At 43.5% G+C, this 132,823-nt stretch overlaps 5 protein-coding genes across 8 annotated transcripts in view; 3 read left to right on the top strand and 2 right to left on the bottom strand.

Moving 5' to 3' along the window:
- Nucleotides 1-713, bottom strand: part of hal (histidine ammonia-lyase) — a 9,727-nt gene extending 9,014 nt beyond the window's left edge. Inside the window, exon 1 of the mRNA XM_036518357.1 lies at nt 432-713. Coding sequence (XP_036374250.1) covers nt 432-678 — 247 coding nt within the window. The 5' untranslated portion in view covers nt 679-713. The remainder of the gene's footprint in view (nt 1-431) is intronic.
- A 10,706-nt stretch (nt 714-11,419) lies between these two features.
- Nucleotides 11,420-38,900, bottom strand: vezt (vezatin, adherens junctions transmembrane protein). The gene is made up of 12 exons (XM_036518257.1): nt 38,842-38,900; nt 36,160-36,297; nt 28,595-28,684; nt 28,225-28,412; nt 26,712-26,996; nt 24,630-24,767; nt 23,361-23,508; nt 20,482-20,840; nt 19,055-19,248; nt 15,028-15,128; nt 13,820-14,027; nt 11,420-13,431 (listed from the first exon to the last, which is right to left on the bottom strand). Exons 1-12 carry the CDS (start codon nt 38,875-38,877, stop codon nt 12,851-12,853), a joined length of 2,466 nt encoding a protein of 821 aa, XP_036374150.1. The 5' UTR covers nt 38,878-38,900; the 3' UTR covers nt 11,420-12,850.
- Nucleotides 38,901-39,107: 207 nt separating this feature from the next.
- Nucleotides 39,108-80,132, top strand: fgd6 (FYVE, RhoGEF and PH domain containing 6). The gene is made up of 21 exons (XM_036517848.1): nt 39,108-39,384; nt 42,664-45,004; nt 58,065-58,200; nt 64,827-64,894; nt 65,018-65,048; nt 69,205-69,356; nt 69,816-69,972; nt 70,648-70,735; nt 71,531-71,581; nt 71,800-71,858; nt 72,052-72,123; nt 72,536-72,604; nt 73,256-73,339; nt 73,703-73,782; nt 74,990-75,092; nt 75,848-75,994; nt 76,342-76,444; nt 78,040-78,155; nt 78,616-78,744; nt 78,949-79,097; nt 79,598-80,132. Exons 1-21 carry the CDS (start codon nt 39,375-39,377, stop codon nt 79,632-79,634), a joined length of 4,182 nt encoding a protein of 1,393 aa, XP_036373741.1. The 5' UTR covers nt 39,108-39,374; the 3' UTR covers nt 79,635-80,132.
- Nucleotides 80,133-82,951: 2,819 nt separating this feature from the next.
- Nucleotides 82,952-102,137, top strand: nr2c1 (nuclear receptor subfamily 2, group C, member 1). 4 transcript variants are annotated; one of them, XM_036518325.1, is made up of 14 exons: nt 82,952-83,046; nt 85,513-85,640; nt 87,485-87,679; nt 88,078-88,159; nt 88,611-88,790; nt 89,761-89,908; nt 90,458-90,554; nt 92,573-92,757; nt 93,247-93,400; nt 96,327-96,448; nt 97,115-97,254; nt 97,965-98,102; nt 100,812-100,917; nt 101,400-102,137. In XM_036518325.1, the coding sequence occupies exons 2-14, from the start codon at nt 85,569-85,571 to the stop codon at nt 101,572-101,574; spliced, it is 1,794 nt and encodes a 597-aa protein (XP_036374218.1). In that variant the 5' UTR covers nt 82,952-83,046; nt 85,513-85,568; the 3' UTR covers nt 101,575-102,137. The 4 variants fall into 4 exon arrangements, with proteins under 4 accessions (XP_036374218.1, XP_036374221.1, XP_036374219.1 ...); XM_036518326.1 differs by lacking the exon at nt 82,952-83,046 and adding an exon at nt 83,482-83,771; XM_036518327.1 differs by lacking the exon at nt 82,952-83,046 and adding an exon at nt 84,585-84,891.
- A 3,285-nt stretch (nt 102,138-105,422) lies between these two features.
- ndufa12 (NADH:ubiquinone oxidoreductase subunit A12) lies at nt 105,423-108,319 on the top strand. Its single transcript, XM_036518259.1, has 4 exons — nt 105,423-105,549; nt 106,053-106,135; nt 107,232-107,319; nt 108,020-108,319. Exons 1-4 carry the CDS (start codon nt 105,461-105,463, stop codon nt 108,198-108,200), a joined length of 441 nt encoding a protein of 146 aa, XP_036374152.1. The 5' UTR covers nt 105,423-105,460; the 3' UTR covers nt 108,201-108,319.
- Nucleotides 108,320-132,823: the final 24,504 nt, after the last annotated feature.

The raw sequence follows: 132,823 nt of genomic DNA, 5'->3' as shown, positions 1-132,823 counted from the left end.
AGCAAACATACTTAGCTGTATTAATTGCACTGACATTTAACAGTTAATAATTCGTCCCTTTCCATTAGCTTACTGAAGGCAGTTAAAAAAAACAGCAACCAGAGGAGATGCACGTGGGTCTCTTTAAGAATACTTTTTCCACTTGGTCGTGCAATATGTTTCCAGATTATTTATGATCGTAGTAGAAATATAAAAAATATTCTTTCAACATGTGGACTTGTGTTGGAAATAGCCGTAATTGATCTATTTGTTTGCTCATGGTTCCAAAGGGAATTGCTGCTGCATCCCTAAGGTATGCAAGCTTTTTGGACGACTCGCCCACCGCATCGTTTGCTCACGGTTCTAGTCTTGGTTCTAGTCTTAACCTGCCATTAGATCTCTCTTCATCAGCTCAGACTCGTTCTTACACGGGTCGAGGGAAAGTTCATTACCAAGTTCGACAAAATCATTGTCCTCCAGAACATCCTCTATCGTGTCGTCCGCGTCCAGCAGCCCCTGCCCCTGACACCTCCGCGCGACGAAGCGGACCTCCTTGACAGATTTGATCCCCCCATTGTCGGGCTTGTTCTTGGTGTAGCGCTTGAGGGCCTCGAGTCCCAGCCACTGTATGGTGCAGGAAGGATCCCGACAGGGCACCGTCAGCCACTCGTCCCTGACGTGGACAGTAAAACGAGGCATGGTGCGTCCTCACCGTTGACTTCTCCGGACTGCCCCGCTGCAGGACTCTATCCAAGGTTCTAGTTCAGCCAACCTGAGTGAGGATCTCCGGTCAGAGGGGGTAGAACAACCAATCACAGGCCGCTAAACAGCCAACCCCCTTCTTCAGGAATGATCCATATACTAGTAAAATGATGTAAGATATACCTTATATAGAACTGGCAAACCAGTTACGGCGCGGTTGCTCTTATAACTGCAAGCAAACAACGGATTTCAGTTTTACATTTTCGTTTAAAATGAATCTGTGCTTATGACTGACTGACTACTTCAGCCCAATCCCCGTTTTGATGTATGAAGTTAAGACTCGCTTGACTGTCGAGTGTTTGTTGTTAAGAATCATACATTCATGTCACATAACAGTTGTGTAGGAATAATTTGAAACAGAGTACGATCTCAGTAAACCTTCGTTTAACATAGGCGGTGTTTTAAAACTATATTCATGTCAGGATTAAGTCGTGATTCCAGGTGTGTGAGGCCTCGTTCAGAGCATCGCCTTCTTCATTCATGTAGCTTTAGTTCGAACAGGGATTATAGGATACTGAGGCAACTGGATTCTGTCCACCCGGCCCTCATCCTGTAGGAGTAGCAATGGGAATGCTAATGTTGGATCAGTTGTTATGAGCACAACATATCTGTAAAAGAACATCCCTCCGGGATTTAATAGGACTTATCCTACCTCATGAGTGTCAGACACACCCCTCACCTGTACTTGGCAGATATGATCACTCATTAAAATAGGTTTCTTCATGAGAACCACATGTTAGCCTTGCTCTTGGAGTCATCATGGTACTGGCTGGCTCACAGCCAACCAAAACATTATTACAACCCACACTAGCATCTGGAAAGGAAACAGAATGAAAATTCAATAAGCTACTTGGATCTAAACGCAATGTTTTGAACTGCATTGTTGCCGTCGGGCTTTATAGAGATAGCACAGTTCAGCTCTGAATGTGGAGAAGGAATGGACTGCCCTCTAGTGGTGAAAAGGAAAACAGACCATGTTGCAAAAACCTCATTTTTTGTCAGGGACCAGTCATTATTATGGCCAAAAAATGACATAAGCATAAATAAATAAATAAATGCAGAAATAAATGAAAAAAGCTAATTCTGTATTTTTACATTTATTTATTTCTGTATTTCTACATTTATTCATTTATTTATGTATTTCTGTTTTTATTAATTTATTTATTTGTGCATTTCTACATTTATTCATTTCTGTATTTCTGTGTCCGTATGTTAATTGAGTGGGTGGTCCTATACCTCAGTCTAAAGCCGGATTGGTCAGCTGGGCGAACCAGACAGAAGCAAACGATTCCTATCAAATCTACATTTGATACTAACTCCACGTAATGGCTCCTACAAAACTTTCCATCAATAACACAGGGCTACGTTAAAACTAACTGTCGACAACTCAGTTTAGCTAAGCGGCTAGTAGCGAGCGAAAGGCAAACCTCCCATATAGAGGGTATGCACTGACGTCACTTTCCCACCGGAATACGCCCCCTCAGTCGGACTACAACGTGGCTGCCTGTAGTAGGGGAAACTGCGAAGCCGGTAGTAAAACAAACGATTATCTTGCTAAGTTAAAGGCAGTTTGACTCGACAGTGATCCTTACAACTTAGCAAAGAACCAATAGTCCGTGGGCATTGACATGTGGCCAGGAATCTGGGTTTCTTGACATTTATATGTATCTGATTTCGACGCCGGGGAAATAGACAAAGCAAAGCCTGAAGACATACAAAACCCGGAACATTGTAAAACGCTTAACGTGGCTTAATGTTCCAAAACTGCGATCAATGAACACCAAATTTCTCTCGGACATGTCTTGTCAGAAACATTTCCTTATGTCAAAAAAATCAAAACCGAAATCCTATGAGTTTGGCCGTTATCTCACGTTAAGCGTTTCCTCTCAATTGACGCCCATTATAAGGAAAAGGCTTAACGTGGCTTAATGTCTCAAAACAGCGATCAATGATCACCAAATTTGTCTGACATCTCACTTGTCAAAACGCTTAGCCTAATGTAAGATAATGTCCATACTCATAGGATTTCGGTTTTGATTTTTTGACAGGTGGACGTGTTTATGACAAGAGATGTCCGAGAGAAATTTGGTGATCATTGATCGCTGTTTTGGAACATTAAGCCACGTTAAGCCGTTTCACGTTAGCGTTTTAGAATGTCTGCAAAAGCCTTGACGCTTGGTCGTAGGCTAGCCTAGGCCTAATTCAAGTCGGGATTTGTTGGCGAAATTAAAGTGATGAGGATACCAATGGATATTCTGGTTGTATGTGGTTTGTACAAATATTTTTTATTTTATTACAACTTTTATTTGGAAAACTGTGAGCTACACGTTTCGCTGCCTGAATTCCAATTGTTTCTGCGAATTGCAGCGATCCATTTGCTTCTCTTTACTTTAGCTTTCAGCAGTCTGCAAAAAGATATATCTTGTTACATCTATTTGTACAGTCAATCGCACAACAGCTCTTTCCCATTTTAGATGTGTTTTTTTGTGTTTTCGCGGCATTCAAGCTGAACGCTAACGCTGCCACTTAGTGGGTGGAACCCAGTGACTGCGCCTACGGTGACGTCACGCGCATAACCCCAGTCAAGTCAAGGCAGTAGCAGTAGATCTAATCGCACCGCTATAACCAATCCGGCTTTAGACTGAGGTATAGGACCACCCACTCAATTAACATACGGACACAGAAATACAGAAATAAATAAAGGTGGAAATGTAGAAATAAATAAATAAATGTAGAAATGCATAAATAAATAAATGTAAAAATACAGAAATAGCCTTTTTCATGACCAAAATGTATTTATTTTTCATTTATTTATGTATTTATTTATTTCTGCATTTATTTATTTATTTATGCTTATGTCCTACATACATTATTGCCAGACTTCGGAAATAATCCGACTGGGCTTCCCTCCCATAAGAACATAAGAAGATAAGAACATATTATGACGAGAACAGGCCATTCGGCCCAACTAAGCTCGCCATTTCTTAATTAAAGAGTATCCAAAACTGCATCAAGTCTAGACCTTAACACAGCAAGGGTCTCTGCCTCAACTACATGACCTGGTAACCTATTCCATGTATTGATAACTCTTTGTGTAAAATAATATTTCCTTATATCAGTGCAGAACTTACTCTTAACTAGTTTCCATTTATGTCCTCTTGTTTTACAGACTGAACTCACCCTAAAAAATCTATCATAGTTAACCTTATTGATTCCTTTTATAAATGTAAATACCTCAATTAAATCACCCCTAAGCCTCCTCTCGCTTAGTCTAAATAGGTTAAGTAACTTGAGTCTTTCCTCGTAGCTTTTATATTTTATGCCAGGAACTAATTTAGTTGCCCTTCTTTGAACCTTTTCTAGAGCTTCGATATCTTTTTTATAGTGCGGTGCCCAGAACTGCACACAGTATTCCAGGTGCGGTCTGACTAAGCCACTAAGGCATTGTATAATTTCAATATAATCTCTTTAGATTTATACTCAATTTTGGCTATATATCCCAGCATCCTGTTGGCCTTTTTTACTGCTACAGCACACTGCCTAGATCCTGTTAAGCTTGGGTCAACCATTACTCCCAAGTCCTTTTCAAATTGAGCACATTCTAGTTTTTTCCACCCATGAAGTAGTCTTGTCTAAGGTTCTTATTTCCCACATGCAAGACTTTACATTTATTTAAATTGAATGTCATCTGCCAGGTATCTGCCCACTTTTGGATGCTGTTTAGGTCTTCCTGTATTACCTTAGTTGATTCTATACTGTTGGCTAGACCCCCTAGTTTTGTGTCATCTGCAAATTTTACTATTTTACTACTAACCTCTGCATCAAGATCATTTATGTATATAAGAAATAGCAAAGGCCCCAACACCGATCCCTGCGGGACTCCACTTCGTACAGGATCCTGCTCTGATACAATTCCTCCCATAATTACAGTCTGCTTTCTATTAGACAACCAACTTCGAACCCACTCAGTGATAGCTCCTGTAATTCCTGCAGATGTCATTTTCAATATGAGTCTCTTGTGCGGAACCTAAGCTTGGTTTGAGTCCGGACATGCTGTAGCCTCCTCAAAGAAGTCCAGGAGGTTTGTTAAGCACGACCTCCCTCTGCGAAAACCGTGTTGGCTATCATTTAGAACACCATGTTCTACCACACAAATGTTCGGGTATGAAAATATATCTGTGACCTGTTGAGGTCAGAATGCTAAAGGCCTGTCTGAAGGACCAAGGGACTGACTCCTTGGGAAAGTGGCAGGTGTTGGTGGTGGAGGGTATTACCAGAGCAATAGAGCTGGGACAGCTGTGAAAAATGAGAGAAGAAATGAGGTGGATTCTGGAGGGTTGCAGGTGAACCTGCAGGCACACAGTGTCACAGTCATGTGTTCCTCTCATAGCCCACAGGGTGGAACACCCAATTCTCACCATGAAAACATGATAGGACCACCATTACCACAGTAAGGGACTGGTCTCCTGGCCTACATCCCACAGCATGAGGGCCAGGAGCTTGATGAGGCCAATGAGAGACAGTGTTACCTTCAACTCCTTCACCTGGAGGAGGAACCAAGCAATGAGCATCAGACAGGACTTTAACCAGTCAGGACACACAGAGGGTGGCATGCTCTCCACCACCTCCTAAAAAACATGCCAGCACCTTACAACAGGCCAGAAGGAAGTATAAGATATGCACATTGCCTTTTTGTGTTCTGTGCATGAATTTAAAACCAGTTTGACTAAAAATGCCACTAAAGCATGAATGTTACCATTCATTTGGTAAAAATACTGTTGACATCAACATAGAATATTGGTAGACTGATACATTAACATATGACCTAACAGATGCAGCATCACATTCATTACTTTTACTGTCTCAAAATCTTGAGTAAATTTTACTGTAGATTCATCCAGTAATCCAGTGATGACTGCAGTACAGACAGTAGACCAGATATTCAGTAGACACACCATTTTTATTCTAATTCAGAGGACTGAGTGGAAGGTATCCCAGCATCAAATGAAAGTTCTCAACAGGCTTCAGTGTTTGAATTACTTCTGGCTAGCTAGTCAAGGCCGGTCCGCTAACATAATTGCACAATGTGCTAATCAACATTACCATATGATTAATTGTATATCTGGTGTCGGCTTGTTTAGAGACTGTATTAGCGGTACATTTCATGAAAGGCCTGAAGAAGCAGGGCCCTGATTCAAGATTGAGACTTCCAAATTTCTGTGGTGCATCTGAAGTATGAAATGATGGAAGAGAAACGGTAGGATAAATCATCTACCCTAGGAACATCCACTTTTACTGTGTGACCTGACATTGGTGGCCAAACTGTCACATTTACCTCTGTTATTTTGGTGATGCTTCTTGGCAATTTGCTTGGCAATCAAAAGCCGCTGGTATAATGACCCATTCTTATCTATTGGGTCCGGAATTCTGGCCCTTAGTAAAAGGATCAAAGCAGTTTTTCCATTTTCAGTTGATATTTGAATGATATGGTTCAAGATCACTGCCTTCAGTGGTCAGCATAGGGATAAAACTGGAGCCAGATGGGATGCATCAGTACACACTCACACAGTACACTTGTTTCTGAATACAGCACAGATGGTGCTACAGCATCGGGTATTACCAGTTTATATCTTTTTTATATGGCGTGCTGTAGGCTCGTAATGCCACATTTCTGAAGGTCATCTTCTCATGCAGGGCCTTTGTGAGCACAAGCCTTGCAACTTTTCTTGGAATTATGAAAAAAGATCTGGAGATTCACCAGCATTTCTTTTTATCTTACAAAGTGCTCTTTATCTGAGGAGAAACCTGGAACAATAACAGCTGTTCCAGCTCTGCCAGGAGTTAAACAGAAACCCAATGACTCAAAATGGATTGCAACTGAGTTTTAAACTCAATGTTCCTTTGTGTCTTCGGGAGTCTAGGGTTTTGAAGCTGTCACTGGATAAGGAGTACCTTAAGGCATAAGCAACACTGTTGATCGTTGGGACGGTGGTGGTGGGAGGCGTAAATGAATTGGCATAGTTCTGTATAGCATCATCTGATGTCAATTCAGCACAGCAAAGCAGGGGAAACTCCACTCTGGTCAGGGGCTTCTTCCTGGGTTTTATTTAACATTTTGACCAGTGTAGCAGGGAGGCTAGAATAAACTCAATTTACAGGATGCCTGGCTTTCGATCATCAGTAATAAAGCTGTCTGAAGAGCTGGCCAGGGATGAGAGTGAATTCAGAGGGGATGTGCTGTTTGCTGAATGAAGCTACGGCATGTCTGGCTTTACCCAAACAAAAATAATATATTGCAAATACATTTTACAGAATATATATTTTTAGTTTGGTAAATATTGTGGAAATATGTAAATTATTGCCACTTTGGAATTTAGCAATATATTTCTGCTTTGCATTAATATATTTTAAATGTATGCACAGTATATTCTTGGGCTGAACAACATTTTTCTCAGTATACCACAATACATTTCATTTTTGTATGGGTAGAGATGAACTCAAGTCAACATTGCTTTCTGGAGCAGTAATGTTATGAGGTCCACTGGACACCTGTCTCTGTGTCCCTGCTCATAATGATTGTTCAGTTGTAGTTTCAGTGTCCTCTGTTTGTATGTGAAAAACATAAAGGTTAAAATAACACGTAAAAGAAGGTAGATAGATACAAGTGAGGTGCAAATCCCAATCAGCAGTTACGACCACATCAGAGAATTAGAATGGATGAGATATACATATGGGTACACAAAAATAGACTATCCAGATCTTTAGTTTTCTCTCTCCCTTCCTCTCACATACTCAGACTCCACAGAGCTGTGGGTGTGATGCTTTTCCAGGAGGGGGCACTGTCTCCGTACTCTTGAGCAGGGCCCTTAACCCTAAATGCTTCATTAACCATCCAGCTGTTAAACTGGATAATGTGTAAAAATCCAAGCAGTGTAAGTCAACCTGGATAGGATAGACTCAAACAAATGGACCAAAATATAAATCAATGTCCGATTTAGAAACACACAACAGTTTGTTTCAACAGCCTTCCATCAGTGATACCAGTTTCACTAGTGTTCCCTGAGCAGGTGCAGCACAGTTCAGATTAAATTAGAGCCTAGGGCCACAGTGTTTGGTCAGCTTCTCCAAAAACAAAGAAGGCCAAACAGCTATAGTCTAATTGGGATAACCTGGCTCAAACCTGGAAAAACAGAACAGGCTGTATCTTGTTTATGCACCAGACTCACGTCCTTATCCAGCGCTGACAGACTATTCTTTCTGTGAGTACAGATCCACTGACGATTTCCAATTGTAAACTGAGTGCTTATGTCATCCTGTACTTTAAGTTAGCAATGGTGTTGGAAGGGATTTCAGGACAATCTGTCAGGGCTCCGCCCCCTTAAGCCGCGGTGCTTTTGTTTTCCTTGTGTTCCAGCCCCGCCCCGCTCCCTGCCTGGTCTATGCCCACCTGATCTCCTCATTACCTGCACCTGCCTGCCTGCTCACCTGCATCCCATTGCCTTGTCACCCCAGCCCTATATCTTCCCTGCGTGTCTCTGTCTTGTTGCTAGTTCGTTTCAGTGCTTTTTCCTGTCTAGTCCCCGCATTTAGTTCCCGTGATTTGCTTGCTGTTGCCGTTCCTGCCTGATTCCTGACTTTGTTTTCTGCCTGCCGATTCGGATCTATTTGACGCCACTCGCCTGCCTGGTTCCTGACTCTGCCCGCCCCGATTACCGTTTCTGGATCTGCCCCCGGACTGCTTCTCCGTGTTTTCGAACCCTGCCTGTCCCTGTACCACGAACTGCCTACCGATTCCAATTAAACGCTTGGATCCGTATACCCTGTGGTCCGCGTTTGTGTCCCGATCTCCGATCCTGACACAATCAGACAAATGAAATACCAGCAAGAATGGAAAAAGGTCATTTAATTTCATGTTAAATATTAGCTATACACTAGGTTTATCCATAGGTACAAGTCCAGCATGCTTTCTTTAGTTCTCTGTAGGGGTCTGCACTGAAATATATACTACCTTACCAAAAGTCAAGTTGACACCCCATTCAATCGTAGGAAAATGGGTGTGACTACGCTTGGTTTGAAGAAAATAACTTGGGAATATTGCAGTGGCCAGCACAGAGCCCTGTCCTTGACACATTAGAACATCACTGGGATAAACTGGCATGCAGAATTAGGGCAGGATGGACACATTCAGTAGTGAAGCTTAATAATGCTGTGGAGTGGAGCACCGTGCAACCAGCGTTTGATTGGAAATTAGTAGACAGTCTTTGCGTGTTCAGTCTCTGCGTGGAAGCAATCATTAAGACCAAAGCCATGGCAATATTAATTCCTAAGAATATTCTTAACTGCTACTCTATTCTTAACTAATACTTCTTAACTACTACAACATAACTGCTAACAGCTATTAACTACTATTCTTTATTCTTAATTACTGCTGTCCTGTGACTTTTGGTATGCTAAAAATGAGATCAGCACCTTAAAATGTCTGTAACTCAAGTTGTTTTTTTTTTTTTTACTAGCTCTCCAAGCTATTCTTTGTCTGTCTCTCAGCCACCAGACCTTTTGAAGAGATGGCATCTGTGATGCCCCTGAAAGAAACCTCACCTTTTTCTTCCAACACAGGCCCCACCCCTTCCTCTTTCCTTTGTGAGATCCAATCTCCCTCTGCCTGCCAGCCTTTTCAGCTCTCTCTCTCTCAAAATGGGACCCTCTCCAGGAAGGGGGGGGGGGTTGTTGTCAGACAATATTCTTAATTCCGAGCCCTCCCTCAGGGGTACAGCATTCAAACCCCGTCCTGCTGAAGAGATGCTTTAATACCTCCTCTCTTAACTCTCTTCGATATCCAGGTAGGTCACCCTAGTGAACAGGGTTTTGGAGATCCCTTCAAGAGTAAGCTTACCTCTCGGGTGGCTTATTGCCTTAAGGAATGTCTTTCTTGCTCAAGCGCCTGAATTGTCTCAGTGCATTAAATTCCATCAGGACCAATAATAGTTATAACCCAGATAACAGAGAAAAACCATCTAAAGGGACCCTTCTGCATGGATTTGTGTGAGGTTTGGGGCCCTGTTTTTGTCTCTCTGTAGGTCTAGCTTGAGTTACATTGACATTTGGGAGGGGACTCTAAGTTGCATGCAAATGAACCAGCATGGACTCAAGACTCCTTTGTTAGCCTGCATGTGTGTCTCTAGCGCAGTCTGAAAAGTGGCTTGCATTGCATCGCACATGGACCAGAATGGGACACTAGTGAAAATAGAGAACAAAACTACCATTAGAGAAGACACCAGCTAGAGTGGACCAGGGCGAATGCTGCATACACCTCCTATCTGAGGAGACCTCAACCCTGTGACAGACACTCACCTGTCCTGCTCAGGACCTCCTCAACACTAAATGAAACTAAAACTCCAGGGATCCATACTTTAATTTTTCATCTTCTTAAGAGGCAGTATGTGCAGAACATTCCCAAGTCCTTGAAACATCATTAGTAATCTCACTGTGAAAGTGACAGGGCCAGGAGATCTTTCACTGTGTGACTCTGGGTCCATGGTCTATGGTTGCTTGTTCCATTCCGGCTGAAAATAATCTATGGTCCTATATTGTAGTATAGGAATACTCTGTGGTAGCATTCTATACTCTGTGAACACTCTATGGTAGCATTCTGTAGTATGTGAACTCTCTATAGTAGCCTGTTGTAGTCTTTGAACACTGTGGTAGGACTTAGCAGCCTGAGGGCAGAGGGCTTCCTGCTTCACAGCACCATCTGTTAAGGCATCAGCCACATGACCCACTGTGAGCAGGTACTAACTACTGTGTCCTGAGAGGATCTCCCTGGTGCTTATCCCCTCCTTCCCACTGAGAGCAGCCCACAAAGGGCTGGCGCCCAAACTGGCTTCAACATAGGCCCTGTGCATATTAAATACACACAAACAACTACAGGAGTCTCGGCAGCGATGGCCTAATGAAAATTCTTAAAATGTTATTTTATTTCTCAAATAAAATATAGGAACAACAAATGACTGAAGAGGAAAAAAGGTGAGACCAAATGGACAAGGCCAACGGGGTGGTAAGGAAGAGACTATCTATGTCATGTACACTATAGGGGCAGGAGGCCACGGCGCACTGTGATTGGTGCTGCTGTGGTGACGGTCAGTTTTCACAGCCAATCAAAACAGAAACAAGCAGGGCAGTTCCACGCTGGAGGAGGGGTCATGAAATCCATGCCCCTCCTTTTTTGAAGACCCCAATCTGTCCACTTTAAAGTGGAACGCAGTAGCATCGCCAGGACAGGGTGGAGTGGCAGAGAGGTCTGTGAGGTATCATGTCCCTCATCCCAAAAGCAGTACAGCACAAACGCGCACTGCTTGAGTCCGAGGCTTTTGTCTCAGTGATACCAGCACACGAAGGGTGGAACAGTTGAAGCTTCACTGGTGAAATGTCCATCTGTCCTCCTGTCTCTTAGAGACAGCTACACAGTGTTCTCCATCATCCTCACACTGCAAAATCAATGGACCACCAAGAAAATACAATGTTTACACTTAATTTTGAGCCATTGTGACATAGTGTTAAAACAAAAAACTAGCCCAACGAATGTTATTCTGTTCCTTCTGTATGCAGATACAACAGAATTTTTTATAAGACTTTGGTCAAGGAAAAGGAATGAATGTCACAGGACTATGATGTCATCAAGCGCTATGTCAGCGAGGCGTGTGGACAGTTTGAGGTTCAGTCTCCTCAGTACAGCTCCAGTTCGCGAGAGGCCAGGTGTTCCAGCTTCCTCCGAGGTCAGGTTTTCCCTTGAGAGCTGACTAATTCACAGAATGGACTGTGAAATGTGCTGTGTTGCAGGACACTCAGGATAAACTGCACATCCAGTGCAGCATATCTCTGAGTAAATGGATTGACCCACGATAAAATACTGACAGTAAAAACATTGTCTCTCCACCGCCGGACCGTGTCCACCCACACACGCTAACAGCCTGAAAACAGCCTATGAACATAAAATGCGGACATGCTGCCAAAGTAAGAGCTTTGCGTAGTCTGGATCTACCCCTGGATAATGATTTCAGCTTCGCTCCAACGGGGTACCCATGAGGCAGTCCTATGACAATGTTAGAGACATGCTGTCACTAGGCTGGAACATGACCTGTAATCTCGGAATCTTCAGAGAAAAGGAAAAGGTTTTTCTTTTGAAACATTCAGGAGGTTAACTTGTAGTGTAAAACTCCTCCCTGCCCACACACACACACACGTACACACACACAAAACAGTAGTTAAAGCCAGGAGGCTCACTCAAGGCAAGGGGGTGAAGTGAAGGTTGTTTCCTTGGGGCAAAAAAAAACAAGACATACAAACGCATTCACCCGTTTGTTGATGTATAGTCAGTAACTTTACATTCAGTGTAGTGGTTCCAGAGGTGTACCTGAGAATTCTGCACTGCTGGAAAACAGCTCAGCCCTATCTTTCAAACAAACCCAACACTTTGCATTTCATTATATAACAATAATAATCAGAATTATAGAACAGGCAGAATTCATTTCTTGGACGAAAACAAAAAATGGAAAAAATTTGCAAACTGGTTTGAGACCAAATGTAGGCATTGTACCTGATTCCTGAACTCAAGTGGTAAACAAAATGCTGAGAATCAACAATCAAGTGTCTAGACTTTCAGTAAAATACCCATGTGTTTGAATACCAAGCCTCTCTGGACGGTTGAATTTTAACATGTGCTTATGACACCCAAAGACTGTTGACATGTGTAGTTTTGGGTTTGGAATGGGTTCAGTCAAGCTCCATTCTGAAGTGGTGTCCCTTCGGGAGAGGAGAGCCAAGTGGGTCTCTGTGTGATGGCAGCCAAGAGGGATTGTGGGACAGCGGGTAATGACAGAGGCATGGCTCAGGAGGGCCGCAGTGGTTTGGTAGAGCGATGGGCTGCCAAAGAACAGCCTTCTTGTCTCACAAATGAGAGGGAAATAGAAGAAGTGCAGCATGAAAATTGTCTCAAAAACTCAAATGATGTGTCTAAATACACCACAAACAAAACAAAATCAAAAATCTAACCGGGTATTTGTCAGAATCTCAATAAATAACTCAAATAAATATCCTGGCTGTACACTACATGTTAGTCATCCTCCTGACTCCTTCTCCTGGGCTGTGAGGTCTCTTCTTCTTGCTCTACCTCCCCTGGCCCCTCCCCTTCCTCTTCCTCATCTTCGTCCTTGTCTCCAAAGGTCTGCTCCTCCATGTTGGTGAAGGAGTGCGAGCGGGCTGCCACCTGGGCAGCGAGGGCGGAGCTGAAGCTGAGGGCAGCTGAGCCATGCAGTTCTGTCAGCCTGTCCATCACGGAGAGGGCGGGGACTCTGGCCACCAGGGGGCGGTGCTCCATCCCGTCAGTCTGCGCCTCCACCTCCTCCCCTGCCAAGCCGTCGTACTGGTAGTGCACCGTCCCCTCTGCGACATCGGAGGCCGGTGGGTGGGCCCTCTCCTCACCCACCTCTGTCTGCCCACAGCAGAACTCCGTCTCTGTGGTGGCAGGGGCAGGGTTCTCCTTGTCCCTCCCCTCCTCCTCCTCTACCACCTCCCCCTCCTCCTCTTGGTGGTCCTCCACATGGTGGTTCTCCTCATTCTCTGGTGCCAGTATGTCCACTGGGTCAGAGGTTCTGTGAGGTTCTGGGGGCTCGGTAGGCACTGCAGTCAGGGCAGCTGAGACAGACAGAGAGCCTGAGTGTGAGTGCATGAATGTGTGTGTATATGCATATGCATTCATGGATATGTAAAAGTGTGTGTATGTGTGGGTGTGTTTATGTATGTCAATGCCCAATGTCAGTAAGTGTTTACACATATGTGTATGTGTGAGTGTGTATATGTACATTTCTGTTTGTTTGAATCAGTACATGTATCTGTAAGTGTGTCTGTGTATACATGTATATGTATTGGTATGCATGCATGTGTGGATGTGTCTGTATATGTATATGTATGGCATGTGTATGCGCAGGAGTGTGTATATATGTATGTATATGTATCTGTATGCATGTACGTATGTCTGTATGCATGTGTCAGTGTGTACGTGCGTATGTGCGTATCTGCACACCTCGGTCGCTGAAGAGCAGCTGTTTCCACCTCTGCCGCTCGGCCTCAGAGGCGCGCAGCCCCAGCACGGACTTGAGCTCCAGCAGGACGTGGCGAGACTCCTCCCTCTGCCGTCGCTGCCGCTCCCTCTCCTCTGGGGACAGCAGGTCCCGCAGCGAGCCCTGCCACTCCCCGTCTGAGTCCGAGTCCGTCACATACGCCTCCAGCTCCTGGCAAATCAGAGAGCAGAGCTCACATACCCGAAGTGCCTCCTGGACCGAACAAAAATGCCTTCATGCCGAATTCTGCACTCTGTCTCTGCACAATCTGTTTATCAGGTCCTAGCTACTCTCTCTCTCTCTCTGTTAATCCAACTCCTCAGACTCACACATTGAATCTCTGTTTGTCTCTGTTTATCATTGAATTTTGATCATATTTTAAATTCCTTGAGTGGATTCAGAAATCAGACCAATTCTCACCACACAAACCCACTGACACCAAAACAATTCTTCATATCCTAATAGCCACAGCTAACTACAACCTCCCTGTTAGAATGTGCAGTCTACTAATAAATATAATAAATATATTTTGATGTGTATTATCACTTCCCTTTTTTGTGTTGTGTTTCTTGCCCATGCTGTCACTCTGCAGATAGATATCATATCCTATCTTTGCACATCTTCAATTCCGTCAGAAGTCGTACGGTATTGAAAAAATGGCTCCTCTTTTGTGCGCCACAGTGGTGACCCGTTGCATATCGATTTCACACAGAAAATAGGAAACAGGTGCCGCTCTAAGCCAAGATGGCTGCGCAGGAACACAGTGACAGAGAGAACCTCAATTTGGCCTGAGGAGGTATAATTATAGGCCCTGCAGAATCTTTTCAGACAGCTGCCACACACCATTACATCAGACATGAATAATCAATCCCTTACTTTGTTGACCAGTCCAGACATTTATAGCAGACACCGGAACAGCTCAACAGGTCACGCCCTGCCACAGGGCATGTGAATGCAAAACGAATCTGAGCACTTGCATTCTCTGAAGCAGAAATCCAGTTCATGTCCAGTATTTTGTAGCTCTTGAACTATAAAGATCCACTATAACAAATCCATTCAAATTGACCGACTTTGATCATAAGAATGGACAAATGCGAAATACTGAAAAAGTCACCTTTGCCACCAAGTCAAAACCACTTTAAATGATCCAATAACCCCTCCATTTTACTACCTGCTCCTCTGGGACAGGGTCATTGTCCTGGATGAGGGTGACTGGTCGGGGTGGAGGGGGCGGCACTGGGGGAGCCTTCTCATCCTCAGCTCCGGGTGTTCCTGTCAAAGGCATTCAGACCACAGGGAGTGAGTCTGTCTGTGACAGCACTGAACAAAACAGCTACATCAAAAAATCACTGCAGTGCTTTTTGCATGTCAAATAGTTTGGCTTTGGAGGAACATGACGATCACATAATCTGGAAGTGGGGGCAATTTTCAATATTTGGCCATGTTAACACTCAAGGTGTTTGATTTGTCCAGCTCTGAGGACATGTAGTACCACAGTACAGAGAGGGGGGGGGGGGGACAGGGAGAGAGAGACTTTGTTTTTATTTTACGTGCTTTTTAAACAAAGAGCCTGTAAATGGTACTACTTACATATTTACAGATGAGAAAGACCAAAACAAGTTGTAAAAGAGAACACATACCAAAGCCTAATGAAACCCAAAAATAAAACCTTAATAAAACAACCAAAAACAACCCATGAAAAGAAAACCCACAACTACGTACATTTGCATGTTTAGCTTAGGTGACTGTGTCATGTCCAATTCATCAACAGCATTAATCACTTACTTTACACAGTGCAGCATTTAGTGCCCACTGGCTGCGGAAGAGAGGGCTCATTTCATAAAACGCACCCCCTATCATTGAGCATCCCTTTCCTCACAGCAGTGCAGTCATGGGTCACCTGCTGCTCTAACTCTGCCTTTAGAGTCCGCAGAAAAGCCATTTCTGCTGTACCAAAAAGGAAGATCATTGGTGGGTAAGGGAACATGTTTGAGTTTTAGCCCCACTTTATTGGGACATTATGATGTCATATAACCGGAGTATTCATTAACAGACTAAATATAGTTCATTCTGAAAACATTATCACTCCAAAAAAAAAAGAAAACAAAAAAAAGGCCTTCAAAGGAAAATTGGTATACAACAGAGAAAGACAGCTTGCACCTCCTTTTAACTCTTTCACTTGAGACACCACCAATGAGAACACCCTTAACTCATCCCCTGCCCTCATCCTTTTACTCCCAGGTGGCGAAAGCAGCCACTTTGCCCCCTTTCAAACCAGCAAAGCTGTCAGCACTTACACAGCAGGAGCGAGCTGAAAGCAGTCACCTGCCTATATAAGGAGCTGCCACACCAGACCAACCCCCACAACCCCCACCCCTCTAGCAGAGTTTTATTTCCTGACAGTTAAAAAGACCTGGAGAAAACATTCGGAACCACCCAGGAGATGAGCCCGGTGATAACAGAGAGATGAGGGGCACATGATGAGGGGGAGACTACCTCCAGAGCAGGTTCAAACCACGGGTGAGCATTGCTGCACGCCTGAGTTAAGCCCTTAATACAGTGTGGGAAACAGTAAATGGACAGGAAGCAAGATCCTTGTGGATAAGGCTGTCCGCTCGGCACATATGTGATATTATATATATTTTCCCTGTGAAATATCGGGGGTCCGCCCTGAGTGCGCGCGACCTGCGAATGACTGTTACCTTATCCACTGCCCCTTTGATACAGAAAGCCCCCGCAGGCCGCCTTCACTGAAGCACACCAGATGTGCGGTGCGTATCACAGCCTACGCCTCGCCTGTCAGGATAAGTGGAAACATATGCCTGTCCCCTGTGCCCTCTGTGTCTATTCAATAGCAGTACATAGGGCTTTGAGTTATATTGATCACAAATGATTAATGAATTTTAATCTTCAACAAATAAATACAGGAGATTTGATTCTTATTTAGTGAAAATGGTAAGCAGAATGGACAGAAACTCAACTCAGCTCACTGCTGAGTGACAGTAGTTGGGCAGCAGAAATGCCTTCAGGAGTGACAGCCACCCTATACCTCTTACCTACTTCTTAATCACCTCTGAGAAAAGAACTCGGTTGTGTGTGTGTGGGTGGGTGGGTGAGGGCCTGTTACTGTCAGTTACATGCTGCCCATCGGGCTAAGTCTTGTCTGAAATGGGACCCCTCAGCGGTCAGCTCAAATTGCCCCCCAACACCCTGAATGACAGGGAACCCCCGCAGCTCATTCTCTCTGATCTCCACTACACTGAAGCTGGAACTGGAACTGGAACTTGATTTGCAGGGAGCCTGAGGACAATCCCTCGTGTTGGCCATCAGACACGGGGTCGAACGACGAGGGGACGGGACTGAAGGCCTCATCCGTGCAAGTGAAGGCGTCTGGGTGAAGTGATGTGGGCCCACACACATGTGCCTGTGTTCTAAGGAATACCTTGGCCTGAGTGACCTCACAGATCAACCTGCTTAGACGGTGGCAGCTGAGATCCCTCACTGCTGTATCTCTGCTAATGCTGGATTACAGAACCAGCTCTGGTGTTTGTCTCTGTCACTCCCACATCAATATGTCTACTGGAGCTGCCAGTGCTGACATGAAACAAACATTTACCTCACGGCACAACAGAATTTCAATGGCCAAACCCCTGAGCCGTGAGTGCAAGGGATTTTTAATGTGTCATGTAAAAAAGTTGCACATTCAGTAATCTAATCTTCAACAGCATCTAGCTAGTGTGTAGTATGCTCAGCCAGCAGCTAGCTAACAAAGTTACATTTGCCATGAAGTTTTTGTAGTTTCTGAGACTCCTGCAGCCATATTTTAATACGCAGTACCCACGTTGAGAAAGCTCATGTAGATGGAAACATCATGGAGAATGTGTGTGTGCGTGCCTGAGTGTGCATGTGTGTGAAGCTGCATCTCCAATGATAAAAGAGAGCTGAGTGTGATGGTGTTGACGTGCTGCAGTCGTAAGTGAGTAACACAAACACCCCCGCAGGCTCTACACAGAGTGGAGAGTGGGGAGAGTAACAGCACCCGATTTCCCGTATTAACAGTAGGCCACACCCTCTCCCTAACCTCCCTCTTACTCGCTCTTTCTGTTCAGTTCCGTACACTCCTGACCTCTGACTAAAGACCACAGTAATTATCTGATCAAAATATGACCACAGTGAATGGAAATGAATCCTTTTCTGTTCTGAATTGTCCTCATCACTGTGGACAAGGAAGGTGTATAAGCAAAATGCTATATCAATGCAAAACACACAAAATAACAGTATCACCACCATACTGAAACCAAAACACACTGCAACAATACACTGAAATGGCAAACTTCAACGACAAACTGAAACAACCAACTTATACAACATACTAAAATACTCTCACTTCAGTTTGAAATAACAAACCGAAGAAACACATGAAAACCAGACTAGCCCCTCACGGGAGGGTCAGGACTCAGCTGCTCTGTGAAATGGACACACCTCCAGTACAGATGCAAAACGTAATATTATGACAGGGCCAGTATACCACTTCATCTCTGAACGTCACTTGGAGATCATGAGCAGAGAATACCTGGTGTGTCTTGTGAACTGTGAGGAGAGAATTCACACAGAGAAAAGCTGGTTCTCTGTGCCCGCTTGCACAGACATCCCTCACCGACATAGCAGGCCCCTCTCCTACAGAACTGGACGGCTGGCCTCTTGCTTGTGCATTTGACCTATGCTCACTTGATTTGAGTGTTTTAGCTGTGTGTCTGGAGTGTGCATGCCTTCTGATGTTCACACCTCACCTGTGCATGTCTTACCTGTACTCTAATGCCCTGTGTGCATCCCTGTGTACATGTTTTACTTGTACGCATGTTTTTCACCTGTGTGTGTAGCATAGTGGTTAAGGAGCAGGACTTGTAACCAATTCGGTTCCCTGCTGGGGCACTCTGCTGTGCCCTTGGGCAAGGTACTTAACCCACAATAGCCTCAGTAAATATCCAGCTGTATAAATGGATAACATTGTAAAAAACTGTAACTGTAAATGTAAGTCGCTCTAGATAAGAGCATCTGCTAAATGCCAATAACGTAATGTAACGTAATGCATGTCTTATATGTGTTCTATTCCCCTGTGCATGTCTCACCTGTCTGCATGTGTTTCACCTGAGCTCTTCTCCCTTGTGTGTGCCTCACCTGTGCACGGCGTGTCTCACCTGGGCAGTTGGCGGCGCGGTTCAGCATGCGGTCCACCTGCGCCACGGTCTCGTCCCAGCAGGCAGAGCTGGCCTGCATGTGCGGCTGCAGGAGGCGGAGCCTGTCCTGCAGCATCTGGTACCCCGCGCACGTTGTCTCCACCGTCTCCCGGGAGACCATCAGCTTCTCCAGCTCGTCCTCCAGGATGATCATCCTTCATCATTTCAGGGGGAGTGCAGGTGAGGAGGACACCCAGAGAAATAGGAGGGATCAGTAGGATGGGTAAAGAGACACTATACATACTGTACTGCACTTAAGTCTTCAAAAGACAGGTAATTTCAACAGATATCGTCTGTGCACAACCAACATCATAGCATTAAAGGGCAATGATTCACTCTAATGTAAATTCACCAGACTCTCCATATGTTGTGTTATGCACTTAGCCTAGACTCCCAGATGCACATGAAAAAAAGAAATCATCAATCATGACACCCCTCCTCTGGGGAAATAAAAAACAAGATGAGCCCATCCAGTTAGCACTTGTCTATCTGCCGGGTCATGAATCTTGAATCGTTCGCCTTGTGATGACAAAGCGCTCCAGGTGCTGGGAAGAGCAGCACTCAGAGGCCCGTAGCAGAGGAGCGCTGAAGTGCATTTTCTGTTTGCACTTCCCGAGAGGAAAGAAAATAAACAGACCCGCTCCTGCTTGCTCCTGGAGTCTGGCAGCTAACAGCAGGGCCTTACACTCAGATAAGTGGGGGGGGGGGGGGGTTCGCTGAGCTACAGCACAGAGTGGGGGCAGGGGGTCAGAGTTTTAATGCGCCAGAGAGGTAGCAGCTGCCACAATCTGATAACAAAGCCATGGGGCAGAGCATGGCCAAGAGTCAAGATTTTTGGGAAGAGGCATGCTGTGGTCTGTATGCATTTAGCAGGGCCTTTGGGTTACAGAACAGAACAAAACTGGACTGGGAATCGGCGAATGCTGAGGAAGGGAGTGTGTTCACACAAAAATTCAGCTAAGCAAGGTTTGCAATAACAGCTGGGGCAGCTGCAGGTGGGAAATAGAGGCATTAATGTTATGACAAGAAGTTGCAGAAGAGGGCCTTGAGGTGAAGGACAAAACATTATCCTGGTATTGGACCATAGATATTCTATTTATAATTACCAGATAATCAGCCAACTGTGCATCACACTGAAAGTTCTGAATCCTATCTCATCTGCTGGTTTGTTATGAACATTCTTGAGGGAGGTGTGGTCTAAAACAAGACATCCACAGCTAGCACAGCAAAACAGACAGCGTTAGAACCCCCAGGTACCCTCTCAGATGGAGGATGACAGGAGCGCCAGAGCTGAATACCTGGCAATTACATAGAACATCTGTGGCAGGAAGTTGAGGTGAAGCTACGGGACAGGGCAGGGTCGGACATTAAAGGTCAGGGGTACGTACTCGTTGAGCAGGGCCTTGAGGTGGAGCTGCAGGCTGCGCACGGAGGTGTGAAGGGTGTTGAGCTCGCGGCACTTCTGCCGGGCACGGCGGGCGCGGTCAGATGCCTGCGGCTGGTGGTGCATCTCGAAGTAGCGGTGGAAGTCGTAGCTGCGCTGCAGGTCACCCAGGCAGCCCGAGAGGGTGTGCTGGAATGGCCCCGTCACCTCGGCAACGGCCCGGTGTGCAGGTGGGGCGAGCGGCTGCTCCCCCTGCTTGGCTCCGTCACCCCTCCCTCTCTGGTCCTCCCGCCCAGGGGACAGCAGTAGGGCCAGGCGGCGGAAGAACTCAGAGCTCTGCCCCATCCACAGCTGGAAGAGCACCTTCACGGACAACAACATCACAGGGACAATCAGCACAAAGAGGAAAGGGCAAAGTTCGCAAAGTGGCTCTCACAGCGAGCTGGAATTCAGCCCAGACAGCAGTGACTGCCGGCGCACACTCAACTGTGCTCACGGTTAAAGATCTATCCAGGAAGAACTAAAGACTAAAGTATGATAACAGTTCCTGGAAAGTGAGGAAAAGAATGCACAGAGGAAGAATGAATCAATCAGGAGGAATGAATGACTGGATATTTAACAATTCATGCTCATCAGTCCAGGATTTGTGAGAAATCAGATTCACTGTTTTGTAATACACGCTCAGAAATACACAAAGGATTTGTTAATGTTGACCACGCAGCACTGCCTTATGGGTAGCAATCCTGAGCTGTCCTAAGTAGTGAAACCTCTGTGGTTTCATCTCCCATTCTGACAGACCATGCCACTGTGTACCAACTGTCACTACCCTCTGCCCTCTGCAGCCTGTACCCTAAAGGTTCAGTGTATGACTGGCATGGACTGAAATGTTTAATGCAGGGAACAGTCAAACCCCAAAAAAGTCTGACTGAATAATTGTGTTAAAATACCATTCACCCCTCCATCAGAACTCTCCCATGAAGATTTTGCAGCCTGCCACACCACACACCTTTTCAAGGTGACCCCTAATCCAGCTAAAAATGGGTTAAGCACTTTCAGAAAAGCAGACAGTTAACAGAAGGTGTGATTTCCTTTTGTAAATTGTATTAAATATTAAATACATGTATTAAATATTATTAAATATTGTATTTAATTGTATTAAAATTACAGTAAAATATAAGTACCCCATTTAATTCTTGTATTATATTAGCACATCTTGCTCCACATGTTGTTCATCTCAATAAGCACATCTCTGGACTACATGTCATTGGAAGAGAGTGCTGGAGATCCAGTAAAAATGGCCCTAATTGTCTGTGTATCATGCCCTGGTGAAGGTGCTTACTGATCACATGACCCAGGAGCAGATGACATATGACATCACTATGACATCGCTGGAGATGGGATTCTGATTGTATTGATTGACAGACAACTTCTGATCCCTTGTCCCATTCTGTACCGTTGAATGGATACTAGTAGGGACCTTGCTAAGTAGAGGTGGGACCCAATCAGAGAGCCCTGCTGTCATCGTTAACTGTCTGCATAGTTAACCAAGAATCAGTGAATGGGCATGGCTTAAGGAAGCACTTCAAACTGTTGCTGTGTAAACACACCATGGCAATGCCAGGGTACGACTTCACAAGCCAGGGACACTGTGACCTTTTTCATACAAATGTCTGCCATATTGGGAGCTAAATTAGAAACATCAACAGTGATGGCGAACACTGAGGTTTGAACTGGGGCCATGACGCATGAATGTACCATTCCCCCCACGGTGGAATGAACTTGACACTGTGATCAGGACAGCAGAATCACTGGTCATTTTTAACAGACTAAAGACCCACCTCTTCAGATTGCACCCCAGCTCCCCTTCAATCCCCACCCCCCAGAACCTGCTACTCACACTGCTTGTATTACTTGCTGCTTATTTACTGGTATTAATGCCATGAATTATGGATTTTGTGATTTAGTGACATTGTGATATTGGGTAGCATATGTACTTAATGACTTCCCATAGTTTTCTAGGCTGTCTAGTTTCAGATTCATAACTTGTGATGATGCTTGAATGGTGTTGTGCATGTAATTGCTGGTCTGGGAGTGTTAGCCTGGTCTGTCCTTCTCTTAAATTAGATAGATAGTTTTCTGTTCTCTTTATTGGAAGTCACACTGGATAAGTAACTGAGGAACAAAGCGGGCAGGTGGTGAAAATATGAGTGTTACTATGGGGACGGTCTCTATGGGAACAGAGGTCAGCGGCATGATTTACGGGAACTACTGCAGATAGCATCTCCCACAATTCCCTGAAACAGACAGCCGTGCGGCGCCCAATAAGCCTCGCACTCGCAGAGGATTCCTGCAGCCCTACAACAGTACTGACTTTCACACAATCACTCAGTATCATCCAAGTGAAAGCTTGCATTACCGCCCAGAAACATTTTACTGTTCAATAAACTGTGGCAAGCCAACAAAGTTGCTGTGTGAAGCAGATCACAGCAGATCACCACCCAGGGCTTCACAGCAAATACAGCAGAGATACAGACAAAAACACTGTCTATGTGAATAGAGCTCCAGGGACAATGGGAACCAGCCTGAAGGAGAGGAAGACCAATGGGGATCAGACAGAAGAAGGAGGGGACCAATGGGAATCAGACAGAAGGAGGAAGAGGGGATAAAAAGGGAGGGGTGGAATTGGGAAGAAGCGAGGACGCAAGATGGAGTGAGTGGAGACTGGGATTGAGTCAGTGTGTGAAACGTAGGACACGGACAAAGAGAATACTAGCAAGACATCCCAGACATTACAGGCACTGATGACAATAAATGGGGTGTACAGGTACGGATGAGACTGGACACACAGACGCCCACGGGGCGTTGCAGGTGAGGGGCGCTCACCTTGAGTGCAGGGAGGCTGTAGTCATCTGTAAGCTCCTGCACCTGCTCGTCAGTCAGATCCTCCTCCCCCAGGCCCAGGCCTAGCTCCTTCAGGGGGACTGTCGACACGTAATTCGTCACATTGTCAATTTCCGAATCCAAGGGATAGGTGGCGGAGAGGGTTAAGGGAAATGCATTTGACTCTGAAGCCGAGGCTACAAAAATGCAACAGTCAGCGTGTGTAATCAGTGTGCAGTGAGCGTCTTCCCTTGAAACACACTCTACAGAGTGGCTGCGGGTTTACGTCTATGCCACGCTCTGAGAGGTGTCCAAATGTTTCAGAGTAATGAGCTGAGAGAGCTCACAATCCCCATCAGACTACGGCAGCAAAGCTGTGACTGCACTCTCTGGCGAAGCACAGAATCCTTACCAATGCGCTGAGAGAGTTAGCGTGTGAAACAGAGAGACAGAGAGAGAGATAGAGAGAGAAAGATCGAGTTAGTGTGTGAAACAAAGAGAGCAAAGACAGGACAAAGCAACAAAGACAGAACGACAAAGATAGTGAGAAAGACAAAAACAAAATGAGTGAGTGAGTGAGAAAAATAGAGGAGACAGAGAAAAAAGAGAAAGGAACAGAGAAAGAAGAAAAAGAAAGATACAAAGAAGTAAGAGTGAGTGAATAAGGGGAAAAAGGAGGAAAAGGGTGTTTTAGGTTTAGGGTTAGGGTTAGTTACAAGGTTAGGGTAAGGGCTAGGGTTAGGATTAGGGTTAGGTGAGGGAGAATGTGCACAACGTTTCGCCTTGTCTCAGACTTCTTCAGGTGTAATTTGAGTTGACTTTTTGCCTGGTTAATTAGTTCTTGGGTAGGACCTAATTCAGAACCCTGATGGGTGGGTTAGGATTAGGGTTAGGGTTTAGGTTGGGGTTAGTTATAAGGTTAGGGTAAGGGCTACGGTTAGTTACAGGGTTAGGGTTACGGCTAGGGTTATGGTTAGGGTTAGAGTTTTGTTTAGCATAAGGGTAGGGATAAGGGTTAGGACAGACAGATAGTAAGAGAAAGGGGAGAGAAAGAGTCCAAAGAGACAGCATGCCCCTTAAGTGAGGAAGGGGAGAGAGAGCAAAAGAGAAAGAGAGAGAGAGCAGATGAGACAGGCAGTGAGGCAGTGAATTTGGAGGAAAGGGAGGATAGGCGGGCTGAGTGGATCTTTCCGGGCCCTGTGCTCTGGACCACCCTGGGCGGGGTGACCCGGTTTCCTGCAGTGGTTGCCATGCCACCCAGCTGAAGGATATGACTTGAGCATATGGCAGGTGGCCAGGCGGGAGGCCCTGAAGGCGGCGCGGAGCGCCCGGTATGAGGCCTTCCGCAGGCCCAGGAGCTGCTGGCCACGCTGCTGCCCCACTCTGTTGAAAGGACAGGCCGCACTGACCCTGTCGAGCAAACTTGAGAAGTGAAATGTGATACAGACTGTGCAGACGTCCCAGGCCAGCTCTGTCACTACAAGTAACATACTACATGCGACACACAACGCATCATACTACACAGAGCACGCAACACGACATATTACACACAACACACAAGACATCATACTATAAACAACACACTACGCAACATACTAAACTCAACACACACCACAACATACTACACACAGACTGTGCAGACGTCTCAGGCCAGCTCTGTCACTACAAGTAACATACAACACGCGACACACAACGCATCATACTACACAGAGCACGCAACACAACATATTACACACAACACACAAGACAACATACTACACACAACATGTGACACAAAATATGACATGTAACACAACCTAAAACACAACAGACTACACACAACATACAACAAACTACACACAATGCCCAACATATATAACACATAACACAACACACTACAAACAATGTGCAATGCAGCATACAACACACAACAAATTAACCCCAAATGCAGTGCTACATACTGCACAAAACACAAATGATATACAACATGCAAGCACTACACTACACACAACACACAACAGTTATACATTTCATACAAAGCAAGACTCTACACTACACATACAAAGAACATCTGCACCCACATCTGCACCCACACCACACAATGCAAATCTACTCATAACCTGCAAGACAGCACAGCTCTAAAATAAACCCAGCGCTCAAAACAGTACACACTACACAGCAAGCAATGGTCAAAACAGTGCCGTACACAGCCAACATGCAACTTAATGTCACACTACTGTGCAGGCAAAACACATGTCTGCATTACTAACATACAATTCAAGAATTCAACAAAAGCGCATAGCCAAATGCTACAACACCACAGAAATATGACACACCAGCCAGAATTACAACAGGCAGACACAACACAAAATGTTAGACAACGACAAAGTACAATAAAAACATTAAAAAGGTACGACATGCAATTTCTACACTGTATTCACAAAACATAACACGCATAGACAACATGCACGACACCTACTCCCTAAATGGAACACACAACAACAGCACTGTGATGCCGAACACGCAACACACAACAGACAACACACACATACACAGACAACACCTGTCAGGGCACAACACAGGGAACGGTCACTGTCCAGGAGCCGGACAGAACGCAGGATATGATGTCACAGGAGGAAGGAAGAGGATATGATATCAGACAAGGCAGGAACAGAGTGAGTGCTGTGAAAAGCAAGGCTGGAACTAGAGACACAGGACCACTGCCAATGTCTGAAAAGGGAAGCAGGGAGGTGGAGGAGCTCGCGAACTGTGCTTGTAGCCACAAGGTTGTAGGTTTAACACCCGTCCTTCACACTCACAGTCACAGCAGAAAGGTTGTCAGAGGACTCTATGAGGGTTGTGGTCATGGTTTGGTAAGGTGTATGAAGGTCGTGGGGGAGGTGTGTGGTAAGAAGTCAGGTGGAACATGGACAGTTTTAGAATTGAAGGGAGAGTGTGGCACAGAAAGTTTAAGCAGCGATGAGGACTTTGACAGAGGCAGTTTTCTCACTAAGAAGGGGTTTAACAGAGACAGTTTTAACACTGTCCCTCTGACAGGTTTAACACTGAGGAAGGCTTTGATTGAGTCAGTTGTAGTATTGATGGGGGGGTGATAGAGACAGTTTTAACATTGAGGGAGGATTTGATTGAGTCAGTTGCGGTATTGATGGGGTGAGTTGACACAGACAGTTTGAAGATTGAGGGAGGATTTGACAGAGTTGCGGCACTGGGGGTAGGGGGAAGTGTGTAAATGGACAGTTTTAGGATACATATGGGGTGAGACAGAGGCAGCTCCAGCCCTGGGAGAGTGAAAATGGGACCGTTTCAGGACGGGGGGGTGGGGGGGGATGTGTGAGACAGGTGTAGGGCGCTTACAGTGTGAACCCGCGGGAGATGACCTCGGTCTCCTGGACGAGCCGCAGCGACTTGCGCGCCAGGCCAGTGAGCGCCCTGCAGTCGAGTGCCAGCCGCTCCAGCCGAACCCCGCGGGCCCGCATGTCTCTCCGCAGCCGGGCCATCCTCACCAGCCCCGCCCCGCGCAGCGCCACAAATGCCGCCAGCGCCGCCGCCCACGGCACCAGGAGTGTCATGCTCGGCCCACCCTCCGGGCCCTGCAGGGCCGCCAGCACTGCCGCAAACGCGGCCAGCACCGAGAGGTCCCTGTGTATGGAGAGCAAACACACACATGCGGTACCAATGTCTCACTGGCAGAGGGTCTCATGGGTAAGGATGTCCAGTATTAGCGCTGATAATAACACCACTATCCAATCACCATCACACATTACACATTCACTACTATAGCATCTATCCCTAGGCACAACCTCTACGGTACAATGCAGCCTGGCACATCCAAGTTAAAAATATACATATGTGTGAGTGTGTGTGTAAGAAGAGATAATGTATGTGTGTATACATGTGTGTGTGTGTTAATATAATCACACATACATATACACAGTGCCCTCTATATTTATTGATGCTCCTGACTAAATCAGAACAAAAACCATGCTGTGAAAGAAAAATATTTATACTTTAATCTTAATAGCACTGCACAGAGCAAAGTATATATTTGATGCAAATTATATATTTATATGTGCACCCATAAAAGTTGCAGGTGTTGTCAAATGAAGCTCAAAAATCCTCCCACTGAGTGGAATTAATCTGATAGCCTCACAGAGAGCGAGTAAGAGAGAGGGAACGCGATACATGCAGAAAGAGCATAAGAGGATAAGAGAGGGATAGAGTGAGCGAGAGAGGGAGAGCGTAGGAGCAGAGGGGGCACCAAGGCGTGCCTCAGCACCAGTACTGGGTGCTTGCGCTCCAAAAATGGCACATCACCAATTCAGTGCATTCAGGACTGAGTTTATTCTCTGATTGAGAGGGTAAAGATAACAGGGATAATTACTGTCATTGTTATTACTAATTTTACACTTTGGCAATAAGACAGCACATGTATGTTGAATGAATTCAGAGAAAGAGAGAGACAAAGAAAAAGAGGGAGATGACAATTTCACCATTTATTTGTTTAGTTGCAGTTTATAATAATAATAATAATAATAATAATAATAATAATAATTCTGCTTAATTTTTTTCAAGTATTAATTTGAATGCTGCTAATATACCCTGTGTTAATTGCTTTAGCAAAACTGCATGTTGAGCATCCATGCTAACAAAACAATTTAAAATTTGAGATGGTCAAAGAGAAATAGATATTAAGAAGCAAACAGAAATCGATACTTTCCAGAGCAGCAGCACAAAGAGAGTTAAAGAGAGAGTGTAAATGGTAAGGGAGAGAGATAAAGCGAAGGAGAGAGGAAAGGAGAGAGGAGAGAAGACACAGAGGGAGTGAAAGAGAGGGGCTGAGGTGGGTGCTCAATGGTCAGGACAGTACCAGAGGGATGGGCCGGCCCGGGGGTGGGGTGTGGGCGGAGCTGTGGTTGTGAGAGCGTGGTCAGATGAGGTTGACGACCCCATGGAGAGGACGCTGGGGTCCAACAGCTCGATGAGCTCTACATCCTCCTGCAGCAGCACGTCCTGCTCCAGGATGGTACGCAAGGAGTACTGCCGAAACTCTGCGTCCTGAAGAGACAGCCGCACCCATCATTAGACCCCTCCCCACTGATAAACCTGCATATCCTACAGAGAGCATTACAGCACACTCCACCCCACTGCTGAAACTGCACATCTGAGAGACTGAGAAACAGACCTGCCGATACACCCAGCCCTACTACCCCAACCACGTCACCACAGCTCTGCCTTACCAGCTGCTGTTCCAGGCTGGGGGACATGGAGCCCTGGAGGCAGAAGCTCATGCTCCACACAGTGTCAGCCAGCCTCCAGATACGGCCTTCCTGTAAACCACAGAGGAGGGAGGGAGGGAGGGAGAGGGAGTGAGAGAGGGAACGAGAGATGGATGTTATGTTTAGATCTGCTGTCAAAGATCAGAGCAGAGGCTACCACACAGTGATCAATTGCAGATGAGCCTCGAGAGGAAACCAGAGTCTGCACACACATAAAGTCCTAACCCACACACACAACTTTCCCACCCGCTGGTCTGGCTGTCCCCCTCTCACCTTTAAAGCCAAAAGAAGAGGCAAACAAACAAGCCAGAACCAACGTCCTCTCAGTTTGAATCCCACCCAGTCCACTGTGGGAAGTGAAACTGCTTTTTGTTGGTCAGGTTTAAACACAGTCAGATAGAGTGAGAGCATTTCTGACCTATGCATAGGGACTGTGTATGCGTGGCTTTCACAGGCCCCTATAGAACACGCAATTGCACTCCTCTGCATCTCCCCCAGAATCCCGTTCTTAGAAAGCTGCCAGGCGGATTCTTTATAATTCTTTATTCCGGGCTCTGGTACACTGCCACAGGGGAGAAACTCTTTCACAAGCCTACAATGGCATTGTGATCATGTGTTATCCCCTGTTTGCTGCTAACACCCCCCATGCACGTTCCCTATTGGGGGGAAGCCCCAGACTCACAGACACACCCCCCTTTACGCCCCTCCCCTTTCTCTGGTGTGCCAAACTCCCCCAGCTCCCCAAGCAGAAAGCATGCTCCTTCTGTGAAAACAGCTTGACCAATAAACAAACAAAGGTTCCAGTAACCCCTAAGCAGATGGAGCTCTTCACTTGTCCCTGAGTATGTGATATGAGGTGATGTAATGGATTCTTCAGGGGGTAGAAAAAGCAGAATAATGTGTAAGGGTTTGACTGACTCCACCAAGGATCCTCTTTGGCGAACCACACTTTGCCTGTAATGTGTGAAATCCGTGCTGTTTTGATTGGACGGACGCTGACGGTGAACACAGCAGTTGGACAGTAGTTCACACAGGACTGGTGACTGCACTGACGCATCAGCTTCATACAGGGACTCCGACATGAGGACACACAGTTATCGATCAGCGGTCAGGGTATCAGATGACCCCAAGCAACCTTTATTGACCCCGATTCTCAGTTCACATTCATTTGAAATCAAATAGAGGACTGCACTCCATCACCGTAAAGCACCACGAACTGGTGCCCGTACTGTCCACAGACACGCAGACAACCCAGGAATCTGGACATTTGCTATTAGTTTTCATTAGTATTTCATTATTTTTAGCATCTGTTTTTCCCAGTTAGAATTTGTTTTTTTTTCAGTTTTTCACAAATTAGCTCAGACAGGTTTATTTCTTTTTCTGATTCCCTCTAAAAAATGTCCAGCATGAGGCATTGTGTGGCACCCTCTCTGTCTGCACAGCTATTCAAAACTACACCCTGTGCTACAGAAAAAAAACTTTGAATGATTATCAGTATTTATTTCTTTGTTTTGGAGGAGCCCTTATCCGGGCTGATGTTGATGGATTACATCTCATTCATTTAGTCTCCTGGATATTTTACTGAAGTAAAGCAGGCACAGGTACCTTTCTAAAAGGTGGAAGAACAGCGTCCTGTCTGGATCTGAACCTGCAATCCTCCTCGTCACGCCCCCAGCTTCTGAACTGTTGTTTAGTTCCTCCTTCCCTCTTGCTCCATGTCAGTTTTAGTATTCTGACGGAGGCACAGACCCGAGGAACATTCCGGGCGCTTGGGGACGGCCCGCTCGCTTTGTTAAGAGTCCCGCGGAGAAGTGCAGCGCCCCTCATTAGCAAGTGAATGGTGTCTACAGCGGCGCAGGACGAACTCCGTCGGGTGCGGGACTTCACATCTCTCACAGTGAAATGCATTAGTTGAATACTACCTTACTGTGCACGGCCAAAATGCAAACAAGGGTGAGTGAACTAAGGTGGAGGCCGGTTTGGTTTATTATGTGAAGTCTATGTACTATAAAGCAAATTCAAACACCATGGGACGTTCGCTTCTGTACAAACCATAGCAATGCAGCTTTCAAGCATTTCCTCTGAAACACCATGCAAAGCAGCGAGAATACAATGAGAATATGTGGTGCTAGAGGAGATTGTCAGTATATTCCGAGCAATGTTATATTTACATTACAATTAGTAGATGAACTTATCCAATTTACATGGCTCACAGTTTTTACGTTGATGATTTATACAGCTAGATATTTATTGAGGCAATTTGAGTTAAGTAACTTGCCCAAGGGTGCAACAGAAATGCCCCGATGAGGAACTGAACCTTGAGTTAAGAGCCCTTCTCTTTACCACTGCACCATATGCTGTCCATTGTTTAATGTCCTTGACTCAGGACATGGGAAATGCTTAGGGCACAGGGCTCTGAAGTCTGAACCTGGGCCAGGAGGTGTTCAGTAATGGAAAGGGTACTTTTGCCACGTCTAGAGGGCTGCAAGTTCAAGTAATTTTTTGACACTGCTGTTTTTTCATGAGCCATGTTCTTATCCCTTAACAGTCCAAATGAGATATGCTACTGCTACAAGCAGCCAAGGTCTAAAGATGTTATCCACTGGGGTGAAAAGAAGTGCAAATGGTGTTGTGATAAAATTTCAGACACACAATGAAAGCAACCTCTGGGTTATGAGCCCTGCTCCTTATCACTACAACACACACCGCTGTCCATTTCTGGATGAGGTCAATGGTGTCGGTGCAACTGGCTATGTGATGCCCCATGTGAAACACCATATAACAGGTTCAGGATTCAGCCTGCTAAAAGCCCCCATGCCTACCCTGCCCGAACCTTGAGCCACAAGGCCACAAACCGGCACCTCCACAGACCTCGGCTCCTCAAAGGCTGCCCCGCGCAGTGGGCTAACAGCCAAAGGTCCTAAGGAGCATGGGAACCAAGCTCTGGGCTCACATAGGCCACCAGCTGAGGTAAGAGAGGGCAGTAAATTACCTCCCTGACCTCCTGAGCTTAGCACCGAAGGGCCTTCCTCCACTCTGACATGTACATTGAAATAGGAGACACAGTCCCCAGCATGGCATGCACATAGCTCAGTATTATCCATTTTAAACTGGTGGGGTTCTCACCCACAGAAGTTCAGATGAGGTACCACCCCTCCTAGCAGTATTGCTTCATATTAACAATTAATTTCACTCAAAATATTGCTGTTTTAAAATAATGTAATCTAATCCATGTACTCTAATTGGAAAAATGTTTTAGTAACCATGCAACATGCATAGACATGTAAAAAATACAGTAGAAGCATTTAATTTCTATTTCTGACTTTAAACACGTCATTCACAGCATTGCAACTGTGGAGTGCAAATCATAATGAGCTATTGTTGTATTCCCATGGACTGTACTGTATTTTTTGCATTGTTTGTTCTGGATAAGTCATTTTTACACTGTGTTTGCACCTTGTGTCTGTAACTGCACACGTCTTAACCAACTCTGCCTAGTAACCGAACACAATAAGATTATGCTGGTTAAAATAAATTAATTAATTAATGTGGCCTTTGGGACAGACCTCAGGCCTTTTCGGCAGCAGCAGCTGTCAAGTGGAGGAGCTCCAGTGCGACTTGCTACCTGCAGCTCTCCAGCCTTGAATTACTTGCCATTCACCTCTCATGTGACCTCTGACCCCCTCCCACTTCACCCAAAGGGGTTGTGTGACCCTTCTGGACAGTGCAAAAGGGGTGGGATGAACTCTGGTCAAAGCCCCCCCTCATCTCAGCTCTCAGCTCTGGGACAGAGACTCTGAGAAGCACCCTACTCAGTCAGCATGCTCTAACTAGCACAGAAATAATCTGCCAACACACTTCTGACAGTGTCTGTTGAAGCACTCGTTCTGTAGTCAGTAAGGCTCTGACTGGCAGAGACGTAAACTCAGGCAGGCCTACACTGACGCTGCCTCATGATTCCCTTCCATTTGAAGTCACTGTAAACACAGCTGTCTCCCACAGATCAGCTGGCTAGCTTCCTGTGGGAGAACAGCAGGGCTACCGATAACCCTGACAGAACCAACATTTTATCACAGAACCCGCTTTGCCTTTCTGTGGAAACCAATCTGCTGCGTGTTTGACGTGTTTGTTTTCTTTCCTGATCCAGTCTATATATGAGCCCTGTCGATCCCTTTAGAAGCAGCACTGTTTGCATGCAAGCCAGAGACTGTGTGTGACCTCGTCACCCGAGGTGTGAGACCGCATGGTCCGTCAGATCCGGAACTGCCGTGGGGCATAGAGGCAGCATGCCACTAGACTCGGCAGAGATACAAGGGAAAGAAAAATCACAGCTATTCCAATAAAAGGGAACTGCTCCAGCTGCTGGTATGACCAAAAATGCCCCCGCAAAAAGAGAGACTAATCCAAACAGACACATGTGCGCATGCACAAACACACACACACACAAATATACAAAAAAACACAAAAGCATGCATAGTGCGCTTCAGCAGGGTTTCTTATGATCCTCTGTGTATCACGGTACAAGGGTCACCATACAACATGTACCACAGTGTGGTGCATACCACTACCACATAACGATATGCCACTTCCTTGTACAAAAATAAGTTCAGTGACCCATGTGCACAAAGTTTCCACTGTCTACAGGTAAACATTCTGCTGCAGGTGCAGTTTATGACTATGACACACAGCATTAGTTTTGCAGACAAACTGTATTCAGCGCATACAATTATAAATAAGCATGACCCTTAGTGCATGATTTATTAAGATATTGTAGATACCGGGGGCACTAAAACAGTAGCAATAGCTTAAAGGACTAATTGTGATACACAGCAGTACAATAACATGTGATACCATGTACTACAGCAGTAAAGACAGTATACTTCTTCCCTTTTGCTTAACCTTACTGTAAAGATGTCAGCTGCTCCAGAAGGACAAAAATGGAAAAAAATACTCAACCTGGACATGAGCCTATGCAAAATAAGGATGTTCAATTTGGAAAGAGGCAGGTCTTTCGCCATGTGCGAGAAGAGCTCTCTGTAGTCTAGCTCAGTATCACACGCTACATGCGTCACAGGCAAGACAACCAGGGAGGAAATGAGAAGATTCCAGGGCCTTTTCCCCTACGGGTAAAAGAGCATTTATAGTTCTCAGCTGAAAGAGTTAGGACACCCAGAGGTAAAGCCAGGGGGGTAGTGAACATCACAAAGCAGACTGATGACCAGCACCCAACCCCCTCCTCATCCAGTTCCGAAAACCACGGTGAAAAAACATTCTCATTTTTTCCAGCACTCAGGTATATATAGAACTGAATGGAGCACAGAGATTAAAGAGGTAATGCCACGGCAGCGCTCTTGATTAAATCTAATGCCTCATGTGCATCATTGGTAGACAATGAATGACATGTTTGTTACTTCGACTGAGGTCATAATTGCCCTCCTTGTGTAAGTGCAATTTAAAGGAGAAGATCAAAGTGAAATGAGCGAACTGTCAAAGAAACCTTTTCAGTCTCGTCCAAGGGTACCATCGCGTTCCCAATCGGGGCAGAGAGCATGTGCCTCTAACAAACCTATTTCCCTGCTTACTATCTGACAGGCAGGCAAGCAATCGGTAACTGAAATCAACATGGCTCTGGACAGATAAACAACAATACAAGAGCACGCAACACACACACACACACACACACACACACAGATGCACAGCCACACACACATTCATGCACACAAACAAGCAAGCAAACAGACAAACACACACAAACAAACAAACACATGCACTGAAAGGGTGTCCTTAGTCTGGCAGTGCATTGAGCCACCCCAGGCTGTGGAACATCGCGGGAGACCTCACAGCAGGAGGGTCCAGCAGAGAGGCATAGAGGTCAGAGCATAGAGACAGAGCGTAATGTGTCATCAGAGGCAAAACCACGCCCCTCGTGGGGGGAAACATTCCGCACAGTTGAAAAGGAGTAAATGGGAAATTGCGGGACACCGTGTTTTGAAACTGCTTTAACATAAAATGTCAACACCAGACTATTTCAATACCCTTCTGCCCAAAAAATATATATTGAGAAACTAAGTCTGATTGGACTCCCTCAGCGTCTCTTTTCTATCCCAAAATCAGTGTGGAAAAATGACCCCACAGAGTAGCCAGCCATCACTTATTTTGACTTCGAATCACCAGGTAGGCTAAGATAGTCAATACTGTCATCTAGATAGCTCAAGTCTATAGCCTACTATTGAGCCAAGAGATCAGTAGATGACAACCTAAACAATTGCATTATAATCATGAAGTGACATGATTATAATGCCAAAAAGGGTTTGAAATTGTCAGTGGGTAGTATATTTTAGAACTCAGTAGCCAAAGTAGCAGGTTGACAAGATCTGACATTCACTGCCCTTACAATAATCACAAATACACTTAACCAAGAGAGAATAAATTGAATTCAAGAGAGAATAAATTATATGTTACATGCATATGTTAATATGTTGTTTGTTTGTTTTTATGTTGTTAAGTATAAATTGCAGTTACACTTGAGGCATAAAGACTTTGGCTGGTGAAAATGATGGCTGGCGACTAATGTTAACGTTGGATGTCAACTAGCCACAGTGGCTGGTAGCTAAATGTTAATGTCATCATGTTATTCTCCACATGCACTTTCCAGAAGGCTTTATTAAAAGTGACTAATGGGTGAGGATAAGCCATTTAGTCCCTGCAAACATGAAGATCGACCATAGATTGAGTACTTTGGTAGCTAGCTAGCTAGCTAACCTAAAGCAAGCTACCGTAGCTAGATATCTAGCTAACTATCTAAAGTAATGTATCTGGGGAATTGGAATCAATCATATACAAATTTTTGTATATACAGCACCATTCGACCAAAGCACCGAGCCAAAACAACAAGTTCAATGGGTGGGCCAAATCACTACACCTCTTCCCTCTGCTCTACCAAACAGGGGACGATTCACTAAGTATTAATTTCAGACTTCTTGTTGACTTTAAAATTTATGATCACTTTATGTTCAGGGGGATTATTGCTAATCTCCCTCAGCAGCCAAACCCCTGACATCACACTCTCGGGTAAAAATCACCAATGCATGTTTTTTTTTTGCTGGTCTGAGAAATAAATAAAATTTCATCACAGTTACTGATTAATTAGTGATCTTAATGATGGATTCCACACAGCCTCCATTGCAACCATGTACCTTTCTTCTTAGTACATGTTTGCCCAGCCCAGTATGATTTTGGTCACGCTGGCTGCTGACTTCTGTCCAGGCCATTTGTGCCGTTCAACCCACAGACACACCCAAAATCACTTACATGGGACTCTAAGAATTCCAAAAGGATAAAACAGTCTATATTAATTTCTAGAATGAACTGTCACAAGAGGACTTCAGTTTGGGAGTGGTGTGGGGTTCAGTGAGGAAAAGTCATCAAAGGGGAGGTACTGCAGCCAGGCCCAGAGAATGGGAGAGGATGATGGGAAGGAAAGGGGGGGGCCTGACTCACGGGGTGGAGGAGAGGGTGTCACTCACTATGGGCGGAGTGGGCGCATCCTGCAGGGGGGACCCTGCCCCTCCCTGCTTGTACTGCTCCTCCTCCTGTGACACCGTCGCGCATGCCTCGAAGTCCGTGTGTCCGAGATCCTGCAAGTACTGGAACAGTGGAGAATTCTGGAACAACAGGGAGAACGAATGTCTTTTCAGAGTCAGTTTGGCTTATTTCATTAGCGAACACTGTTCACTGTAACTCTGGTGAAGATGCTGATGTTATTCTTGAATTTACTGTCAATGTCATTCTTACTGTTGTATGCTTTGGCACAACAAATGAGGTGTGTTTCTGTTATGTCAATAAAGCTATCTGAATTGAATTGGGGGGGTGGGAGGGAAAGAGAGAGAGAGAGAAACTGAGAGAGAAAGATGGGGTGGGGGGGACGGATGATAGAAAAACGACTTAATACACACTTAATGTTACTCTTTATTTCCACTGGATTCACAGAGATACCTTTATAATGATATGGGATTACAACAAAGCACAGGGACAAAACAACACACTAAGTCAGCTCATGATGCCACCCAGACTGCAAAAGTAACAGAGATTCAGCTCACACTCCCTCATGTCTGTCACACACGCATAAAACAGAGGAAATGGAGGGGCCATCTTTCATGTGGAAGGAAGGACTAACAAAACACAGATATGTCCTACACGTGACGATAACCATCCCCACTGTACTGTTTTTTTTTTTTTTTTTAATCGGCAGTCATTCTGAGATGTTCCCCGCTGAAAAAAAGAACATTCCACATCCGCTACTGGTTTCCAGGAAATTTCAGAATGCTCCCGCAGTAGTGACAGGCAAAATCTAGCTCATCGTTCCCTTCGGACATCAGGAAGAAGCTCAAGTCTTTTGTTTCCACTGCCTGGTCGGGTATGCGTTCACCCATCGGCCCAGCGGTCCCCTCTGAAGGTATAATGATGTGGAATGGCTGATGATGTCATGCTGTACTTCACCGGAAGGCTTTCACAGTCTTATCCCCCACACCTAATCCAACATACTGTGCATCACACTCTGCATAACACCATCACACTTAGTTGACATCACACCTAAATAAAATATCAGTATGAAATATATCAAATATCAGAATCAATATCTAAATGTTTTGCTGACTCTCTGTTGAACTGTATTGCCTGCTGGGAAAACGGGCCTAAAGTGACATCCTCACATGCACCCCCGAGGTGCCTCATCCAAGCCTTCACCACAAGAACCAAGAGTGCAGCTTCCTAAATCTTACTCGTATACTGCCACCTCTTATAGGAGACACGATATTGAGGAAAAACATAACATAGTTTGATCATGCTATCACAGGAATGTCCAACCAGAAACCTGAAACCACGACCACCACATCCACTTCCCTAGCTACAAATAACCAAAATGCATAATACTTCAGAAACATTTCTTTGCTTAATTTGGGAAAACTGAACATGACCGCATACTGTACTTTGATGGTATTTTCCTAGCTATCCTTTAACTGTAAATAGCTTCTTTTGGGATCCATGATTACAGGTCTTCTTTGGATAGTGCTTAGCTTAATGAGTGACAAAACTGTTTTGATAACCCTACACCCAACAAGGTCAGTTTCAAAATAAAGCAAAACAAAAAGACACTCAACTAAACACACCATCCTCACTGGAGGGGTACCCAAATAACTTCCTCCAAAACCATGCTTTTCATGAAACAAGGTGCATGTTACAAACAGAATAATTCATGATAGTGAACTGCCACTGCTCCTGTACAACTGTCAGTGCACATTTGCAGAGAAGGTAACCAACCGTAACTCAGCCTTCAAACCTTCCCCTTTAAACGGTAAACTTCCACAAATGGAATGTAAGACTTTAGCAAAAACAGCCTAAGTGAATGTGGGTGCACCTCCCCGATTGCTTTTGATTTATTTAATCGTAAATGCAGTTCGGTATTTCAGTCATGCAAAAATCAAAATTAGGCACCACAGACACAGGCACACACGTACGGCTGACTACCAGAGTACTGGTACTCGCTCAGATTGTAGGACTGATCTTGCTAGCTAGGAAATTCTTCTGCAGTACCTCAGATTTCATGCTCTATTTTAACAACAACAACAAAATACTGACCCAATTCTATGCCTGATGTCTAAACACTGTTACATGAGCATCTCTGAAGAAACGTTTGCTTGATGTACTCTTAACTAGTTAGCTACATATATCTTCCCCGACAGACTAACAAAGTACTAGTTTCCCATACGATCTATAATCATTAACATACAGTAAGATACGCACAGACAAATTCTAAAGCAGGACACATGACAAGATGTTTGACAAAGGTTCTTCATCAGAACAATAATTTAGCTAACAAGCTAATGGCATACTCCGACTTGACAATTCACTTGGAGAGTATTTGACTTTCAAATTAGCTAGTTTGCTAACATGCAAGGTGGCTAGCCAGTAGCTATCTACTTGGCAAGCTGTCTAATATTCCGTAAACATTTAACAGTTGCTAGCCAGTCAGCTAGCTTCATGGTCTAGCCAGTTTGTTCCACATAGCGTATGGAACAATAGATTGACACTGCCAGCATAGCTAGCTGCTATCAAACACGCATGTTGACTAAAGGCGCACACGTCGACTACAACCGCCGACACACACCGCGTACTCATGAAAGCAAAACACCTGCAAACGTTGCACGAACCTCAAATACCACCTCTTCATCGAACTCCTCAGTCATTGCTCTTCGCCATAGGTGTCTCTTTCCTGAGCATTCTGGGATTGTAGTCCAAAGAAGTCGGGTGCAACTCGAGGTCGCATAGGAGTCGATGTGTTCGGCGCTGGTGATTTCAAAAACTCAAATTCCCTGAATGCACCGCTGCGTAAATCTACCAGGCAGCGGGCGAAGCACCTCTAGTGGAAGTTTTTCGCAGCTTCTTTAGTTTAGCCAAGTTTGGGGCAACTGAACCGTGGAGAGTTGTGATTGAGAAAATGCCGATCCCAGACAGGCGAACTGAGGAAGCTGGATAAGAGGACAGCTTTTATTTTCATCGCTCCCAGTCATACTTGGGGACACAGTCAAATTTACTTGGATTATTTTTTAAAGACTCATCTTGTCTTGTGGACAAAGGAGCTGACAATGCGTCTTGGAAAAGATCAACGAAGTTAGCTAGCTACGTGCTAGTAACCAATCTGACCGCAAATTATTCATGGAGTGAGGAGCAACGTTGGAGAATCATGAGCACAGGTTAGCTAGCGAACACTAGTTTTCTTAACGGACAGTGTATTGATTTGGGTATTTGCATTGCTGATTAAACAGATTTAGCTATACACATCTGCACGTTTAGCTTGTGCTGCCAAGCTTAATATAAACGCGCGTGAACTCATACAAACCTTAATCTATAATTTCTCTTGCAGTTTTCTACAGTAGCTCGCTGTGTTGTTTTTTTTTTTTTTTTATAGAATTGCTTTTGCGAGTTGGTATCTTAAAAGGGTAATAATGTCATCAGAGAATATCAGAACACTGGTGTGGTTAACTTGATGAATTGCATAAAGGATGCGAACAGTTGTTTACTGCCTTAAAAAGCTGCATTGAGTTGTGGAATTCTGAACAAAGGCGAACTTGCATGGGAATCGCTCAAAGGCATTGGATGTCCGACACATGTTCAGACAGATGTAATTGTTTTGCTTTCTTGACGTGATACTACAGTAAGATCGTTATTTTACCGTATACTCTGATTAATGTCAGTGTACTTTATTTGCTAGTACGTTCACCGATTCGTAGTAATTCGCATAATTATTAACCAAGAAGCCAGCAAAACGAAGTGAGAATTTGTGGTGTGTCCCTGACTAATTTAATTAATGAAGATGGTTTGAAATGGGTAGTGAGTTAATTCACATTAATGGTAATTTACATTTTTTCAGGGCATATTTGTTTATGAAGTTATCAAAAACAAAGAAAGCTTTAGTCCGCATTGCTTCGAATGGTAGCTGGTGGCCTCGACTTAATGTGTGGTAAGTCTTAACCGTGACGGCTATGTAACTATTCAAAACTAGTATGAGATAAATGGCTGGCAAAATTTACTTGAACATTCACTCAATGACCACACTCGTGGTGGCCCCGAGGTATGCCAGTGGCGCCGATAGAAATCTAGTAGGGCAGAAAATGTGGCTTCCAGCTATTCCTTTGTGCTTCGATACGGCTAAAATTAAGACACCGGTCACCGCTTGCTTTCTTTTTCGAGTGCAGCGAATGAATTGTTGGCAGGAGACATACGGGGGCGTAAAACTACATGCAGTCCAATTGTCGTCAGGTATAAAGCTGGAGGTACTAAATGACAGGAAGAATGTAATTTTGTCCAGCATTTTATTCCGGAAGAATTTGTCTGTCTGCTTTAAAATGCAGAAACTTTTCCCGGCCTGAATTTGCTTTATTTGATTTGCAAATATTTCAAAGAATGGAAGAGACCGTCTCAGACCACCTTTCAGCACTACTTTTAGACTGCAGTAAAACTGTTTTACGTTGGGTGGAAAAGTAATAACAACCAGGAGAATGTGTCAGAAAACATTGTACTGTCCTTGTGAAGTTTGCCTTCGGTCTTACAGCTTTGCGTTGAATAATCATTTAACTATAATGCAGGAACGTTACACAATGTTCGTCTTAATGCTCCAATACTTGTTGCTTGAGAGTTCATTAGCTCGTTGACAGGACCGCGTGCCTACGTATGCGTACACATACACACATTGTTGCTGCAGAGTCAACGAGACTTTGATGCATCCCATCAACGCATCAATGGGTTTTAGTTGAACACATTTCCGCTGACCAGAACAGCTCTACACGAGCGTAGTGTTATTTTAATTATATTTAGTGTTAACTTGGACCCACTCTTCTTGCAGCATTCACATAGGGAGGGCTCCTCCACTGAGTCTACACAAGTTAGTGTCTGGTCTTTTGTTGCCTGTATAATTAACCCACATCAGGAATGCAATTCAGTTTAACTCCTATTCGGACATCAGTGGTAATGTGATTCACAGTAAAGAATGAGAAATGCCAGCTTTTACAGAATTCTATTTCTCAGCTGTGAAGTAGTGTTTGTATTCTCTGCAATGATGTTACATTATTACATTATTGGCATTTAGCAGACACTCTTATCCAGAACATCTTACATAGGTTACACTTTTTTACAGTGTTATCCATTTGCAGTTGGATAGATGCTGAGGCAATTGTGGGTTAAATACAACAGCAGTGCACCGGTGGGGAATCAATCCAACAACCTTTCGGTCATGAGTCCTGCTCCTTAACCCCTATGCTACTCATGCTGCCCGTGTAGAGTAATGCAGAGTGCTCTGATTCCCTGCTGTGATGTAGAGTGCTCTGATTATATGCAATGAAATGGAATGCTCTGATTTTATGTCTTGTCCATTTCAAAATATGTTTTGAGATAGCTGTCATAATAACATTAAATGCAAGTGCCCTTAAAATCAGTGCAATATCATCTGTTCAATAAGAACTATACGAATCAATTCCTCTGTAAGACACCATGTTCTTTTAATGTTTCTTAGAAAATAAGGGTGAAGCAAATGGGACACAACAGGAATGTCATCCATTTTCAGGATTCATGCAAAGAAAGTGTGCTGTCCCCATAGAGGTGGCTCAAGTGTGTCTGTTCTGTGCCTATGATCTCTTCTTGCCTTTATTCTTTTTTTTATATGTACTTATGTCAACGTGTTCTTGGGAAGGTGTTTTTCCAAACTTGTTTTAAAACTTGCACCATAAAACTCTGGCAGTGTAAGTGTGCATTACATGTCTGCCATTCAAGTACTTTCCAGTTTTGTCAGGCATAGTCTAGACTTCTGATTGTTTACTTTATGTCCATTAGACCTGGCTGCTATTAAACCCTGTGTGTAAACTGAATATAAAAAAGCTAACTGAAAAAACAATGTGTCTGGATTTTCTCAAGGATACAAATCCTTGAGTCCTTGAAAAGGATACAGATCCCTGTTCCTTTGGGTCCTTTTCTATGTCCATTCTTGTGGGTCCTATTGGTGGAGTCTATTATTGAGCCACATCCTCCTCTGTAAGCAATGGCCTCATTATTTAAATCTGGTTGTTGTCTCAGTAACTGTGCAGTAGAGTTTTCCCTGCTCTCTGCCATTGGATTCATTTGCTTGTTTGAACATTGCAGAAGATTCAGTTGCAAGGCACTGGAGAATAATCATGCCATCGCCACGTGATATATCGTGAGAAAGCTCCAAGGTTTTTAGTGAAACTGAGTAACATTGTTCATCAGTGGTCAGTACCATTTATTCATTATGCATTGTTCATAAATTGGTAGACATTGGTAAGTGATGTGGACAGTAAGCTAAAGAAAGCTGTCTAACGGGCACTTGTATGATATGATCTGTGTAAAAATAGAGTATTTTTTTTCTGTATGTCAGTGTGCATGGCTCATGTTGTAGCTGCTTTTTTTATTGAAGCACAGCACACCTGTTCTTTTTTATGACATTTATCTTTCTGTCAATACAGGTGTGAAGAAGCCACCGGTGGCCCCAAAACCAAAGCTTGGTCAGCCTCAGAAGGCATTGCCTCCGCCAGTCGCCCCAAAACCAGACATCATCCTTTCCCACCATTCTCTGACAGCACTGAAAAAGGCCAAACCAGTTGTTGCCCCCAAGCCTTGCCTTCCGAAATCCACCTCTGCTCCTGAATCCACATCTGTCACTCTTAACAGTGCACCCCAAATGTATACACAGGAGAGGAGTAGTAGCTTGGAAAATCTGGGCCTGCTCAACTCTAGAAATGGAATGTGCACAGAGCTCAGCAAATCAGACAGCAATTACATCATATCAACCTGTACCTGCAGCCAGGACAGCTGTCCACAGTGTGAGCACACAAGGAACTGTAAAACGACTGAAATTGTGCTCGAGCCACTGGGGGAATGTCTGGAAACGTGTCAGAACAGCAGGACAGAGGGGTCCAGGTTGCAAATCTCTCCTGTTCCAACAATTCAAACTAAAGCAGGAAGTGACTCTAATGAAATGGGGAGTGAGAAGGGTCAGGTGATCAACTGCAACTTTCTGGAGCAAAAGCTCAAAGATGTTTGGGCCCAGGCCATGTCTACTAATAAGTACCACCTAAATCACAGACCACAAGAGAACCCCTCTTTGCAGAATGGCAAGGCAGAGATGCTGGGTCAGAACTTGAACCCAGTTGGAGATATTGAAAGCTCTGGCAGGAAGCAGTCACTTCCGGAAAGATCACAGAGTGATGAGGCAAATGGTAACATCTCTCTGGCCAGTATCGATCAACCTCTGGACGACCCTGGAGTTACTAGCAGCTGTACCAGCTCCACAGAAAGTAGCAGAGAGTGCAGAAAATCTGGGGGATTAGATTATGAGGGCCAGGTACCTGCTGCTCCCAGGAAGCCCCTCCCAATTCCCACCCCACGGAAGTCTAAGAAAGCAGTTCTTGTGAGGCAGGATGGCGTGGAGGAAGTGACGCGAGAGGAAGCCTCTGAAACAGCTGAGGAAGAGACTGGGAGGTTATCACTTGTGAAGAGCAGTCTGTTTCTCTCTTCCAAAGTGTTTGTCCACACACAGAGTGTCTCATACTCTAGGAACTCTGCGACTGACCAGGAAGTTTTCCCATCCTCCCAGAATCTAGAGGATGCTGAAGATGAGTTAAGACCACCAATGCCTCCTCCACGGCAGACATCTCTAATACCTGACCTTGGCCGGACACCTGTCACAACTACTGACAAGCTTCCACAGGAGGTGAAGAGTGAAGAGATCAGATTTGATATGCGTGCTATTTCTGAAATGGAAAACTCTTTAGTGGAAGAGGAGGATGAGGAGGGAGGCTATGGCAACTTTGCCCGTTACCCTGTCACAAGAAGTCTGCCCAAACGGATCAAGCTCAGCTGCAACCCTCAGCTCACTGTGGCTGCCAAAGCAGCCTCATCAGAGGAGAGGTCACCGAAGGTGGCCCCAAAAAAGCCACAGAGGCACAGCTTGCCAGTTTCAGGGCTCCTGAAGAAGGAGCTTTCTGAGGAGAATAGAGGTTGCAAGAGGGACCTACTGTTGGCTCAGGTGGAGGAATGTCAGCCTGCAGAGGACGATGGCAATACCTTGAATGAGAACAATGAGTCAATGAAGGAGCTCCCAGCAACCCCGGTGGAAAAACCATCATGGAGGTTTCCTCGCGCTATTGTGCCATTCTGTGGAAAGCAAGCATCTAGACATGGCAGTACCGGTGATACCCACAGCAAACCACCTGGGTCGAAGCCAGGAAAGCAGAGGGCTAAATCCCTTTCCACAGTCGACTTGGAGCAGGCGGATGGCCAGAAGAGGAACTCCTTCCGGAAGCTTCTGGAGCTCAAGCTCTCCATGAAAATGCTACCCAGGCTGCTGGCCAAAGGCAGCCAATCTCTGGACTGCACCTCCGTGGAACCAGAACCATATCTAGATGGGCATTGGACCAGAGCGGATCCGAACAGTGCTGCTGTCCAAAACCAACAGGGACCAGTACCCAACAGGCAGAATAAGTTTCCCGTCAGCACCCCACCTGATAAAGGTGTACCATCACCACTGATTGGCTCCGATCAGAGCGCAGATGGGGGGGAGGTCTTTACAGGAGTGGAATCTACTGCAGAATATGAGAATGTTCCACTCTATGAGGAAATACCAGAGTACATGAATCTGCCTTTCCTAAATGCCACAGGGGTGATGCCCCACCATTCAGCCTATCTGGGCTGGCAGAACTCCTCCAGCGTGGAGGACGGGGATGGGGGTGTCTACGAGGAGCAGCAGCCTTATGAGGCTCATGGGAAATACATCCCCTGTGAACAGCAGCGAGGGGTACACAAGAGGTAATGGCCTTTATTATAAATCGTTTTCATTTTCATTAGCCCATTGCATGTGACTAAGTGTCTGTCTGTGGCCATAGCCTATTAACAAGCAACTCTTTCAGCCAATAGTAATGTATGCTTGGTGCACAGGTGTAGGAGCTCATTTTAGATGTATGACAAGGTTTGAAGAGGCGTGTGTATTTGCAGTACACCTCTCAGAGAGGGCACTAATCTGACTGAAACTGGCGCCTGGGGTTTCTCAGCCTGTTGTCATGATGACATTCACACTGCATGTGGGGAGTGCGAAGATGAAGGAATGAATTTCAGTTTCCCAGGGCAGGTGCGGGGGAAGGATGGAGACAGAGAATGAGGGAGGAGAGAGGAGGGAAGTTTGGGAGTGCTTACTGTAAACTAATGAGAGCGTGGGAGGCATTTCTTAGAACAGTACTTAACTCAGTGCATTGTAAGGAGTTAATGGCAGCTGTGGAAATGGAAAGCATGTTACTTAGGGTTTTTTCTTGTTTTCTTTTGAGTGTTTTTTGACCATGTTGTGTTAATTTCTTCACCAGTTCTCTTGAAGTACAAAGAATGTTAGGTTGTGTTGTTGTCTCTGGGTAAAAGAAGATAAAAGCAGATGTCTGGCTGATGTCTGCTCCTGCATCTCCATGGTTTCAGGTTTGTGTAATGAGACAGGGATTTCCAGCTGAAGTTACCACAAGTTCTTACTAAATACAGGTAAATTAATCATACCAAGATCACGATGAAACTGGAGTTAAAAATCCACTTCAGCAAGTCAATGAGCAATTATGCATTAAACCCAGAACTAGTGTCACATAACAGTAGGGCTGCCTCCTAATAGTCGACCAAGAACACGCTTACCAGAACTCCGAAAAATCGCGTGGATACATCATTCTTTCGTGGAGTTATACCCGAGAAGCGGTTTTTGATCAAGGAAAGTAAATTCACTCAAGCGGTATTTTTTTTTTTTTTTTTTTTTTTTTTTTTTGAATGACTATTGTGTCTGTTGTGTCTATTGTTTCATGTGTCATAGTCATAATCGTTTGACAGAATAATTAATACTTTAATACATCCTGAAGTTTGCCATGTCAGAGTTTCTCAGTTTAGAAGCAAGTCAGGTTTAACTGTTAGGAGCCATTGTCGGGACGATTGTAACAGTTGTTTCTTTCGTCCCTCTACAATAACAACTATACTTATTACATTATTATACCAAAGTCATTCCACATTTGTACAACATATCAACTGGTATTGATAGAACACACACGTGAGTTGTTGATCACGACAAAAATTAGTGTCTGTCTGTAACGTTATCTTTTAAAATGACGTTTATCTGAAAAGTGTTATTTTTGTCCCGGCTCTCCCCTAAGTAGCCTAACGTTATTATCCCTTTTCGCGCGCTGCGTTATGGTTTCATTCGTTATTAAGCTTCTCATAGTTTTCAGTTAGCATTTGCTATATTTTTTACGTTAAATCACTGTTTCCTCAAAGCTAAAATTTTTCCAATATAGTGTTCTAATCGCACCGGTTTTAGCATATGTGCTAAACGGCTGATCACACCGGTGTGACTGTACGCGCGAAATGGTTATTCCATTATGCTAAACAATTAATGGCCTAATTAACATTAACGAATTGCAAAGTTAAGGCTATATGCATCTATGCATCTAAATAAATATAGCTATTGTCATATGCGCTATTAGGCTTATCCAAGTGTTCGTGGGGACTGGGGAAGCTAAATTACCTCGCTTACTGCATGTTTAACTTCGTGTTCTGTTTCATGTTTATCTATCATTTGTTTTATAAGTTGTTGTGTTGGTGTTACAAGTTCATAAGTTGTATTATGTTATACTGTGTTGAAATAATTAACAAAATGTTCAGTCTCCTTGCTAGTTGTTCCGACACATTCAGAATCATTACGCTTTTGCCGTTAGCATTGTCATTAACAGGTGGCTGGCTTTGTGCGTGCGCTTGTAAAATTTATATTCTAAAGGCTCATTATTACGGTTTTGTATTTCTCTGTAACGTAGCACAGTGTTAACAATGTTACTTATAACATTCTTCCTCAGCCCTGGAACTCAAACCATTTTCTGATGTCCCAAAAATATACATTTAAATAATTAAATTAAGGTCATAAACGTGCGACTATTAGTCGACTAGGAAAATCTTTGGTCGGGGGCAGCCTTACATAACAGTGTAGTGTAACAGTGTACTGTACACAAGAGATTACACTTAATTCCTGGTACATGCTTAATACCTCCAACCAATGAATGAATGTGGTGTGCAATTTCAGGATTTCACATGTGGTCCCTTTAGCCTTCAAAAACCTGATTATGTATATGTAGCACTCTAGAAAGAATACAGTATTATCTACAGCAAGCGGCTACGAATTTTTACTATTGAGACATGAAGTAATGCTGCATGTGCATAACCCAGGACTAAACTGTAACTGGCACTCTGGAATTGTACAGAATTTGACCATTTATCCAGGAAAGCTCTAGTCCTTTTTTTTAGTGTTTCATATTTGCAACACAGATTTACTAAGCAAAGTTAATGGACAAACTGTGATTGCAGAGGCTCAGGCTGCCTCGGGAATGTTCTCGAATCTTGGGCCGGTCCTGCTGCGTTTGGGCCCAAACCCTGTGCTCGGCTGCAGCGGTGCGATGGTGGTGAGGAATCGGGCTGAGGAGAGTGGGCTGATGAAAGGGCCATTCATTGCACTTTCAGCCGGACCTTTTTCCTGAGGGTTATTTTCAGTGGCCACGGCAGGAAATGTTTCAATAACCCAGAGCTGATGAATTTGAAATGGGAAGAGAAACCCTCCCCTTGTAAACTGCTCAGGGGGTTGACTCTCCCTTTTTGTCTCTCTCTTTCTCTCCCTTTTTCTCACCCTCTCTCTTTTTCTCTCTGTCCCTCTCTCCCTCTCTGGTCCTCCCTGCATGCGAGTGTGCCAAACCACTCTGTCGTGGTTTTAGTGTGAGGGAGGGCACCCCGCTCTCCAGCAGTCTGCCTCTGCTCCACTTCGCCACAGACTCTCAGAACACATGACAGACACCAGCCCTTACATCAACGGCTGAACACTTCATTTCTTTCAGAGTGAGCGGCTCACTGCGCTTTTTTTCTTAGGGGAGCCATGGATATTTCTCTGAGCAGCTTGACCTCACTCACAGTTACCAATGAACACAGATTTCATTCAACAGAACACAGACACACAACATAATGGAATTCGAGCTTTAAATGAATTGAAATGACAAAAAAGCCCTAACCCTAAAAATTAAAGCAACCCTAAAGAGAAAGTAGAATCATAGAGTAAACCATGGATTCCAGAAGCTATCCAGGACCAGCAAATGCGGTCAAAATTCTAACCTGTTCTAAGTAGCAAGTTGAGACTGAAATTCTTGTAAATTCTGTTCACCCTGTACTATATTGAAAACACTACAACAACACATTATTTGATGTTTTACCTTGTAAATTTAATTGTTTTTTAAAAATATACACTCATTTCAAATCTGATGACTGCAAAACGATCCAAAAAAGTTGGGACAGTTGAGTGTTTACCACTGTGTAACATCACCATTTCTTTTAATAACACTTATTACGCGTTTGGGCACTGAACACACCAGCTGGTTAAGTTCAGCAAGCGGGATTTTCCCCCATTATTCCATTATGCAGGTCTTCAGCTGCGCAATTGTACAGGGCCTTCGTTGCTGTATCGGAGACAGGTCATGACTGCAGGCAGGCCAGTCTAGCACCCGCACTCTCTGCTTACGCAGCCATGCACTTGTAATCCAGGCAGAATGTGGTTTGGCGTTGTCCTGCTGGAAAATGCAGGGGCGTCCCTGGAGAAGACGACATCTGGATGGCAGCATATGTTGCTCCAAAATTTGTATATATCTTTTTGCATTAATGGTGCCCTCACAGATGTGCAAGTTACCCATGCCATGGGCACTGACACATCCCCATACCATGACAGATGCTGGCTTTTGGACCTGGAGCTGATAACAGCTTGGATGGTCCTTTTCCTCTTTGGCCTGGAGAACACAACGGCTGTTTTGTTCAAAAACTACCACAAAACATGCTTCCACTGTGCTACTGTCCATCTCAGATGAGACCGAGCCCAGAGAAGTCGGCGGTGCTTCTGAACAGTGTTGATGTATGGCTTCTACTTTGCATAGTAAAGCCTTAACTTGCATCTGTAGATGCAGCGGCAAGTGGTGTTGACTGACAAAGGTTTACCGAAGTATTCGTGAGCCGATGTCATGATATCCATTACAGACACATGACAATTTTTAAGATGGTGATGTATGGGATCACGCGCATTCAGAAGTGGTTTTCAGCCTTGCCCTTTACGCACTTTGACCAGATTTCTTGAATCTTTTAATTGTATTGTGCACTGTAGAGGGTGAAATGCCCAAAATCCTACCAATTTGTCTTTGGAGAACATTGTTCTCAAAGTGCTGGATTATTCGTTGACGCTTCAGTTGGCAAATTGGCAAGCAGCGACCCATCCTTGCTCTTGAAGGACTAGGCCTTTCTTGGAGGCTCCTTATATACTATATCACATGATTGCCTCATCTATTTAAGATCACCTGTTTCACATCACCTTGTTATTTCAACTTGTCACATCTTTATTAGTCCTAAATTGCCCCGTCTCAACTTTTTTGGAACGTGTTGCAGGCATAAATTTCTGAATAAACGTATATCTTCAAAAAACAATGAAGTTGATAAGGTAAAACATGAAATACCTTGTCTTTATACTGTTTTGTTTTGTTCTCAGCTGAGATGGACTGCATAGTGCTGCAACATGTGTCTTTTGGTTTAATTAAAGGCATTAATCTGTTATCCTACAGTATTGTTATTTGTATTGTTATTTGTTAGTGACAAAAAACATTTTCCAAAAGGTTTGGTGTGTTTTATGCATGTTTGTAATCCCCAGGGGTTTGGTTGAACGAGGTCCTATCTATGCAGTTTTTGTTGCATAATAACAGCTTGTGACAATTTTTCTCATCATGGATAAATTATAGATCTTCATAAATGCTCATAATAATCCGAGATCGGCGATCGCAGGCTACTTTCCCATCACTGTGACGTTCACTGCTGTGAGTGAGAGGGATGTCAGGCGCCCAAGATGAGGTGGTATATATTTCCACATTTTAACAGTGCAAATATAAAATATAGAAAATATTATTATTAAATAATAAAGTAAAATTTGCAGTTTGCCTTTATTGATAGCCTACATTTAGCAAAAAAAAAAAGAATATCTGAATACCAAAATTGAAAACCAACCGAACGAACGAATATCTGAATAGTTGAATATTCGGGTCCAGCCATAATATATATATATATATATATATATATATATATATATATATATATGCTACCTGCGTACTACACCCCATTCCAACAAGATTCTTAAAACAGCTGCTACCTGAAATTGGCACTTTGTTATTAAATCTCATCAATGCCTCCCTTACGTTTGGACATGTACCTCAGTCCTTCAAGTTAGCAGTCATCAAGCCTATTTTGAAGAAGCCCACTCTAGACCCGAATGACCTGTTGAACTACAAGACCATCTCAAATCTCCCATTCTTTTCAAAAATCTGAGAAAAAGTTGTAACAAAGCAACTTTGCTCCTTTTTACAGTTCAATAATATTCTGGAAGTCTTTCAGTCTGGGTTTAGACCACATAACAGCACAGAAACCGCTCTCCTAAAAGTAATTAATGACCTACTTCTTTCCTCTGACAATGGCTGTATCTCCCTACTTGTGCTCCTGGACCTAAGGGCAGCCTTCGATACCATCGATCATCTTATTCTATTAGACCGACTTGAGAACCTAATTGGCATAAGTGGAAAGGCTCTTTTCTGGTTCAGGTCTTATCTTTCAGAGCGACATCACTTTGTCTTCATTAAAAATAAGTCTTCCAAACTCTGCAAAGTAAGACATGGAATACCACAAGGATCCGTGCTTGGACCTTTGCTCTTTTCGTTATACATTGTCCCTCTTGGAAATATCATTCGTAAACATGGCATTAATTTCCACTGCTATGCAGATGATACCCAATTATACATATCGGCCAAACCTAATGTCTCCTTGGAAATAACAATCATGGAAGCCTGCCTCAAAGACATAAAGACATGGATGGCCCATAATTTCCTCTTTCTAAATTCGGACAAAACAGAAATATTGGTTATCAGCCCAAAGTCTATCAGGAGCAAACTCACCAATATTAAATTAAATCTTGATGGTGTCTCACTGGCCTCAAGTGCAACCATCAAAAACCTTGGTGTCATGATTGATCCTGAGCTCTCATTTGACACACATATAAAAAACACCTCCAGGACTGCTTTCTTTCCTCTGAGGAAAATTGCCAAAATCAGGAAAATTCTATCAATACACAACACTGAAAAACTAATCCACGCTTTTGTTACATCCAGATTGGACTACTGTAATGCCCTCTTGTCAGGATGTGCATATGCCTCCTTAAAGCCCCTTCAGTTGGTTCAAAATGCAGCTGCTCGTATTCTAACCAGAACAAAGCGCTTTGAGCACATCACCCCAGTATTAACCTCTCTCCATTGGCTACCTATCAAATACCGCATTGATTTCAAAATACTTCTCCTTACATTTAAAGCTTTAAATGGGCTTGCCCCTCCCTACCTTAAAGACCTTCTTCGCCCACATACTCCAAAACGAACTCTATGTTTCCAAAGCGCGGGACTTCTCATTGTTTCAAGAGTGGGTAAGAGTACTATAGGTGGTAGAGCCTTTTCATACCAAGCCCCTCTTTTGTGGAACAGTTAACCCACTGAAGTTTGGGCAGCAGACTCTCTCTCCGCCTTTAAGTCTAGGCTAAAAACTTATCTTTATTTCATATCCTTTAGTTGAGGGACACGGCACGGTACTGACATTGATCGTAGAGTCTCTGGTCTGGTCATTGCTTTCACTAAATCATGGGCTGGGTACTCTGTGTTCAGCTGATCCAGCTGAGCTGGTTTATAATTACTCTGTTGTTAATTACTGCTGTCTATCAAACTCAAATGTCTTAAAGTACATTGTACAACTCCCTAATTCTATCTGCCCACTGTTGGCAAGTAGCAGATGGACTCCCCCTCCGAGCCAGGTTCTGCTCAAGGTTTCTTCCTGTTAATTAGGGAGTTTTTCCTTGCCACTGTTGCCTTAGGCATGCTCTCAGAGGGTCTCAGGCCTGGGAACAATGTAAAGCTGCTTGTGACAACAAGAGACCTCTTCTGCTGCCACAAAAAATGTGTAAACAAACCTATTTGCCAGCTTGTCCTTTCATATGTAGTGTAGTGTTGGTGTTATGGGGTGTGTCAGACCACTTTCACATCAAGTTCATTTGGAAGTGATGAATGGCAGGAACACATGTGTTATGGCAGGAAAAACACATCTCATATATATTTGCCATTCCATGCTGTGTTACTGATAGTCATCCACAGAGTGATCAGAGAGGGTATAGGGATTGCTGGTATCCTTGAGGCCATAATGGACTGCCTGAAGAGTGGTCTCTGTCTGATTGCTCTAATTCACATCCAGGTGTGATTCACAAGCTTCACATACAGCTGTTTATGTGACAACTGCAATTTCCTTCCTTTCCCTTAATTGATGAACCGTGACACGTTTCAAGGCACTGTAACACTTAGTTAATTTCTCTGTATTATTCAAATAGACGTGCAGTTCCATTCGTTAACAGCTGTATATGTTGTTAGTTAGAACGTAAAGTGAAATGTAAGCTTATGGTACATTTTACAGTGTCTACATGTTTTGTAGTGGTACTCTGTAATAATGCACCTTTCATGTGATAGAATTAGAAAAAAGTCACTTAGACATACAGGCTATAATTAAATAATAACAATAATCAAAACTAAAAAAGTGCATTTCCTGAAGAAAATGCTGAGTGTGATTGCGACCCGGCAGCGAAACCGTGCTAACGTATATAAGACGATCGCTAGGATGTTGCTAGGTGGTTGCTAGGGCGTGGTTAGGTGGTTACTAAAAAATGACAAAAACTGGAGAACGAGTGCAGGTATGGCTTAGCTGTATACAAGCACACCGATCGGGGGGTTACAGTTTGTTTGGGGTCGATATCTCGAAAACTGTGGGAGGAGAAGCAGGACAAAATTTGGTGGTGGAAGAAGAAGAAGAAGAAGAAGAAAACAATCAGATAACAATAGTTGCTTCGCATTGCAATCACACTAATTAATTTTGCTGTTTGCACATTAAGTTCTAGAACCATAATGTATGTAGTTGTCATGATGCATACAGTCAGTGCCCTGACTGAAAACTTGAAAGGCCCAACAATGCAGCTTGTGCATTTCAAGTACATTACATAACAATAATAACAGAAAGTATGAATTCTTACCAAATGATCTGCCTGCAGTTATTGTAATACATTGTCTTTTTAGGCTGCTTAAAGGCCAGTGTTTCTCTCCTTTTAAAATAGCCACTATGTGACACATGGCTGATAATATCAGTTAACAACAAAAAGGCTGATTAACTTGAAATTGAACTGTGACATGCCGTGCACAAGATAAAGTATATATCAAGATAATTATCCACAGGAAATGTTGTTTATTTGTGGGTAAGTGTATCATTGGGCACATGGGTGAGGTGTTTAATATGTATGCCCTATCGTCAGAGCCAGTGGGACGGTGACCCCTGAGGTCAGCATACATTATTTATGTATTTATAAAACTCTGTTATTATTTATGTGTTTCTTTTCAGTGGTATTTTTTTTTTCTTCAAAGTAGTATATGTATTCTATTTTGGTGTCCATTTCTTGTTTTTATTCATTGTTCAGCTTTTGCAATGTGTACAGTGCAAGCATATCACGTGGTGTAGACATTCCAGTGGAAAAGTGAGAGGATTCAGACCCCCCCTGAGGAGGCTAAGAGAAAGAATATGCATGAGCTGTCCCTGTTCCTCGAGCTTTTAGCAAGCAGCTTTTGTGGAGGGCTGTGCAGGTCCAAATGGGGACAACAAAAACCTCCTATGTACCCTCATCCTGAACACGTCAGATGAAAGGGCTTCTCTGAATAACTGCAGCTGAAGAGCTGTCTTAAGTGGTTGGTGTGGTTATGTTTAGCGGCCTGCATCTTGTTTGGCTTCAGTCATTTTCTTTCATGGCTGTGGAAGGTGGCAGTTTTGTGACACCCCGCTGCTCCATTTTCCCTGCTCCGTGTGAACGCCGGCCCTGACATGAACCCGTCGGTTTGCAACACGAACCGATTGGCTGGGAGTTGCAAGACAATGAGCTGACATTTTGGCCAGTGAAAAGGCCTGTTTCGTTGTGTGTCTGAAACTTTATCTCAACACTGTTTGCACTTCTGTTCATTCCAGTGGATAACATCTTTAGACTTTGGCTGCTTATAGCAGTAGCATGTTTTGTCTGGAGTTTTAAGGGATAAGAACATGGCTCATAAAACATCTGTGTCACGAAAAAGGCTTGAACCTGCAGCCCTCTAGACATGGATAAAGCACTCTCGCTGTTACTCAATACTCCTGGCCCAGAATCAGAGCCACATGTCCTGACCGTTTCCCAAGTCCTGAGTCAAGGGCATTCAACTGGATAGCAGTGTGGTGTAGTGGTAAGAAGCAGCACTCAAAGAACTTGAAGGGTTCCAGGGTTCCAAAGGTTTTCATTCAAAATCCTAGGTATCCCACTGCCGTTGTACTCTTGGGCAAGGTACAGAAGCTAAATCACCTCAGTGAATATCCAGATGTATAAATGGAAATTGTCAAAAAATGGGAGACTACTTAAGTTGTACTGGATAAGAGTTTCTGCTGAGCAAATGTGATCTAGCCATATTTGGCCAGGTTCACTACCATACCTTCTCATTACCACTGCTGCTTAAATGCTGCTTAGTGAACTCACAGTCTAGTCCATCTGTCCCATTTGTTTCGGAGTTTCACCGCCTCAGGGAACATTCATTACCAGTTTAGGTTTGAGCCTCTGTCTAAGGTCTGAGGCTTGAACATGGAGGTGAAGCCCTGGCTCTTCCTACCCTTGCCAAAATGCCCTTGCTGCATGTGAGCTGGCTGATGGCCAAACCCTACTGATCCGCCCAGGTGTTGGCCACAGGTTTGCCCCTGTGTCTTGTAGTCAGTTCTGCGTGGGTTTTCTGTTTATGCAGCGCTGTGTATTTTTCGAGGAATAAGGATAATATCAGCCATGGCATGCTGTGATGAATTGATACAGACAGTTGTTACGTACATGTTGCTACCTGTGTCAGTCCAACAAGCCTGAAACCTTTTTTAAAGCATAGCATGGAGCTTGCCTCTGAACAGGTCTCCGTGTGTCCTCTTGAAATCAGAATCGGCTTCAGTAGCTGTTCTGTGGTACACAGAACTTCCCTCCATTTGAGGCTCAAATGTGTAAAGGTTTTGTTACTCTGAATTTAGGCTGTTAGTGTCAAATGGCCTCCACAGCTGGGTCAAGGCAGTGGCTGAAAAGCTCTTGTCAGATTCTACTTGCATCTGGGGCAGTCACATTGAGGGGCTTTTCATTTGGACAAAGCAGGAGGTCCAAAGCAAAAAATGAGGCAACATTTGCGTAAAAGGAAGCCTACAACTATTTTAACCACGCATAGGCCTGTGGGATAAATCCCTGCTGGTTAACCACTGAATATGTGTGTATTATGGGATGTGTGAGAATGATTTAGGCTAATGGGAAAAGAGTGAAAAGAGGCTGAAAGGAAGACTGTGCTACAGGTTCCATATGAGGATTACAAGAGGGGCCAGTATGGAGTCCAGGCTGTTGATTGGTTAAAAAATAATATTTTGAGGATTGGGTTTGAAGGTTTGGTAGAGGTTTAGGTTTTTCTGGGAGCTTCCTGACATTGGTGGTCGAGTTGATAGCTTCCCCCGACATGCGGCCTAATTCTCTGTGAATTACGAATGCACCGTCCTCTGCTGCTTTTTTGAGAAACCACTACAGGAAGGGTCCAGGTTATCAAAGGAAAGCAGTGGGTGCACCTATCAGTGCTAATAATCAGGAGAATACATGTCACTGAGTCACAGGGGGGTTTGGATTATGAAAAATGCTGCATCACATGGTTACTCTATTGATACTCTTTGTAACATAGACCTTTGGATGCACCAGGTGATCAATGATGTTATAGTCATGTTATAATAATCATGTGGTTGCAGCACAGGATAGTCCTATGTAAAATCTGGAACAATAACTAGAGCTGGGAGTACACGTTTTATTTAGAAGCTTTGAATAATGTGTGTGTGCTTGCACTAAGAACTCAGATATGCCTTCTGTTGACATTAAGCAGGTAAAATGGTGATTCTATGACGATTCACTATCCTATTTAGTTGAAACTCCAGTAGAGGTTGTTTTCTCACCATAAATGGTAAACGCTTGTATTAGGATTCTGATGAGCAGTTGCTGTTTGGTCACTAGAAGTATTCAATGATAGGATGTCACTGGGCAGCAATTAATACCTGATATGGGAGCATATTGTGAAGCTGCTGAATGAAGTGATTAATGTTGACACTGGAATTGTGTTGCAGCAATTAAAAAGGTCAATGTCCCATTTCTCACACTGCCTCCTTTGTCTATGCAAAATCTAGAGACAGTAGTTATCCCAAGGAAACCCAGAGTAATTATCCCCTAGCAATTCCTGGTAAGCTGGACCAGAACCTGCAGTCACAGTTGGGTTCACCTGCCTCAGTTCCTGCATTAACTCCTTAGACACATCATCCCTTTCAACCAAAAATCCCGAGCCATCAGAAGCACTGCAGGCCCCGAGATTGTTGAATTATGGGATTTACCGCCCTTGCATGTTAATGACACAGGATTCTTATTGTATAAACGGGCAGATTTAAAGCTTTCCTTCGCTGCAAACACACGGGCCTGCCTGGATCGGGAGAGCTGGCAAAACAGCGGGAAGAGGGAATGTATATATGTGCAATGGAACATGTATCCCAGGATTTTAAGGCGAAGGGTTTCTGAACCGCAAGCTGAAGACAGCAATTCTGCAAAAACAAACAGCTGCACAGCTGCGACGGACAGAGAGAGGGACAGGCCAGAGGTGGAGGCAGGAAACGTGCGTCTGTCAGCAGGGAAGGCTTGCCTTGGCGGAGTGTTGTCAGTGCCAGTCTTTCCCTTTTGTGCTTTGAAGCAGGCTTTCGAGTGTTTCATTCCAGACCCCCCCCTCACCTCCCTGTCCCCCCCCGCCTTCAGCTAACGCCCGATGTCCTTGAGCCTCTCCCATATGGACATTCTCACAACATTACAGCAATGTTGCAAAAATGTCACACACCGGCCAGACGTCCCCCTCCCGGCATATCTGGGGCAGGAGTGGTGCGCTCTTTAGTGAGTGGGTTTTGGACAGGATTTCCTCCTGGCCTCTGACTTCTAAAATGTCAGCGTTTGAGATCCTTCATTGTTCCACTTTGAATGAAAGTGCTTTGTTAATGAGCGAGGAGAAGCCTATTACTACTGAAAGGACCTGGAAAAAATATTACACTAGCGCTTTACTTTCCTTTAGGAAATATGCTGACCAGTAAATCTGTCAGGCTTGTAACAATATAGTATTGTTTTAACTTTCTTGCTGTATGCTTTACCTATGCAATGAAAAGGGCAAGTGTGCAGAAGGATTGAAACATTGTGTGTGTGGATTTCTGTGGATGAGTTAATGAGTTGTATGGAGGTTAATGAGGGCCAGTATCTTTGTGAATGAACCTAGTTTTTCTACATGAAGTGAGAATTACTTGCAACTCTGATGTGTCAGACTGTGTGTGTGAATGAGTTCGTGTTTTTATGTGTTGGTGTGTGTGAGTGTGTGGTTGTATGTGGGTGTGTGTGGTCATGTGTTGGCATGTGTGTTTGTTTGTTTGTATGTGTGTGTGCAGGGGTGTGAGTTTGTATTTGTATGGGCATGCATATGTGCACGTATTCATGTATGTGTGTGTTTGGACGTGTGTTTGTGTGTGTGTGTGTGTGTGTGTGTGTGTGTGTGTGTGCCACTGTGAGTGACTGATCACTCCAGCTGGTTTCCGTGGGGACGCAGTGACCGGGACTTCCTGTTTTTCCTGACAGTGCCTTGCTGGAGGAGGATGCTGGCCTGGATGATGGACACTCCGGGGACGAGGAAGTGGCGGGCAGCTCTGACGAGGACGGAGATGACAGCTCCGCCTCCAGCAAGGGATACAGGGAACCTTCCGGGGACAGGCAGGTGTGTCACACATGGCCAGCACTCCAACTGGACCATTGCTTATTCAGGAGGATATTTCCTATGGAGTATTTTCAACAGAAATCGATTACCACTTTCCGCTTCACTGTCTGATCTAGCAAGTCTGTATCTATGGGCATGATTCAGTGCTTGTGTGAATGTGGGGGAATATGTTGATTGTTGGTGAAACGGCTCTAGTCTTTGTGTTTCTATGATCAATCCTGCCATTGAGCATGGAGTCTGGGGTTGAAGGTCAGTTGACAGGTTTTGGCCTTGACTCCTGCCCAGGTGACCCAAGCAGTGGTTTCTACAGGGCACACTTGTGCACCGTTTCCCATTGATTTCATTTGAAGGTAGTGCACTACCAAGGACATAGGGCACGTTTTTGTTTCCCAAGTGTTTGTATCATAAAATGTGATGTGTTTACTATGACTGTTTACAATATTTATTTAACAGTCCTTATTTAACAGATGGTGTTTCTCTGAAGTGACTTACACTGTCATCACACCAAAATACTTTAAAATGGGGAACAACAATAGAGATTAGATTATGTTATGAGTGTTTCCTGGCCCTGACACAGCTCCTTTACACACAGTGACTGGCCATGTAAAGTCATGTATGACTCTGTACTGATAGAGAGATTGTGATTGCTCATTGTGATCAGCTGACAAAGTCATAGAGGTCATATGAGAAGTGTCTTCTTGCCGGGTGTTTGTTTCCTCTTCTGAGGCATGAGATGCTTGGCTGACAGCAGGGGGGTGTTGTGTACCAGGTCATGATATCATCCTGCCAGTGGGGTGGAGGGGGCGTGGCCTCACCCTGTCACTCATCCTGTGCCAGAATGAAAATAACCAATGTTGCGCAAAGTTTGTTTGAAACAGGTCTTAACGTGCTTGCATTTGGAAGATTGAGGGATTACCGTTAGGGAACTCCTTTGCCACATCAATGCCTTAATGACTGTGCCCCTGCTATGTAACAGCACATGCTGCTCCTGCACAGTTAACCAGTAATGTCGGGAGCTTGGACCTCCTCCTGTTAGGTGCCAAGCTGCACACCCTTAGAACGGATTATTTAATTGACATGTGTGCAGCAGTTGAGGAACTCTTTGCATCCTCACACAATCACAGCTCAATAAAAATGGGCATTATCCAATATATTTAATACACATTACATTATGATATTGTCATATATATACCCAGCTCTTCCTGTGTTGCTCTCAGTGTAGTGACAAAAATGCAAAGAATTTTCTTCCTGGTACTGTTCATTCAACTTTTCTTTTAGGGAAAAAAGCAAAAACAATAGAAGAAAAATGACCTACATTCCTCTGAGCCTGGTTTGGTCATGCTATCAGATCAGGCAGTGAACTAAGAGACCCCGCCCCTTTCTTGGGCGGGGCTTCACCAGGGTGTGATGTAAACACTGCAGAACACCCCCAGCCATGCCGAGGTGCAGCTGGAGCCAGGCGAGTGTAAACCAGATGTTAGTGTGCCGCTGATGGGCCTATTCTGTGGGCTACCTGCTCCATTATCCGCTGCTGTGTTTACCTCACCGTCTCTTCACTCTGAGTGCAGGCTGTTGGGTACGAACAGCGGTGTGTCCTTATTTGAGAAACCTGAGACACAGGAAGAAGTGAATCTTGGAGTAAGAAGTGCAGGGGCTGCTTTTGTCATGTGGTTAGGGCTTTGTTGTGTTACTCAGTCCTTTTTTTTTTAATTCTGCACCTCAAATCCAAGCCGTGTCTTTCGTCATATGGCCCTATCTACATGCAGACATAGACACACACACACACACGCACGCACGCACACACACTTTTGTGCAGGTGCACACAGACAAAGACACATACACATACAAACACATAAATATGTATGCACACGTACGTATTTATGTGTTTGTACAAAAAAAACTGACGAGTATAGTGGTAAACTGGTTTTGACGTCAGCAGGTAGCAGGAGTCTTTTAACCCTCATATTATGTTTGGGGTCCTGGAGACCCCAGGGCTTGTTTATTTATAGAAAAAACATACTTAACATATTTTGTTCACCTTGATATTCAATGACTTTTCCTAATTTACTAAGAAATAATGAAGATGATTTGGACTTGACAACTTTCAGACGGCTCCTATAAAGAAACTCACACTAATTATGTTTGGGGTCTCAGAGACCCCAATAATAAAACATGATACTATCATTGACACAGAATTTCTAATATACCCAGAAAACCCTCCCCCAACTCTCTCTCTGTCTGTCTGTCTCTCTCTCGCTCTCTCTCTCTCACACACACACACACACACACATCCGCGCGCATGCGCCTGCATGCGGTTTTTTTTTTTTTTTTTGTAGTGGCTATCCCTCCCCCACTCTCTCACTCAGAACGTTGAAAAATTGTCACATTATGCTGAATTCTCATGGGGGGTTCCTCCAATAGTCTACTATTAGACACCTGAAAAGAACCAGGGTATGAGGGTAGTACTGGATATGACTAATGGTCTATCTGGACATAATGTGACTTGTGATAACCTTTTTACTTCCTACACTTAAGGGGAAGAGCTGCTGAAAAGAAAGATCACAATGTTGGGGACAATAAGAAAAAACAAACCAGAGCTTCCAAAAGAGCTTGTTGAAACAAAGAACAGAAAGGTGGCATCATCTATGTTTGCCTTCACTGAAACAGCTGCACTTGTCTCCTGTTGCCCCAAGAAAAATAAAAATGTCCTATTGCTGAGCACAATGCATAAAGATGCATCTGTGAGTGACAGAGAGGATAGGAAGCCTGAAATGGTTTTGGATTATAATAACACCAAAGGAGGGGTAGATAATCTGGACAAAGTAATTGCCACCTATAGCTGTCGATGAAAGACTGCCTGCTGGCCTCAGGTCATTTTTTACACCATCATTGATGTCAGTGCATACAATGCTTTTGTACTTTGGAGTGAAATCAACAATAGCTGGTACAGTAGCAAAGGAAACCGGAGAAGAATATTCTTGGAGCAGCTGGGTCGTGACTTGATAAAACCTCATATAGAGAGGCGAGAGCATCTAGCCAGATCAGATCCTGCTGCATCCACAGTCCTGCAGATTCAAAATCAGCCTGAAGCCACCAGTGCTCCTATAGCAACTGGTAAACGTGGAAGGTGCCAGGTCTGCACAAAAAGAAATGACTCCAAGACTCGTGTGCAGTGTATGAAATGTCATAAATACCTATGTTCAGCAACACACTCAGACTGTCTGTCCAACTTGCATGAAGTGAGGAAAAAGGGGTCTGTATCTTATAGTCCTGTTGTGGAGGGTATTTGTTTATTGTATATAGTTTGTCTATATTTTTACTAGGAAGGTTTTGGTGGTGTTATAGTCTAATTTCTGGCTTTTGGAGTAACGCATGTTCTATGTTTGATCTATGCTTGTCCTGTTGTGGAGGGCATTTGTATTTTGTACATAGTTTTAGCATTTTACTAGGAAGACTTTGATGGTAATATACTGTTATTTTTGTGTTTTGGGGAAACATATGTTCTATGCCTATGCCTATCATTTTATGGTAGTTTAAAAATTCAATCTGTATACACAAGCCTACTTTTAGGACAAAAGCAAGTAAATTTTGGCTTTTGTGGGTTTAAATAAGTAAAGGAGATGTTGTGGGAAAGGGGAAACATATTGTTAAGTTAGTTATAAAAGTAATTTTCAAATTATTATATATAACAATGATGGGGTCTGTGAGACCCCAAACAATTGGAACGTTAAGTCAATTTGAACAGAATATGAGGGTTAAGCTGTTTTCGCACATGAACTCCGGACAAATGTCTGGAGAATCGGGTCTGGAAATTGGCCACAATTGCCACATGTAGCACACAACAGGAGATTGTCCATGACAGATGCTTTCTCACCTACAGGAAATATTCCGCTTTGGTTTAGGCGGGGGGTGGCACCTGAGTAGAGCATGCAAGAGACAGGACATGACGCAAAAAGTACGCTGCAGAAATAGCAGTGGCTGAATTCGAGGAGCTCCGACTACTGTGGACCTATAACAAATACTTACACCTGCATTACCCTTCAGTTGTAGACTTACTGTATCTAAAGATATAACATTAAAAATGCCCACATACTTGGTTGTGAGAAGTCCTATCCATACCGTAGATAATCACATCAAGGAAACTGCAGTGGCTTCAACCATTTTCCAGACATGCATCTACAGGCCCATGTATTAAGACAAGTGAAGACACAAACCTGAATTTGATCAGTTTTGTATTTTTTGATTTTTGTACAGATTATCATTCAAGAATTTTATTTGGACTGTGCAAAACAACAGTTTAACATATATTATTTTCTCATTCTTTAGAATAAAACAACTATTTTAAGAAAAACAATATATATATGAAAACTGCATTTGATGGACTCTGATAAGCTTCTTGAATCCCTTTCTGCTTGTTCTAATGGGTGATTATTGTTTCAAATGATGAAACAGGTTCATGGTGTTGCCTGCCTTTGATGGCACGTGCCTTCAGCAAAGTTTGCAGTGCACGTTGCTCTGATTTTTTGTTGGATTGTAAATAGCCAAAATATCTCCAAACTACTGAAGTTGAGTGATCTTTCTTGTCGACTTCATCTTTCGAGCTGGTCATGGGCACTGCTTTTTCTTCAGTGTGGCTCATTTCGCTTATTTTGCTTATTCCGCTCCAACTACAAGCCTGTCAGCCAATCTGTCTAAACAATACCACATGCCGGCCTGAATTTGTACCTCTCAACGTGCAATCTAACTTGCGCAGTGCATAGGCCTACTTCTATTCCTGCGACATGATTGGCAGGTCGTGATTCATTTCTGTGAATGCTATGTAAGCATGGAAAGTAATTAAATCGAACATTTGTTATATTTCTATCGAGGAAAATTATATTGTGATAATTACTGTTATCGTTTTATCGCCCAGCCCTACTTTTGAATAAAACCGACCTGGTACTATGAAAGAATTTCAATCAGCGCTGTCAGGTGTATCGTAGCAATGCTGACAGTGCTTAAGCGCATTCTCTGTTTGGATAGTGGAACATAACATGACAGACAAGCTGAGGGAGAGCAGCAGGATTTCCTTCTATCTCATACAAATCTCCTTAATAGTCTAACCTGTAATATTTCTCTCCCATGGATTTGCACTGAATTGATTCTCAAAATTACGGAATAAAATGCGTCCCGTATCAGTTCAATACGGAACACGTCTTTTAGTTTCCAATTACGGGATGATTCTGTATTTTACGGGACAGTTGGCAACCCTACTGACAGCACAACTCTTCGCTATTACTATTAGGCTACTGGGGATCCGTTGATATGTGGCTAAACTGCTGCCTAGCTGCTAACTCTAGGTAAAATTACTAGCCTGCAGATTCCCCGTACAATCATATGGTCTTCCCCGAATTGGACACGTTAGCTTTACATTTTTTTAATTGTAGTCGCACAGAATGGTTACTGCAGACAGATATTATTTAATATACATCTAAAAGATCATGGGGATGATCTATGCGGGGGATCCGCATGGATCACAGATCAACGTCTGTTACACCACTATTAATTATATATTTATTATAACAGGAAGGTAAGCTTTTGTTGTTCACTATGTAATGTTAGGTCACCAGTTCACTTATCTCACTATACCTATCGCTATAAGCTACAGCTTAGCTAGCTACTAACCCGATAATAAACTACTAACCAACATTAATCAGTAATCATTGTAAGAGACACGTTTTGGCAGTATAGCTATAGCTAACTATCTCTTTAACGATCATTGGACTCAAAATGTATTTAGACGTATCCGCAACATCAACGAAAGAGTGGAAAGAAATATACAGGCAAGCAGAACAAAGCAGATGTTTGTATTCTTCTGGTTTCGCGCCAGTCGCATGATAGAAATGTCAACACGCCCACTCGCTCGCTGTGCACTCTCTGGAAAATTACCTGCTGTATTCACACATGGACTCACTCCGATGTGAGACGGACTTTGTACTAGGGAGCTGGCAGAACGAAGTCCGTCTCATGTCCAGTCCGACTGATTCGGACGTTTGCGTTTTCACACACAGCTCCTCCGGCTAATGGCTAGATAAGTTTCAAAGGGGTTTCACAGTCTGCCTGCCTGCTGGTGTCAGAGTGACACCGATGTCCAAATACAGACGCAGGGTATGTTCCATCTCATCAAGACCAGTGGCTTTAAGAGGGGGCGTGTATGTGTGTGTGTTGGGGGGAGAGCAAAAGTTGGGGGGGGGGGGGGGGGGGGGGGGGGAATGAAAGAGTGGGACAAACATAAAGACAGACTAAGTGAGAGAGGGAAAGAGAGACAGAGTGAAAGAAGGAGAGATACCGAGGTGCAGAGAAAGCAAGAGCGAGGGGACTTTTGTCCTGTCTCCCTACTCCCACACACACACACACACACACCCACACCGATGCGCACTTACACACACTCTGCCTGTTGGGGTCTTGCTCGGATCACTACAGATCACACCCCCTGCGTTACTGACTGTGTTTCGTGGACAGTAAGATGGTCGGCTTCAGTGACATTGTAAGTCGGCTGCCCCCAGATGTTCGTACTCGTCTGGGAACGAATGTTCAGAGTTTAAGCTAGGCGTCAATATTAATGGGCATTTCTCTTTCTGTGCCAGCAAGATGCGGGGGTCAAGAAGACCAAGGTGGCCCACATCGCCGCTGAGATTGTGAGCTCGGAGAAAGTGTGAGTGTCTGTTATTCTTTTTGGATGACTCCTCAAATCTTTCAGCTGTCAGGTGAAATACAATATTATTGCATATTTCTCATTTATGCATCCCCTCCCCACCCTGCTCTCTTCCCTCTACAGATTTGTGGATGTTCTCAAGATGCTTCATATCGTAAGTATTTTCCTTTTCGTGTTTAAAATGACCTGCTGTGACATTGTGATCAACATGTGTTATCGACAGTGCTCATTAAAATAATTTCATAGCAGAAGGTTGCTCCTTTAAAGATGTGTCAGTCCAATGACGAACTGTGGGATTTAACTGGGCATGTAAGATTAAGGAGATCATGCATGCTAGGTAAAGTATGACCTCACACCCATCTGTTGAGTGGGCATTGATAACAGAAGGTGTGTTTGTCTCAGGACACAAAGCATCGATTGCATGACGTTATCACAAAGGACAGAGCCTCCGTTGAAATACTGCCCCTACTCAGCAGTCTTGAGGTCAATTTTGAAAGACTACTCTTACCTCAACCGTCAAACTCAGTGGTCACGGTCGAAAGTCCCCCCCCCCCCCTCCCCCTTAATGTTGAACTCAGCAGTCATGGTCGAAAGCTGCTTCCGGCTCCTAAATTGTATACATTTGCAGGCTGTTTGCCAGTTGGGTGAAAGGGTTCAGTGGCGACAGGGTTCAGATGTCTTAATTCTGGCCTAAGAGGCCGTGGCAGGTGTTGCGGATGTGTGGGAATTCTAATGAGTTGGTAGACAGTAAGGGGTGTGTGAAGGATCTGGGGGAGGTGGCTGTGTTGATGGATGCGTGCTGCAGCTTTTTTTGGGGTGGTGAATGGGGGTTGTACCTGATACCACTTGTTTCAGAGCTCTAATTAAAGCTCTCCTTTGGGAATTTTAGGTGGGTCACCCCTCCCTGAAAGCCATTACTTAAAACACTGTGTCTTCAGAGAGGACCTTGGAGAGCCTTTGTTTGGTTTGCGAGAATTGAACCCGTGTTTGTGAGCTGTGATTTTTGGTGGGGCTGTGGGATGGGGGGGGGGGTGTCAAAGTTTTATTTCCTGATACCATTTCCAGGGGTTTGACTTTGCTTTAGAGAGCAGTGTTCAGCTTCAGTGGAAACAAAAACACATCTTAACCCTTTCATACGTGACTTATTTTATGATATGTAGCGCGCGTTACGTTACATGGTTTGTTGTTTTCGTTAACGTTAGCTTTTCAAAGTTTTCACAGCCGCATGTGCTTTACTTTGTAATCTTAAATCACTGTTTCCTCAAAGCTAACGTTAGCTAGAATTTTTCCAATCTAGTGTTTTAATCACACTGGTTTGACCTTACACGTGAAAGGGTTAATGCACAGGCCACACACACTGGCATACATTCATACACACTGATACACTCTCACACTAATGCACACACACACACACACACACTCACACACACAGGCAGGAGCAGACAGCGACCCCACCTGTGCGGAGGCCTCGTGCTGATGCTCAGTATGGCCGGCAGTGGAATCTCGAGGGCTTTTTTGGGATTCTGGCCCCAGCTGAGACAAGGGCTCTCCTTTAAATCAAGGGCATGGCCACACAGGCCCCAGAGCAGGAGCCCCTGGGAGAACAACTCACTCCCGCTGTGGAAAATGTGCTTCACTAATCTGCTGCTGAGGGAGCGTGAGGAAACCCAGTCATCTGCCCCGAGAAGCATGCGTTTCTGTGTCCCACACTCCCGGCTTTCCTCATGCTGCTAATCACAGCACCAGAGAGCGCGGGGAAAGCAGGCTGGGTTCCACTCAGGAGCAAGAGCTCCGCGCCAGGCGTTTCAGATAGACCCCTTCAGTGAGGGAATCTGGCAACCCTGTGTTTCTGCGGGTCAGCCGTTTACACCTGTGAGCATGACCCTGTGGGCCGCGGGTCCAGGTCATTTCACAGATTTACAGCTCCTCCCTGTCACCCCTCCGCAGCACCACAGAGCAAGATCAATCAACTGGTCCAACTGTATTTGTGGTTGCATATTTTTACAGTTGGATTGTACAGCACTTACCATAGTGGTTTTCCACTATAGTGGTTTTACACTGAAAAACCAGACAACCCAGAGCTCATTGGGAAAAACTGGGAAATTGTTCCAGCAACAGGGATTAGATTGGGTCTGTGGCCCTGAGGTTGGCTGGCAGCACAAAGGTTCAGCACAAACCACACAGCACGTCTAATGTGGGATTTGAACCCACGACCCTCTGAGCATTAGTGTAGACCCATAACCACTGCTCCCCCCTGCTGTAATTGGAGCTGCAGTGGGGCCAGTTTTCTCCTGCTCTGCCACACTTACCTAAATTTCAGCTGAAATCTACATTTTTTTGAAAAGGGGTTGTGTATGTTGCATGATCAGGTTTGTGTGTGCGGTATTTTGTGTCTGTGTGTGAACCAGGCTCTGTCATGTGTGTTTGAGAGCCACGCCTCTCCTGGAACAGACAGTCTGTTTTTAGACCGCTTGTGGTTCCAGAAACTCCTCACAAGCACCCAGATGGTTGGCATTCCTGTTGGTCTGACTTTTCCTGTTTGCTGCTACAGCAGCACACAGCTCTTCCATAATGCCTGCTGCCTGGATGCCACTTCACAGACACATAGGGCAGCACTTAACTCAAACTGCCCGAGTGGGTATGCAGTTGTACAAATGGATAATGTGTAAAAATAGTAAGCTATGCAAGTTGCTCTGGACAGGAGCGTCTGCTAATGAAACACAATGTAACATAATGGACGAACCAGAAGAACCTTTGGACTGGTCCAAGACTGGACATGTGACCTCACCTTTGTTCCAACCAATCAGAGACCACTCACAGAAAGTGGATGGTGCTTACATTGGAAAGAAAAGGGCACATCACTGTATTTAGATTTTATAGCTGCTGATAGGCGTTATGTATTCCATAAGAGATGTTTTTCAAGGTGAGTGCTGTTCCTCCCTTGGGGCCATGTGCCTCTGACGGTCGTCTGAAGGAAGTCTGAGCGATGGAAAGAGTGCGTGTGGAACCTCCTGACCTCTGCCTGGAGAGGCTCACAGTCACGGCCCAGGCCGGCAGCTATTTTCGCCCCTCCAGCGTGACGGCAGAGAGGAAGTGTGAGAGATAGAGCGATCATGGTCAGTGGGGGTACTGAGTCACCGCGCTGGGTTCCATTCACAGAAACATGTGGAAGGTCACAGACACTCGCAGGTTGAATGCACTATGAAACTGGGCAGAGGGAGAGGGGGTGTTTATCTATAGGTCCATCAGTTATACATCTTGAAACGTGAGGATCAGCAGTACACATGGAGCTAGGCTAAGACCTATGGGTTCCTGTCCAATCACAGCTCTTCCTGTAAAACCTGTACATTCCTGCCCAATCACAGCTCATTCCTGTTAAACCTGCACGAAAGCTCCGTGGTTTCATAGGATGTGTAGTGTTTAGCCCATGGTTGTACTAGCATATAAGAAAAAAAAATAAATTATGTAAAATTTAGCGCAAAACAATTACAATAAACAATATAAGTCGCAAGTTGGGATCACAATATGTAATCCGGAAATCGATGGTAAACCATGAATAACTAGAAGTACTTTTAAAGTGCGTTTTAAAAAATGTCTATGACTAAAATGAATGGGGAATTTTAATTTCGACACTAGTGTGACGTAGCCACCTTGGTACTCGGCCAGCTACATCGCTAACAGTGTACATACTGCTGTTGTTATGGCAACAAAAGACGCTTTCAACTGCTTTTTGGAGCAAACGCTGCCAACGTTTCTTTTTTTTTTTACTTGAAAAAATGCTCTGGCCAGTGTTTTTCATCAAAAAAGACGCTACGCGTGAACACAGCCTAAATAAGCAGCTCCACATTGTTCCACAGGGTTATACATCAATTGCGAGTTGCTGCCAGTCATGACAACACAAGCTAGCCATGTATGCTGTTGTCACTAGTTGTGCCAGGCCTTTGCTCACCATTATTCCCCTCCCACTGTAGTCAACGTTTACCATGGCTACTGTGCCATTTGAGAGTCACCTCTTCCCTGTGCATCAGACAAAGATCCACCTGGGATTGAAATGTTTTCCTGTGGGCACTGCCAGAATAAACAGGACATTGTGTGAAATTTTGGCTTTTTTTCCATCAAGCACTTGAGGAGATGGGATGTTTGTATGTTTTCTTTGTGTTATATAGATTTGAGGATTAAACCTTGTTCTGGTTCAGTAGTCTATAATCCTTTAAACTGATTCTGAATCAGAGTCACAAGGTCACACTCAGTGGTTTGGGTGTGGGCAAGCTGATCTCAGATCTGCAATGATGTTGTCATCCCCCTGGCAGGATTTCCGGGACGCAGTGGCCAAGGCGTCCCGGCAGAGTGGGAAGCCCGTAATCGAGGAGCGTGTCCTGAACCAGATCCTGTACTACCTGCCCCAGCTGTATGAGCTGAACCGGGACCTGCTGAGGGAGCTGGAGGAGAGGGTGGCCCACTGGTACCAGAACCGCAGTCTGACCCCTTAACCACTTGCTCTGACTGGTCTTCCTCTGAGACCAGCTGCACCATCTCACAATCTGACAACATTAAATGATACCGCACACATCAGCTCACATTGACAATATAATCATACACAGCATGAAAGGACACCACACACATCCCCTAATACTGACCACAGAATCTAACACAGCATGAAACGATACCACAGACATCAAGTAATACTGAGTCATGCCAACAACAGAAACCAAACTACATGCTGGTCAAACACATGCACATATAGTAGTACATAACACTAACCAAAATCCACAGCATCAACTAATATACTAAATCATTTATATTCAGCCAGTTAAAGTGCGTTAATGTGCTGTAAATAAGAATCATGAAGCATACTGTCTTTGTGAATGACCTCCACCTTCTCTCTCTCACTCTCTCTCATTTGCCACTCTCTCTCTCATAGGAACGACCACCAGCGCCTGGCGGACATCTTTGTGAAGAAGGGGCCATACCTGAAGATGTACTCCACCTACATCCGCGAGTTCGACAGGAACGTGGCCCTGCTGGATGAGCAGTGCCGGAAGAACTCGGGGTTCGCCGGAGTTGTGCGGCAGTTCGAGGTGACCACTTTCAACCGACTGTGTGTGTGTGTGTGTGTGTGTGTGTGGCTTCAGCCATTGTGATGACAGGTGAGTGTAGCACTGTGTGAGTGCAGGCAGAATACTATTTCAGTCACTTGGAATCTGCCCTGAATGAGTACGTGGTTATCTGGTCATGTGAACTCACTCCCTAGGTAGAGCACACACAAAGCAATCACTATCCACAGCACTGGGAAACCAGCCAGTTGACAGTGTGACAAAGAATTCTCTCATAATGATGCAGTGTTTTTACATTATCAGTGTGACAGATTTTAAATGCGCACAGCGCCCTCATTCAGAAGGTCAAGGTTTGCCAGGTGTATTTTATTCAGACTTTGGTTTTAAAAACCTTTGGCGTTCCTTTTCATGCATTTCATTTTATACATGATTAGTTACACCTAAGTTTAACTAAAAGACACTAAGCCTAACAAAATGCCTTTTCGTTATGTGTAACAACATTACCATTTGTACAATAAGCCTGTGATATGAGTAAAAGTGAGGAGAATTTTAGTTGATTAATGATGTGTGGGTGTATGTTTTGTTCATTCATGATTTATGTAGTGTGTGTAGTACATCTAATGTATATGTACAAATCATATAAACTGTTCCAAATGAGTGTGAGTGTTTGTGTGTGTGTAATGATATATTCTGTTGCAGATGAGTCCTCGCTGTGCCAGTCTGGCTCTAAAGCACTACCTGCTGAAACCTGTTCAGAGGATCCCCCAGTACCAGCTCCTCCTCACAGGTGGGGAGCCATAATGACATCTGCCTGTTCTCTCAGATTGACACCCTTTGAATATAAGAAATGATGATGCAGTGTTTGACCAGTTACAACTTATAGGGTCACAGCAATTTTCAAAGCAAAACCTGACTTTATGGTTGGGATGTTGATGTGTAGGATGGTGGTCAACATGTCAGCTCTGGGTTTTACCTCCCCTGCACAGTACATCACCAGAGGAAACAGATTTTTTTTGCATGTTTGTTGGCAGCACAATAGCTGTGTATTAAGAGATGTCACAGCTTGCTGTTTGGAGTTTAGCTTTAAGTTTGTCTCTAGATGTTTTCTATAAAATAAGTTCAGAGTCATTGCCCAACCAAAACACAGTTTAAACGTAAACTGTCACTGTCAACAAGAAAGCTGCAGTGCCATCTAATGGAAGCATGACCCAACTGCAGGGAGCTATGGAATTTTGCTGTATTCTGAGTAGCACAGTGCGTTTAGTCCAATTAAGGAGTGTGATACAAATCAGATCTGGTGACACAGCAACCTCCTACCGCTAAGAGGTTCATGTCTCATGAGCTGAATGGAGCCTGTGCCTGTTCAGAAATGTCCACAATGTCTCCTGCGTTACTCTGATATAAGTATAGCCCATCCTGAAATTATGATTTGCAATGTCTGTGTTTATGTGTTTAATGTCTGTGTCCATCAGTGAAAACCTATATGAAATAGAATCACATATTTAATTGGCAATATGATATTCTACCCCTACTGCTTTGAAGTTGAAGTTGAACTTGATTTATTTGTTTTTTTGTTTTTCAGATTATTTGAAGAATCTTACTGAAGACTCATCTGACTATAAAGACACTCAAGGTGAAAACAGTGGTTCTTTTTGGTTTTTTGTATCCTGATTAGTCTGTCTGTGGCACTGTCAGTGGTACAGAAAGAGTCACCTGTTGAAATATTGTGTCAGTGGTACAGAGAGAGTCACTGTTACTGAAACGTTGTCAGTGGTACAGAGAGTCACTGTTACTGAAATGTTGTGTCAATGGTACAGGGAGAGTCACTCTTCTGTATCTGTGTGCACACAGCTGCCCTCAGTATAGTGAAGGAGGTGGCCAACCATGCCAACGACATCATGAAACAAGGGGTAAGACTTTATGGTAACACAGGCAACAATTTCTGCCCTTCTTTTAAAATCATCCCATCCTTGCTAAAAATGAGCTGCAGATTCAGTTTAGTTCATTTTCAATGTGCTATTAGTGGATATCATTGGAATTCAAACATGTACACACAGAAAAGTGCAGATTTGTGAATCCCAGCACTGCTGTCTCTCCATTCAGGATAACTTCCAGAAGCTGATGCAGGTGCAGTACAGTCTGAGCGGCTATCACGAGATCGTCCAGCCAGGCCGGGTGAGCACGACTGCCTGCCTGTTCTCATATGAACTTTCAATGTTCTGTCTCTAAGCACAGAATCACAAGCCTGCCCAGCAGACACATAGCACAGGATGCTTGCTTCTGATGCTAGCAAGGGTTGCCCTGTGTCTGTTTGGCCAGCTACCTTGCCAATTAGATATTCATGGTTCTGCCTTGGGGTGGTATTTAGATGTGATAGGATGATGTTTCACAGCCATGATCCAACCATAAGAGGTAAGCTGCACTTCCCTGCTCAGACACTTCTGTGATTGGCAGGTGGGTAACCAATATGGGATCAGCTACCACTGTGATATCAGTGAGGCAGGATGAGACTGGTGTCAAATAATGAAAATAGGTTGTTTCTTTTGAGAAATTAACAATGTTAACGTTAACAATGGTTGCCTGGCAGGTGTTCCTGAAGGAGGGCACTCTGATGAAACTGTCCCGAAAGGTCATGCAGCCCAGGATGTTCTTCCTGGTAAGACCACACCCATATCTCCCCACCCCCAGCAGAGAAATTGACTCAAAGTTTTGCTCACAATTTTATCTGGCAGTTTCTACTTGTTTGGGTATTTGAGTCAGTTGGATCCAACTATAATTCTGACCAGCATACATTTGCTCCAGTGTATATATGACATGTAAGCTTTCATGCTTCTTATATGGGAAAGAACACAATAGTCCCCCCCCCCCCCCCCCCCCAGTTTAATTAAATTAACGTTCACTATATGGAGATTTAAAAACTTGTGTATATGCAAACATAAGAACACTCACACCAGCGCAGTTTTTTGTAAATCACCTCAAATGGTCTGTTTACTTCTCATGAGTAATGGCTGCTGTATGCAAGTCCATTGTCAGAGTTACTCAACAGGTCAAAAATATGTTTGATTTTTGTAGAAGTACACTATGAAATATTGTATTCTGACTGGACAAAAACTCAGTCACAATTACCTGATATTTTAGAGTAACTTCAGATGTTATTCTGTGGAATTATATTTGAAATGGGACAAATACTCAATCCAATAGAGTAAACTAGACTATTTGCACATGAGTTCATCTCCTGCTTTTTCCATGTACCATCCTTGCAGTTGCTCTGTCGCTGTGTTGATGTGTCATTTACTCTCTCTGCCAGTTCAATGACATCCTGCTGTACACCACCCCCGTGCAGTCTGGTCAGTACAAACTCAACAGCATGCTGTCCCTGGCAGGGATGAAGGTGAGCCTCCATCACACTCATGGTTAACGCTCTGCTGCATCAACAAGAATCTCACTCGCATTACAGAAAATACATACATATCACAGTGCTGGAAACATTCACATACACAGGCTTCGTGATGTTTATTGATGAACTGTTCATAACCTTCTCTGGGCGGAGAGGAAGAGTGGGGATTCACTGCTGGTGACTGTAGCTGTTAAATATCCACTGTGTTTCTGTTGAGCATTCTGGTTTCACAAGTCTGCCCTTTATCACTTTTTCTCTAAATGTGCTGCTCTGTGTTAAAGCAAAATCAGGGTGCTGTCTCGGAGCACCTCGGTGTTGAACTGAGGGCCAATCAGAATTTATCCTTTCCCTTCACAGGTGAGCAAACCCAGCCAGGAGGCCTATCAAAACGAGCTGAACATTGAGAGTGTGGAGCGCTCCTTCATTCTGTCAGCCAGGTAAGGACCAATCACAGCGCTGATGTTGGCCTGGGGGTTGGGGAACACATCTCTAGACTCTGCAACCGCCCATGACCTCCCCCTGAGGCAGGAAGTGTGTGGGATGCAGATCCTATCTCCACTACACAGAGCGTAGTGTCCCAGCACTGAAGAATTCTGGGAGGGGTAGAGTGAGTGTGTGAGTGTGTCTGAGTGTGAATGTGTGAGTCTGTCTTGCCCCTGTGTGAATCTGTGTGATTTATATGTTTTGTGTGTGTGTTTGTTTCTGTGTTTGTTTGTCAGTGTGTGAGTGTGTATGAGTGTGTGTGTATGTGTTTGTTTGTCTGTGTGTCTGTCTGTGTGTGAGTGTGTATGAGTGTGTGGGGAACTCTGCCTGCTGCAGCTTTAATCTTCGGAAGTTCGTCTCCCCTCACAGCGATGAATTTTAAGTGGAGTAAAAGGATTTTATCAGATCAGGTCACACTGTGCTTTTTAGCCTCGGGTCTCCTGATATGTGAAGTCTTGCCAGCTGCAGATTAATGGGAGAAAGAGGGTCTTTTTTTGCTTCATTGTTCCAGATCTCTGTCACTTTTCCTTCTCCCACTCTGAAAAGAATAAAGCTTAACTGTGTTTGAAATATTAACTATCCAGCACTACATTTGTTGCAGATGAAGCCTCTTACAGTTGGAAGATTAAATTTGATTTAGAATTGTGGAAACATCTGCAGTTTTGCAGTCTTTTGATTTTTAAAGTAATACACTGTGTTGTTCCTCCCCTGTTAACGTTTCACACTTAATATGAATAATGGAACATCTAAAATCCATAATAATAAATTTAATGTTTACAGTAGAATTACAAGGGAAGGTTCTAGGACTGTAAGGACTGCATTTTACCTTACAGAGCTACTACACTAACAGCATTTTTAGGAAGTTGCCATTGGATATTAGGCATTGCTAGTTTTGATAGTTATGGTGTGCTTTGCAAGGTCTGTCTCTGCTGGTTTTTTAAGTGAAAACTGCTCTGATTTGCTTCTCATGAATATTCATAGGAGTATGTTAAACTAGCCCATCCATAGCTTTCTAAAAAATACAGTCAGAACTGGAACCTCCTTTTACTGACAATAACCTCTTAGTCAAGGAAATACAGAGGATGTAAAGGAATGCAGAAGCAGAATATCTGGTCAGTGCTTAGAATAACTGTGTTGACTTTCTCTGTCTCTTTCCCTCAGTTCAGCAACAGAGCGAGACGAATGGCTGGAAGCCATCAGCAAAGCTATAGATGACTATACCAGGAAGAAGATCACCTTCTTCTGCAGCAAGAGCCAGGAGGAGGTACTGACACGCCTGCCGTAAATAAGATGTAATTCCTGAATTATTGTGGGTGTACACATCTTCAAATGACCTTTTCCTACAGGGAACTGCTGAAGGTTTGCGCTTATCCTAAAGGGTGCAAAGGATTTGTTTTTGGAGCATAAATGTAACAGTCATCTTTTGTTATCTACATGTAATTTGTGATTGGAATTAATTGCATGTCCACAACTGAACACGAATTTAATATTTAAGCCCAGAATAGCCTGCGTGGTTGATTAGTAGTAGTTTTTGTTACCAAATATACATGTATGTTCATGGAACAGCCAAAGATATGAATGCTGTCATGCCATTGGCTCCACAGTAGGTGTGGACAGCACCTGGGCTCTGGTTACACAGAATATGTGTGGTTAACGTGGTGGCATAAGCCACTGAGCCGCAGGGGGTTTATTTTATGAGGTGTGCCATGGGTCTTGGGTCCATAGTCCAGGCAGAGTGTTACCACCCCGTCCTCACCCCCACTGTGAACCCCTGAACTGCTGAAGTTCTCAAACTTTTAATCAAATATATATAAACGTTAATGGGGCAAGAACAATTATTTGGTTCATTAAATGAATCAGTGGTATTAGTGCAATAAGTGATGAACCACTGAGAGGCATGATGGACCGATAATAGAACATTTCAGTAACATTTCATGGACGTGGGGAGTGGTTCTGCTGTGGTCGAGCGAGTCTGTTGTGCCAGAGGAGTGCGGTCAGCCTCTTCCCATTCCTGTGCAGGCGGGAGGGGCCGGTGAGGACAGCGGCGCCCCCCTGGGCTCCAAGGCGCCCATTTGGATCCCTGACCTGCGGACCACCATGTGCATGATCTGCACCTGCGAGTTCACCCTAACCTGGAGGAGACACCACTGCCGTGCTTGTGGGAAGGTGAGCAGACCCCCCTCCTTGCAGGCCTATATTAGAACCTAACATCCAACCAGTGTCAATCTGGGTCTTTAAAACAAACCTGTTTTATAAGATAGTTCACTTTCATTTGAGTTTACATTCATTGTCAAATATGAAGAAGATTGTTCTGCAGACTTTTTAAATATCTCATAAAACTATTAGAAGCAATAAAATGGCTGATTCTAAAATTAAATTACTTCTAATCTTGCCTCATGGCAGTTAAAGCTTCTAAGAGTTTTGTAAGTAGATCAGAAAACAGTCTAATCTCTCCTGTGGTCTCTTCATGTATCTACACTACTTTTCTGCCTGTGTGTGTGTGCACATTCCAGGTGGTGTGCCAGTCCTGCTCCTCGCACAAGCATTACCTGGAGTACCTAAAGAACCGGCCGGCCCGCGTGTGTGACTTCTGCTTCCTAAAGCTGCAGAGGAAGAGTACGATCTTATTCCCCTCTCCCACACATGCAGACATTGGAGAGCTCAGACGCAGGGTCCAACACACCCAGAGCGCTGCTGTGGTTCTGCTCGTAACCTGAAACCTTGCACATTGCTAGTGATATTCTGGGACTTGGATGGATCATGAGTATGGGTTCATGAGCCTATGGATTTGAATAAATAGTACTAGTTTAATTGTAGTCCTCGCTGAAATAGCTCAGTACACAAGGCTGTTTTTGCTGAAGTGAGTGTGTGCTGCTTGGAGTCGCATATACCCAGATACACTATATGGCCAAAAGTATGTGGACACCCCTCCTAATTATTGGGTTCAGGTGTTTCAGCCACACCAATTGTTAACAGGTGCATAAAATCAAGTACATAGCCATGCAATCTCCATAGACAAACCTTGGAAGTAGAATGGGTCGTACTGGAGAGCTCAGTGACTTTAAACGTGGCACTGTCATAGGATGCCATCTTTGCCACAAGTCAGTTTGTGAAATTTCTGCCCTGCTGCATCTACCCCGATCACCTGTAAGTGCTATTATTGTCAAGTGGAAGCGTCTAGGAGCAACAACAGCTCAGCCACAAAGCGGTAGACCACTCAGGGCCGCCAAGTGCTGAAGCGTGTAGCACATAGAAACCGCCTATCCTCTGTTGAATCACTCACTACAGAGTTCCAGACTGTTTCTGGCTGCAACATCAGCACAAGAACTGTGTGTCGGGAGCTTCGTGAAATGGGTTTCCATGGCTGAACAGCTGCATGCAAGCCCAACATCACTATGCTCAATGCCAAGCAACGGCTGGAGTGGTGCAAAGCACACCACCATTGGACTCTGGAGCAGTGGAAATGTGTTCTCTGGAGTGATGAATCATGCTTCACTATCCGGCAGTCTGATGGACGAATCTGGGTTTGGTGGATGCCAGGAGAGCGCTACCTACTGGAATGCACAGTGCATTAGTGCACAGTAGTGTAAAGTTTGGTGGAGGAGGGATAATGGTCTGGGGCTGTTTTTCAGGGTTTGGGCGAGGCCCCTTAGTTGCAGTGAAGGGGTAACATTAATGCTACAGCATGCAAAGACATTTTAGACAATTGTATGCTTCCAACTTTGCGGCAACAGTTTGGGGAAGGCCCTGTCCTGTTCCAGCATGACTGTGCTCCTGTGCACAAAGCAACATCCATAAAGACATGGTTTGACGAATTTGGTGTGGAGGAACTCCAGTGGCCTGCACAGAGCCCAACCCCATTGAGAACCTCTGGGATGAATTAGAACGCCGATTGCGAGCCAGGCCTTCTCGTCCAACGTCAGTGCTCTTTTGGCTGAATGGGCACAAATTCCCACAGACGCACTCCAATATCTTGTGGGAAGCCTTCCCAGAAGAGTGGAGGCTGTTATAGCTGCAAAGGGGGGGGAAACTCCATATTAATGCCCATGGTTTTGGAATGGGATGTCCAATAGGATGTCCAATAGGTGTGATGGTCAGGTGTCCACATACTTTTGGCCATATAGTGTAATATACACACAGGTAATAATGATAAAACATGCTATCACAGCTATCAGTGCTGATAGTCATCCAGCACGTTGTCGCCTTGCCAGGTGACCAGGCTGAGTCCCCCACCCCTTCCCCCAGTGCCAGGTCTCCCTCCGGGGCCTTCTCCTCCGTCCTCGGCTCCTCCAGAAAGCAGAAGAAGATCCCAGCAGCGCTCAAAGAGGTGAGAAACAACCTTATCCAGGTGTTACATTAATGCATAGCTGACTCTCTCTTACTGTCTGTCAGAGGTTAACTTTGTCTGAGGTAACACCTCTAGAATGGCATAGCCAGCCCCCCATACACATGCACAAAACCTGGAGCTGGAATATTCAAAAAAAAATTTACCTACCTGTATGCAAATGTCCTGTTGAACTCTTGTTTCAGGCTACAGCTGCTCTGGGTGTGAGTACCTGTAGGGCTGTGTAGTTCAACAATATAAAGCACGACTTTGAAAATAAACTGTTAATTTATACATCATTTATTATCAATCGCCCTGCATATAAATTCAAAAAAAGTGAAAATGGACATTGAGTGCATTTGGCAAATTGAAATTGCCCTGGTTTTCGAAGTGTGCATTTTTTGCACAGTCAGTGATTTACACTGTGTGGAGAATGGATGTAAATTTTGATGTCCATTTCCAGGTGTCTGCTAATACAGAGAATTCCTCCATGAGTGGCTACCTGCAAAGGTCAAAGGGGAACAAGAAGCAGTGGAAGAGGCTCTGGTTCGTCATCAAAAACAAAGTACTGTACACGTACGCTGCCAGCGAGGTGAGCTGTACTTTCTTTGTGTCTATAGCCAAACATTGACTAGTGAATGAGCAAATTAAAGGCATTTCACCCAATCAAGTTAAACATTGCCTGCAAACATGGGGGAGCAGGTGGGGGGGGGGAGGCTGTAAAATCTTAAAATGAAACCTGTACAAGTCACCCTGGACAGTAAATAACTGTGCCGCCCTGTGGCATGGTCTGCAGGATGTAGCAGCATTGGAGAGCCAGCCCCTGCTGGGCTTCTTCTTGCGGGAGGAGCGCTCCGAAGATGCGCAGAAAGTGCAGTTCAAGCTCTACCACAAAAACACGCTGTTCTACGTCTTCAAGGCCGATGACTCCCAGACTGCTCAGAGGTACGCTGTGTGCCGCACTCACCTCAGTGCGGCACCGTGGGCCGATGGGTCTGCTCACATTACTTAGGGTAACCCGCCAAACAGAAGAGCCTGTTAACACTGAAGTACAGCTGGTAAATGAAAAGAACAGCCTATGAATGTGATGGATGTGTGTGAATGAATGTGAATGACTGTTGAGAGTGGCTGCAGAGAACAGTTGTAGAGATGTTTGTACTATGAGTACATGAGTACATTCATTTGGTCACAGACAAGAGCATAAGTTTCATCTGAGCACTGAGGAGGAAACTGTTGTTACCAGTCACACAAATGCTGCAATGGTATAGTTAGTTAATTACTTTCTCTTGACATTGAGGAGGATATGCTTGCCACCATGCCTCCTAAACCTAATCTCATGGCTACACACTGTCTGGATTCTGTCTCACTTGTTAAAAACATTTACGCTATAACCTTGTGTGTGTGTGTGTGTGTGTGTGTGTGTGTGTGTTTTCTCTTTTCCTCAGATGGATTGATGCTTTCCAGGAAGCCATGGTCCTCTAACTGCTCCACCCCTATACTGACAAACTCGGCCACTGCCATGCAACGGGTTTCTTTCAGTAGCAACACTGTAGGCTGCCTCTCTCCCCTCTGTGATGCTAAAGTGTGCAGCAGTTTGCCACACCTAGTGGCCAGACCTTCGAGGATCCTTTCCTGTGCTACCATAGATTGATCATTCTGGGTGTAGACTAAAGTCCTCCAGATCTGCAGGAAAGCCATGGTGTTAGGTTAGCAAACCCACTTATTCTGTGCCTTGAGACCCAGCAGCACACTGGTTTGCTCTCCACAAGAGGAGACTGTGTGTATCGGTGCTATAGTTTGTGTTCATTTATGTACAGTGTACTTTTAAACAGCAGCAACAAATTGTCTAGTTGTATTCCATCACTGTTTTGATTCATCCCTTGAGGCCTTTATATCAGACGTTTCTGCTACAAAGGGATTTTTGTCAAGATGTAATGGTCACGTGTTATGGGTATGGGTCAAAGGTCAAGTCCAGAGCATGTCCGCGAAAGTGTTGCTGAAGGGGCGTCAGGTGACTGCATGTCCCATATGGTGCTGGTCTGAAAGAAATGGATCATGGAAGTTTTTCATCTGGTAAATTTGTCTTGCTGCACTGTACTGTGGGAGATTTTTGTATTCACAGTGGATGGTGAATACAGAGGGAGAATATAAGACTGTTCTATTCCAACACTCCTCAAACAGAACACGTTTAGGGAAAAAAATAGCATACTGACTGAGGTCCGTTTTAAATGTGTTGATTGAGAAAATAATGCAGGACTTTTAAAAAAATGTCAAATATGTAACGGAAAAAACTGGGAAAGCTGGAAATGTCTTCGTTTGTAATGTAATTACATGTAATATAAATATATATTTAAGCAATTTTTAGATATCGTCTGCTTTTATGTGGTAATTAAAACATTCAGCTCTGTAATTCCAGTACCCAATGTAAACCAACCTTCTAATCACAGTACTCTTTGTAATTCTCAGGGGTGGTGCATTACAAGTTGTTTAACTGCACTAGTGTGCTAACTGCTTTAGGTAATTCAGGGTGCTTCTCAATATGCTGATGGTATGCGAAAAAAAGTTAAGTTCTATGCACTCCATGGAAAACAAATAAACCCCCGTCCGTCTCTCTGTTGCTTAGGGCTAAGCACAGGTGATGAGTACCAGTTTTAGGCCTTAATGTCTTAACCAGGGATTAAAACCTGTAAATTTCCATCTTTAAACATGACAAAAACCACAAGGCCACTGAACTGGTCATTTGTATAAGGTTCATTTGTGAGATTGTACATTTTAAATGTATGAATCTGATAACTGTGAGAATTTTGTATTAACTGTTGGTAGTGATGGGAGGAAAGTAATGTTTAAAAAAAAAACTAAAACTTGTTATATGTAAGTAATACCTTTGTTACTTATTTCACGGCATAGCAAAATCACTAGGATGGGGTGTCCTGAAGAACCCTGATATCCCACACAAAGACAAAGTTTGGAAAACTGAGGTGCTTATGGGTGCTATGAAGGGTGGGTCACCAGTTCTGTCATCTACAAATCACTAAGGGTAAAATGTGTCAAGAATTCCCAGCTTGTTTTATGACATAATGGCACTAAATGAAATAAAATATGATTGTGGGATTTTTTCCTTTCATCTGACTGATATAAATGCACTGCTTACTGATTAATAACAGAAATATTTTCTGGTGTGAAGAATTTAAAATGTTCCTAAAAGCAATGCTGTATTCTAGCTTCATGTTGACAAAGCCTTTTGAAATAGAGTGGGGTGTAGATCATCCATGGATTATTTATAATGAATTTATAAGGAGTTTACATTGTACAGCTACAAGTTGGGTCACTCAAAATTGCACTGTTATGTCATAAAATGTGGATTATGGGAAATGGAATTTATTGCGGGGGGGGGGGGGAATTTGGTAGAAACCCACCACTGCATGTTCAGTACCACACCGTAACACCTGTACACGTTTCCACAGAACAATGTATAAACTTCGAATAAATAAATTAAATGTTTTGCTGTCTTGTTTGCCTGGTTTACCATCAAATTTCACTCTTAATCCGTCACAGATCAGTGTGCCAATATACACTATTTACTAGGATTGGTGATGGCATTGTAATTGTTTGTGAAGAATTTTGTATTTCCTCTTTTTCAACGTTTTCAGGTTGCTAGGAAACAGTCAACATTGTAGCTTTTATGAGTATGTCACTCCCGTTTCTGAAAAGATAGATGTTTTGCTGGTAAATACATTCTGGTATTCTTGCGTGGCCGTTTTCGTAACTGCCGTATGGTGAAGCAGAGGAATTCGCTAACATTGCGCTGCTTCGTTAGTATCGTATAAAACCACTTTAACCATCGTTTCTTTGACAAGTTGCATTACGTTTGCTATTTGTGCTATTATATTGATTCTATCATTACTATTCCCCTACATTTTATCACTTCATACAGTGGATTTGATAAGAGTAATTCAGTTTGCTAGTATTAAGTAGGCTACCTCAGCAATTCTTAGTGTATTAGCTTGTGTGTGCTCTGGACCATGCTGTAATAGTGATAGACACTGACATCTCTGGTTTGCATTTCCTACTTCGCTTCTAGTGCTCCTTGCCCTTATATGATTGATACAGGTTGTGTACAATGCGCAGTAGGTGATTGTTGTGCCTACGATATTAAATAGTATATATACTGAATAGTATATGTCTGCAAATGATATTACTGATACTTGATTCATTCTTTGATACAGCCTGACCTCAGAGAAGGGTGTCAGCAGCAGCTTGAGCTGGCCAAAACCACATAAACTCTGTGCGCCTTTTCAACTGAACAGCCACGGCCACACCAGTTTCCTATCTGGGATTTCAGTCTGAGGGTAGATAAGCAGCTGTCAGTTTTTCCACTGAGTGCGATACTGTTGCAGTCAGAGAGCCATCATTTTCTCCCATTACACATTTTCATAACGCGCTGGCCAAATAAACCAAATCCACAAAGCCCTCAGGCTTGACGACCCACATTATTTGCAAGGAAATCTTTTTTCAGAGGACGATAAGGCTTGCGTTTACTTGCAATCTGAATGGCCTTCATTTGGCACTACTGTTCATCACAGACGAACCATCAAATTTCTCAAATTAAGGGGGTCGGCTGCTACAACGACCCCTTAAATTGCCATGAAGAAAAGGTCAAACTGACGCTCATTCTGCATGTACATAAACTATGGCAGCGTTGATATGCGCGTACCAACTAATCGGTTTGATGAAGAAACCCAAGCTTTACCCACGTGTTGCCTGTGCGCATGCTCAGTGGATCACTTTTGCGGAAAGAGGTCACGAACTCTGACCCTCCCAGTGGCAGTGGCGAAGAGTAGACAATTTTATTAAAGATTATCGCTGTATTAGAGAAAGGATCACGCCTTTTCGGGTAAGGTTTGTTTTTGTAAAGCGCAGCTACTACAACGTTGCATTGGCTAGTTTCGCAGGGCTAAGCAAAAAGGAAGTGCTTGCAATATAAGATGGCTAGGTAGCCAGCTAGCCTGCTTACTACTTCTAAGCGCTTGGCCATTGCGTAGTTAACTTGACCTTTATTATTTTAATCGCTGCGTCTGCCTCGAATCGCAACATTAAAATATTGAGATTTTAAGACTCAATGACTGAGCAAATGTTTGAAATGCTGAAACGTTCACCCTACATTTTGCTGACTAGCTATGTCGCGTTGCCATTCCCCTCTCCCCGTCGTAGTACCTAGCTAACCGCTAGGTTAGCTAATCACCAAACTTACCCGCATCATGGAAACTAAAAACATCGGAATAACTGACTCAAATCGCATGATTTAAGTGCATTAAGTTAGTTTATTTCTCCCGTGTAGCTTCTGTGGCGAATTTTAGACGTCGTTCCATCTCCAATGTGAATCCCGCCAGCCTTAGCCCTTTCTCTCGCCCGGCCCGTTTGGTTGAACCCTTCGTAATGCAGCATGCTTTAACCCGTCAATGCTGACCTTTCACCCACAGGAAAAGAAATACTTTTATCTTCCGTATTGGGTTTAAACAACGCGTTGCCCTTGTGGTGGGAAAAACAAATCAGCACGTAGATCGCTGGTTAGCGTTTGTTAATTACGGCGATATTTCTGCCATCGTAGCTACCAAACAGGTTAGTTAGCTAGCTAATACTGTCGCCAAAAGAAACAAACATGGAGGATGGATGCGGGCGACTTGTCATTTCTGGACGTTTGAATCAAGTCGACCGGTGTAGCCAGACGGCAACTTTTCTGGGACTCTCCAGCCTATGTTTTTACTGCAATCTAATGTCTTGAAATCGATCAGATGATTTTCATGATGAAACGACTTGGGACCTCGCCAGTTAGTTGTTTTGTTTTGCGACATGTTCCGGATCATTCATCATTAGTTATCCACCCACCGTATGAACCCACTATACCACCGAGGCTGGAAGGCATAGCTGGCTAGCTACGTGCCATTTCCTAGTTACCTAGGTTGCAGTGGAGATGCTGATGAGACGCTTAACTATGTAACTAGTTATGAATATGTAGACCACAGCCCCTCAGCTGTCTACCTAGACTTCTGGTTGTCCTGTTTAGCCTCCATCTCCCCTGTTACGATGCAACTTACAGGTTAGCTAGCTAAGTTAAATGTCGCGAGTTGTTATTAAATTAGCCAAATACCTCAAATGACAAATGCCATAAACTGACTGAACAGACTATGCATGAGTACATAGTTTCGGAATGATTAATTTTAACCCGTTTGGGTTTTTTTTAAGTAGTTACAGATAGTCCCTAAGTGAATTAAGAAAAAGGTAGCGCTCACTCACTCTCTGTATCACTAAGTATGTAAAGTCAGGTAATACTGTTTAGTCTGTCGGTAAGAATCACTTGAATTTTGATCGAGTATACTTATCAGCAGATTTAAATTACATTGTCATTTAACAGACGCTCATATTCAGAGCGATTTTACAGTTTTTGCATGTTGTCCATTTTTACAGCTGGATATTTACTGAGGCGATTGTGGGTTTTGCCTAAGATACAGCAGCAATAACCCCTTCGGGGAATCAATGGCTCTATGGTGCTTTGTCTGTTCCCATTCTTTTTCATGATATGATGCCCCCCTAGTTCTTCATCGAGTCTTTAACGAGTGTAGACTATGGGATGCTGCATTCCTTTCATTGGTCTTTAACACCATGGTAAGGCTCAAGAAGGCAGAATTTTTCATGTGGAGAAAACATCATTCTTACTCTGGTCGTGTTGATCTGAATCCAGGTACTTAGGTGAACTGTGCAAGGTTTTTCTCTATTTAACAGCCTAGGTGGTTTAGTAATTGCTGAATTCTAATTTTTTCCCATTAACTATGCACCATTGCAAGCCATAATGTAATGTAGTACATTTTGTAAATTAGCACCTAGCTCTGCTAGAGGTGGATAGCTAGCTGCAGTGTCAGATTCACATTGTGTACCCATTTTGTTCGGAAAGGAGCACATTTGGTTTGCAACCCATCTTAAAGTGGTGATTTATTCACAGTGACAGTGTTTGCAGTATTTTAAACTTATCCGTGAAAATGTTAGTTTGTCTGAAGCTCGGTTATTATTAATGCAGGTAATGAACAATTATATAACTGACTGATAAAGCAAATTAACAGTAGTATACTTGGCTTCCAGTGCCTAGTCAGATTGCACGAGTTAACTTGTGATAGGGCTGGAATGGTGTTGTGCTCACACTCATTGGGCTGGGAGTGTTGTTAGCCTGGTCTAACTCTGTTCATTTAACCTGAATGGATACAGTTATGTTCTATTGTGCTGGAAGTCACTCTGGGTAAGAGTGCCTGCTAAATGCATGTTATGTAATGTAACAGTGCTTTTCTTCATTTGGGGTGCCTATTTGCAGTCTGTCTGACCCATGGGGTTGGCTGCTGAGGGGCTGCAGTAGGAAGACGCATCATCATGGACGGACAAACCCAGAGGATACAGCTGGTTACGGCAGATGGAAGCATGGCACTGGGCCACCGAATACAGGTGCGAGGGCCCGACACACACACACACACACACACACACACACACACACACACACACACACACGGCATGTCCATGGTCAAGCCCTAAAGCTGCTGGTGGGAGAGGGCACTCCAATCATAGTGTTCCACTGTTGAGGGAAAAGCGAGTTGAATGCATCCATCAAGACACAATTATCACAAGGTGTCCTGAGTACAGGAATGTTATTTTTATGCATATTTTACACAGTTTTAATATGGTAGAATTTTGCAGGGCGGCAGTGTAACATAGTACAAAGGAGCAAGGCTTGTAATGGAAAGGTTGCTGGTTTGATTCCCTCACTGGGGCACTGCTGCTGTACCCTTGGGCCGCGTACTTAACCCACAATTGCCTCGGTAAATATCCAGCTGTATAAATGGATAAAACAATAACCTATGTAAGTCGCGCTGGTTAAGAGTGTCTGCTAAATGACAGTAATGTAATGTAATGAACGGGACAGTGTTTGCCTAAGGGCATGTCACAGCCTGGTTCTCTATCGCTATCTGTCCTAGCGATCCCTATTTTCTATACAAAAGCACTCTACACTAATTTAGCACTTAACTCAGTATCTTACTGACCTCTCGTAATACGTCTCGATAACTACTTAGTAGGGATGCACAATGATATCGGCACGACATCGGTATCAGCCGATAAAAACTTAAAAAAAAGTTAATTATCGGCATCGGCAGATATGAAAATTTCTGCCAATGTGCCTGGCCGATAAGATGACGCGTTAACTATGTGCACGCGATGATGCTAAATATTTATTATGAGCGCCAGCAACAAGCTTCAGCATGTCAGCTGTATGGAAGTATTTCGAAACGTCTGGAACAGATAACAAAATTGCTATTTGCAATGGTTGTTAAGCACCAGTGATGCGAGGAGGGGTAAAATATATAGCTAAGTTTCTCACCCTGGGAAGATGCTAGCTGTGTGCTGCTAAGCTTTTCTCTGCTTCTGGAGGGGCGTGAGACCATTTTTAAATAATGCGGCTCCGGAAACAGATGGCAATGGAAAATAAAAGAAGACAGCCCGCAGTCGCCTAGTTACTGCTTTGGGACTCGAACAGAGGGCGTAATTGTCGTGTTTGTACACGTACACAACGACACTGGACAGTGAATAACGTTTTCTGTAACTTTATTGTGTCTCTGCTCATTCAAAATAAATATCGCGGCTCCATAAGGAAAGAATGTGATGGGAAATAAGACAGGCTGCGATCGCCGAGCTCATGCTTTGGGACTTGAACGGAGGGCCTAATGGTATCAACTGACCCCCAGCTGGGTTTCTCACCCTGTGAGAATGCTAGCTGTGTGCTGCTAAGCAGAGGAGGGGAGTGAGACCATTTTTAAATTACACTGCATCTATACATATCTATACATACATCTCTCTAACCTGTATCAGCAATCGGCCAAAATGAGTTTGAAAATATCGGCATATCGAACATATCCAATATCGTGCATCCCTACTACTTAGCATAGTGATGCACTTATTTGCAAGTTGCTCTGGGTAATAGCATCTGCTAAACACTGTAATGTAATGTATTAATCAATACGACTAAGTTACTCAAGGGGAAACATGACCAGAACAAAACTGTTACTTGCTTCTTTGACAGATATATCAGCCACACAATGCATTTAAGGAACAAAAGCCTAACAGGACATACATCTTGAGTGGTGTCAAACAAAGATCAGTATTCAGTTCATGGCTCAATAAAAATAGAGAAGTTAGAGACCAGGTTGGGAATTAAATGGCTTGAACAGCATTCTCGAGACCAGGGCTGGGAAACAGTCCAGTTGGGTATAAGCTCGTTTTCCCTCCCTTCTCTCCAGATTGTGACGGACCAGCAGACGGGTCAGAAGATCCAGATTGTCACAGCATTCGACCAGGCCCCGGCCGCGCGGCAGCAGTTCATCCTGACCAAGCAGGAGGCGTCCCCGGGCAAGGTCATCCTCGCTGCGCCAGACGGCACTGCTGTCAACCAGCTGCTCTTCACCTCGCCTGACCTGGCCGGACAGCAGATCCAGGTGGGATCCCCAGTCACCAGCCACAACCTCACTCTTTGTTTTATTTTCTCTCCCTCTCTCTCAGCTCAGGCTTTATTTCTCCCAGGTGATGGTAATTTAGTGGTACAACAATGTAACCATGAAATAGAGACATGTACATCTAAGATCTGTAGGTGTTCAACGCCTGTCTCTTAGGGTAGAGGATTTGTCATCCAGAATGCCTGGAAATGATAATGGTATGCTAACATTGCTTTCGGTTAACTTTTTAGTCAAACAGACTGATACAATACTGATTGTATTTTGACTGGAGCAAAGTCATATTTTTGTTCATTTTCTGATGTCCTGTTTCTGATAGATCTAAAATGGTTCTTTCAAGTTCTTGGATCCAGTTGATGACTGTACTGGTTATATGTTTGCAGTTTGTGACAGAAGATGGCTCAGAGCAGTCTCCTGCCAAACCTGTGGTGGAGTACTGTGTGGTGTGTGGAGACAAGGCCTCCGGTATGAACAATGCGCCCACACACACACTCTGAGTTAGGTCAAATGTGTGAAAAGTTGTGTAAAAAGAGCACTTGCTCTGACTAGGTTTGTTCTGGTGTTAGGTTTTACTGAACACACACTGTAAGAAAAGAAACTAGCAGTTGTTTTTTTTAATATTGTAATAGGTTGTTTGAATAAGTTTTCATTAAATCCAGATCCTTGGCTTTATCCAGTTAACATAGGCATCATAGTGCTTATTACTGGTGTGGAGTTTGAAATCTTATTCTTTCCTTCTCTCCGGTGCTCTTCCCCTCCCAACACCTTTCTTTCTCATTCATGCTCTCCTTCCCTCTCTCTTTTCCTCTCACTTGCTCTCTCCCTCTCCTTCTCTGTCTCAATCACTCTCTCCCTCCCCCATCTCTTGATTGCTCTCTACTGCCCTCTCCCCCATTTGTTCGCCCCCCTCCTGCAGGGCGTCACTACGGGGCGGTGAGCTGTGAGGGATGTAAGGGCTTCTTTAAGCGGAGCATCCGGAAGAACCTGGTGTACACCTGCAGGGGGTCGGGGGAGTGTGTCATCAACAAGCACCACCGCAACCGCTGCCAGTACTGCCGACTGCAGCGCTGCATGGCCTTCGGCATGAAGCAGGACTGTGAGTGGCCAACACACACGTCAGTCAAAACACCACTCAGTGAACAATACATCCATATATTTTCATTGTCTAGAACAGGACTGTGATTGCTCCACTCAGCGTGCCAGCCTGGCAATGAATCAGCTACTTACCACATCCATGCCTTTATATCATCCAGTTGGTTTAGCTTTTGTAAATGCCTATGGTAACATGAATGAGATATTCCTTTTCCCAGGTCCATTGACGTGTCCCACTTCGCATCTCTATGAGCAATCAAAATCATACAGACTTCTGGGGGAAATTAAATCAATCTTTAAATGCCCCTTAAAAATCCATAGTAGGCCTTTTCTTAAAGGATTAATACATTGAGAGAAAAATAAAACAGCATTTAAACTATAAAAAATAACTATTCTGATCTGCAGCCTATAATTGTTGGCAGCATGATCATGATCATCATTATTATATTAGCTAGCTATCCATATTAAATCAACAGCTCTCGTGGGCTAACCGGACCTCTCTCACCTGGTAACTGGATCTCTCTAGCACAAAAAGGGTTCGTTCCTTCTCGCGTTTTTTGCACGACTTTTGTCCACAATGGCGCCTCATAGAATTCAACTTTGCGTGAGCAGAAGTCAACTTCGAGAGAAGAGTCTGCCCTCCAGCGCTCGCCAAGCAGAAGCACTCTCGTGTGTGGTGGCTGCTTTGTGCGCTTGGTTGTTGAATTTGTGCGCGAAGACTTATATTGTGCAAGTGGCAGTTAATATTTGCACGTGTGAAATTATATAATTTGCTCATGAGCATGTTTTATGCGCTCGCGGGAATGTTTCATGTGCTTGTGACATTTGACACAAATCTGACGCCATAACCATCCACCTCTTTTGATCTTATTAATAAGATAATCAATAGCCTTGTTCCCAGTCATGTCTGCTTCCTGGCAATGTGGAGCTATCACATCAGCGCAGACCGTTAACCCACCCTGTGCGCTCCGTAGCTGTGCAGTGTGAGCGGAAGCCAGTGGAGGTGTCCCGGGAAAGATCCCTCAACTGTGCCGCCTCCACGGAGAAGATCTACATCCGCAAGAACCTCTGCAGCCCACTGGCAGCCACGCCCACGTTTGTGACTGACAAGGAGACCACCAGGTATGTCCACCACACTCAAGTGCTGTGGTGAAAACTCACCCTGACAGCCAACTGCCCGCACTGGTCATGCAGGTAGGGCACACATTACATTTCCTTAACAGACACTCTTATCCAGAATGACTTTTTACTGTATTTTACAGTTTTCACACGTTACCCATTAATATAGCTAGATATTTACTCAAGCATTTTGGGTTAGTGGCCTCTCCTAAGGGTATAACAGCAGTACACTACTACTAGTAACCCAAACCCAGGATCATGAGCCCTGCTCCTTACCATTGCGCTACATGGCTTCCTTGACAAACAGTTGTAGGTTCTGGTCCCAGTTAAGACATGCTGCTTCAGCCTGGCTCTCTCTGTTAAAATATTAGGATTTAAAGGGGGGTGTTTCAGCTTTTGGTGTCTGTTGTTTGATTATATTGACTGTTGTAGTCTTCAGGATTGGTGCCTGTTGTTAAGTGATATTGATGGTGGTAATATGCATGTATGGCATGTTTTTTTAACTGTCCTGTGGGGTAATAATACTTGGGGTTTGTGTGTTTCTGAGGGCAGGTCCACAAGCCTGCTGGAGTCGGGCATGTTGTTAAACATCCAACAGCCTTTTACCAAACTGGAGAACACCATCATGGTCCCGTCATCCCCAGACAAGGTAAGAACCAGCTGAAATGCTCCCCCTTATGAAGCCACAGCTACTATACTACAGGCTGCACCTTAACTCATGAAAAGCACAGAAATAGAAGCATTTGAACTCTGAAGGGAATATGGAGGAGTTCAAGATGGAAGCATATACCATGCAATCCTATGAAACCAGAGCTTCTGGAAAATTAGCATGAAGTCATTGTAATTTGATAAGACAAAAACAAAAAAGTTTTTGAAATTTCATGTGAATTGTGGGACAGTATGAACCTTGACTGCATAGAGATAGAGCTACAATTTACAATTTAAACAATTACTCACCGTGCACATTGTGCATGTCCATAGCAGTAGGGCTGGGCGATATGGCCTATAAATAATATCGCAATATTTTTAGGCTATATCGCGATATACAATATATATCTCGATATTTTGAAATCTCCTCTAAAGCACTTCATAAATGCTCAATTTAACCCTTTGATGCATACAATCACACCAGTATGATGATTCTACTAGTCCCTGCAACATATTAAAACATTCTTGTTTATATTCATTTGTGGTTTCTATTGGAATTTTAAACTTGCATGCAAAAAGGGGGAAATCACAACCAACTTAAGTTTAACAAAACGTTATTTTGCTGCATATTTTGCAGATAACCATTATTTGTTCAACATCTTCCATGCAATACCAGGGCTCCACTAACTTTTCCACTGGTAGCACTGGTGGTACCAACTTCTTCAGTTGGTCGCACCAGCACATGATTTGGTCGCACCCTTTTTTTTTGGTATTAAGCATGGTATTAATCAATGACCTTGCATGCTGATGAATAGTTGTCTTAATTTGCATACCCTAGTTTTGCATTGATGTAAAGATTGACAGTGACTCAAGACTTGAAATTTGCAAAATATTTTAATCTGAACATTGTTTCCCTCGTACCGTGACCACGGGTACTGTGCCATTGTGGTTGAAAGTAGTACTTTTTCTTCTTCACTGGCTCAGTCGGTCTCTCCCTGCTTCTCAGCTTCTCATTGTTTTCAGTTAGCATTTGCTATATTTTTTAACATTAAATCGCTGTTCCCGCAAAAATAAAATTAGCTAGAAATTTTCCAATCTAGTGTTCTAATTGCACTAGAGATGAAACGGTATGAAAATTTATACTGTTAAAAAATCTCCAGAGCGCTATCACTGCCTTCCCCCATGTTTTCACTGACGCAAAACAAACCCACGTTGCATGCTATGCCTGCTGCGTCTGGGAGACTTGCTAACTTTGGTTGATGCTAGGCAGTATTTAACGTGAGTTTTTCAAAGCGCGGTAATCAACCACGGTTTTAATGATAATTAAAACTCGCACGAATGTGACCATGTGAAATTTTAACTCACACACTCTCAAGAAATGGTTGCAGTCTGGAGCCCTGGATACCCAAACCACTGCTAGACAATGGATGCAGTGCTGTTTTTTTTTCGTAACCAATTCATCCGCCTCCATCTTCTATAACCGTTTCCGAACTCAGCATGTATAAACTCGCTTTAGCACTTCACTTCTTTCACTCTTGCCAGGCTCTCTCCCTGTTCCCTCCAGATACGAGAACACACATCTCACCTATATACGTCACACACACTTGCCCGGAAGAGTGGTCTGGATGGGCAGGCAAGTGTGTGTGACGTATGTATATGAGTTTTTTCTTTTTGTGTCTGTGAGAGGGAGAGAGCCATAGGAGAGAGCGAGAGAAGTGAAACGCCAAAGCAAGTCTCATGCCGGCGGCTTAAAAAAAATATGTGACAATTTGTACTTGATGTTCGCGATATAGTCATTTACTACATCCCACGTAGAACAAGCCACGATACATCGAGTATATTTGACATATCACCCACTCCTACATAACAGTAGTACTTTTTATCAAATTGCTTGCAGTGTTTCCCATATATGATAATTTAAAGCGTGTCCCAAGCTATCCAAGATGCAAGTTGTGGCTGCAGATTGAGGAATGACCTGGAGCATTGCGTACAAGGCTTATAATGACTCTGATCTCTTAGTGCGACCCCTGCCAGGATGACCTGAGCACGTTGGCCAATGTGGTGACCTCACTCGCCCACCTGAGTAAGGCGAGAGAGATGAGTGACAGCAACACCGACCTATCAGGTATGGAGACGCTGAGCAATGGGGACGGCTCAATGTCTGAGGTACAAGGGGAGGAGCAAACCACAAGTGACATCACACGGTGAGTCATTGTCATTTCAGTTTTCCACTTCTGCAACTGAAAATTGAAATTTGGTATCCCAGGGATACATGGCAGTTAAACTGACCTGTTGACCATGCTTCATATAAGAAGAGACAGCATGGGATGTAACAGACAATAATGAACTTTTTAAATGCATCCCAAGGACAAATGTAAAAGCAAGTGTAAAAAATGTTGTGTTTGTTTTGACTGATTGTGTGTATGTGTATAATGACTGTATTGGTATTCACTGGTTGTATTTGTATTGACTGGCTATGTTTGTTTTGACTGGTTGTGTGTGTAGGGACTGATTGTGTTTGTATTGACTGTGTGTATGTGTACAGTGACCTGTTTTGTATGTGTATATTTGCTGGTTGTGTTTGTAATGACTGGTTGCATTTGTTTATTGACTGGTTTGTGTTTGCATTGACTGTGTGTATTGAACTGGTTTGTGTTTGTATTGACCCACTGCTATGGCTGCACATTTGACAGGGCGTTTGACACACTGGCCAAGGCACTGAACACGGCGGAGGGCTCTGCAGGTGAGGCCATGGAGGCTAGCATGCACTTGGTGTCAGGTGACCAGTCGGGCAGTGTGGTGGAGCTGGACGGCCCGCTGCTCTCAGACATCCACGTACCCTTCAAGGTGAGCAACACAATCTAACCTTTGAACCCTGAACACTTTAAATGCGGGATTCAGATTGCTGTTGAGACAAATGCAGCCAAGAAGCCCAGCGTCAGCATGTCAGTGATTAAAATGTTTTAGCTGTTCTTTGAGCTTTGAGCAAAATATCCTGCTTGTGCTTTTTGGTGCTGGTGAACATCTGTCATGTTCAGGAGTGATAAAAGTGTCTGGCTTAAACAATAAACTGCATGTGAATTTGAACAATGATTGTCATTTTCATAGTGCTGCCCAAAGCTTACATTTGTTCAATGCTTACATGCATCCTTTGTTTTTAATTATAGGAGCAGCTCTAGAAATCATATTTCAGTGGTTGTCTGTGGAAAGAAGCCATGGTAGCTGGACTCAATTGACTTAAGTTATTTTCACACCATGGAAGTGACTCCTTGGTCGTTATTTCTGTTGGCTTATCTATGTGGCGGTACAATAGAAACATTGCTGTAAGATTACATTACATTACATTATTGGCATTTAGCAGACGCTCTTACCCAGAGCGACTTACATTAGTTACAATGCTATCCATTTATACAGCTGGATATTTCCTGAGGCAATTGTGGGGTTAAGTACCTTGCCCAAGGGTACAACAGCTGTGCCGCAGCGGGGAATCAAACCGGCAACCTTTCCACTATGCTACACTGCCGCCCCCCTGTAACGTCTGTTTTTAACTGATGACACCATAGTAAGAGTCCAGTAAGCTATCTCTGCAGCTGATGATGCCAGGGTAAGAGTGCAGTAACATCTACTTTCTCTATTGAGAAAAGGAAAGCTGAAAAAGAAGCATCCACAGTGGATGAATAAGTCGCTACGGAACAGTTTGAAACAAAAAAGGAAATTATTTAGAAAATACAAGTTGGAGAGCTCAGATAGTAATAAGATTGAATACAGTAATATGCGAGCTCAAGTTAAGAAAAAAATAAGGGAAGCTAAAAGGTGTTTTGAAAGACAGATTGCACTAGATGTAAAGAGCAACTCTAAACGTTTTTTTCAATATTAAGGTCAAAAAAGGATAGTTAAGGATGAAATAAGAGGTATAAAAAATAAGGATTGGGTTATGGTTTATGATAACAAAGCTATTGCCTTGCTTACTTTGTGGAGAGTTTCACTAGTGAAGTGTTTTTGCATATGCCTTCAGATGCAGTCAGTTCTGAGACTTATAGAGGAAATTGATTTAAATGATGCAGAAGTACTAGATAAACTTCAAAAACTTAAAACAAATAAGGCAGCAGGCCCTGATGGAATATATCCAAGTTCTCAGAGAACTAGCAGAGGTGGTTTACAAGCCTCTGACAGTTATTTTTAAGCAATCCCTTAAAACTGGAGAAATACCAGATGACTGGAAACATGGCAGTGTAGTACCTATCTACAAGAAAGGAGACCGGACTGAACCAGGAAATTATAGGCCTGTCATCTTAACTTGTATGGCATGCAAAATACTGGAATCCATCATTAGGGATAATTTGGAATTATTCCTGGAATGAAATGGTGTTCTAAATGATAGCCAACATGGTTTTCACAGAGGGAGGTCGTGCTTAACAAACCTCCTGGACTTCTTTGAGGAAGCTACAGCATGTCTGGACTCAAACCAAGCTTATGATATTATCTGTTTGGACTTTCAAAAGGCATTTGACAAAGTTCTGTACGAGAGACTCATATTGAAAATGACATCTGCAGGAATTACAGGAGCTATCACTGAGTGGGTTCGAAGTTGGTTGTCTAATATAAAGCAGACTGTAACTGTGGGAGGAATTGTATCAGAGCAGGGTCCTGTACGAAGTGGAGTCCCGCAGGGATCGGTGTTGGGGCCTTTGCTATTTCTTATATACATAAATGATCTTGATGCAGAGGTTAGTAGTAAAATAGTAAAATTTGCAGATGACACAAAACTAGGGGGTCTAGCCAACAGTATAGAATCAACTAAGGTAATACAGGAAGACCTAAACAGCATCCAAAAGTGGGCAGATACCTGGCAGATGACATTCAGTTTAGATAAATGTAAAGTCTTGCATGTGGGAAATAAGAACCTTAGACAAGACTACTTCATGGGTGGAAAAAAACTAGAATGTGCTCAATTTGAAAAGGACTTGGGAGTAATGGTTGACCCAAGCTTAACAGGATCTAAGCAGTGTGCTGTAGCAGTAAAAAAGGCCAACAGGATGCTGGGATATATAGCCAAAAGTATTGAGTATAAATCTAAAGAGGTTATATTGAAATTATACAATGCCTTAGACCGCACCTGGAATACTGTGTGCAGTTCTGGGCACTGCACTATAAAAAAGATATTGAAGCTCTAGAAAAGGTTCAAAGAAGGGCAACTAAATTAGTTCCTGGCATGAAATATAAAAGCTATGAGGAAAGACTCAAGTTACTTAACCTATTTAGACTAAGCGAGAGGAGGCTTAGGGGCGATTTAATTGAGGTATTTAAATTTATAAAAGGAATCTATAATAGATTCTTTAGGCTGAGTTCAGTCTGTTAAACAAGAGGACATAAATGGAAACTAGTTAAGAGTAAGTTCCGCACTGATATAAGGAAATATTATTTTACACAAAGAGTTATCAATACATGGAATAGGTTGCCAGGTCATGTAGTTGAGGCAGAGACCCTTGCTGTGTTCAAGTCTAAACTTGATGCAGTTCTGGATACTCTTTAATTAAGAAATGGCGAGCTTAGTTGGGCCGAATGGCCTGTTCTCGTCATCATATGTTCTTATGTTCTTATTTGTAGCTAATGGTGCCATGGTCACAATGCAATAATGTTGCTTTGTACCTGATAATCCCATAGTAACAGTCCTGTAACATCTCTCTGCAGCTTTGATGCCATAGTAACAGTGCTGTAATTTTTCTCTGCGGCTTTGATGCCATAGTAACAGTGCTGTAACGTCTCTCTGCAGCTGATGATGCCACTGCCTGTGCCAGAGTTCCTGAATGTGAACTACATCTGCGAGTCTGCCTCCCGCCTGCTCTTTCTCTCCATGCACTGGGCACGCTCCATACCCGCCTTCCAAGCCCTGGGGTGAGCGTTCCCCTCTGCCCCCTCCCCCTTCACCCCTGCCTCTCCAGCCCTTTCCCTTTCCTGTTTCGTGTCTGTAGCTCTCTCTTTCTGTGTGGAAATGCAGAAGTCACGTGTCACCTACTAAGCGGTAAAATAGCATTGCTGAATAGCAATGCTTACTAAAAGTGGAAACACTTGGTGTAGGATTTGGGGCAGGAATATGTCACACTGGATTACCTGGGTAAAACCCTTATTATAAAATGTCATGCCAGATCTGTCATCTGTCATGCCAAATAAGAGCCACATCTGTCTGCAAAGTATTCACATGATTCAGAGGTGTGGAAGATGCTGTGTATCTATGACAAAAGTTGGGTTGTTTCCTGTAGGTCCCTCTCAGTTTGGTTTGTTGCAGAATCCATGTGCCCTGAGTCAGAGCACTGATGTTAATGAGGTGTTGTTAATGCAGTTCTCTTCCTCCCTTCCATCTGAAAGCAACAAATGGGATACTATTTGATGGTAATCATTTTGACAGGAAATTCTGTGTGTAATTCCAGAATAGTTCATGTATGTTGGAAGTGTTTATTGATACACCTAAAGCCCCTTGCATTGGGTTTATTGATAGCCTGGTCTCAGCCTTCAGCCCCGAACATGTTTATTAATGGCTTGTATCCATCCCCCCAACCTCAGGCAAGACAACAACATCAACCTGATGAAGGCGTGCTGGAACGAGCTGTTTGCCCTCGGCCTGGCCCAGTGCGCACAAGTGATGAATGTGGCAACCATCCTGGCCGCCATTATCAACCACTTACAGAACAGCCTACAGGAAGGTGAGTGGGGGACCCATATCAATGCGACATGCACTTCCTGTGTGGGGACCAATTTGTTTTCGGCACTCATTGTATAAGAAGGACATGTGTCTGAGGCGGGTGGTGATTCACACCACTGATTTTCCGCATGAAAATCAACTTTAAGACACACGTGCACTGCCGCCTTTATCTGATCATCTTTAGGTAGCAGGACCTTGGAAGTTCAAAGCCCAAGTTCAGAGCTGTCTTAGTAAGTTTCATCACAGTTTCTTTATATATGGACCAGAGAGTCAGTTCCATGCATCCTACATTTAAAATTCTGTTTCTGCCATTGTTGAAGCTATAGGAGTTCAAATTTGCCGGGTCACTATGAATATTCTTAAAGGTACGTAGTATAACACATGGAATGAAGACAGTTGCGGAGCTTCCTGTCACCAACCTTAACTTCCTTCATGTTGAAAAGAAGGAAGGGAGGATATCTGGCCATAATAAAATTAGCTGCCATTGAATTCCTGAGGAGAGCTAGTAGATCACAAACTTAATCGATCAAAATATTTAAAGATTTAAAGCCATTTGACTTAGATGACATTATCTAATCTAATTTTTTTAAATGCAAAGTGTCCAATGTTAACAACTTCAACATCAATCCCAACCCAGACTTAAGTGTGTTGGTAGAACGCCCCCTTGCTGAATTGAGGTCACCCCTGCTTCCCCGTCTGCTCTCCTCACAGAGAAACTTTCCGCAGAGAGAGTGAAGCTGGTGATGGAGCACATCTGGAGGATGCAGGAGTTCTGCAACAGCATGTCCAAGCTGTCCCCCGACGCATACGAGTACGCCTACCTCAAAGCCATCGTCCTCTTCAGCCCTGGTAAGTCTGAAGAACTGAACTGAACTTGTAACACCAAACAAAAAACAAATGATAAATAAAAAAACAGCCTTTTGTTAAAAAACAAAATTGAAAAAATATTTTTGTTTCTTTTTAAAATGTAAATAAATATAAATTATATAAACAAATGAATAAATAAATATACAGCAAACTGAAATACTTAAAAGAGAAATATCAGTGCAAAAATAAACAGGCCTATGGAGAAGTAGCCTCAACATGGAATGAAAACTTTCAATTTTTTCTGAGGTCAGAATGCAAACAAAAATGCAACATTAACATGCATTTCGTTTTTCACAACAGGCCAAACGAATTATCAATTAGCCTATAGACTATTTTAGCAACAAACTGAACAAAGGTGTGTTTATTATATTAGGCTAGGCTACTACCTGACTCATTGTCGCTGTTTTTTTTCCTCCGATCGCAGTCCTCTCATATTATGAGAAAGGAACACGAGTTTGTCCACGTTGTCAGGGAGAAGTGAGCTCCGTGTCTTGCTCGCAATGAAGCTGGCCTTCGAGAAGATGCACTCCAATGGCGTGGACGTGGAAGGGATGGAGTACACATGCTCAGCTGCTCTGGCAAGCTTAGGATAGCGTTCCTCATTTTTTCCCACCATGTCTGTGGCCCCGAATCAAACTTTGTTTGGTCCTCCAAGTATATCTTAATGTCACTGTTCTCTCCTGTCTGCTGCTCTTCATCAGTAGCCATCAGCATGGATATCTCCTGCTGCTTTTCCCTTTTCTCTTTCGGTGCGGGCTCACTTTCCTCTGTACTGCTGTCACGATCCTCTTTCTGAGCAGCTTCCGCTGGAGATAAACTCTCAGCCAGATCCGACACCGTCAAGTATGTTTTGTCCCGTTTCTCTGCATCGAGGAATGACAAGCTCTTAAAACATGGGTGTAGGACAGCAGCTTGGATATATATGCTGGTCTCGAGACTCCCTGTGAGCTCCCATCTCTTGTCAATTTCTTCGGTTAGTTTTCTCTTCAGTGCTTTCGCGGTCATGCTGTCATCATTGCGCAGCAACAAGTGGCGTCTCCTCATATTTATTAGCATGGGCAGCGTGGCAGACAGATGCATTTACATCCTGCAAGAGCAGCTCGGTGAGAGTGATCATAAGCTTCAGAGCTAAGACGATGCCCTCCGCTGTCCTCCAGTGGGCAGCTGCAAGATCTAGATCTCGGTCAGGCCATTGGGTGGTACCGGGGTCTGAAAGCACAGGTGTAACCGGTCATCTCTGTTCCAGGAGGATCTCCAGCATGAAGTAGGTGGAGTTCCATCGTGTCGAGACATCTTGGATGGGTTTGTGTTCAGCCACTTTCTGTTGCTTTTGTTTCTCAGTAAGAGCTGCTGTAGCCTTGGCACTTTTCTTGAAATGCCCCACATGCTGTCAGCCAGCAGCAATGGTTTGACAGATCGGATCTTGTTTCAGAACCGCATTTATGCACAACTGAAGTGTGCCCCACACAATGAACTCCCTGGACATTACCCCAGGAAAGGTTATCAGACAGTATTTCAGCACACAACACCTTATTAGCAGCATTGTCGTGTACGACTGTGATCCTCTTTTCTGCAGGAATCTCAAATTCCTCCATCACTTCACCGAGTGGCTCTGCTATATTGGCAGCTGTGTGGCTCACCACCAACACTTTTGTTTCCAACACGAATGAATGTAGTCGCCAATCTTCAGAAATAAAGTGTGCAGTGACTGTCATGTAACCCTCCATCTGGATAGAAATCCATATATCTGTTGTGAAGCTGACTGCTGTACAACTTTTATTTTCTTCAAAACTAATTCTTTAGTTGTGTTGTACTTGCTTGTTATGCTGTGCATTACGGTGTCATGTTTGGGAATGCTGTACCCTGGCTTGAGGAATTTGACCATTTGCTTGAAACCTTCACCGCTGACGATGTTGATTGGTCTCATGTCAAGCGTAATGAAATCCGCTGTTCTGTCCGTAATATCTCTCTTCCTTTTCTCGGAAAGGGGGGGGGGGGTCTAAATAACTAGTGTTTTCTGAGTCAGTGTCGGCTGCGAAGCTGAATTTGAGGCTGGGGAGTCATCTTTGTAATATAGTGGATGCGCCTATAGAGAGAAATGCACATGAAGTTAAACATGCAGTAAGCGAGGTAATTTAGCTTCCCCAGTCCCCACGAACACTTGGATAAGCACATATGACAATATATTTTTGTAGCTGGATATAGCCTTAAGTTTGCAACTCGTTAATGTTATTTAGGCCATTAATTATTTAGCGTAACGGAATAATAATGTTAGGCTACTTACATGTTTCAGATGATAAGTCATGTTTGAGGTCGACGAATGATAGGAAGATCTTTGCATGCAGAGTTTGCATGTCACCTTCTTGGGGTCGTCCTGTACACGCTCAAAATGATCCCACGCTTTGAATGATTTCCTGCCCGACATAGTCTAATAACTTTTTGATGACAAGGTGCAGCTCCCGAATGGAGTTTGAGGGTTTTTTTTTTTTTCTGTGACTAGCCAACCAATGAAAACTTGGTCAACTAATGGTTTGCTTGACTATTAGGGGGCAGCCCTGCATGTAAGTCACTCTGTATAAGAGTCTCTGCAAATGTGCTGCAAGATAATGTAGTAAAGTTAGTATTTTGGTTGAGGGTTGTGTGCATGGATTTTCTGTGCATGGTGGTCTCACAATGGCTGTGTTTCCTCAGATCACCCGGGAATAGACAACACTCTGCAGATCGAGAGGTTCCAGGAGAAGGCCTACATGGAGCTGCAGGACTATGTCACCAGGACATACCCAGAGGACACTTACCGGTAAGGCGTGTTTTTGTTTGTATATATGTGTGCCTGTGTGTGTGAGCCATTTTTCTTCATACCAGAGAACTGTATTCCCTAGTATAGCCTGGCACCATGCTTCACTGATTCAAAACTCCCTATAATATTGGGGTTACCCCCTCAGATTTTGTCATGTTCTTTTGTTGCATTTGGTGGACATTGAGTGTTTTTCATTCCATTTGAAATACATAAAATTATGCAATTGTGTCTGTGGGATTGTGGCTCTGGTCTGGTGGTGTGTGTGTCATGCAGGTCTCTGGTCTGGTGGTGTGTGTGTGTGTGTGTGTGTGTGTGTGTGTGTGTGAGAGAGAGAGAGAGAGAGAGAGAGAGAGATGCAGGACTCTGGTCTGGTGGTGTGTGTGTGTCATGCAGGACTCTGGTCTGGTGGTGTGTGTGTGTATCCTGCAGGGCTCTAGTCCTTGTATCCCATGGTTCCCTGTGTGATGGTCTCTCCCCCCCAGGCTGTCAAAGCTGCTCTTGCGGGTCCCCGCCCTGCGGCTGATGAATGCCGGCGTCACAGAGGAGCTCTTCTTTGCTGGCCTCATCGGCAATGTGCAGATTGACAGCATCATCCCCTACATCCTCAAGATGGAGTCCACCGACTACAACAGCCAAGTGGTCGCTGCTGTTATCTGAACAGCGCATCAGCTGGATCGCAAGCCCTGTCGCATAGACGGTGTCTAAAGACTGCAAGCGGTTATACTCTCAAAAACCGAATCTGCCGACCCCAACTGTCAGATTGGTACCTCAGCCTACTCTTCAGTGAAATATGCAGGCTTTGCAGTGTCAGATTGTCACTTCAGTCATCTGGGTAATGGGAGCTACAGATTCCAGCTGTCACAGTGTAAAATTAAGTCATCTAAACACAGGGCTGACTCACAGCAGCCAAATCATTACCATGGCCCTCCACGCGGTGGAATCTATCAACTCCGTCAGTCAGATTGTGAATTGAAACGTTTAAGCAGAACCATGGTTGTTTTTAGTGGGCATGTTCTAAATTGGTCTGAAATGCGTAGAAGACACTGGTGAGATGGCCTGTGTGGTTCTTATAGATTTGGGACTGAACGAAATTCAGAGTTTTGGTTGTACTTTTTAAATATTTTTGGTCTTTTTTTACTCCCTGAAGCCCGTTTGTCTGATGATACAGTCCTTTTCATGTGAATGAATCATGGAATGTGAACATTATTCTCTTTTGCTTTGGACGGCTTCCTGTCTTGGTTAGTTTATATTAAGGTATTTCAAGACATCTTGAAATCATGCGTGTATAGAGTTTATGTGTATGGAGTCATATTTTTTTTTCAACAGAGAATAATGCTCACATTGTAACTTGCTTAGCTTGGACAAGAAGGCTTTGTTTTGTGTATATAAATATGTACATATAATAAAATAAAAAAGACTATCAAGGCTCAGTTTGCACATGCACTCATACTCATTGGAACATGTGGATGGAATTGCTTAACAGATGCCAAGCAAAATAAAATAAACCATCTCAGAAAAGTATAAAGATCCATTATGCATATTTGGTCCAAATACTAATGTGTTCAGTTAACAGTTTGTGTATTACTCCACATAACAGGTTTTTGACAAAAGCCAGGCTCTTTGGCGTCGCGGTCAAAGCTTCAGTTTGGTACCCCGTAGACCCAGGTTTGAGGCTGGGTGGGGTGACTGCTCTCGCCCTTCGCTACAAATGGTGTCAGAGTGGGATGACTTGCCGTGAGGCCATCAGAGGTGTGCCCAGTGTGCCCTCTGCTTATTCTTGCTTATCGCAAGACATCAAACACAGTCTTTCAGATTGACGCTGTGCTGCCTTAAATGTTTGGTCAGATTTGATGTGCAACCTGACTTGCAGCTGATTAGCTTCCCACATGCATTGCACTTTGCCTTGTTGTCATTTTGTTTTCTAAAGTGAAGCCACACTTTTCACTGTTTACTGCGGTCCATCTTTCACACTGTTGTGACGTTAGCCTCTATGCTAGCTCGTATTTAACCCTTTGGTTTGTTATGTTTTCATCAGTGTTATTAAGCTTCTCATAGTTTTCAGCTAGAATTTGCTACATTTTTAACATTAAATCGTTGTTTCCACAAAGCTAAAATTAGCTAGAATTTTCCCAATCTAGGGTTCTAATTCACCAGTTTTAGCGTATGCGCTAAACGACTAATCACACTGGTGTGACTGTACATGCAAAAGGGCTAAACAACTGGACACGTAGACATTTAGAAACCGAAATTCAATTTTTTTTACGGGTACCTGGTACTTGGATTCGGTTCTAATTTTGGAACCAAGTTTCGGTTCCCAACCCTAGAGATGGGTGAAGCATGGTGTGAGGGACCCCAGAGATGGGTGAAGCACTGGTGAGTGGGGCAACCTGGGATGGGAGAAGTACGGCAGGGGAATGCATGAGGGACGCCTCGGTGCATGAAGCGCATGGGCACGCTTCCCGAAGGGGAGGGCAGTGTGACGGAGTGCCGTCACTACGTTTGAGTATGCGCTCTGACTGCTATACCAATGAGCCTGGCTCTCACGGGTTCGAGGCTGGGTGGGGTGACTGCTCTCACCCTTCGTTACAGTTGCTCCATCACAGTAGGTGGTGGTATGCACAATTAAGGTGGTTAACTTCCTGCCATTAAAATTCACCAGAGAATAAGAAAGAGGGATTCCTTCACTGTGGATTGGGGCAAGTCTTCAAATAGTCGGTAAGCATGTTGACGGTCTTTGTGAGAGATGCAGAGTATTGTGGGAGGGAAAGGAGAGGTGTGTGCTGTGGATTGCCAGGCATTGATGTGACCACCAACCCTATGCAGATGCCACTTAGACCCAGTTAAAATCACCGCCTTGTCCCATTGGTTTTGAACTTTCATGTCACTGTCTTGCATGCTTTGGTTTGGTGTAACCTTAGGATTTTTTCTTTGAGTCATACAAATAGCAATCCTGTGGGTGGTAGTGATGTGTCGTTTGCGAACAAGCCGGCTGTATGAGCTGGCTCCTTCACGTAAACAATGGGAGCCGATTTGGAAAAGGCTCTGTTTACCTTTCACTTGTGGTGGAGAACCTCTCCCGGTCTAGGCCAATTGGACTGGAGGCTCCCTCCACACTTGTGCTGTAACAATTCTAAGTTATATAATTTATACATACCTTTTGTAATAATTACAGAACATGGATTCCAGTGCCCAATAAAGAACAAATATAATTCTCAAGAGTCTGATGTAATTAGGTTTATTGCATATGGTGATCACATACAGGCTGGTCCACGTGGAGCAAATCCCCCCACACCCTCTAAAAACATTCTCTTATATTACTTTCCCCTCGCTCCTCCTGTTATACATAAAACGTCATTGCTGAATAAGATGAAGACTTTCTCACAGTGGTCAGAGGCAAGGGGAGGGGCATCAGGCGTATCCCTAACACAAGACACCAGGAAAAGTGAAGGTAAGGTGAAGATCTGCACCTGCACCATGAGAAGCAACATTATTTCGTCTTCTCTGCCACATGCACCCTGACTCATATAGAAATCTATTGTTCCAGCTCCATATCTGCCTTGGCTGCTTATAAAATACATAATTGACTATCCACTTTAACCTAGAATAAACCTAATGTAACCCACTGGCAATGCTTGCTTATGAAACTCAAACTCCTTCCTTAAAGTCACCCCATCTTCTCCGTACACTATTGTTACTTCTTCAGTCACACCACATTCTCCTATTATCTCTCCCCCCTCCAGCATGCCCCTGTGGTACATCAGCACATTTCTGTCGTCTTTTAAAAAGGAAAAAATATTCCACCTTAATTTTACATTATTTCTAGAGTTCACACACCTTAAAAATAAAAACTTACTACCTGCTTAACCTAACTAACATCTACTGGCAATGCTTATGAACTACATATGGATTTAGTGCATGTAGATATTCAATTTGTCACGTTCCTTCCTCCTCAATAGTACTGAACAAACAACTCCCTCCCCCTCACAGAGTCCGATTCTTCTTTATCTTACTCTCACGGTCCACCTCCTGGGCAATGTCCGGCCAGCGTCTAATTCCCACACTAACGGGCCTTACTTTGTAGCTTATGGCATACTGTTCTTTCACAGCTGCATAACGAGAGACATTTGGTGATCACTGATCGCTGTTTTGTAACATTAAGCCACGTTAAGCGTTTTAGAATGTCCCGGCTTTTGTATGCCTTCAGGCTTTGCTTTGTGTAGCCTATTTCCCTGGCATCGAAATCAGGTACATATAGATGTCAGGAAACCCGATTCCTGGCCACATGTCAATGTCCATGGACCACTGGTTCTTTGGTAAGTTGTAAGGTTCACTGTCGAGTTCAATTGCCTTTAATTTAGCCAGATAATCGTTTGTTTTACTCCCGCTTTCGCAGTTTCCCCTACTAAAGGCACACATGTTGCAGGATGTTTTGCTACTCAGTCCGACTGAGGGGCGTATTCCGGCGGGAAAGTGACGTCAGTGCATACCCTCTATTGATCCCGGAAACGAAGAAGAGGTCTTCCTGCCTCACTTCCGTCTCAACATGGCGGAGTATGTACAGGTTTTTCGGAGGGCTTTGGCACAGTTAGGAGGTCACGGTGGAATCCGTGGAGTTCTCGTTCAGTTATTCAGGTGAATATTTTCATGACACTATTTTCCTCATGAACGTTAATGTAAGTAGTCATCATCTAACCAATTAAATGCTGATCTGAAGTCCCAGACTTAGCTTGTTAGCTGGTCCGGTATGACCTCTCCAGTCTGCAAGGGTAGCAAGCTATGTTCTGTTGTGATTTTATTACAGTGAACTAACTAGAATACTGGCTAGCTATATAGCTGATCTAATTCATTCCTTGTTTGTTGGTTAGAGTACAAGGTACTTACATGTCCATGGTTTTGCTTCTTGCTAGCTAGACTAGTTAGATGGTAGGCTTACTATAATGTTCCTAGATAATTAAGCTAAAAAACAGTTAACGTCTGCTGGATAGCTCACTTTATCTCACAAAGAGTTGTCTTGGAGCATCATTTCGGGTGTTTTCCAGCTGGCAACATGGACATATTACCAGTAGATCACAAGACGGAGGAGCCAGAATTGGCACGCCTGTTATTTCAATTTAGGTGTTATGTATTTTCTTCAGAGTCAATGATCTGAAAACTGGAACGCTGGTCGGTGTTGACAAGTATGGGAACAAGTATTACGAGGACACTCGGAACTTCTTCGGTAAGTATGAAGTGGGGTTATTGATCCATCTATTTATTCACAACGTTGCATTACAGTATTGTCATTTAGCAGATGGTGTTATCCAGAGAGACTTATGTTACAATTTTATCCGTTTATACAGCTGGACAGGCAGTTCTGGGTTAATTACGTTGCCCGAGGGTACAGCAGCATTGCCCGAGAGGGGAATCAAAAAGCAACCTTTCGGTTACGAGCCCTGCTTCCTATCACTGTGTTACACTGCCACTCAACATACAATGTACTCATACTGACACGAATTCCAAAATGTAAAAATTAAATTATTGAGCAAAACTGTATATAACAGAATTAGAAAATAGTAATTTCTGTTGTGGTCCTCTTTATGGTTAAAAAAAAGCGCAATGGACACGATTGTTGTATATCGCATTAAACTTTAGTTACGTTTATCCAGACCTTCTGATCTGGGAATGAATGGTTTGCATGGTTACTGGCAATTACATTTAAATCTTTTTACATTTACTGTATGTTGCGATGTACTGCAGGCAGATTTGCACTAATACAATTTATATGACCTTTGTGGCATACTTTAACTGTAACTGAGGTCAGCAATGTTCTGAGTAGTTTTAGCTTGAGTGCCACAGAAAGTGGTGCATTGACTTTTGAGTGAACTCAGCCACTACACTTACCAAATATCAGTCCACCTTTTGTCCTTAGTGTGACACTGCATAGATGGTGTCTCCTGGTCCTGTGGACCCACAGACCTAAATGTTATAAAGGTGTTTGACCATTTGCATCCCCATTAAAAAAAAAGGTGTATTTGAAAATGGCGGTGTGCAGACACTAACTTCATTGGCATGGCTTGCAGAGCGACACACTTCAAAGCAGAGCAACATTATTCCCTGCACAGCAGCATGGAACTTAATTCAGCCTCCACATCTGAGGAGTAATGAGAACACCATTGCTGCTGCAACAGAACACACCTACAGTTTATTAATAATGATGACGGTGATGATTAAGATGATGATGATGATGATGATGATGGTGGTGGTGGTGGCCACTATGATGATGGCGGTGACCCAGTACTTCCCCCAGTAAAGACGATGTTGTTGTTCCCTTCCAGGACGCCACCGATGGGTCATCTACACTAAGGAAATGAATGGAAAGAACACCTTCTGGGAGGTGGATGGGAGCATGGTTCCAGCTGAGTGGTAATATCTCTCACATCTACAGATGTACCCGTACAAAATAACCTGCGTTGTGTTTAGGTTGCTAGTATGGACCACATTCACCTAGACTCCATAGTTTTTAAATTTGAAATTTCCAGTGCTTTTCACCTAGTTTTTGCCTTAATTTTGAATGCCTAATGGGTCATGTATATGTTCTGAAGCTACATCCCCCACTGTCAAGCGGGGAGCATGAAACTAACACTCTCTCCTTCATGTAAATATGCCATGTTAAGCCATTACCCCAAACAACCAGCAGGGGTCATTATTTAGCTAAAAATGAGCCCTACACTGATCTACCCTCCCCTACATCCTTGATGGAAGTAGAAAATTTGTTACACCACTGTGGACTCCTGGACATGTTGACATGCTGGCTGCTGACATGGCTGGGATTGAACCTGAGCCACTTGGGAGCCCAGACTTCATACTTTGACAGATGTTTAATTCTGTTGTGCATGATTTTCAGAAGTTTATTTGTCTTGAGCAGAATGGAATAGAAGATAGACGTGCCTGAATTTCCCATTAGACTCGGCTACACATATATTTAACCTAAAGTTAAGCTTCAAGTTGTTTTTATCAGACCTCACCAAAAGAGAGACTCCTGGTCATGCTAACCCCATTGCGACAGGACCAGACAGGACCATGCGGTAATCAGGTTTGCCGTCTCCCCCATTGCCCTCTGCAGGCACCGATGGCTTCACTGCATGACGGATGACCCGCCCACGACCCACCCCCCGGTACCCCGGAAGTTCTTAGCTGAAACCCACAAGTTTAACCTGAGCGGCACGTCCAATCAGTATGTCCCCTACTCCACCACCAGGAAGAAGATCCACGAGTGGGTTCCACCCAAGGTCGGCGATCAGTGACCCCCGGCTGACCCCCAGCTGACCCACGTGTAACCCTCTGTTACACTTGTCCATAACTCTGTAAATTATGACTCTCGTGCACTCTGTGTGTTCTTATAGTAATAAAACCAAGAACAAAAGTTGTCAAAATGGCTGTGTTTTTTTCTGTTGGAGAAATGTGATTGGGATGATGTCTTGCACCTTTTTACTGTGGTGATGCTACTCTGCATTCTGTTTTGTTGAATTGGGAAGTATTTTGTAATGCTGCATTTGTTGGGTGATGAGAATATTGTTGCTGAGGAGTTTTCCGTTTATCTGCGTCGCCTCCCCATAGCATGGTCAAATCCAGCACCGTGGATTGGCTTTCGCACTGCATCTCACCATAGAGGAAAAAAATGTCAGTTACTGTTAAGGGACATTTTTTACAATCACAGTCGTTCTCTGAAGTTCTTTTCTCCACGACAGAGGCCTTGATTCAACTGATTGTCAAAGCTGATTGGCAGCCACTGGTGAGCTCTTCCTGTGTTCTCCCAGTTGTGTTAAGGAGTCAGATTTGGCAAATGGTGTATTTGGTAGTAGTGCGGAGTCCAGAAGATGGAGCCAAACATGGTGTGCAGCCATACCAAAAAGGGGGGGGACAGTGAAAGTCATGTGACTTGAAGTGCCCAATCACAGTCTTGGGCTAATGCATTTGAGGTCTGACCCCCTCCCAAAAATCCTCATTGTCAATTGCAGTGGTCCACTGTGAAGACCCCCTGGACCACAGTTTAGATAGACCAGATGTTGAATATGAAGGGGATGGCAACTGAGGTAGTGAGGCAAGTGAGGTAAGACCAAGAAAGGCAAGATGTGGGCACACTTTGTGAGATTAAAGCGAGGCTGAGCACCAGTGTTCAGAGGAACCTGAAGTGGTCATGTGGCACAGATTGGCCAATCAAACAGGGTGGTATAAAGCTGGGGTATTAGAAAGGCCTGGACCAGGAACGGATGAGTGTGTGGTGAGAAATTCAATTATTACATATATAATTTCTAACTAATTGTAAAATATATGAGTTTCCTTTAGTACCCAGTAGTTCCCTGGTAGTTACTCTAATTAAAATCATTTTCCTCACTTATTTTGCCTGTTGTTGGAGCTGAGGGTCAGAGAATAGTCCATTGCTTTTGCCCCTTAGGAACTTTACTATCATCTGCACAGCTTGATAAACTGCTTCGAGCAGACTATTGGTGTAACTGTCTCCTCCATTCTGTTGCACCATGCAATCAATCAGCTGTTAGACCCGAAAGGTATTACTCTTCTGTTTGCCTCTGCACTTCTACCAAAATAAGAAAGGCATGGGGTCCAAGGGCACACTCTGTGATGCACTCTGCGATTGCTGCTTTCATATCCTTACCAGAGGAATCAAAAAATACTGGTGTGTCAATGAAGGTGATGTTCTTCCCATGCATAGTCTTTTTTATACTCTGATATTCCTTTGTATCGGAGTTTGCAGAACCTGAGGTGCTGAACAGCTTCTCTCCCACAATGGTGTTTCCTGTGCTGCTTTAACCCAATAGGACAATCCTCAGATCAGGTAACCCTAGAAAGCGTGCCAGAGGGTGAATGGTAGAACATCATACATGGGTCCGGCATTACTAACAGGTAGCAAGTATTAATTTTTATTCAGTTTCAAATGCTTAAATCTATGTTTATCAGTGGCATGTATGCTAAGTATTTACCCATATGTATTCTAAGTTAGATGGAGCAGAAAAAAAGATTTTAATAATATATGTTTAAATCTGTAAATGAAACTGTTCCCTGAGCATTGTTATTTTTCACATTTTTTACCTTAGTTTATACACAAATTATTGAGTTTCATTTAACATTGTCATTTACACTGCCTAATTTGCTTGCAATGATCATTTGACTTCCTACATATAACAGATTATGTTTATGCCCTTTTACAATAACAGTACATTCTAAAGATCCTGAACATTTTCTTCAATTCTTTTACCAGATCCTTTGCTCAAAAGTGATGTGACAGCTTTGTTTGTTGTTGCCATATGTTAAATTTATTATAGTATATTAAAATATATGTTGTGTAACTATTTATAACATCTTAGGTAATTGCGGATTTGTTGAAATAACAGAGAAGGATTGAAGCAGGTATATTCTGGAGCATCCAGACAGTGTTTCAAGCCTGATTTTCAAATCATCATGGCAACTGTGTCAATATTTTTATTTATGAACTGGGGTACGGGCATGTGTTATCCACTACAGTGTTATGGCACAAAACCCATGGTATATTATGAATTTGGCATGGATGGAGGGTTTCTGACACTTTGCTTTGGGAAGCTGTGCCAGTATTCATGATATACCATGGGTTTTCATTCCATAACGCTATAAGAAATCGTTTTACTTGAGCAGAACAGTTAGAAAATGTCTGACATGCACATTCTAACTTTCCTGAAAATCCGGTTGCCTATTGAAATGCTCAGCATTGATTGGAAAATCATTTATGAATTACATACCTGCCATGACACTTTCCTGGTAGTATTCTGAAGAGCTTGAACAAAATGGTGCTACATAGAGTGTAGTGGTAGTACCTGTGCTGTTGTTGAGTCGAGTTTTTATATCTGAGTTTACATAAAAATGAGGCAGACGTACAATTCAATTTTGTTTCCATGTTTGCATTACAATAGACACATAACCAAATGTAGATGACACCACTGACACTCTATGCTCCACCCTAACTGCCTGCCTCGACAGCATCTGCCCTCTCTCCTCCAGGCCTGCACACGCAACACCCTCCATCCCCTGGCTTTCTGAGGTTCTCCGTGACCATCAGACCAAGCTCAGGGCAGCCAAGAGGAAATGGTCTGACTAAGTATCAGTCTCTCCTCTCCTCTCCTCTTTCTCCTCACACATTTCTACTGCTAAAGCCACTTACTACCGAGACAAAATCAACAGTACCTCAGACACCTGCAAACTATTCTCGACGTTCAACACTCTGCTCTGCCCTCCGCCGTCTCCACCCCCACCTCTCTGACTGCTGATGACTTCACCACTTTTTTCACTGGAAAGGTGGAAGCCATCAGCAGTCAGTTCTCCACTCCACACATTCACAGCCAGTCTCCACCCACATACAACACACTACTGTCCACATTCTCTCCCATCTCTGAGGCTGACGTCTCTAAGCTTCTACTCTCCAACCGATGCACCACCTGTGCCCTGGACCCAATCCCCTCCCATCTCTTACAGGCTCTCTCTCCCACACTCTTACCTGCACTCATGCACATCATCAACAGCACTAGCATCATCCCCACCATGTTTAAGTAGGCTCAGGTAACCCCACTACGCAAGAAGCTACACTCAGCCCCTCCCAAATATAAAACTACAGACTCGTCTCTCTCTCCTCCCATTCTTATCTAAAACCCTTGAACGAGTTGTTTTCACCCAGGTCTCTGCCTTCCTCTTCCAGAATGACCTGTTGGACACCAATCGGTCGGGATTCAAAACTGGTCTCTCCACTGAAACGGCCCTCCTATCTGTTGTTGACACCCTGTGGGCGGCCATCATACTACTAGACCTGTCCACTGCATTTGACACAGTGAACCACCAGATCCTCCTGTCCACCCTCACTGAACTGGGCATCAACAGCACTGGACTTTGCTGCTTTGAGGCCTACCTCACAGGCAGATCCTTCAAGGTATCCTAGAGGAGTGAGGAGTATAAGTCCCACCAGCTAACCACTGGGGTACCTCAGGGATTGGTGCCCCCTCCTTTTCTCTCTATTGTAGGACAATTTACAGGACCACATCTCCTGCAAAACGCCCCAAAGGAATGCAAGTGTTTACCTCTGGGCTTGCAGGAGGTCAGGAGGGTGCAATAGTTATCTGGATACCTCAGTTACCCTGCAACACCCACCAAACGTGATGAATAAGCAACCCAACCGGGGGGTAGTGGCAGGCCTGTTGATCTCTTGTCAAAAGTATGCAAAATGGTCATTCTTATGTGCGACATAATCATATTTGGTGTCATTTAAAAGCTAATTTCACACACAGGTCAATGGTACATGTAGCAGGGAGGTACGATGGGTTCATAATAAAGATTACAACATGTGGCACAAAAGTGGACAGGGAGGAATGCACTTATTTTTGCATTCCTCACTTGCTAGCACCCCTTCATACCCCCCTGGTTACGACAGTATTTATAATTGATGAATCATGACTACACTGTTGTTTCAGAGCTTACCATGTTTGGTCACAGCACCAAAGTCCAGATACCCTATTGTTACGGACAGGCCATTTCCTGTGAGATCTGAAATGACCCTTGAGAGTGCCAGGAGATCTTATTAGTCCCCAGATGAGCCTGTTATTATTATTGATACCTGTTTGTCAGATTTATTTGAGTAAATTTCCTTGTTAATATTAGTGGGTCCCTAAAACACTTCGGCTTGCTTGGTACAATATGAAAAGAGGGTTGGCGTTGCTTAATTAATGAGTGGTTTGACCCTATCACCCGGGGCGATCCATGGAATGAGGCTATTTCCGGTGGGGTTGCGCATGCACCGGTGTGGCTGCCACTGTGGACCAATGTGGACTGCTGAAGCTGGCCTCCCGCGGGAAAGCTGAATACTCTACCGCAACGTTTTGGCGCGATCTCCTTTCCTATATGTTAAGTCCTGGGAAGGCGACCAACCGAAGAACGCTCACAAGCAAGCACAACAGAAGTGAACTAGGACCTTTTAGATATTAAAACTGAACAACGCAAACGCAAGAAAGCCAGCGAACGCTACTCTCTCTTCACTACACCGAGGCCGGGCTGTCCGTCGTGGGGCGACTGGTGCGGGCTGGCCACGGAAAGGGCGAAGCTTTGGCGTCCGTGTCTGAAACCGTAGGTAACGTCAGTCTTATATTTCTTTCTGTTGTATTTAAGCAAGCCGAATGTGTACTAGCTGCACGCCACCCTGAGAGGTTTCGGGGATAGAGCGATAACCCCTTAAGACAACGACATTACCTGGCGTATCTGTAGGAAGGTAGACCGCCAAGGCTGACAGGCTTGCAACATCCCTGCTCAGGGAGGGCGTGACACTATGTTCAGGTATATAAGGGGGAAACTGGCATAGTTCAGGGAGATTCGTTAGCACGACCTCCTGCGCACTTTTGCGTAGAGCCCATTCATTATTCTTTGCCTCTGTTGTACTCTGTCTTTTCCATTGCATTATCTACTATTTATTATTTTGGATAACCATACATTGTAACAATAAATTCATTTATCGTAACTTGATGCTCATCGTCCGTCTTACTTGCTGCAGCTGATCACTGTACGGTAAGAGAACTGCTATTTACGTGCTTATAGAATCATTATGCTATTGGTATACTCCGTAGTCCCTCGCCTATACAACTAGTGTCATTTTAGGTCGAGCTCAGGCCACAGGCATGTATGCATCTCCATGAGAGACTGCAACCCGTATAGAGCAACACTACGCGAGACCAGAGGCTACAGTCCCTTGGTTGCATATATAAGCATTCTATCTTAGTGATTAGCAGAGAGGCACCTGAGCAATCCGGTTACTAAATTAGAATATGTTAACAATAACAAAATTGGAGTCAGATGTATTAAAACAGTTATATTTTATGAATTCTGTTCCCGAACCACCAAAGCTAAGACGGCACGCCATCCTTCGCCACTCGGGCACTTCCGTCGTTGGTGTGTTTGAGTGAGAGCTCTACGAGTAGCTCTACACTATACACAACCGCACTGGGTCACATCATCCAGGTGCATGGCTTCTCCCACCACTGCTATGCCGATGACAGCCAGCTCTACCTCTTGCTCCAACCTGATGACCTCACTGTCTCAGCACTAATATTGGCCTGTCTCTCAGACATCTCAGCCTGGATGAAGGAGCATCACCTCCAGCTCAACATATCCAAGACTGAGCTCCTAGTCATCTCAGCCAGCCTGTTGATCCAGCACAACATCACCATTTAGCTAGACTGAACACTAACACCATCCAGGTCTGCAAAGAACCTGGGGATAGTGATTGACGACCAGCTAAAATTTACTGACCACATTGCTGTGACCACCACATCATGCAGATTTGTGCTGTAGAACATCGGGAAAATCAGGCCCTACCTATCTGAGTATGCTGTGCAGCTCCTTATCCAGGCACTGGTCATCTCAAGACTGGACTACTGCAATGTTCTCTTGGCTGGCCTACCTGCATGCACCATTAAGTCTCTGCAGTAGATATAGAATGCAGCTGCACGTCTGGTTTTCAACCAACCAAAAAGGACTCACATTACATCTCTCTTAGTATCACTCCACAGGCTCCCTGTAGCTGCCCGCATCATGTTCAAGGCCTTGTTGCTTGCATACAGGGTGCAGCACTCTAATAAAAACAAAGCGAAAAGAAACTGGATGAGCTGAGCAAAGTGGCTAAACCACAAGCAATGTTACTTTATCTGATGAATGAAGTCAAACAACTGAAGAACCTTGTTAAAGAGAAGGATAAGAAAATTGATGCCCTAGGCCTAGAGCGAAGAATTGATGACCTGGAACAATATACAAGAATGGAGGATTTAATCATAAGCGGACTGGGATGCCCCGACAGAGGAACTATAAATGCTGGAATGGCAAGTCATAAAATTCTTTGAAAGTAAGAACATGAGCTTTCAGAGTAAGAACGTTGCGGCTAGCCATACCCTTCCCCGAAAGGATCCTGCCTTAGTAGTTTGTTTTGTGAATCGAAAGCACAAGACTGAGCTACTGAGGCAGGCAAACAAGCTGAAGGGGACAGGGGTGTACTTGAATGAGCATCTTACAAAAAAGAACACCAACATTGCCAGACATGCACACATCCTAAGGAAACAAAACAAGATACAAGCAACATGGACAAGAAATTGCAAAGTAATGATATGGCTAAATGGAACACCTGAAGAAGCCAAAGTAGTTACGATAAGAGAACTCAAAGAATTAGACCAATACAGATAATGAACTATAAACTATTGCCTGCTTATGCTGATACCACAAAATTTGCCATTCGAAGACATTGATGGCTGTGGATTTTGTGTTTGGATTGTGTGGGGGAGCATTTGCATGGACTATTATAAAAATAAATGACAGATCTTGGAGGACTATTTGTTCCCGTTCAGAGACATGGTGATGAGGAGTTTGTAGACAATGGAAAGGATTGTGTGGGTGATCATTTACACAGACTATAAGTATGAAAATTTGAACTTTAAAACTTCTGACTACACTGACCACAAAATGTATGAGATTGAAAATGATATTGACCCAGAAAACCACTTTTACAATAACATCAACAACAACTGCAAGTACTACACAGATGAACAATTGAACAGTAATATGGTAATAGTAATATATGGTGCTTTATCAATAATACAGTTCCAACAGTAGAAGCCTCTATAGAAACTTCTCTAAAATTAAGGATTATTTGTGTAAATTCAATAAGTGTAATGTAATTGCAGTTTCTGAGACTTGGCTTGATAATGAGAAAGTTTATGATATGGAACTGGAAGGATATGAGGTGTTTATAATAAATAGGATCAATAAAAAATGAGGAGGAGTTGCCCTGTATGTTGATACAGCGTTAAGATGCAGCATGGTTAAAAGTATGTCAAACTCCATATATTCCAAAATATTCTGGAATGTTTAACTATAGAAATTGATGTTGAAAAATCTAAAAATATAATAATTACCTGTGTATACAGAACACCAGGAACCTGCCTTGATACATTCAAGGATAAACTAGCTGGTATGTTTGACAAATTGAATGACAAAAAGGTACAAATTGTTTGTGGTGATTTTAATATTGATATGTTAAACCCAAATGGACACAGAAGGACAACAGATTTTATAAATACAATGTACAGCAACAGCCTATTTCCTGTGATTATAAAACCAAGTAGAATAACAACAGACACTGCTACATTGATAGACGACACAAATAAAACTGAAAGCAACATAGTAGGTGGACTACTTATTAATGACATAAGTGACCACCTCCCTGTTTTTGCAATTTTTCAAAATTTTTAAAGATAAAAAATGAAAATAGGTATAACACTTGTAAACTGATTTGACACAGAACACCAGAAACCATCGTTGCCCTCAAGGTGGACCTAAGGAAACAAAACTGGAGCGAGGTTTATGCTAATGATGATCCTAACATTAATTGTGCTATATGAAAAAAACTGACAAGGAAGCACAAATATGTAGACAAGCCATGGAGTACCATATGGATAGAGAATACATGCAAAAAGAAAAATGTATTATATAAAAGATTTTTAAAACATAGAACTAAAAAAATCAGAAAACAAATATAAAATATATAAAAATAAATTAATAAGTATTATGAGATCTGTTAAGAAGGAAGATTATCACAAACTTTTGGAGCAGTATAGGAGTAACACTCAAGGAACATGGAGAGTGCTCAACAGCATAATTAAAAAAGGGTACTGGAAAAGCAGACAATCCAAATTACTTTGTAAAAGATAACAATACAATTACAAACAAAACAAAAGACTGCCAATGAATTTAATGATTACTTTGTAAATGTTGGATACAACTTAGCAAATGAGATTGTTGAACCGAGAAATAAGGATGGTGTAGATGAAGATATTGTTCATAAAAACTCCTACTCCATCTTTATTAGGGTGTTGATGAAAAGGAAATACGTGATATTGTTAAAATAATTGAGAATGAAAAATCCACTGATCGGACTGAAATTGATATGTCATTAGTTAAAAATATTACAGAATGTATAGTGAAACCTTTGACACATATTTGCAACCAATCCTTCCCAACAGGTATATTTCCCAGCAAAAGTCATTCCTATTTATAAAAGTGGAGACAGACATCTATTCTCCAATTATAGACCAATTTCCCTGCTTTCCCAGTTCTCAAAAATTTTAGAAAAACTATTTGTGCAAAGGCTTGATAACTTCTTAGAAAAACACAATTTATTGAGTGACCACCAGTATAGCTTTAGAGCCAATAGGTCCACTTCAATGGCAGTGATGGAACTGGAAGAAGAGATCTCTACTGCAATGGACAACAAGGAATATACTGTGGGGGTGTTTATAGACTTTAAAAAAGCATTCAATACTATTGATCATGGCTTATTAATGAAGAAACTGGAAAGATATGGTATTAGAGGGATAGCATATTCATGGCTAAGAAGTTATCTTGATGACAGGTATCAATATGTCCAAATATATGTGTCAAATCTGATTTGTTGAAGGTTACTTGCGGGGTTCCACGAGGTTCAATGCTAGGACTTAAACTGTTTATATTGTATATAAATGATATTTGCAAAGTGTCTAAATTGTTAAAATTTGTTAAAATTTGCTGATGACACTAACTTATATTGCTCCAGGAAAAGTTTGGTACGACTTCTGAATACAGTGGAAAGGGAATTGACAGTCTTAAAGAAATGGTTTGATATTAACAAGATATCATTGAATTTAACTAAAACAAAGTTAATAATATTTGGTAATCGGCAAATCAATAATCAAGCTAAAATTATGATCAATGATGTTGAAATAGAAAGAGTGTATGAAAATAAATTTCTGGATGTAATAATTGATCATAAATTATGTTGGAAACCACATATAAATAATGTAAACACAAAAATGTCTAAAATCATAGCCATATTAAATAAAACTAATGATATCTTGAATCAGAAATCATTATATTTATAGTTCCATAAATTACCTACTGTGTGGAGGTATGGAGAAACACATACAAAACCAACACTAATCCAATTTTCATGCAACAGAAGAAAGCCATAAGAATTTTAAATCGATCAGATTATTATGAACCAACCAACACACTATTTACTAACTTACATACTTTAAAATTTTGTGATCTAGTTGATCTTACAACTGCACAGATAATGTACAAAGCACAAAATAATTTACTTCCTAACGGTATTCAGAGGTTGTTTGAAATTAGACAGAGCCAGTATGAACATGTACTGTGTACTGGCGGCCCAGTCAAGTTCTTCCACACCGAACTCATCAAACCATGTCTTTATAGTCCTTGCTTTGTGCACTGGGGCACACTCATGTTGGAATAGAAAAGGGCCTTTCCCAAACTATTGCCACAAAGTTGGAAGCATAGCATTGTCCAAAATGTCTTGGTATGCTGAAGCATTAAGATTGCCCTTCACTGGAGATAAGGGGCCTAGCCCAAGATCCTGAAAAACAGGTGTGGCCAAATACTTTTGTCCATATAGTGTATGTTTAAAAAAACAAAGGACAAATATAAAAAATAGATGTATATCTGTCAAAGGGGTAATCTTGTGGAATAGTTGTGACAAGGAATTAAGAATGTGTAGTTCACTTTGCAAATCTGAAAAAATGATTAAAAATAATGTGGTAAACAAATACATAACTGAGGCATGATCATTATTGTGTATGAAACATTTGGAACTTTTGTTTTTGCTTCTGTTTTGTTTTGTCTTTGTATAGCCTAAACCTAGTAGAGAAAGGATTGCCTATTAGAATATGTTACGTAAAAAGGGTAGGTATAATAAGCTAAAGCTTCAGCCTACACCTTTTCGGTCAATATTCTTTGTTTTCCTTTTAAATTAATTCCTTATTGTTATTCATTTAATTTTATGTACATTCATTTTGTAAAACTGTTAATAAGAACTGAAATAAATTATTAGTACTACTACTACCAACAAAACTGCACCTACCTACGTGAACTCACTGCTGCAACCCTATGTTCCCTCCCGACCGCTACGCTCTGACACCAAAAGGTGCCTGGTGGTCCCGTCACATCACAGCATAACATCACTATCCAGGACATTCTCCACCACTGTCCCCTGATGGTGGAATGAACTTCCTCACTTCATGCGTTCTGCTGAGTCCCTCTTTGTCTTCAGGAAACATCTGAAGACACAGCTCTTCCGCTCTCTCCTGAGCACCTGAAACACTACCCCCTGCAGGAACTTCTCATGACTAAAACTGTCTCCTACTAAACTACAAAATAAATTTATATTTAAAAAATGTAATCACACTTTTAACACATTCGTTAGCTTTACCTGCTAGTTTGTACCTTGCCTGGCCAACATTTGAAACCTAGTATGCAATGCTTCTAATATTGTTGACTGTATGGTTTTTCACTTGTTGGATTGTACCTCACTTGTAAGTCGCTTTGGATAAAAGCATCTGCCAAATGAATAAATGTAAATGTAAAAAGATCTTAGAGATTAAATGATCTCCTAACGTGACTTTAACAGACACCAGCTCTACAGGCTGAAGAGGTACAACCTCAGAGTATTAAGATTTCATGTAAAATACACCCATTCAGAGTTTTTCTTGACTCATGTATTGTTCTATGTGTTATTAGGTTAGAAGGTAAACTTATGCATATTCCAGTATTGTTTGGTCTATACGTACACTGAAAGGTATGATTGTGTTATCCGAACACGCGATACAGGCCTCCATATCTGGCAAAGAACTTAAGATAATTTCACATAATAGCACTGACTGCTTTGCCATTTTTCCGTGCTTTGGAATATTTTGCTAGGTGCACTATGCACACAAATCTACAAGATCAGAGCTGGTGCTAGCCAATAGAATCTTGCTTTTTCTGAGGCTGTTTTGATATCTGCATTTTGCATGAGTTCATGTGTGTTCCTGTGTAGTTTGTCTATTTTTGAAGTGAATTAACAGAATTTTTCACGAATGATCATTTCATAATTTAACAGAAATGGATCTTATTCAAGATCATCTCATTGGTTTTAATGCGCATCTGCACTACTGTATGTAGTGCATCCTTTTATGAAAACTTTTCCTTTCCACAACTTTCAAAAGGTTTGCAAAACATATCGATAACTTGATAGTTGTATATAATTTTCTGTTGAAAATGCAACCAATCAAACTGTAGTCGGAAGTCTGGTTCTCACCCGTCGACCCATCAACAGCTGGGCTGGTAATGCTCCAATATCCACTATGGGCGTGCTTCTCAGGTTCAGCAGAGAAAGGTAAGGATCTTTCCCATTGGCCTTATCCTTCTTGAGCATGAGCTTGACAGTCTGTACTCCTCTTCCAGCCATTCCATTTGACTGCGTGTAGTGGGGGCTTGAAGTTTTGTGACTGAACTCCCACTCTTTTGCGAAAGCTTGGAATTCATGAGAGCTAAACTGCGCCCCATTATCTGAAATTAATGTTTCAGGAATTCCATGCCTGGCGAATTGGGACTTCAAATGGGTAGTGACTGTTGCACTTCTTGTGTCTGACTTCAGCCACTCTACTTCAATGAACTTGGAATAACAGTCCACTGAAAGTAGATACTCCTGCTGGTCAAAAGTGAATAAGTCAACACCTATCTTCTGCCAGGGCCATTCAGGAACGCTGTGTGGGTGTAATGGCTCTTTGGTTTGCCATGTTTTGAGTATGCTGCACACTTCACAGTTGTTTACCATCTCTGTTAAGCTCTGAGACATCCCAGGCCAGAAGAGCACATCTCTCGCTCTCTGCCTGCAGTTCTCTATTGCTAAGTTTTCATGAATTTGCTTCAGCATTTCAGCTCTCATTGCTGCTGGAATGATGAGTCATTCTCTTTTAAAAACAATTTCATCCACAACTGAAATTTCCTCTCTGAAGTTCCAATACCCTTGTATTTCTTTTGCAGCTTGGCTCCTCCTTTCAGGCCATCCATTCAGTACTGTCTCAGTAAGTTTTGCAAATGTTACATCCTTTCCAATTTCCTTTTTGAATTCTTCTAATTTCTCATTTGACACAGGTAGGTTTGACATCAACATGTGCACCTGAGCTTCTGTTTCTTTATCAGGTAAGTCAGTCTCTGGTAAGTATGCTCTGGATAATGCATCAATGGCATGTTACCGGGTTTGTATAGTACTTTTACCTGATACTTCTGTAATCTCATTAACAGTCTCTGTATTCTAGCTGGAGCACTGCTCAACAGCTTTTTCATAATTGCTTCAAGCGGTTTGTGGTAAGACTGCACCTCGACCTCTCTTCCATACACAAACTGGTGAAAGCATTCTGCTGCAAACACAATTGCTAACATTTATTTCTCAATCTGCGTGTAGCGCTGTTCAGTTTCAGTCAACGTGCATGATGCATATGCTAGAAGATGCTTGAAGTAAGCCAGCTCCCAGTCTGCTTTTAGATGCATCAAGAGAGATTGTTACTGGTAGCCTCACATCATAGTACCTGAGTAAGGGGGCTTCAGTGAGCATTGTTTTCAGCTTGTTGAATGCGTGCTGATGTTCATCCTGCCGCTGCCAGGCAATGTCATCTCTGGCAATTCCACGCAATGGCTCAGTGTGTTGTGACAAATTTGGAATGAACTTTGCATGGAATGTGACCATGCCTAGGAATCGCTCCACATTCTTCTTGCATTCTGGGGTGGGAATTTTTCTGACAGCCTCTATTTTACTCTGATCCGGCTTCAAACCATCTTTTGAGAGAATGTTACCTAGGTATTTGATTTCCTCCAGGCCTACCTTACATTTTTCTTTATTCTTTAATTCTTCGCCCTTGTTCTCTCCAACACTTGCCTCAATCTGCGGTCGTGCTGCTCTTTTGTCTCGCCCCAGATGAGTATGTCATCAATGTAGGTTTCAACACCTTCGATTCCCTCGAACAACTTGAACAACACCGTCCTGTGGAACACTTCTGGTGCTGAATTGACACCAAATGGGAGTTGGAGGAATCTCTAGCAGCCAAAGGGAGTGTTAAATGTACAAAGGCGAGAGCTGCCACCTAGCTTGAATTGCCAAAAACCTGAATTTGCATCCAGCACTGTAAAGTATTTGACTTTGGAGAGTCTGCAAGCTATTTCATCTACTGTTGGTAGCTGGTAATGTTCTCTCATCACTGCTGTGTTGAGATCACAGGGGTCTAAACAGATTCTCAATTTCCTGTTAGACTTCTCAACAGTTACACAGGGGTTCACCCTAAGGCTGCCCCCTAATAGTCGACCAACCGTTAGTCGACGAGAAGAGTCTTAGTCGACCCAGCTTTCATTGGTCGGTTAGTCGCAGAAAAAAAGCGTCAAATTCCATTCGGGAGCTGCGCCTTGTCCTTAAAAAGTTATTAGACTATGTCAGGCAGGAAATCATCCAAAGTGTGGGATCATTTCGATCGTGTACAGGACGACCCTAAGAAGGTGACATGCAAACTCTGCATGCAAAGATTCGCCTATCATTCGTCGACCTCAAACATGACTTATCATCTGAAACATGTAGGGGAGAGCCAGGGCGAAATTAACGATTTTCTCCAAGCCCATACAAGTCTGATATGCCTGACTGCGTCAGCAAGTGAAGCATGCAACACTTACCAGAACCCCGAAAAAATTCGCGGATGACGGTGTTTTCGATCACAGAAAGTAAATTCAGTCAAGCGATATATATATATATATTTTTTTTGAATGACAAGTTGTGTCTATTGTTTCATGTGTCATAGTCATGATCATTTGACAGAATAATTAGTACTTTAACACATCCTGAAGATTGCCATGTCAGAGTTTCTCAGTTTAGAAACAAGTCAGGTTTAACTGTCAGGAGCCATTGTCGGGACGATTGTAATAGTTGTTTCTTTCATCGTTCCACATTTGTACAACATAGCAACTGGTATTGATAGAACACACACGTGAGTTGTTGATCACAACAAAATTAGTGTCTGTCTGTAACGTTATCTTTTAAAATGACGTTTATCGGAAAAGTGTTACTTTTGTCCCGGCTCTCCCCTAAGTAGCCTAACGTTATTATCCCTTTCGCACAGAACTTATTTTTATGCAATGTAGCGCGCTGCGTTATGTTTTCATTAGCTTTATTAAGCTTCTCGTAGTTTTCAGTTAGCATTTGCTATATTTTTTTAACGTTAAATCACTGTTTCCTCAAAGCTAAAAAATTTCCCAATATAGTGTTCTAATCGCACCGGTTTTAGCAAACGTGCTAAACAGCTAATCACATTGGTGTGACCGCAGGCGCGAAAGGGTTATTCCATTATGCTAAATAATTAATGGCCTAATTAACATCGACGAATTGCAAAGTTAAGGCTATATGCATCTAAATAAATATATTGTCATATGCGCTATTAGGTTTATCCAAGTGTTCGTGGGGACTGGGGAAGCTAAATTATCTCGCTACTGCAGGTTTAACTTCATGTTCTGTTTCATGTTTATTTACCATTTGTTTTATAAGTTACTATGTTGGTGTTACAAGTTCACAAGTTGTATTATGTTATACTGTGTTGAAATAATTAACAAAACGTTCAGTCTCCTTGCTGGTTGTTCCTACACATTCAGAATCATTACCGCTTTTTCCGTTAGTATTTCCATTAACAGGTGGCTCGCTTCGTGCGTGCGCTTGTAAAATTTATATTTTAAAGGCTCATTTTTACGGCTTTGTATTCCTCTGTAACGTAGCACAGTGTTAACAATGTTACTATGCCCTAAAACACGTCAGCATATTCCCTGGAAATGTTCATTTTGTCACTTTTGTTCAATGCCATCACTCTCTGGATGAGCCTCATTTCCTCACATGAATGAATTTCCTCACCACAATTAATTCCACAACATATATTTTGCTCTTATATTTCTTATATGTTAGCTAATGTTAACCAATTAGGGCTACTGCTTGTGTGTGCGCTACTGCCATCGTTACAACAACAAACATCTTCTATTACTTGGATAGTACACTTTTCAATTCATTCGAGAATATTTGGGTTAATAACGGGTCTGGTTCTCACCATTGATGAACGTGAATTGTAGTCCGCGAGTAAAGATCCAGATTCCTCCCTGAACATCAGCTGCCTCCGTAAAAATCTTCTTATATGTGCAGCACTATTAACTGAAAATCGCTACGCTGCATAATCGATGCTAACTGGCTGGGGAGCTAACGTTAGCTATCCAGCGATACAGCCTATTTGACAAACATAGCTAGTTAGCTGACAGGCTACCTATCTGAACGATTGTTGAAGACTAGCTACATAAGCCGTTTTCACATATGAACTCCGGACAAAGTGCGGAGAATCAGGTCCGGAAATTGGCCGGAATTTCCCTTTCACACATGTAGCACACAACAGGAGATTGTCCGTGACAGACGCGTTCTCACCTACTGGAAATACTCTGCTTTGGTTTAGGTGATGGGCGGCGCCTGGGTAGAGCGTGCAGGAGGCAGGACATGACGCAAAAAAGTACTTTGCAGAAATCGCAGTGGCTGTATTCGAAACCGCCTGCTGCATATTGTGTACTGCGTACTACACAAGTATATACTATATACTGCATGCTGTTTTTAAGTGTAGTACCCAGTATGCGACCATTAATAATTACATTTGTAGTATGTTACATTGTCGCTTGAAATCATTGTGAGTTTAGAAACGTACAGTTTTCCTCGTGGTATTTTCCAGTTAGACGCCACTTGCATTCTCACGAGTGAAAAGTATTGACGAGATCACCTAAAGTATTCGCGAGTTGAAGTATTTTCAGTTTTTTCTTTTCAATGTCTTACCTTTCAGTGGTACGGGTACGTAATGTGGCATGGAAGAGGAGAAGGCAAACATAGCTATTGTACTTTTGGGTAGCCTATAAAAAAATCACACATTTACATTTATTTATTTAGCAGACCCTTTTATCCAAAGCGACTTACAAAAGTGCATACAGCAAGTATAGCGACAGTACGGGGACAGGATGTGTACAGTTCCACAATGAGACAGTTCTCAGCTGAGAGCAAGGTCTGTTTGAGGACACAGTACTACCACTGGAGAGCGATGTAGGTGAAACGCCGATGTCTGGCAGAACGAGCACCTCCTGCCTTGACCATGCAAGGAGCAAGGCGTCCAGTTGCTGCTGAGCGCAGGGGTCGGGCTGGTGTGTAGGGCTGGATGAGTTCTTGGAGGTAGGCAGGGGCTGTCCTGTTGATTGCAGAGAAGGCGAGGGTCAGGGTCTTGAATCTGATCTGATTTAAGCAGGGGAGTAACATGGGAGAATTTGGGGAGATTGAAGATCAGTCGGGCAGCTGCGTTCTGGATGAGCTGGAGAGGCTGGGTGGTACAGGCTGGGAGGCCTGCGAGGAGAGTGTTGCAGTAGTCCAGTCGAGGGAGAACTGCGGCCTGGATAAGGAGCTGTGTCGCGTATATGTTTTCAGGAATGGACAAATCCTCCTGATGTTGTGGAGGAGGAATCGGCAGGCCCGTGACGTGCAAGCAATGTACTCCTTGAAGTCCAGGTTGCTGTCGAGGATGACGCCCAAACTCTTTGCTGACTGAGAGGATGGTATTGTGGTGCCATCGACGGTGATGGAGAGGTCATGCAGGGGGGAAGGGCCGGCTGGGATGAAGAGCAGTTCCGTTTTTCTGAGGTTCAGCTTTACATGGATAGCCATCCAAATGGTGCTACCGGTACACATAATTTATTATTAATTATGCATTTATTATAACAATAAGCTAAGTTTTTGTTGTTCGCTATGTAATGTTAGGTCACCAGTTCACCCATCTCACTATACCTATCACTATTACTTAGCTACAGCTTAGCTAGCTACCAACCAGATAATAAACTACTAACCAACGTTATTAATCATTGTAAGAGACGAGTTTTGGCAGTATGGTTATAGCTAACTATCTCTTTAATGATCACTGGACTCAAAATAGCATGTATTTGGACATATCCGCAATGTCAACGAAACAGTGGAAAGCAATGTACAGGCACGCAGAAAAGAGTAGGAAGCAGATGTTTGTATTCTTTCGGTTTCGCGCCAGTCGCATGCTATAAACGTAATCAACACGCCCACTCGCACGTGGTGGATTTTCCGGAACGTTGCCTGCTCTATTCACACATGGGCTCACCCCAACATGTGGCGGACTTTTTACTAGGGAGCTGACAATTGGACTGGAGGCTCCCTACACACTTTGATGCCTTCTGGAAAATAAGTCCTCACAGAGTCTGATGTAATCATGTTTGTTTGGTTTATTGCATATGGTGATCAATCACATACAGTAAACCGGGTTGGTCCGCAGAGCAACAGGTGTATATGCGGTGTGTATACATTCACAAGCACTCCCCAATCACTCTGCCCTCCCCTTAGCCTGCATCCATCCTTTATGCCTTTTCTCACTATAATATTAATATGTAGTGAGAAAAATACTATGTAACTAACGTTAACCAGCTAATTAGCAAATGCAACTCAGGCCTTGTAAGTAATTAGCTGGCTTAAAAAATAGCCACAAGTGCTTGTCATTTTAAGTGTTGGATATTTAATGTTATTGGTCTTGGCATTGAAGCGCTCTGTGTAGGCCTATCAGGAAATAATGTAATGTAAGTTTTTTCAGGGCACCAACCAGCAAAACGTTGTACAGTAGAGCCCACTTTCTTCGTTATGGAGAAAGCAGTGTTCTGGAAGTTGTCACAGAATTTTTGCCATGAAGTACAGTGGTTATCCAAAGCATGACCGCACGAAGGAAAATTATCATGGCACAAACCAGCACAAACGTAGCAGAGACTAACGTGACCATTTAGGAGCAATTCGGAGAAGGTTGGGGTGCTGGGTGACGTCATCGCCCAAAAATGCAATGTTTATATCTACAAATCCATAGCAGCACAAACGAAAATTTTTACGGCACAGACGAACGTGACCATTTTGGAGCAATTCGGAGAAGCTTGGGGTGCTGAGTGACGTCATCGCCCAAAATGCAATGTTTATATCTACAAATCCATAGCAGCACAAACGAAAATTTTTACGGCACAAACGAACAGTGATACCATTTCGAACTTTTTAAATACTTGGGGTGCCAACTTCAGGTGGAGGATAGTAGTGCTAATAATATGTAGCCTAATAGTAGGCTATAGACCTGAGCATTTTGATCACAATGTTAGCTAACTAGCTAGCTTAGCCTACCTAGTGATTCGATCAGGTCATGGTACAAGTCAAAATAAGTGACGGCTGGCCACTCTGTGGGGTCAAATTTTCCCACATTGATGTTGGGATAGAAAAGAAGGAGTCCAATCACAGTTTCTCTATATATCTGGCCCTTTCTTTGGACAGAAGGGTATTGAAATAGGCTGGTGTTGACATTTAATGCTAAAGCTGTTTCAAGATACGGTATCCCGCAATTTCCCATTTACTCCATTTCAACTTCGCGGAATGTTTTCCCACACGGGGGGTATGGTTTTTCCCTCCGATGAAGCGTTGCACTCTGTCTATATCGGAACCGTACTTGGGCTATTAAAAAAACGTCAAACGAGTTCACGAGAACACAAGTGACAAGAACGGACAAAAACGCAGATTCATAAACAACCTAGGTCTCTGATCTGTGACATCGTCATCAACCGCGTGCATTTTCTTCGATCTACACATTTTAGCAAAGTGGTTCATTTTCTCACAGTTCTTGCACTGCCATATGCAGGGCAATTGCGTGATGCATGCTCAGTTCCACATCTTTTGCAATTAAACTTGCTTCCTTTGTCTTTTTGTGTTCATTCCTGCGTGTCTGCCTGTGTTTCACTGCATCTACATGCTTGCTTTCACATGCAGAGGTTTGTGCATTACGCCCCTCACCATTTGTAACGGGATCTTGCTACGTTGTGTTTAATTTGATGTTACGAACTGAGGTTCTTACTGCTCGCTGCTAACCCCTTACAGCCAGCGTGGTTACCAGTTGAGCTAAAGGCAAAAAGTCTGTCGGCAACAACTCTACTTAACCAGGTCTCGGGGAGTGACGTAGCCGCTGCAACCGCTCGGCTACCTGCTACCCGTTATCTAAGGCTTTACGCAGGACTCAGACGAGCTAATCACTTCAGCTGTGCTACACATGCATTTGCAGAATTTGGGCTTTTCTCGTTTCCGACGCAATGCATATTTGGATAGCTTTTTCGAGAGTAATGTCAACTTCCCTTAAAAGTCTTTCTCTCATTGCATCTGACGTCATACTGTCAGGAGTCCTGACAGGGTTAATTGGCCAGGCTGGATTCACAAGGGAGTAACTGGCCCTCTTATGATTGGTCACTTTCAACGCAATCACATTATCTCCTTGAACCTTGATTGACAGCTTCCGTGAACTGAGTGACAGGCAGACAGTGCTTGGCCAGAGGCTTGTTATTTGAAACAACTGGGTCCTGACAGCAAGTTCGGAGTTGAAGACACGGTGGACAGAACAATGGCGGTGACACCTGAAGATTTACATGTAAGTGATACTGCTAGATGGCTTCGTCTAACAACCCAGCAATTTACTTACGTTAACGTCTATTGCATGCAGTCGGCTGAATGATAGGGGAAGCATAGCTAACGTTAGCTATTTACATGTTCCAGCCAAATTTTAAGAGTAAGTAAATTGCTGGGTTGTTAGACGAAGCCATCTATCAGTATCACTTACATATAAATCTTCAGGTATCGCCGCCATTGTTCCGTTCACTGTGTCTTCAACTCCGAACTTGTCAGAACTCAGTTTGTGGTGGAAAATTTTTGATAAAGTGTATACCCCATATGTAAATTATGAGTATTGCCACTTTCACCCGCCCCCCAGAGAAAAGCGGAGCTTGACGTGGTACGATTAAGCTTGTTACATGGTGGAAATAAGTTATTGCCAGCAAACATCATAAGCATTGCCAACAGATGTTAGCTTTTGATTTTAACCACAGCTATTGACATATTAACTGAAGTTATTGATATATTACATTAGCTATTTACTTTATCTTTACTGTACATGTGGAGGTCTGGAAGTGTATAAGGAAACCAGACAATCTAATATGTTAGCCTTAAATAATATGTATTCTATAATACTTTGTATAGTGGAAAATGTTGTTTGCATTAAGCACTACTACTGAAAAGTAATATGATGTGATTCTATGCCTAAATAATGCTGGGGGTTACCCTAGGTCATAAACATTGCATGTAGGCCATTGTAAGACACCGCTAGGGGGGTAATCTTGGGGTTATTACAGGACAGTGGGTGACCTCGGAGAAGGAACACTGGCTTCAGCATTGGCCCTCCCTGGAAGTCACCCCAGAACCTTCGTGCACTATGTTGCTGTTCTATAGTCATGCCAACTTCTGTTGGTTCATGGTCTACGCTTATTGTATCTTTTTTGCCTTCACTTCTCCTATTGGTTCATAATCTACGCTTATTGTATCTTCTCTCCCTTCACTTCTCCTATTGGTTTACGGTCTACGCTTATTGTATCTTTTTTCTCTGACTCATAGTCATGCCACCTTTGCTTATTGTATCTTCTCCCCCTGACATGCCCTTACAGCATGTCAGCCTGTTTTTGCCCCTTTAACATATGCATCCCATTTTAGTTTTATATTTTCTTTTATGAGTTATACAGCTAGAAAATAACAGCTGATTGCCTGCATTGGCCTAGCTGACATCTACTGACAAAATGCTTGCAAACTGTATGTGGATTTACTGCAATTTGTCATAGTTGCCCATCATAGTAGTGCTGAGCTAATGGCCCCCCTTTGCGGGGTTTAGTTCTTCTGGCCCATCTCCTGGGCCGTGTCCAGACGGGGCCTAGTTCTTACATTAACCCTTTGTTTTAAGGCCTAACCTTGTAGCTTATGACACATAGATATCTGTGTGCCTTTTTTTACAGTCTGCAGCACCGCTGTCTGGCTAACTGAGTTATTTGACCCTTAAATAAATACAAATAATGGTGATATTCCAGGCATATATATGCTTAAAAATAAAATGAACTCTGTATTAAAATGGAAAATGGGATGATCTTGAAGGAGGAGCCTGGGAGGAGCTGGAAGTTGTGGTCTGGGATGGGAGGAGTGAGAAAAGGCATAAAGGATGGATGTAGGCTGAAGGGAAGGGGGAAGTGATTGAGGAAGTGATTGGGGAGTGTTTGTGAATGTATACACACCGCATATACACCTGTTGCTCCGCGGACCAACCCGGTTTACTGTATGTGATTGATCACCATATGCAATAAACCAAACAACCATGATTACATCAGACTCTGTGAGGACTTATTATTTTCTGGAAGGCATTAAAATGTGGAGGAAGACCCTCGGTCCCCCAGACCAGGGGGATATCCACCACATTAAGTTGTTTGAAATTTCTCAGTTGTTTGCAATTTCAGACGTGGGCTGAAGACACATCTTCAGACTCTACCTGGACTGACACCCTTGCCATTTGACCTTGTAAATCTAAGATTCTTGGCTCGTGCTTGTAGCAAGTTACGTCGTATTTGTAGCACGTTTTGCCTGTGTAGTATAGCATCACTTTATTGTCCCAGTGACTCTATTTGATATGTAACCTCAGATCAGATTAGTTCTGTCTCGCTACACTGATCTTGCGCTCAGCTTCAGCACTATCTGCATTGTATGACCTGTACACATCTTGCCCTTGTGCCTATTTTCCACTATTTGCACTTTTGTACGTCGCTTTGGATAAAAGCGTCTGCTAAATGAATACATGTAAATGTAAAATAAGCCAAACACTGTCTGCCTGTCATTCAGTTAAAAGAAGCTGGCAATCAAGGTTCAAGGAGGTCGTGTGGGTGTGATTGCGTTGAAAGTGACCAATCATAAGAGGGCCAGTGACTCCCTTGGTTTCCGCCCCCAAATTGTCAAAACTCAGGTCGATCCGCGCGAGCGTGTATGCCCTCCAGCGCTCGCCAAGCATAAATTCTCCCGAGCGTGGTGGCTTCTTTGTGCGCGAGAATGTTTTATACGGTCGCGAGCATGTTTCCTGCGCTCGCGACTTTTGACATAAATGTGACGCCATAGCCGGGCAGGTATTTAGGAGGGTTGCGAGGCTTAGTAGCGAGGGACGCCAGGGAAGAAGGCTCTGCATGTGTAACGGGTGGTATCTTGCGTTGTGTTTTAATATGATGTTACGTGGGTCGGCGAGCGAGCGAGTTTCGAACTGAGGTTCTTACTGCTCGCTGCCAACCCCTTAAAGCCAGCGTCGTTGCCAGTTGAGCTAAAGGCAAATTGCCGTTACTCTGTTGGCGACAACGCTACTTAACCAGGTCTCAGGGGGAGTGACGTAGCCGCTGCAACCACTCTACCTGCTACCTGCTACCCGCTACCTAAGGCTTTACGCAGGACTCACACGAGCTAATCACTTCAGCTCCGCTACACGTGCGGGAAGTTTTAGACGGGTTTTTGGATTAGTTTTTTTTTCCTCCTTTTTTCTTGAGCCAGCCATTTTGCGAATCAGTTGGAGTTTCTCTTTTGTAATTTCTTTTGTTGGGTTTTGGTTTGAGTCCCCGGGGGTCGAGGTCCGGGAACTTTATTTTTGTTAGTTTATTAATTATTTCCTTTTTTCCTTTGGGGTTTTTTTGGCTGTGTGGTTTGTCTTGTGTTGTCAGTCGGGGCAGAGTGGACCACACGCCTTCCTTTTGGCAGTCCCCGAGACGGAGCGGCACGGGCAGAGACCGATAAGTGCCAGGGAAGGGGAAGACGGCAGGCGCAGAGACAGCGGCCTCGGACCCCCCAGTGCTGGGCATGAGATGGGGAGTGGACACCCCGTTGTCTTAAGGAACGTCCGCACCCTAGAAAAGCATTGTGGGTGTTTGTGACCGGTAGCAGCGGGGGGCTGGGGTAACACTGATTAGCTGCCATCCTGCTTCCCACAGTACGGTCCCGTGGAGCTCCGGGCCAGAGGGTGCGGCGACGATGAGGAGGAGCCGACGACTGGGGACGACGGCAGCCGCTGGGATGCCTGACAGCGAGAGCAAGAGCGTGCCCTCTGCATCTGGGTGTTTTTTTTGGTTTTTATTTTGGGATGCAGTGGGGTTAGCCTTTGTTTTTAGGCAGGGTTTGGCAAAAGAGAGGATACCCCTATTTAATGACCTGAGAACCCACTGAGGATAATAGGGGTATATTAACTCAATTTAATCCAGGTCTAGACCATAAAAAGCCTTAAAACGAAGAAACAAAGCCCACATTCTTATCCATGTATCGTGTTACAATGCCTCTATAGGAACGTTCGTGTGGTCTCTATGTATGGCATTGTCTCCTGGAGTATAACATCAACATTTATATTTGTGATTTTAATGCACACAGTAGAAGATGTGAGTCACAATCCACTAGATGGCGCCATTGAAACAACCTGAACTACGCACAGCTGAAATTAGCCATGCCTGAACTGAATGCCTTTATCGGTCCCCTGTTTCAGCTCTGCCAGTCTACACTCTATTGTGAAGTACTTTGGCAGAATAAATGAATAAATAAATCAGTCGAATTGTATTTGTTATAACATATTTTGACAATCGACATTGTCACAAAGGGGTGCACATACAGTATAGAATGAATGAATAAGTCAGTCAATGAATAAATCAATCAATGAATCAAATTTTGTTTGTTATAGTGCATTTCTACTGTTGAGATTGACACAAAATGTTATGAATACAGTATAGAATGAATGAATGAACCAACTAATCAATCAGTAAGTAAATAATTGGAAGTGGCTTAATGAGACTTGATGACACCAACCTGAGTAAGCCTTTGGCCATTTTGCTTGTTGTGGTAGGTTGCTTCAGATTCAGAATGATATTTAGACCAAGAACTGAAGTGATACCCTCAGTGAAATGCAGTAATTTTGATTGGAGTTCATTATACACTTGGCACCTGGCCACCAAAGTCCTGTTGGTCTGAGAGGTTTTGCTTGCTTTGATGCCTCTTGGCCATCCACTACAATTTATTTAGTCATATTAT

The sequence above is a fragment of the Megalops cyprinoides genome, chromosome 23, assembly GCF_013368585.1.
Source record: "Megalops cyprinoides isolate fMegCyp1 chromosome 23, fMegCyp1.pri, whole genome shotgun sequence".
Lineage (NCBI taxonomy): Eukaryota > Metazoa > Chordata > Actinopteri > Elopiformes > Megalopidae > Megalops > Megalops cyprinoides.
This window is presented reverse-complemented; position numbering and strand designations above follow the sequence as displayed.

What these genes read in the sequence shown, in the direction of transcription:
- fgd6 (XM_036517848.1), top strand. An exon ending in AACCTTCCGGGGACAGGCAG is followed by an intron (nt 58,201 to 64,826) that starts GTGTGTCACACA and finishes TTTCTGTGCCAG; the next exon opens with CAAGATGCGGGGGTCAAGAA. An exon ending in AGCCCAGGATGTTCTTCCTG is followed by an intron (nt 72,605 to 73,255) that starts GTAAGACCACAC and finishes TCTCTCTGCCAG; the next exon opens with TTCAATGACATCCTGCTGTA.
- ndufa12 (XM_036518259.1), top strand. Translation starts at nt 105,461, where the DNA reads ATGGCGGAGTATGTACAGGTTTTTCGGAGGGCTTTGGCACAGTTAGGA. An exon ending in GTTCTCGTTCAGTTATTCAG is followed by an intron (nt 105,550 to 106,052) that starts GTGAATATTTTC and finishes TATTTTCTTCAG; the next exon opens with AGTCAATGATCTGAAAACTG. An exon ending in AGCATGGTTCCAGCTGAGTG is followed by an intron (nt 107,320 to 108,019) that starts GTAATATCTCTC and finishes TGCCCTCTGCAG; the next exon opens with GCACCGATGGCTTCACTGCA.
- vezt (XM_036518257.1), bottom strand. Translation starts at nt 38,877, where the DNA reads ATGACTGAGGAGTTCGATGAAGAGGTGGTATTTGAG. An exon ending in CGGGCCGGCCCATCCCTCTG is followed by an intron (nt 26,997 to 28,224) that starts GTACTGTCCTGA and finishes CTCCATACACAG; the next exon opens with GGACCTCTCGGTGCTGGCCG. An exon ending in ATCTCCCGCGGGTTCACACT is followed by an intron (nt 24,768 to 26,711) that starts GTAAGCGCCCTA and finishes TTTGCTCGACAG; the next exon opens with GGTCAGTGCGGCCTGTCCTT.
- nr2c1 (XM_036518325.1), top strand. Translation starts at nt 85,569, where the DNA reads ATGGACGGACAAACCCAGAGGATACAGCTGGTTACGGCAGATGGAAGC. An exon ending in ACATCCACGTACCCTTCAAG is followed by an intron (nt 93,401 to 96,326) that starts GTGAGCAACACA and finishes GTCTCTCTGCAG; the next exon opens with CTGATGATGCCACTGCCTGT. An exon ending in ACAGAACAGCCTACAGGAAG is followed by an intron (nt 97,255 to 97,964) that starts GTGAGTGGGGGA and finishes CTCTCCTCACAG; the next exon opens with AGAAACTTTCCGCAGAGAGA.